Genomic DNA, 129514 nt, shown 5'->3' on the forward strand with positions numbered 1-129514 from the left:
GGATACGGACAACATGCCACATGTCGAGCTGTTCCTATCCAGTTTTAAATAACTTTAGCATAACAGTGGCATAAGTGTTAAAAGGACTAGGAGCTCTTAAAATAAACAAATCCCCTGGGCCAGATGAGATCCTCCCAATAGCACTCAAAGAAATGAAAGGAGCTATTTACAAACCACTAACTAAGAAAGGTAATACCGATCCACAAAAAGGGAGACAAAACCGAACCAGATAACTACAGACCAATAAGCCTGACTTCTATTACAAGTAAATTTACGGAAACTATAATAAGATCCAAAATGGAAAAACTACCTGTATGGTAACAGTATCCTGGGAGAGTCAGCATTGTTTTAGGAAAGGGAGATTGTGTCTAACTAACCTGCTTGATTTTTTTGAGGACGCAACATTGACAATGGATAATTGCAAAGCATATGACATGGTTTATTTAGATTTCCAGAAAGCTTTTGACAAAGTTCCGCATAAAAGATCTAGGCAATGTGGGGAAGCTATAAAACAGGCCAACAAAATGCTTGGATATATCATTAAAAGTGTTGAATTTAAATCAGGGGAAGTAATGCTAAAACTTTACAATGCATTAGTAACACCTCATCTGCAATATTGTGTGCAGTTTTGGTCACCTCGCTACAAAAAGGATATTGCTGCTCTAGAAAGTGCAAAGAGCGATCAGAATTATTCCTGGTTTAAAAGGCATGTCAGACAGACTAAAATAACTGAAAGACAATAAATGCAGGTTGTCAGCAAATTTTAATTAGCTTAGTGTAAACAAAATAAATCTAACCCTAACACCAACTTTCACTGTTAATTAAATAACAAACACACAGGTTCAGGATTGTGTAACTCAGTTCTGGAAAGCAACTCGGTCCAGCCATTTTTTTTTTTTTTTTTTTACAATATTTTACATACAGTTTAATAACTTTTTTTTTCTAGCACCACGTAATCAAATAAAAACAATTTTCTTTTAAGAAAATGTTTACTAGGAAGTTATATGAAATTATATTTGAGCTTGTTATGCTAAACAGGCACAACTTGAGTAAAGACAGTGCAGCAAATATAACACCATTCGAAACAATTAATGAAATGTATAATGTACACAAAGATATTCCCCTTATTTTTTCAGCAAACTACATAGCACTTTCTTAGTTATCATGAACCAGTACTGCTATCACAGTACTTAGTACTGAAAGATATAAGAAATGTATTCTGGACTTTGTTAAGGACAGCGCTTCAGATTGATTGACTTCTTTGGTGTGAAAAGACTTTTGCGCCCAGATCATTTGTGCTCAAACTTGATGCTGTCATTTTTACAAGCCTCCTCCTCCTCCCCACCCCCAAGCTACACTTCTCCAATTGATACTTGAGTCTGTGTTGTAATGTGACTGGAAATAACAAGAGCATGGTTGAAGTGACACTGACCCAACAATTCATTAGGCTCTGGGTTGGTGTTGACCCGAGTGCTCTGGTGTCTAAGCGAAATCCACATTCTGCTAATAAAATGTGTTTTGCTTTTTTTCAGTTTTCATTCACTCTAATTTAATAAAATGTTCCTCTATGCTTCCGTATTGACTTTAACTTATAAAATAACATTTAATATTCTTGTTCTGGGCTATTGATGGTTAAATTAACACGTTTCTTAAATACATTTTTTATGTCTTAAAGCTTTGTGAATAGAGCCCACATTGTCAAGATAGGGACAGTTATTCTGCTAGGCTTGGCCACGGCATCACACTGGATTTTAATGAACAAGAACCAAGTGGACAACATATTGATAAGGTTGGAAATCTATATAGACAAGTGGAAAGTTCAAGACCACTGTAGAGACAATGAAAAGGAAAAAAAAAAAAATCTCCCACTTGCATCAATTCAATTGTACCAAGCTACACGTATTGGTTTTGTTTTCCTAAAATGCTTTTTCTATGCAAGTTACATGTAATAGATGTGGCCCATGCCTGTTTACTGTATCTCCAGAATGGAGCTTGCAAACTACACTGCCAGTTTTTCCTAATTAATCAATTGTTGCAAAAAGAAAAAAGGAATTGCCAGTTTTACATGACTATCTCTTAACTGCCTTGTGTTGTGGATTTTCAAGGACTGGTCTCTCACTAAGTTTTTGCTGTCCTTAAAATAAACCCTTGAAAACAGTACAGACAAAGAAGGAAGGAAGGAAGGAAGGAAGGCTAGTGTCAGTACAACAGATCAATAATGTCAGTCCTTAATGGAGTAAACAGACTCATGGTAGAGTATCTATGTCCTGTTTTATTAAATAAATAGTTTTGTGTTTCACTGTTGGGGTGGTTTCCAAGTAAAAAGAAAAATAAGTCTCCCCTTTTTCTCATGCTATTTTGGTAGTACCTTTTGGGAAGTCTGGGTTTCCATGTAGTTTTCTTTTAGAGAAATTCTCCTCCCAAATGCAAATAACCAAAGTAATATAAACATACTGGTGCGCATATCTAAATGTTTCTGTCTGAGTTTCAATTTGACTTTGTGTGACTACTGACATCGCACAGCTTTCTTAAACTGGGTTTTCACAAAGTTTTTAGGTTGTGTTGAAGCACCGGAAACAAAACAACTATAAAGCACTTTTGGACTCACCTGCAAATGTCAATAATATGAAACATTGCATAAATGGTGTCACATACTTTTTTTTTTTTTTTTTTAAAATACTTAATGCAACGGTCTCTAAACCCCTTGTACGGTATGCTTATTTATCAATTTTTTTGTTTTCCTGTTTGGTCAGAGAAGTTTGCCAGGGCTACTTTCAGCAGATCTCAGTGGTTAATAAAGAATTGCTTGGTAAGGCCTTACAGCAGAAAGTTGCACAAAGCTACGTCACAAACAGGATCTTCACTGCTGAAGTCTCAGGAACATAAGGTACGGCTTTTGAACTTGGTGCCATGCAAAACCACCCTTTTTAGCCGTACCATGTGTTTTGGTCACACACTTGCTACAGCATGAGGAATGTGCATGATGTGTGTGTGCTACTTCACATTCTCACAACAATGGAGGGAGAATTTGGAGTTTCTAAACTACATTTAAACCAAGCCACTGTTACTCTCAGATTATACCCATTATACATCCCTACTGCCTTCATTTATCCGTACAATCTGAAAGAACATCTTTTGATAAAAACATAATTCTTTCCTCCAGTTGGAAAAAGAAGCCTGGGACAGGTTTAGGGGTAACTGTGCCGACCCTAATTATTTTATAATAGATTTTGTGTTTCTTCTGATTTAGAGCAGTGAAAGTATGGTATTTTTCAGACTGTTTCACTACAGACAACTAACAAAGGAACATGACACTTCAGCAATGCTGCATTCTAATGAAAATGCATAACTAAGACAAAAAATACAATAAACAGATGATTGAACTTTACTGAAATACAACCAAACATCGCAGCATGCACTGAACATACCCAACTCTATTTTTCACATTAGATTTTATTTGAAAACTAAATGATTTTCATTCAGTTTAACAGCTTGCTACGCAATATGGGAAATGTAAATGTAGCAGAACGTTACCAAGTAATTTTATAAACATTTTAATATCAGCAAATATCAAATATATAACAAATAAAAGATGGCCATTTTTGAACGTGCCATTATGATCTGAGCTTAAACAATGTGATAAAAACAATCACCAAACTTTTTAAAAGAATGTAAGTCTTGTCTGCCCATCACTCCTTCCCGGTACTTTTTCGTAGGTCAGCCTTCTTCGTTTGAGTTGTGGTAAAAGGCTAAATCGTTCTGGAACACAAAGGACATTACAGGAGATATTATTGATCAGATACATGAGGACAAAACCCCTTACAGTATAGATAAAATGCTACTAGAGTGAGAAATACCATTTATCCAACACACAGGATGTATGCTATAGGATATGTCTGCTATACCTGAAGTGTTGTCTCCCTCAGAACTCCTTGCCACTCTCTTCCTCTCCGAGACACTTTGGAATGCCCTGGTGAAGTCTGGGTGCCTGCTGACATCACTCCTATATTCAGATTTCTGGCAAGCAAACACAGAGTCGGCTATTGATCTAGTAGCATGAGCAAATGTACGGCTGTCAAGACACAGACTATCTGCTGGCTGGTTTGGCACATACAATGGCATGCTGCTGGATTCAGAACTAGCGTAACCACTTGGAAAGGAAGGCTCTTTCATTAACAGGGAGGAAATGGCTGTCTGTTGGGCAGAGTAAACCTGGGAATGTTGGGGCCTCCTCTCAAAGTAGCTCTCTGCATTTCTTTGTCCGGCTGATTTGCTGTAGTACAGGGCAGAGACCTCAGCCTGTGCCGGTCCACTCGAAGTCCGTACTGTATGGCTCCCACTTGGCCTTGTGCTTGCAAACTGCTCGTCACACGATTCCTCCTTTAGTGGCCAAAGATCAACAGAATAATTTTCTATTGGTTCATAATCCCCACCTAGCACCCACTGATCACGGACTGAGGCAGCAGCGACTGGTTGTGTTATGAATGAAGCCTTGTCTATATATAATCTACCTCTCTGCTGATGCATTTGGGACCTGCATTCTGTGTCTTCAGTCCCACTAAAAGGCCCCTGAAAAGGCTGCCTCTTAAATAGGTTGTGCACTTGGCATTGCTCAGAGTTGCCTTCTAAGAAATCAAGCCTGGGTTGGAAATCGTCATGACCGCCAGTGTTATGACCAGAATGGAGGAAGTTGTCACTAGATGTCTCCTCCGCTAGCGATTCAGGTGGTGAATGTGACACATTCAGTTTGTACAGAGCTGTGGTGTCACTGAAGAGCTAAATATTGAAACAAAGTTTCTTGGTTAGGTAAAGTTGCTCCAAAAGATGTTACTACTCTCACTTCTAACATGTGAAAAAGTGCAGTCTTTTTGAGTGTTTCTGGCAAATGGCCATATATCACTACATTTTGATATTAGCTTTGTATACCTTTTATTATAACTGATTATTTTGCAACTACAGATGGCTCACTATCTTTTTGAAGTTGTTTCTGCAACTTTGTGTGTATCAAAGGTAAACTATCCACAGATGATTTTTCTCAGTAACCAAATACTATTGCAGTGCTCCCTGTAGGCCCCCAGCCAAAATTAGCAAATGAGATTTGAGCTCCCCTTGCCCTCCAAGTGGTAGAGCTTTTACTGGGTGAGCCACAGGAGACGCCAGTCAAAAAAAAAAAACTTTTTAAATGTAAATAGGTGTAAAAGCCATCAATAGTTTTAAGAAGTAGTGTATAACATAAACAGCAACCTTGATGACTTTCTGTGGAACCTCAGGGAGGAGTTCCTGCAGCTCACTGAACGTTGCTGCTAGAAGCCACTCCAGCGATGAGGCCTTCTTCAACATGAGCTGAGCCACCAAAGGGTTCACGCAGGGGAAGGTGAGCAAGCAGTTCTCAGCCTAAAAGAAAAATTATTAAACAAGGAACTTGTGTGTTTTTCCTTTTCAAACACTGTCACACAATGGCTTGTGTGGCGATGTCAGACCAGGAAGTAACTGACACTCAGACAGCACTGGGCTAAATGAAAGTGCTGCTGCACGAACGCTTAATAATAAATAAAAGGCTGAACAAACAAAACTACACGATTGCCAAAACACACAGACAAAACAGACATGGAACAAAACAAACAAGTATTGTGCAGGTGTACACCCAGCATGCGTAGCAATGGTTAACTTCAGGTTTTGCTTTGGGTTTCTCTCCTACTCACGACTCCTGCTCCACCTCTGAACACACCAACCTCGATCAGCCAAAGCTGCGGGTCTTTTATATTGTGTCCGAGGGATTAACTGGCTATCGATTACCTAGTTTATCCCTTGACCACTTACGGCATGAGTTTCCTCATCTGCATGGTCAACAGACAGTTTAGTTTGTCAATAACCACTTGCTGTTGACCATGCATTCTCACGATTTTATAGGGATGGGGCATTTTAACCCCATCCAGGCAGTAAACAATAATAACAAAACATTGTGTTTTTAAACACTAAAACATACATTTTAAATAATAACACTAATACAACAAATAATACAATACACACAGGGGGGGGGTGTACCTCGTCACAAACACTTATATCATACAACACCATTACACGTGAGGATGGCCTGACATCTTCAATTGGGTAATACAAGTTATCACATACTGAACCCAGAATATATAAACAGCAATGATGGAAAAAAAGGTATTAGCCACAGAAATGACACTGTAAAATTATACTGTGGCCAATTGCATGAGGGCTTTATTCCACAAAAGAATGACTGTCATCCTCATTTGAAAAATAATTCCATCAGTTGATTGTTTTACGTGCACAAGACATCTCTTCTGATAAAATGGCCGTGAATTGTAATGTTTGACAGAAAGGGATTGAATGATGCACAATGATATGAACAGTTAAGAAAACACACCTGTGATGGTACATCAGAAAGCCAAGACCTATCCAGCCAGGTTAAGGGGTCTCTCTTGGAGTTCATCAATGTCTTGCTAGCTATCTGACATAACAGATTAGCCGTTTCCTCAGTTCCTGATGCAATCACTACCTGCAAAGAAAACAGATCTGGAATGTATTTACCTTTCATTAGGATTCCTTGAAAAAAGTCCACTTATATACCCTGATGCCACAGAGGCTTCCCCTTACAGCATAGCTTAGCAGCCTGTCACTAAATTAGTTTGCAAAAAAACATGTACAGAAAACATTTATTTAAATTTTAAAAGACACTTCTTGGTTTGCCTGCCTTGCCTTCCAGGAAGTCTGTTTCACCCCAGCAGTGTCTTCTGAGTCAAAGCATATTACTGGCTGAAAGCATATCAGTCAATAGGGGAAGGAGCTGATTGGTTATTGAAAGGAAAGAAGCCTGTGAAGAGGTGGGGACAATTTCACCCTCCAGGTGAAATGACCCAGGAAGTGCAAGACAGCCTTACAAACAGTGATTCCTTTCACCTAGAGGTATCATGAGATCGTGTTAAAATGAAAATACACACGTTTTTTTAAAACCTGCACATTTGACATGGTAGAGATATGCATGTAGAGAAAATGTAGGTTCTTTCCCAGATTCCAGAACCAAAGCTATTTTTTATTTTAATTATGAACGGTGTACAGCAGAAAAAAAAAGAAAAATAAGGTTCCGAGGAGAAGGTGCCCTAAGTGTTTTACAAATTGAAGCTGATGAGCAAAATAACTTAATTTTTTTTACTTCAATTTTCATGTAGCAAAACTAGCCTGACGGAAAAACATGTTAACTCAAAACGTTCAAATCACATAAAGAGCTTTTCAAAGCACCCAGCAACAATGGTGTTCTGTCTGCTGTTTACAAACCTCAAATAAATATTATTACCATTATCGTTATTTTTTAGAAGCAGTGTTCTGACTTAGTTTATCTGAGAGCAAAACTACCAAGTAAGTTTTTTATATTTTATAACTATTCGTCTATAAAGCCTGTACCTTGATTTCTAGGTCCTCAGACTTTACCCCAAACAGCACAAGGGCAGTGTAGATCAACACCAGATTATTGAAGACCTCCCCTGTAAAATGATACCTAAGAAACAAAACAGGAAGGCCAGTCTTGACCTTTTAAAGAGCAAGCACCTAAAGACGAGCTGCTCTTTAGTATTAGTTGCTTGTCATGGGTATATGTTACATAGGCTTTACCAACCAAGTATCTTTAGAGAAGTAAGCACCATCTTGTGATCTGATACTTTGGATCAAGTTTACTGTTGCTGGCAAAAGCCTGCAGTGCATAAGGTTACTAATAAAATACACTTTGTCTAGCCTACATTACTTATGTATATGGCAGGCAACAATAACTGAAGAGCAGCTCTTGAACTCATAGTCAAAAGCGCCAAAAAAACAGTATTTGAGAATGATTACAAAAATCATTAAAGTAGTAGGATTCTGAAAAATATATTGCTACACGTCCCCACGTGATGCTAGAACTGTTTAAATAACGCACCTGTATTTTTTCTTTTCATTGTTAACATCTAGACAACTTTTTACACATATAAACTTTAAAGTCGGTTTCAAAGATCTTTTTAAAATGTCTGCTCTAGTGCACTGATCAAGTCAAACAGGTAACACAGCAATAATGGTCCAAGACGTGGTATGGCACAGAAAAGCCACACCATTCCCCCCCAAAATTAAAATCACTCTTTCTGCATTGATTTAGAGCACAGATCTCAAACCCCAGTGCACAACAGCAGACATTTTTAAAATAGCTTTGAAAGGGACTTTAAAGTCATAAGTGTAAAAAGCTGTCAAATACTAACAATGAAAACTGACAAGTACATTATTTAAACAGTTGTAGCAACACGCAGGGAAGTGTAACACTATGCTCTTTAAAAAGCTAAGAAACTACTGTACTTATTCTTTAATAATGTATACATTGAGGATAAAGACCACAGGCCTACTTACTGAGTATAAGGAACATGAGGTTAGGGGACCCTAGTATCGGATAAATTATCTCCACTGCATTTAACTATTCAATTTTCAGTATTTTGAAAATACAAGTTAATAACCACCTTGAGATTTGCATCCTATTACCTGGTTTCTAACAGCATGCAATCAAGTTCGGTTAAAGCAGAAGTGGAACAATAGCAGGCTTATTTAAAACAATCTCAAATGAAAATAGCAAAATATGTTGTGCGACTGCCAGAAGAACGAGAAAGAAATGCTAATCTGATGTGTTATATTTGCTAAAATATAATTGTAAAAAAAAAAAAAAAAAAAAAAAAAAAAGATTGTCTTTTTTTTTTTAATATTCTTTAAACCTGCACGAGCTACAAAAAATTTTACACAGACCAGTCTAGCACACAGATTTTTTTGTATGTAGAAAAGAGTTTGAGAAGGGCAATCACTTTGTCTTTAAACTGGTTTTGAACAGAGCCAAGTGCAGCTATAAACAACACTAGTTAAAGATATAATGATGGATCTCTGAGCAGTTAAAATTAGCACCATACAAGGAAGAAAATATGTTCTTTAGTGCTTTTTAGGTAGTATTTACCTCGCTGGTATTCTTGAGTGCTTTTTAAGTAATATTTACCTAGTTTACCATGTTTTTTTTTTTTTTTTTTTTATTTCTACAGATTAAAATGCTGGTTGTAGATATTTACCACACATCTTCCTTGACAAGAAAAATACTGAAATACTGTAATAAATCTATTTAAAACACTTGTAATTACATACTTCACTCAGGAATGAATGTTCAACTATATATGTTCTGTAGTTCTTATAATACATAAGTAGGTTATCCTTACACTAAAACCCTTAAAACTTTCCTTCTATCAAAACCTGCTGTAAAAACGCTATTGTATCTCATTTTAAAGTCTCTATCAAATAAACCAGCATCAAACATTCTTGTTCACACCTGACTCACAGCACAGTACAGTAGCCCTTATTCTTGCAGAATACGTATAGAGGCAGGTACTCACTCTGAGTTCTGACCCTCTGCAGAATGAAAAATGATCCAACAGCATCTGTACTGCAGAGATAAGGCCACCAGTCTCAAGATTATGTTATCAGAGGCTTTCTCCATTGCCAGCTCCTCAATTTCCTAATAACAACCACAGAAAACATGAAGGTTGAAGCCTTCATCACAAGCCAAACTGAAACGTTCTGAAAAATCATGAAAACACAGCGCACTTTTACAATTCATTTTGTTAGTCGTTATAAAAAAAAAGGGGGTAATTCCCTTGTGGCTTGGAAAAACATTATAAAAAGATTGTGTCATGTGATATACATTGTCATTTATCTATGACAAGGACACATTTGTTCCAAATCCTGTGCAAGCTTGATGTCCTCTTGCACAACCATGTATTGCTGAGTTAGTCTAAAGTAAAACGGTGTCAGTGACACAGGCGATACCTGTATACCACATGACCTATGGGATATTTTGACCTTCAAGTTCTTTTTTATCAGCTTCTCAATTTTTTGGTATATCAACAAGTACAAAATGTAACTTTCAGGATCTAAACATAGGCTTCCCCAGTCATCTAAACCGGAATATTACACCAATGGATGACACATAAAGGGTATTAGAACGCTGCAATTGTTGTAACGTCTGCTGTAAATCCATTTTATCATTAAAAAATGTTATGGCTTGAAAAAGAGAACTATTTATTTAATTGTAACAACAAAACAAATTCAAATAATATTTTTTCAGAAATTGATTTCTTAATTATGTTTCATTGTACAGTTATTTTATTTTTTTTTCACTTTTGTTTTTGTATTGAAACATCAGATTTTTATTGTTTTAAAAATAACTGGTACACTCTCTGTTTATTTATAAAAAGAAGTGGCAACAAGCTTAGTTTATATAAGAAATCCCTCTGTGCCTGAAACACTCCTACAGTATCTGCATTTCTCCTCACCTAGCTTCAGGCTTACAATGTTTCTTTTGTATTTATATGTAGTGGTAATCCTGTTGCTAAGCAACTAAAAACTCTTTAAAACAGTATTTTGTCACAAGATGGGATTTTAACTATTTAAGTATCAGTTTCAGTGGTCCTTAATTTCTTGACACATGTGTTTCTTCATTAGGGCATGGCAATATTCCACCAATGGCATGTAACTAATGTAATGTAACACAAAATATAAAAAAGACATAACTTAAAAAAAACACAGAAAAACAGATTTATAGCTGTACATTGTAGTTCCCCTACCACTGTCCTACAAAAGCATTGCAGTATTGCAGTATTATGTCTGTTAACGTTGCAGGCAGCGGCCTTACATCCAAAACTCTAACCACTTATCTATTTCTAGCATGTATTTAAGTGTATATTCCTACCCTGATATACGTTTAAACACTGCAAAAAGCAAACACAGCTTTTCCTTTAGACTATATGGCACTAGCCTCCTTTATGGCAGCTGAATACTGTACATGCAGAATGACTGAGTAGAGTGGCATTCTTTGGCTGTTTTAATCCACTTGGAATCGTTCACAGTTCCCGCTTCAAATATATGTAAACGATTTTAATGAATAAGTAGTCACTACAGTATATTACAGAAAACCATATTGTTTAAGGGTGGCACTACAGTAATTTTATATAGAGTGGTACCTGAAAATGTTCATAAATTTGACTGGAATTTATTGCACACATAACCCATTTATCCATTTACTACCAATGCTGAACGACTGGATGGAATATTCTTATTTTTTTTTAAATGGAGACCAAGACTGGTTCAACATTCAATATGGTACACCTCAGCAGAAAAGAAGAACACATGACCAATTAGTCAACTTTTAAGTTCTGCATTTATTCATCTGCCCCAATGTGTTGGGTACGGTAATGTATATTTTTAGAACAGAATAGCAAGGTGTCTCTTCTGCAGGTACCTGAATGATTACTGCAGTGCATTCATCTACTGTAATCACTGCATAGCGATGAGTTCCTCCAAATATCTGTAGAGATTCACTGTAGTTTCTCACCAAAACAGTAATATTGCATCTGAAAAGATAAAAAAAAAAAAAAAAAAGTTTGTGTACATAAATACTGTACAACCAGAAATGAAATGCTTATCCAAATCTTCTGCTATTAAACGATAGACAAAGAGAAGGAAAAGTGATACCTTTTATTGGACTAACTAAATAATTATTCACAAAGCTTTCAAGGCCTCAAAGGTCTCTTCAGGTGAAAGTAGGAAAGAGAGAAAACATAATTTCATTATTTTTCTTTTCACTACGGTTAGTCTCAAATGCCTCTCATTTAAATCAGGATATTTGTACTTCTCCCGAAGCGTCCAGATAAAGCGCCACCAACTGTACAAATAAAACACAGCCAAAGGTCATGTTTGATCCAAACTCACACAATGAAGGACCAAAATAAAACACTGCACAACATTGTTCCAGTACTGCTCAAGTCGACTAAAGCTAGTGTTGGCTCGGACAGCCAAGGTATATTGAAGAAACGAAAGGATTAGCAATTTGTGTTTTATTATTTGAAAGTGTTGTGCTTGTTTTGTAACACAGACTGACCTAGACTCTAGAGTCTGTAGAAGCTCCGGGTTGTTCAACAGGCCTTCAGTTGTCAGAAACACAAAGGGAATCAGAAGCTCCAATAACAGGTTTGATTCATTTTCACAGGGTGCTTCTTGCAGGGAACAGACACACAAAAAAGGCAATACTTTTGGTGCTGATTTAATGAGAAGCAGAAATTAAATAACAGTACACTGGTAAAAGAAAATAGCACATAAGAAAATATTTAATCTTACTGATCTAGATTACCTTTTACCTCATAGGTACACTGTGAGTGCACACATCTTATACTTTCACCTAGCAATTTTTAGCAGTAAAAGTACTGATCATATTATCATGATGGAATAAATACCACATCTTTGTTTAGTTTACTAGCAAATAATAATTTAGAAATGAATAAACTATAAAACTAACATTGAATAGCTAGCTGTATCAATGGTTAGTTCTTGAATTGCATTGCAATCACAGCAAATCACTTACGCAGCATTCATAAACAACCCTGACTTGTTTTGCACAAAAATGTACAGTCCTTGTGTTTTTCTTTACATGCTTACCATGGAAGTACCAGTGTATCTATGCACTCATATAACTACAGTCTCTACAAGGCACAGATCTCCAGGCACTTTCTGCCAAATGAATGTAGGCAAAATTGCTGTGTGCAATATTTTAAAGGAATCATTATAATTTTTTGAGACTGCAGTTTACTGCCAATGGTTTTGTTTGTAAACGTGGTAGCCTCAGTGGTCTCCCAAGATATTCCTTTTGAACAAGGTGGCCCAAACAAACATGTGTGACTAGGGTATTCTATAAGTGTGAAAAATAGGACTAATAGTAGCCTACAGCAGGTTTTAGACAAAAATGACCTGGCTTGCAGCAAAGTCCTTATAATCATTTCCTATGTATATGAAGTACAGAGACGTATAGCAGAGTAATAATGAAAGCATGGTAAAGCATAGGCTAGGAAGGTAATTCACAGAGGGATTTGTTAAAGTATGGTGTAATGTTCATAGAGACAATAATTGATTGTTTTAGGTTGGCTAACAATGAAAGTGTGCAAAAGCATTTGACTATCGCTTGTTTTCACGTGATACTTGCCTGCTCAAGCATGTCCATTTATTCACAGTGCATTTACTTATTGTATGAGGTTGTTTTAGGGCACTTATAGGAAGGTAACACATCCTAACCTTGCTGGCTTGTGTTTGAACTGATGGTCTTAGGAATGGTAGTTTTAAATGCCATGTGGCTGATATTATTGTTCATGCAAAGCTGAGTCCAGCCACAGTGCTCCATGTAGTCATATTCCACTACCAATGAGAAATGCTGCCAGGGGAAAGCTGCATGGATGTGCTTACTGCAGGCCACCACACACGAATACCTCTGGAGGCTGAGAAAAGGTTCAGAAAAGGTGTTTGGCATACCAAGCAAGCATGTCAGTGACATTCTTTCGCAGCTACGATTGTAATTTCATAATTAGAGCTGTCAGTAAAGTACAGCATTAGGACTTGTACCTACTGTATGCACAGATAAAAATAAAAAAAAGGTTTGACATGCAGACAGACAGTAAAACTAGTAAGAAACTACATTCATTTAACAGATTTTATTTTTATTTTGCTAGATTTTAAACTGTTACAAATGTGTTTCAGGAAAAGTCTCAAAAAAGGACCTTTCCAATTAGGTGTCAGCACTGTGAAAAATGAAGTCACCATGACCTAAATCTGTATTTCTTGTATTTCTGTTGACACAGTGAGGTTGGCACAATAGGGCATCAGATCATTCCATCACTCCAGCAGGAAGGGATATCTTTTATTTGTACCCGTTTACTTACACATGATGTACAGAATTTCTATTATGTCTTGCTATGCTGAATGTCTTGAAACTGTGCTGCCTGTAGTTTAGTGTCTCCATCTGCTAGGCATGTTAAAACTCTGCAGCAAATGCTTAACAAGGGACAAGTGGTTTTACAGACACACTGTTTTTAAGGAATCCACACCGCCTATACTCCTGCAATGCCAGCATAGGAAACAGAAACAAACATTGCATGTATTAAGAGTACTGACCATGTTATCACATTTTTGGAATTCAGTTTGGTAGTTTCTTCAGGAAACACTGCAGCGGTTTTCAGACCTGAAAGTTACAACAATGAAATCTGACTATTTAGTGCTTTTAACAATGGCATGAAAGCAATTATACCACCCACTCGATATATCGCGGGTGTCGGGGTCCAAAATAAATCTGCTACATATCGAGGGCCACGATATAGCGAGTGACCCATAGCAAAACAAATAGGCTAAAACAAATACTGTACAACCACTCCCTCGTTTTATCTTGTGTGTCAGGGTCCAGTATAAGTCCTTTACGCAACCTGCTTTTTCTAATTTTTTAATATAAAAAGCAGCACACCATTTCAATTCATACAGCGCAGGGTAACTGCTTCTCATCAACTTCAGTCTCCAATTAATTTCATGAGTCTTCCTCTCCTTTCTCAAATGCACAAACCCGCTGTACTGAAATAATCCATTCCCAACAATAACAGATGAGGCTTGTTGCTAGGGAGCTGACGTCACTGCCTTGTGACTTGCTAGTGCATTGCTGCCACACGTGAATGCCTCACTGGCTAAAATAAAAACCGCTTCAGCAAGTAGATATTTAATTTTCTTTGTGCTATTGTGCAATACGTGTGTATATGATAACAGTACGATATGAATGCTTTTTTTATCATTGTTTTGTATATTGTTGTTGAAATAAAACAAACAGTAATTCTAAGTGCCTATGTATATTGCAGCTAAGGCATATGTAGTTAGACAGTAAAATTGGGGAGCCAACTCCAGGACCGCAATATATCTGAATCCGCAGTATAGTGAGGGGCGATATAACGAGGGGTGTGTGTATTACATTTTTGTTTTAGCAGTCCTCAGGCATTTTGTGCTCAGTTCACAAAAAAATGCCATGTTTCTACTGCATTTCGAATCTTCAGATCACATATAACATATCTGAATGCATGTACTGTGCACTTTGACTTGCACTTTTCCTTGTTGAAAAATTTACTTTTATTTTTTATTTTTCAGGGGGTTTCACTTAATCCGTGCAAAAAACACAAACGGGTGGTATTGCTGTCCTGCTCTGTATGAACTTCAACAAGCTTCCTATTCAAATTATGATTCCTGGTATGTAAAATAATATTCAAATGTTTTGCATGCAAAAATGTACTAATTTCTTCAGGCTGTTATTGACTGAAAGGCAATCTGAGTTAATCTATATTTCAGTTTTCATTCAAGCTGGTTATACATTGTCCAAAGTATCTGTCTTTGTACTATAATTTCTAACAATGGCCCATCAAGAAATGTATCAGTGTATGACGATAAACAAACTAACATGTACTAACTGTTGACAGCATTACTGCTACCGTTAACTATTAAAGTACCTTTCACATGATTGAGACTGTTAACAAGAATAGCCCTTACACAGTCTGAATCCATTCGTATTATTACCAGCACCTGCAGATAAAGAAAGCATATAATTAACAATAGCACTGGCTGTGAATCCAATTTTAGAGCAATAATCAAAGAGACAGATCAATCAACTACAAAATGTCCTGCATGTACATGTAAAAGTGAGATACTCATGCATACATTCAGACAGCTGGACAGGTACCACCATATATCCCCAGATTTGGACATTCAGTAACCTGTGCTAAATAACATCCTTAGTGAATTTCATCACAATTGGATATTGGGATATATGCATAAAATGGTGCCTTCACTACTTTATATACCGTCAACAGGAATATGCATCCCTCACTGGGGGTTATTAAGGACAATTCCACCAATATGCACACTGAGAATTTTCTGACACCATTGTGAAAGCTGATGAATAAAATCAGGTGATCTATACAAAAGCATTACTAGAGTCACATTCCTGTGAAAGGTAAACTTTAGAAAGGTGGAGGGCTTCATTAAGTTTGAAAAAGTGACTATAGTGGGAGCTGGACTTCAACATCGGAAGGTGCAATAATAATAATACTAATACTACTAATAATAATAACAACAACAACAACATTTAAATAAGCGAAAAACCCCAATGTTAAAAAAAAAGTTTTTAGTCGTGCTTTAAAAATACAGACACTTGGGAAGTTTACTCAGCAGTTAGCTTGATGCAAAGTTGTGAATGTACTAAACCTATACTATAAGTCAGAAAACCCGCAGTGTTGAGTCTGTGTGTAAAATGGCAGAACAGGAATGCAAAAAAATGTAATCTATTGTGCAGAACTGTTAAACAGTCTGTCAACAAGGTCTGTTCTTTAACAAATTACAGTGCATGGAAGACTAAACTATAGCAGACACATACTTTAGTGTAGTGCTGAACAAGACTTGTAATAAACTGGTTGCCTTTAGACGTTTGTACTGTCTGGTACCAAACTATGGTTTCTGTTGTAAAGGTGAAACGGTTTGGGGGGGGAATAAAAAAAGAAATAGAGACAATGCTAGTACAGACTTTCACTACTGTATCTGCAATTTTAACTCATCCTTACTCACCTGCGTTTATCTTCATGATTCCTAATGTTAAAAAGATTTCCAGCCTTCAGAGAATAGAAGCTGGGTTTAGAGACCTACTTTGTGACTCTGCTCCCAAGAATGGTTTCTTTGTATCCATGCCAACATCTTCCGCTGGAGCTCTGCTATTTTAGGGTTGGCTTCCTCATTCTTCTGGCTGATGTACTGCACAACCCTCAGTCTTTTCCAGATGTCATCCAAACAAGACCCCAGTGTGCTGACATACATTTCTTTGGCTCTTGCCAGATAGTCTGTAATAAACAGATTCAGGAAAAAAAAAAGGTCAACAGAATAAGTGGTCTCACATCTGATCAGAATAAATTACATAAGCATGTTTGAATAACAGATCGTGTAACAGTAAAAAAAGAAAAAAAAATACAGTATACACAGTGATTAAGGATATGATTTTGGCACAGTGATTTTTAGGACATTTCATGGGTGAGTTGCGGAAAAAAAACAAGAATTCACAGAAAGGTCACGGAAAAGCCATCAAATAATATAAGTTAAATAGTACACAAAAACCAATAATATAAAGACTATTGCTTCTGACTGCTGGCAAGTTTTATTTTTAGAATACTGTATGATGCAAGCTTTCATACCAGCCGCGTAGCGAAACAGACGGTGTCTGAAATAAACTGTGTTCCTATTTCTCTGTGCACATCCGGGTAAATGTACATATACATACAAAATTAGCATGTCAAATATCTGTTTTTATTACCGTGTTCAAAATCCAGGGCAAAGTCCTGCACATGAATAGGGAGCAGGGCAAAGTCCTGCACATGAATAGGGGGCAGGGCAAAGTCCTGCACATGAATAGGGGGCAGGGCAAAGTCCTGCACATGAATAGGGGGCAGGGCAAAGTCCTGCACATGAATAGGGGGAAGGTCAAGGTCCTGCACATGAATAGGGGGCAGGGCAAAGTCCTGCACATGAATAGGGGGCAGGGCAATGCCCTGCTGTATAAATGTATTGTTTATTTTAAAATTAGTGTTTTCATTGTGTTTTTGTAAAAACTAGTGTTTTGTTATGGTTAGTTCTGATTTAAATGTATGTTGTGTTTAATTAAAACACGATGCATTATGATTAGGGCTTCTGATTTTCAGTTTTAAGTAATAAAACCCGATAAGACACCACCAACACAAAAAAAAATGAAAATCGGTGGATAGCCAACAAACACTGGAAAACTCGTGGAAATGGTTAATCAATTCACGTTGACTTTACCCTTTTCCCATTAAAAAATAAAACCTACTACAAAAATAATAATAAATACATTTCCCAGTGCTGCTGGGCAATGTCCCACCTTCCTGATTTGTATCTATCATTGATTTGTTCTGAATACTTTAAACCCGTCCCAACTACTGAGTGACAGCACATTCCTACATTTCCATTGGAGACTCCGCTTGCGAAATTTAAAACAAGATTACAATCAGGAATGGAGGCTTGTTAGCAGGATTTAAAGCTGTATTACAGTTATGATATAGAGGATTTCAAACAGACTTGTAGCGAAATGTAAAAAAATGCCTACACACAAAAACCCCAGAAGAATGTGCCTGTGACCAGAAGGATTTTGTTCTGGAAGACAGCAAAGGAAAGAATGTACAACTTAAGTGTGCAAGTACTGTCGAGTTACTACTTTACATACTGACAGAAAAAAAAAAACGGTCACGCATTTCGGAAAGTAACCGAAAACACTCATTTCATTCTGTATATCTAAAACGAAAGCCCCGAAAAACACGATTTACATAAAACTTTATAATAGCTAAAAATAAGCACCAAAAAATACAATTAATAAAAGCCGAAAAACAAAAGCCCTAATTACGATTTAAAAGTCATGGTTTATTGTTGGATTAGTATGATTTAAGAATGTATTGTTTGTTGTTCGGAGGAGGAGCGTGTGTGTGAGAGAGACGGGAGAAGAAAATCAATATATTGAAATATATTGTTTTTAACACTGACCTACAGCTGTGTTAAGGTCACACATAAGCAACAGGTCTCGAACTGTCACCAAAAGATGCACCACAGCGGCGTGCTTATACAGCATTACGTCTTTTTCACTTGGTTTACCTGCAAGACAATTTTTTTTATTATCATCATTGTTATACATAAACAGAGGTGTCATTCTGCATCAAACAGACCAATGTTCCCCACCTCACCATCTCAGGTTTTGTTTTATATTACATATAGATGTATCTGGAATAGTATAATAAAATAATCATGTGCCACCAAAGTGAGCATCAAGGTAAACGGCTTTCCCTTAATGGTTGTCAAGATCTCTTTCAACAGGTAAATCAACAGTCAGATGAGACTGATTACTAGTTGGATAACCTAGGAAAAGGCAGGAGACTGACTGTTCACATTGCTGGCATATGATTATTTTATTATATTTAAAAAAAAAACAACTAAAACAGCGGACTAAAATTGTCTTAGAAAGAGCTTTTTGTATTGCAATAGGGGCCAGTCTCAAAACATGGATATAAAAATACAATGTTGACAACACTGAAGATACTGTACAGAGAACTGATAATTTACACAGAAACCACAGTTCACTGTTTGATCAAGTATTTGCTGTCTAGATGCATGTAAACCTTGATAAATTGATTAACTATAATAATAAAAAATATCATTAGTGTGTACAAAAATTGTGTCATTTTTAAGGAAAACGTGTGCCCCATTTAAGTAGCAGGATACATTTTATAATTTTTTTTTTTTTTTTTTCCAGCCGTGACATATCGAAGGCACAACTATGTACCTGCTACCTCTTTTAGAGTTCTCCGGTGCTGAAGGCCTGCCATTTCTGGCCAGATATCCACTTTTGGGGTTCGTAACTCAGTAATCAATTACCCTGTAACACTAAAATTGTATATATCGTTTTTGTTCGATCACCTGGAGAAACTACAGTGAAGGCGACAACTACATTGGTTAATGATTTCTCACAAGTACAATATGGCACTTTTATTGTCAGCTCTATCGCATTAACATCCATGGTGACCAGAAGGTAATATTTTGGTCCATTATTAAACTAGAACAGTTTGCCTGTCATGTCCTCCATCTAATCTGGTATGTTTACTTTTTGCTATCTAAAACTTTTAAATGTGTATGATTTTTAATCTATAAATCACACACATTAAACTGAGCTCTTTCGTTTTAGAAAGTGTCACGCAAATTCTGGCAAGGTGGTAGAACGGTGCAAGGCAAAACATTTTCTCCAACAGCTTCAAATAAATTACCATCAAAAATTGTATTCACCTTTACCATACTATATGCGTTTTTAATATAGGGAAATTCGAGACCAACAGAATTATATCAATTGAATTAGGTAAGATTTACTGGAAGTATTTTGATAAGTGATTTAGTAATTTTTTTTTTTCTTTTTTAAACAATTTACATTGTGATTAAGAAATTTAATTAAATGTGTTAATCAATTGACACTATTAAAGGGATACTTCATATCATCTACATTTTCAAAATATTAAATTTGTTACTAGTTTAATATCCAATTACAATCAAATCCATTTACAACGTACCTGGGATATAACATACACACTGATATAAAGAACCAGTATCATGGAACCGAATAAAATTGAATTAAATCCTGTTTCTCCTTTTAGTATGTACTCTTGATAGTGCATACTTCCTGTTAGTACGCACGCACCGCGACGGCACGCAGTGGTCTGTGCTGCGCATATTGCTACTCTTAGATCAACTTCTTGCTGTTTGAACTTGATCTTGCTTTCTATTACTCTAATTTATGCAGTATTATCATGGCCAGCGCTAAACGATCGTCAATTTCACTTAAGGACAAATTACATTATTGGAGAAATCTTAAAGGGACGAAAGCAGTCAGAATTATGTTGTCAGAGAGCTCAAGTTTAAAAAGCAGCAGTCACTGAGGCAGTCGTCTAAGGCCCTGTCCACATCAGAGCAAAAAAATCGATAACCAAGTTCAAAACCGATTTACCTGAACCCTAGCCCATCAGTGTTAGAGCGTCCAGATTGCCGTAACGAAACCGGGTTAGTTTAAACCAGCTGTTGAAAAAACACTTAGCTGGATGACTGTATCCCAGGAACCACTGTAATGTATACACGTTATTCTTTCTTTTTATCCCCCTCGTAAATGTTATTGTATATCTTCACTGAACACAGGAGCATAACGAAGGAGCTACGAGAAAGTGCCCAAGTAATCAAAAGGGGAATAATTCCTATGTGGGAAAATATCGGAGGATACTGTGTAACCAGACTTGGACACGGTTCAATTCCAGATTACAGTTAAACCAGTTTATCTAACCCAGTTATGCCGACAACCGAGTTCGAGACTACCTCCTGAGTAGGTTTCAAACTCAGTTGTTGAACTCAGTTATGAACCGTGTTTAGTGTGGATGCAAATCGATTTAAGCACTGGTAAACAGGTTTTGAACCCTTAACTCGGTTCTAAAATGCTAATGTAGCCAGGGCCTAAAGACTTCTTAAATAGCGTACAGGCGGTGATTACTGTACTGTACCTGAACTGACAGTTTGCATGTTAATGTTTATTGACTTGTATAATATTTTTATTATTATTAGTGTCATTTTTATTATTTCTATAATTTATTATTACTGTACTGTATTTTTTTATTAATTTGTTTATCTTACTAATTACAGTATTCATTTTATTAATTACATGTTTTTTGTTAGGGTTACTGTATTAAATAATTAACATACAGAATGTTACATACTGTATAGTAATGTACAGTACTAGTTACATTACATTGGTGTATATTGTTTCTTCTGTAATAAATATTTATACTACATACATTGTATATGTACACTAATCAATTAGTACTGTACTAGTTTTTTATTTTTGTGCCGATTGGGGGGTATGTGCATGTATCTGGTTATTACATATCTCGGTTATAACATACTGTTTTTACGGTCCCAAGGCAGTACGTTGTATCAGAGTTTCACTGTATGTGTGTTCTATTTTATGGTCATTTTTGTTTTAGAAAAATAAAATTGCTGGAAATGTAAACTAAAACAATAAAGAATCATATGAACACACATAATAGGATTTTTTACATTTTTACAAAAGTTACAAAGCATGTCTATTTGTTTCCATTCTTAGCATTAAATGGATCATGAAAACCCTAACCTTGTTTTAGGCTGTTGCTGACTACTTTTTCCTGCTGTTTCAAAAAGAACCGGGTTTGGTCAAAAGCCAGAGTAGCAAAGTCCCCCAAGGCAGCAGCAGATATGCCCAGTTCTTTTGAACTAATGAGAACAGGGGATGCAATATCTTGAAGTAGACAGTAGGCTCTGCACTGGCTCTCTGTCAAAACACAAAAACAGAAGCTTTTTCAAAAAACTTATTATTAATCAAACCTTATGAATCTCTGCAAACTGAACACACTAAAGGTCATCACAATTAAAATACTATGAAAGCCCCTCACAATCTGATGGAGTACACTTTGAATATTTTGGCTGGTTTCCTATTCATTAAAATAAAATTAACCGACAGTGACCTAAAAATGTGTGCAACTGTAGATATGTTTTTGTTACAGTTAAAAATGAAGTAAATTTGATTAAATAAATCTTGACCAAGATAATAAAGTAAAAACAAACAAATAAAAACACTACATTTTGAATGTATGTGGATTTGTTGGGGATATAACAGTGACAATCAACTTGGTAATATGAGTTCAAGATATTATTCACAGTAAAGATGTATTATATTCAGTTGTGTTAAATCTGATACCTGATGCTTGGACCTCAATCACAACAGTGTTCCTCGTTTCTGTCTTGGTTTTCTCTGGTGTTACAGGCCTGGCAGCAGAGCTTTGTTCTTTGGGGGTTGCACAGGCAAACCTATCTTCTACCTTTGTATCTGTAAAAAATCATATTTTAGAACTGGTTCATGATATACACTAGGTGCACTCCACTCATAATGGATCCTGGTAAGATGGACTGTACACACTGTGTAAGATGTACCAAGAAGTAGGTGATGATAAAAACTGATAAGAAGAGTGTGTAGTTGATAAAAGTGACAATGCTTTATTTTGCTAATAAAAAATAGCATTGTGTAGTCCTCACCGGGTAAAAAATAGCATTGTGAGTGGCTCACCGGGTAAAAGCATGTGTGGTGTGCAGGGTGAGTCATACAGTGAAAGGATCACAAATACGTGTTCTTGGTGGTGTGAAGTTGCTGATCTTCACTTGGGATTCCACAGGGAGCAGCGCATTAGCATTGACAATGGTTGCGGGTTAGGGAGGCAACATCGTTAGGGACTTTCTCAACAGGCTACAGCAGTCCTTACTGGCCAGGTGCCCAATGAGCTCATACGGACCTCTGCAGGGTTGACATTTGTCCTCCAGAGGCCAGGAGCTCCTCAACATCCTTGATAAAGCTCCTGGATGTAAAGAGGTAATTGGCTTGGTCGTGGGTTCACAAGTGCCCACTGACCTTTAGTTATCCAGAGCTATAGTGGGGAGTTGCTGCTGTTAGGGAACATAATAGGACATTCTAAATAAAATGGGGGGTAAGATAATGATGCACTTTAATAAACAAAAACAATAAAAAAACAGAATTGCACTGTACAGTAACTGGCAGATTACTGACTGTTCTACCGACAAAAATGCATGTACAAGAATATAAACGTGCAACAAACAGAACATCTTAACTCTTTACCAGACTGTCTCACTCAGGTTGCCTCAATCATTTTTACCATGGGAAGGTTTCTGAGATACCTTAAGCTGCTGAGGTGTTTCAAGCCAATCTTCAAGATCAAGAAAAGTCAACTGGACATAAACAAGCTTCCTCTCTACTCACCAGCCGTGGTTTGACTCTCATTCTTGCTTTTGGCTTTGGGGGGAGCAGCAACTGCATTTGTCAGCTTGGATCTCAGCATTATGAAGTTGGCGAGCGGATCCAAATCTTCCTGCTGTGGTCTCCATTCTGTGCCCTTGTTACAGGGGTCTTTTATCTCTTTTTCAGACCTGCCAATAATGAGACAGCCATTTTTAGGCTGCACTGGAAGACCCCCTATTCCTTCCAGCACTTGTTTGGTTTTTGCAAATCTCACTGCTGGTACTGTGTCTGACCTCTGAGCTGTCTTACTTGCAGGGATGTCAGCAGCTGTATGTTGTGCTTTCTGAACATTATTTTGAACGTTGGTCAGTGTCTCATTTTTATTTTTTAAGTCTTTAGGAATGGATTTGACTTTATTTTCAGGAGGTGTGGCACTCTGTCTATGGTATTCTGAAATGAAGAAAGATCAAAAGGTTATTTTTTATGAATCCTTGTTAAAAAGTGCAGGACTTATAGAACAATTTAAATATGCAGTTTTTATAAGCGAAACATGATGCTGACCTGTGTCCATGCTGGACTGTCTCAAAATATCTGCAGAATGAAACAAACAGAAAAAAATTTAAAGATTAATCATCTACAACTTCAACATGCTTAACCAGAATTGTAAGCAACAAGATACATTGAAAAGGCGCTAGTGTTCTCTTAAATTAAAAGGTGTTTCACTCTTCTGTTAATTTTCAAATCATTAAAACATACATCTTGTCATGAAAAGGTAGAAACAAAGTCAATGTAAAAAGAATTTTGCATTTAAAGTAAAACACAAATACGTCAAGACCCAAAGTACACAAAGACAAAAAGTCTGAAATGATTTTAACCTTTTAGTTCTAGTGCTTAGAATGCTTACAGTGCCTTTATTCTTTAATTCTTTTTAGTGATTATTAAAAAGTCAACAAGCCCAGCTTTGCTGTCAAAGATGATGATCTGGAAACTTACTGTCTACTTGAATCACGGTGAGAGTAGAAAATGTTTCTGCTTTAGCTGGGGGCAGTTCTGGTGCCCCTATGTCCAGTGACTCCAAGAGGCTTGGCTGATCTGGGTTTAAGTATTTGTAGACAACTCTTTCTACTGTTAGATTTGCTGAAGAATCTGTCTCAACACCCACCATCCGGAAGACTTCTGTAGCAGAATGGCACTGCAAACTGGACTTCTGAACTTGAGGTTCTGCGTAACAGGAGCACAAAGACACATTCTTCAATTGATATGAATGTATTGCAACTGGATTAACAGTGAAGGTTAAATAAAGTATGAAGTGAAAAAGTTAAAAATATATATATATATATATATATATATGCAAAGGTTAAAGTGTTTGAACAGTGTCATCTATGCAGGAGGTAGCCTACGCTACATTTTTCATTGGCAGTCACAATTTTAGTGTTATCAGTGAAAGCGTGATGTTTCTCAGCCAATAGGTGACACATATATTGCATCTCTGCCAGCCATCTTTCCAGACTCTCAATACTTTCTAATGCACTCTTCATTCAGTTACAATAGACCTGTAGATAGTGTCAGCAGAGCTGAAAGGTCTGTACGCTAAAAGTCTCTCAATATCTCCAAATGTTGGAATGGTTTGATATTTACTATATACATTATTTTGGAGTGAGGACTCCACCACTAATGGAGACTGTAAATTAACTCTTAAATGGTCAAGAAGTGGGTATTAAGCTTGCAATGGTGTGTAGCTAATTAGTCACGCAGAGGAGAATGGAAAAAGACAAGATAAATAAGTACAGAAATAAACAACATAAAGCAAAGTGAGTACTAAAAAGATGGGTAGAAGAGGGGAATAAAATAAAAATAAAAAGATGAGATGGCAGAGGAGGTCTGAAGTGGCAAATATTTTCTAGTACAGTGGTGTTATTTCCAAAAGGGCTATCAGTTATTAGTTGTGCTATTGCTTGTTTCTTTTTTGTTCTTTCTTGCATTAAGTGTGTTGGTTGCATATAAAACTGAAAGGTAATCAAATCGAGCAATGTAAAATTGTGCAGTGAGACTGGAGTGGGTCTGCACTCCCAGTGGTCCCAATCATATTTATGTAGTGCAAATCTGGTGGCTACTAATTTGCTAGTTTCACCAGTATACTGAGCTGTACATTTGTTTACAGTAAATAACAGCTGAAAGGTCACTTCAAAATGAGCAGGAAACTAGTACTTTTCATGAAGAGAAAATTAAATACTGGACAGAACTCAGAACCATGCTGACTGATTGTAAGCATCATAAAAAGGAAAGGAAAGGTAATAAAATAAATGGCATTTGAAGCTATTTAGCCTGGAAGAAATACTACTGCTTGGCTACAATCTTCTGCGTATTCCATGAGACTGAAGGACTGCTTTACCTGCAAGCAGCAGACCCAGGAGAGCAGCGTGGTGTTTCTCTCCATGCCAGACTCTACTCTCCATGATTTCTTTACCAGCATCAGAAAACACTCGACTGAAACACAAGATCAAAATCAAATGGTACAAACCTGTGTACCTGGTTTGAACAGTTTAACTTCCAATTGCATCTGAATGGTTACCTCCCATTTCAATCAGGAAACAAAAACAGGGATAAGAAGATTGTATTGGTTTTCTGTTACAAGAATGCAGTTGCTGCAAAAGGCTTGACCGTTAGAGCACTCACAGCAGCTGCCTATCGCCTAAAACGAGGAGAAACCTGATGCAAGGTTGGGAAAAGGGAGGTGGTGGGGTAATGAAAAGAAACAACATAGGAGGAAGGGTCTTGTGAGAATAAATAGCATGTGTTGTTTTCTGATTAACTGTAAGATCATTTATTTCCCTTCCAGAAATGCTCAAAAAGGTAAAATTCATAGGAAACTATGTCAAGTAAAGAAATGTTTAGGCTAGTGCCTCAATCACTACACTGTACACTGAAAGCGACACTTGCAGAAATCTGTGTTTACTTAAGTGTATTATAAAATGTATTTTATAATTGTCATCCTGCATCAACTTTCCACTGTATCGCTACTGAGGCTTTGCAAGTGGCATCAGAGTCCATGTCCGCCATTTTGATAGTCAAGTGTCGGTCACAGCCTGCAGCAATTGGAGAATTCAGTAGTACGACAGTTCAGTTAGAGAGACTACATTTATTTTTAGTATGCCGAAGACTTGTTGTGCAGTTGGATGTTCAAACAGAAGAGGGAGGAAGGAAGGAGTTTCTTTTTACCGAATTCCTGTCGAAGATGAACTTCATAAGGAGTGGTTATCGGCACCAACTCAGCACACGCGACTGTGTAGTGAGCACTTCCTGTCAGGTAAGTCTCGATTATCCTACTTTCTGAAAAAAACTTCTTAAACTAAGTTTGTTCATTGACAATAATAATCAAGCTTATGTCCAATATCACATTGAACAATGTTGAATAGGGTTACCACCTTTAAAATACAGCAGAGTGCTTCCGAACAGCATCAGCTTCATCGTGTTTTACTGTTAAGACACACTAAACAATTGTACAACAGATGTTTATTTCATCAGTACATTTTGCCAGGGCATGAGTGATCCGAGTGATTTCCAGCGCCGACCGCAGCCTCCTACAGCATTACTGTACACTGACTTTATATGTTTACAGAAACTAACATTTCTACCAATAAACTGCATATATGTTGCTGTAATATTTCAAATTTTGACTAATCAGTCCAGAGCACCTGCTGCCATTTTTCTGCACCCCAGTTCTTTCTCCAGTGTTTTCGTGCATAGTTGAGTCGCTTGGCCTTGTTTATACATCGGAGGTATGTCTTTTTGGCCGCAAGTCTTCCATGAAGGCCACTTCTGACCAGACTTCTCTGGACAGTAGATGGGTGTACCAGGGTCCCACTGTTTTCTGCTAATTCTGAGCTGATGACATTGGTGGACATCTTCCGATTGCGAAGGGAAGTAAGCATGATGTGTCTTTCATCTGCTGCAGTAAGTTTCCTTGGCCGACCACTGCGTCTATGGTCCTCAACGTTGCCCGTTTCTTTGTGCTTCTTCAAAAGAGCTTGAACAGCACATCTGGAAACCCTGCCTTGAAATTTCTGCCTGGGAGAGACCTTGCTGATGCAGTATAACTACCTTGTGTCTTGTTGCTGTGCTCAGTCTTGCCATGGTATATGACTTTTGAAAGTAAACTGTTTTCAGAAACCTCACCTTGTTAGCTGAGTTTGGCTGTTCCTCACCCAGTTTTATTCCTCCTACACAGCTGTTTCTGTTTCAGTTAATGACTGTGTTTCAACCTACATATTGAATTGATGATCATTAGCATCTGTTTGGTATAATTGTTTAATCATACACCTGACTATATGCCTACAAAATCCCTGACTTTGTGCAAGTGTACCTAGAAGAATTGATGCTGTTTTGAAAGCAAAGGGTGGTCACACCAAATACGGATTTGATGTAGAGTTTTCTTCTGTTCACTCACTTTGCATTTAGTTCATTGATAAATATAAACTATTAACATGTCTATTTTTGAAAGCATTCCTACTTTACAGCATTTTTTCACACCTCCCTAAAACTTCTGCACAGAAATATATATATATATATATATATATATATATATATATATATATATATATATATATATATATATATATATATATATATATGATGGTATTTTTAATTACTCCCAGGGTAAGAGTTGTAATATTTAAAATGTGTGTGAACTGGCCTTGTTTAATTGGATTATTTTCTTTAAATTCGTATTCATACTGAACTTGTATGGTAGTTTTGACAGCTTTTGCGGCAATGTTAGACCATCACTATGGCACACATGACTCCCTAGATCACGTGACTGCAACACCTCTATACCCCTAGTTTCCAAGCTGTATTCCTTCAACAAACTTTTTCATTCAGTTAATGTAAAACATTTTTGGATCATTATATCCTTACACTAAAGAAAAGAAAGTGTCCTATGGCATTTTCTTTTCAAGAACATGATAATCAAATTAATTCTTAACTTACCAAACATACTCTAAATCCCACTGTTGCTGTGCACTTCAACTTACTTTACATAAATTGGGGACAGCTGTTCAGGGCTGAACTCCTTGCATGATAAACGGTCTCTAGTCTGCAGGGGCTGGTGAGGAGGTGTGAAAGGAGGGTCTGCTTCCATATGGGTGTACAACCTGGAACTAACTGATAAGAGAGGTTGGGGGATTCAAAATGTGGTATATCATACCTCCCGCGGGTAAAACAAAACGAAACACTGTGGCATAGCACAGCCCATGTTAAATAACCTTTACGTAGCTCCTACGACATAATATTACACATGTTGAGACAGACTCAAATTTTTTTTTTAATACAAATAGCACTTTTTCTACATTTCTAGTAGTAATTAGAATCATCTAAAGACAAATGCATTCGACCCAAAAATAAATGGCAGATTAAACATAATCAGAACAATGAATTTATTTTCACAGTGCCTTTCATGCCAAGCCATCCCAAAGTGCTTTACAAAACAAGTAACAATTAAACTATAATATCAAACACTAATTACAACAATTAAAAATACTAACAATTCAAGTATGTAATTCACAAGGCTACTGTCTATAATTATCTATATGGTCCAACAGGGATGTGACTATTTGAAATTAATGTGTCCTATCCACAACAAATGTTTATTGAAGGAATGTCTTTATGAGTCTGTTTTGGTGTATTATATGCAGTTTTAACTTTTTAGAATGTTGTAAATCTATTTTCAAATGTATTCTCCATATAGTCATCAAAAAAAACATTATTTTAAATATTGAAAGAAAGAAAAAAAAAGATAAGTTCAAGTTGCATCTTTGAGTTTCAGCCAGCAGATGGCAATCTTTAATAGTTTAAGACAGCCATGGTATAGCAGGGCAGAAACTACAATAATGTATCGCTATAGAGAAGCAATCATTAGAAACCAAAGAAGCAATGAAATGTACACATTTTAACATTTTAGCTTATTAGAATATATATATATATATATATATGACATTTTGTATGTTCACCCTGCGTAAGTTGTGTGTGAGCTGTGTGCAACTATTCTGCAACGACTGATAGTGGGTGCATTGACCAACACGTCCATCAAGGCAGCCTCTAACTTTTGCAGAAAACCACGACTGGAAAGTACAACTAAGGTTTTGTAAACTAGTCATGACTGAGCCTGCAGACGTGTGCAACACATCGTGACAAGCAACAACCAATTCAACTTTAGCACTACACACTATATACCTGAATCCACTCAAATGTGTTTATCTACTTTTTAAACTATTACTGTAATTTTTTTAGAAGTCAGTTTTCGTAAAAATTATATAGGCACAATATGTTAGGCAACAAATTACCTGGATTTGTATGATCAAGTATGTTCTTTGTCCTTTCTCTGTAACTCTCATCTGAAATCTCACTGCAAGAGGGACAATATTCGGAAATCTCCACTGCTTGTGTGACACCAGAAATCACAACTGAGAAAATAAATAAATACATACAAACAAATATTACACTAAGCACAACTCAAAAATTATGTAATATATACAATAGTATGGTGGCTGTCCATTTAAACTGGTAATAGGTAATCTTCTAACTTCTGCTGAAGAGATTTGCTGCTCCAGATCACTGTTAAATTTGAATACATTTCTACATATTTCTTTACCAAATGAGAACACAGCTTAACATTTAGGTTTCTTGATTGCATTCAAACCAGCATATTCACTGGTGGTGAATTGCTTTGCAGTTCCCATTAGCAGGCTAAAGATAAGACACAGTGGAATTCAGCTCACCAGTGTGAAGAGCTTCAATCAGAAAAAAAATCTATTTCTCAAAGCAAATAGACCTGCTTCAGGTGAAACAACATGTTGTCCTTGAACACTTTTAAACTCAGAAGAAATATACAGTAGCACTGCATTAACATTAATGAATTAAACACCCAGGACCCTCCAAATTAATCAGTACTGATAATACTAAAAAGAAACTTAAGTGATGAGACTGCACGAACGTTTCAATGAAAAGTGCCTTTGTGTATTTATTACATCTTGGCACTAACAAAATCATTAACTTCTCAACTTCAGTATCATAACTCTGCATGTAAAACATTTGCACTTGTGCGTTATTAATGATTACAAATAAAACAAATGACTAGTGAAGGCATTTTTGTATGGTGCAGATTACGCTCAGTGCTAAACAAATCACTTGTATGAGCTGGTTCGCATTTGCAAGAAAATACTGTAAATGTCTTTGTGTGTAAGATAATATAATTATTTACTCAAAAGACCACCAAAAAGGTGAGTAAGCACTTGTTGTAAATGTTCAGCTGCCTAATGAATTGAAAGAGGAGTGGCTGCCTAATCTGTATTCATAAATAGTCATTAGCCAAATGGTTATTATACATATAATATTCAAACATTTCATCTACAGAAAATTAAATTGCTACCTCTCTGAAATGCCTCTTTCCATGTGGTATCTCCTTCCAACATCGACTCGGGTGCAATTCGCAACAAATCTCTGAGTTCCCAGGCAGTGGGAGTGCCGCTCTTTTCATTGTGGGAGTGGGATTCCAAATAAAATGGCAACATCAAAGACTGCAAATAAATATACAGTAAAATCAATCAATCTGCTGTTTTTACTTGCATAGTCCCATAGTTTCACTGTTTAAATGATTATCTCCTTCTCCTAGTGTTTGGAAGCTGCAGTGCACTAGTTTAACCTGGGCTCATTACCATCATCAGTGACCTATTCAATTGGTATAAATAGTGGCCACTTGTTTAATCATTCAAAACAACATTTAATATTGTTCTTTTAAAAGACAGAAGTACACATCATATGCTCCTATTCACTGTTATGCCTTGTTTCTATCTGCCATTGAAGTAAACCATTTGAAATCAATTTAATAAAGTTTTATTTTTAAATAAAAAAATACTAAAATACTTTTGAATACCTTTAAACATCTTTAGACACTATTTTAGTTGGACAATGCTGGTTACATTTTAAAACACAGCATTAGTCTGTCTAATTTGTTGCGGTTATTTTAGGCGTACCTCTTCATTTAGTGCTGACATTTTACTGTAATTCTCACTCCTCAGGTCTGCTCCTTGTTCCACTATAGCCCCAGTCATTGCACTGTCAAATGTCATACTATGTCTGTAGATGACAGAACCTTGTTAAGCTAAGCAACACCACAGTCAACATCAAGACCTGCCATTAATCAAGAAGCTTGTATGAATTGGACAGTTCAAGCCACAGATTATTTATTTATTTATTTTTTAAATTACAAAACCAGCCAAAGATTGAACAACTAATACGAGGTCACCCTGGTGTCTCAGAGATCTTAAACATTTGGTTTCCGAAGGTCTGACAACCCTCAGCCTTAAAGAAATGTCAGCAGAACCTTGGTACAGTAGAATGTATGTTATTTTCTTCAGATGTCATTGATGCATTTTTTTTTTTTACATAATATCTTTCTGATACATTGATAGTCTGTAATAGAATGAATACAAACATGATCATGAAGTCACGCAGAATTACTTGAGGTAAGGACATGTGTTATACACAAGGCCTTGTGTAAATCGCGATTCTATCGGCTGCACGGAAATCGTGAAATTAGCCCAATAACGCGATTTTTACAATATTCTTAAGAAATAAAAATAAATTTTATAATTACTATTTGTATTTCATACAAAAAAATTAAAAAATCACTACTGTAAACAAGAAAATGGATGTCTCTAAAAAGGCTAAAACAGCAGGAGTTTTACACAGCGACAGAGGTAAGCTCTTCTGAGCTTTCAGCAAAATTATTGTAGATCACTACCAAAAATCGGCTGTTTACAGGCATTTAGATTCAAGTATTCACCGAAAGAGAAAGGCAGAAATCCAGAGCAGTACTGAGACTGCTTAACTTGCAAAGAAACAAAAAACAGTGACTTCCATGTTCCAAAAGTACACTGAAAACCGCAAAGCACGAAACACATTACATTTTGACCTGACAGAGGCACTTGTTTGCAAATATCCCTCTTGAAAAATTGGACAAATAAAAGTTACGTAAATTCTTCAGACCGAGTGTAGCAAATGGTGGAGTGATTCCTTCGTTAGCCCAGCTGAGACATGAATACTTACCTAAAGCTGCCGAGTATCACAAGCAGGAGATTATGGAATTGGTAAAACAAGTGATGAGTAGACTGATGCCCAAGATGGGTTACACATTGTACTTGTTTTGCCAGACCTAAATGGTGAACATGCATCTGATGTACTGGAACTGAAAGCTGTCCTTGCAGAAACACTTTACCTACAGGCTGTTAATTATAACACCGTTTCACAAGCTACTGTAAAGTACTTGAATAACTTTTACACTGATTTTGATGATGTCAGTGCATTTATTTCTATATTTGCTGTTTAAAAAAATAGTACTAATATGTACACGTCATTTAAACACTAGTTCTGTGCACATTCCGCGAAAAATGATACTGTACCCGTGACACTGCCATGAATTTTAAAAAACATTTCTGCGATTTTCACAGGGCCTTAGTTATACACCAGTCAGACCCATTTCTTAATAAATATCTTGGTTTCCCTAAATAAATAACTGTCCAATGTGGTGGCCCTGTAAATATAAAAAACATTGGAGGGCTGGGTAGCGTACTTATTTATTTTACCACAAATGGGTCTATTAATTGCAATTGCACACTGAATGTTGCGCCATTCTCAACAGTAACAATATATTTTGCAAAAGCATATTTAGGGATACCAAGATATTTAGTAAGTAAATAGTCTGCATGAGGCAAAACAGACAACAAATACCCCAGTCAGCATTATTAATTTTTCCCAATTTTTGTTGGCAGGTGTATATTTGAAAATGTACACATAAGTGTTAACCGGCTTTAGATTTATATGGTGTCACCTTTATGTAATACCTGAAAAAGATCTCATCTGTAAATAGTTCTCCTCTTGAATTCAGAAGTGGATCTTTGACAGAGAAAGTCCTCAGTCTGCCAAGAAGGGAAAACAGCGTTGGCATCTGTCGGCGAAACTCTGACAGATAGTCAGTGAAAATGACCTCCTCCTGCAAAAGCAGATCTTGGACAAGAACACAAACATGAAATTAATTTCAGCTCGGTTGTTTTCATTGACTATATCCCTGTCAGTTAACATTGTACCGTAGTAGGGTTTCAACACATGTGCATACAAAATGTGTGTTTGCAGTCCTTGTTAAATATATTTAGCAGCTTGTAATGTTCTTTCCTTTGGGTTTGAGTCAGATTCAGCTTCAGGCAATACATTAATTCCCCATTTTCCATCTAAGCTGTACAGGAATTTTGTTAATTTTTTTCATATTAGAATAATTTTTTTAAATGTTATTTTCTGCAACAGATAAAACTGAGGAGCTGGTTGGTGTACTTGAGCTCAGGAATATGAGGGCCTCTATAAAGCAAATGAATGTCTTTGTGCAGGTTTAGCTGTGTTGATACGCAGAATAGATAGTGCCATGTTGAACTTAGAGGAAGGAGGGGTCATAAATTATGTCACTACAAGGGTGTGTATCTATCTATCACGTGTGCCTACCTTTACATCACTGTAAACAGCACAAATATTGGAATAAAAATTGTTGTGTGTTCAATTTTATCCTTTTTTTTTCTCTTTTTCTACTGATTAAATCATACAGGAACTTATTTACAAGGTTTCCCTTGTTGGATAAGGCACCCATGAGACCAATAACTGTACACTACAGTTATCACCAGACGGCTCCTGCTAAATCTAATAAGCTAACATGCTAAAACGAGTATGTTTCCGAAAGGGTGGGCTGACTAGTTACCTCAACACCACATATTCTGTTCCTGTTACATTAATATCCTCTGCAGCAGGCACTGCTGTTTGATAACTGAACTAACCTTTAGTTAGTGACTTGGGACACTGACAAAAGGTCAGTGTCAGATGATTTATCAGAATGAGGAAATCAATATTAGCATTCAAAATATGAGGACAAATTAACTATAGGGTAAACTATATATAGTGGTTTGCAAAAGTATTCACCCCCTGCAAAGTTTTCACATTTTGTTGGTACCTGAGCGTACTCCACGTTTTTGAAATTAGACTTTACAAGTATAATCTACACAAACTACTCCACAATGATAAAGTAAAAAAACAGAACATAGAATATAAATAAGTACGATTTACAGAGAAAAACAGATTAATCTCAGTTGCATAAGTTCAACCCCTTGCTACTGCAGCCTTAAATCAGATCAGGTGCAAATGATTTGTTTGAAAGGCCACAAAATTAGTGAAATGGTTTCAGCCTGTGTACTCAAAGTGGTTTATCTTGTAGATAGTTTCCCCCAGGTATATAAGACTTTCAAGCTGCAACTTGAGGGATAAAGTGGTAGAGAGGCACAGAGCAGAAGGGTACAAGAAAATGTCAAAGGTGCCGAGTATCCCTCTCAGCAAAGTGAAGTCCACCATTAAGTAGAAGATGCATCATACCACCCAGACACTACCCAGATCAGGTCGCCCTCCCAAACTCAGCAGCAGGGCAAGCAGGAAACTGGTTTGGGATGTCACTCTGAAGCCAACAGTGACCTTGAGAGATCTGCAAAGTTCTGTGTCTGAGATGGGAGTCAGTATTCACACATGAACAATAAGCCGGTCCCTACACAAAGCTGTCCTGTAAGTACGGGTGGCAAGAAAGAAGCCATAACTCAAAACGCCTCATCTTAAAGCATGTATGGAGTTTGTGAAAAAGCACGTAGATGATACTGCAGACATGTGGAAAAAGGTTTTGTGGTTACACGAGACATAAATTGAACTTTTCGGTCTTAATTCCAAGTGTTACGTCTGGCGCAAGCCCAACACTGCACATCATCTTGTCATCACCATCCCAACTATTAAGCATGGTGGTTGCAGCATCCTCTTATGGGATGCTTCTCTTCAGCAGGGACTGAGAAGCTTGTCAGGATAGAGGGGAGAATGGATGCTGCAAAGTACAGACGAATCCTTGAGGAAAACCTGTTTGAGTAAGCCAAGACTGGGGAGGAAATTCACACTTCAGCAGGACAATAACCCGAAGCACAAAGCCAATGCCACACTGGAGTGGTTGAACAAGAAAATAATTCATGTTCTTGAGTGGCCCAGTCAAAGTCCTGACTTGATCAAAAATCCAATCCAAATCCAATCAAAAATTTATAGCGAGACTTGAAAATTGCAGTTCATCGACGATCCCCAACAAACTTATCAGAACTGGAGCAATTTTCCCATGAAGAATGGGCAAAAATGTCACCACTCTACTGTGCAAAGCTAGTAGAGACCCATCCAAAAAGACTCATAACAGTAATTGCTGCAAAAGGTGCTTCCACCAGGTACTGACTTAAGGGTCTGAATACTTATGCAACCAGTAAATTTAAGTTTGTACGTTTTCTTTGTAAGTTTTGCAGACAATTAAACTCCTCATATAAAAGTGTTCAGTTTAACAACTACAGCTTTGAATAAACGTTTGTTTGAAAAACTGTGCATACATTATTTGTAATTCAACAAAATGTGACATTTTATATATATATATATATATATATATATATATATATATATATATATATATATATATATATATATATATATATATATATAAATGACATCTGAAACTACTACCTCAATAAAATTTGAAACATCACAAGATCACAGAGATCTCTAGGACAGGTTGTGGTGATGTATTACATTTCTTCAATGCTGTACTTAATCCAGTCTGCAAGTTCTAACACAACCCCCACACAACAGTACTGCAAACCTGAATTGGGTTTGGTACATACAAAGGTGACTCATTATGTCCTTCTCATGTGAGAGGGATGACAGAACTACATGGCAGCAGTATGATTTTATCACAAGCATTGTTACGAAACAGCACAGGAACATATTTCTCGTTTACATCCTCTTTTGCCAAGATATTATGTACTGACGGGATTAAATTACAACACACCTTTAAATTAGTACATTCCACATAACTTAAACTTATGCATGTGTAAGAAAACTGCTTAGTTACAATGTACTGTTTAAAAGGTCAGTGTTTATTCATTATACACACACACACACAGTGCCTACAGAAAGTCTACACCCCCTTGAACATTTTTCACATTGTTGTGTCAGTGCCTCAGAGTTTCATGCATTTAAATGAGGATTTTTTTTCACTTATCTACACACCTTCCATACATATGTAGATACTACTACATCTTTGGTCATTGACAGACGAGCCTCTTAATAGACAATATTATACTTAAATATCTACATTACAGTACAATGCACCTTTCTTGTTTTCAATTTGCCTTTTTCTCAGTATTCAGTTGTGGTTTTCTATTTAAAATGGGATTTAAAAAACTTTTGATACTGAATTTCACAATTTTTTTATTACATATAAAAAGGCAAGGTTAATAAAATTACATTCTTTGGTAGTAGCAAATTACAAGCAATTTCACCCGAAAAGGGGGCATATGGAAACATTAAAGCCTCTATAAATTAGAAGTTCAGGGATGCGTGAATGTTTGTACACTTATATTTTGTTATCAGTTTTTACAGCTCAGGCTTAAACAAAGTTACAACACAATAAAGCTCATCTTCAACATTTTGCACAGAAATCTTTTGCCATTTTAGGACTCACTGTTCCAGTGATTGCTGAAATCAATTTGATCAACTTTTATCCCATCAGGATAAGACATAGCCGGATTTTACAGCAAAAGAATTGCATCAACTACTTACCTAATCTCAGGATACCACCTAGAAATTGGTAGCTGATGCAATCCAGGGCGATCTGCCAAGTTCCATAAAAACCCAATGAAACGTATCCTTATCAGGGTAGAAGTTGTTCAAACCAACCCTAGTCTCAAAAACAAGATGTGGAGCCAAATAATTTCAATTAAATTTTACAATGCCATCACCTGCCCATCTACTGCAGATTAATCAGAAAGAGGGCGGAGAAAAGGTGGGGATTTAGAGAACTTTGGTATCTTTCAAACAAAGAGTTTAAGATTCTCCAACTGGGGCCTGACATAAAACATCAATGGATGTTCCAAGCACAGTTAAGCTGGTGTCACACATCATCTTTGAACAGTTCTGCAACCAGGACTTTTTTTTGTATAGAATCAGGCACTTTGCTTGTGTCGAGCCACAACATGCATGAGAATGTAAAGAATGGAGGCTGTGGATTGGTGCAGCGGATTCTCAACCAGCTAGTGAGCGCATCAGTGATGACTGCCTTTTAAAAGTAAGTGGGTAGATGATTGAAAATAAAAAAAAGTTTCAATCCTTGATCAGCCAAATAAGGTTCATACCAGGATAAATAGGAAAGTGAATCTCACCAGAGGTAAAAACAAAAGATGAAAAAAACTGGGTTTATGACCCTTACTATTGTAACTCGTGAGTGTAGTGTTCCTGAATTCTGGACTCCATCATTGGAAAGCAACCAGTGTTTTGGTAGGATTATTAAAAAGTATTTTTCTTTTGTCTATTTTTGTGTTTGAAGCTCAAGTGCGCCATGTTTACCACTGGTGGTAGCACAGGCACTTGCACTCTTTTGTCGATCCAAAAGCTTACACTATGCAGTAAAATATCTGTAATTTTTGGAAATAAACCATGGGAGTCTGACTATTGTTTCACAACCTCTGAATCATTTTTACCAGCACATCTGCCAATCCTTTTATAAAAGACAGACAAACAACACATTTGGGCGACTCCATTCAAACAGTTTTTAAGACTAGGGGGTAAGCAAATTAGGACCATTTACAACCAAAACACAACAGTGTCAGCCAAAAACTGCTTGTGTGTGGTGATTGAACAAGTTAGGGTAAGGCAATACTCCCTTAACCACAATCACACCTTTCCACAATGCACAACAATTACTACTGACGGTTTACAACTGCATATGAATTAGCCAAAGAGACAACCCACAACTCCCACTCACTGCACAATCTCTCTCAGCGGATTAAAGTGTCTGTATTATTATAGGATACAAAGCCTGAGTCATTTTCCATGAATCAAAGAAAATATTTACAAGAATATTTATAAAAATATGCATTTCTAGTTAACTTCCCTTGCTTTTTTCAAATTTGACAGAATTCAGGGATTTTGTACAGTAATTATTCCTAGCATTTAACATCTATATCTATTTGATCTCAATAACGTTTTTAAACCTGCTTTGCTACGGAGCTCTTTTCACTGTATTTTTATTGCATTTAGTGACGTTAATTGGGGTTTCAATAAATCTACCCTGGTAGAAAACCACAGCATAGAGCTAAAGAATGTCCACCTTGGTTTAGATCATCAAAATATGCATTATTTCTTACCTCAAAGCAATTAATAGTGTGGACTCAGTCTAGCATTTTCACATACAAAAACCTCAAGACAAATGCGTATTTTCATTATAAAGTAAGTTACCACCTGAATTGGTAGCAAAGTTTCCAGAAGTCTGTTGTACCCACATCATCTTTTTCCATGTTCATCAGGACAGTATGGGACACCAGTATTTTTTTTAAATTAACATCGCAATGTATTCTGGTACTTGTAATCCTACAGCTTGGTCTTGGTCTCCCTACCTACTGCAAAACTTGTATCTATAATCTTGCTGGCTGGGTAAACAAGACACTTTTCTCAGCTGCTTGGAAATTGAAGTTTATTATTAATGTCTGTGTAATGGAGAGCTATGGAACTGGCACACAAATCACTCACAACTCAGTGTATTCCTAATAACAGGGTACAGCATAGTAAGATAAACTATCAAGTATTAAAATGGAAAACCAACATAAAGGTCTCAATGGTCCACCTCTTGGTGCTAGCAAGGTTATTACTTTCCATGTCCTGTGTGGTTTACTGGCTTTGTCCATTTATTTAAATTAAGCTTTGAAGGTTTTGTTATGTATCATGCAAAGGTTGCAGTTGCTCCCTGGTACCTAACCACACCATGTAATGTTGGTCACATGGTTATAGTTTCAACATGATGCTAAATGGAAGCGAATGGAATGTTTTAAATCTTTAGTCACAAAGAGGTCACCTGCAAGAGGTCACCTACAAGAATATATTTTTTACTATAGGAGTAGGTACCCAGGGTAATAGTTAAGCCAATGTAACTGTTTCAGGCAACGGCTGCAGCGACTAGTTGCTTGCGACATTGTCAACCACTTTCCGGTAAGTTTCTCAAAGCTAGATCATTTTGATTTTGTTGCAACTTTCCTTGCAACTTCAGTGAAACAAAGTCATGTGACATCTAGATGTCGACTGGAAAAAAAAAAGAAGAGACCACAGTGAGGGACAAACTAAGAGATCACACTGATCGAATGGTTTGAAAGTAAGTGTCACAAAGATGGCCGGAGTGGGTGGCGTCAGACCAGAGCCATGAAATAAACAAGAGAGGTGGAGTTTGGTGGAGCTGAGTGAATGGTCTCGCTCAGCATTTAATAAATAAACAGAACAGCAAAATAAAAAATGTTGTAACATACAAGAACACAGGGCACGACACTGGTAGCCAAAATTAACAGACAAACAAAACTGACTATACAGACAAAACACGGTGAGCTTCTTTTTAACGATTATTATTATTCTTATGATTATTTTTACCTCTATCTCCAATCCCGTTCTCCACTCACCGAACAAACAACCCCGAGTGAGTGAAAACATGCTGCTTTTATGCAGCTGTACTGAGACTCCACTGCTAATCAATCATTCAATTGGAGTCTCGGTACAACTGCACGTGAATTAATAAAGTGCAATTCCCCGTGTTCACATATTATTACTTTTTACTTGCACATGAAGTGCTGTGTAGTCCTCGTGCCTAAATACAAATATACATTTTAAACACTCGTGTTACACAGACCCGTTTATATCCTGTGTACCAATGACTATACACCAACATTTAACACATCACACACAACATAAACCAGAAAATACACACAGGGGCGGGCACTTCGTCACAGTAAGTTACATACATTTTTGAATATTTGTAATATTAAATCAGGTTATTTAGGTTATAGCTTAGTTAAATTATTTCACAGACTTAAAAAAAAAAAAAATGGTAAGGCCTAGTATATACTCTGGAGCCTGGGGGTATAGTATGTGTGGAACCCCGTATTAGCGAAGAGTGAAGCGGGTACAACTGAGGGGCAACTCTTGTCACCTAGTTGAATGTGTACAATGTTACACGTAAAGTTTTTTATGAAATGTATTCTTATGTTTTACAAACCATGTAAACTGCTGCATTTAAAAATGTGTCTGCTAAATTACTAAATAACTACAAAACAATTACAGGTTTTTAAAGTTGCCTTACGTGACGACTTAAAAATGACGACGATTAACAGTTAGGGTTTCTGGTTTTCGGTGTTTCACCTGACTTGTGATTAATTACAATAAAAACATGTGTTATTTGTACATTTTGTTTACAGTCTTTTTTTTTATTTAACATTACTAAATAATCCTTTAAACTCCCCCACTTTTGTCTGTTTATCACCTGTGAAAACAGTGTAGTACTTCTTTTCAATGACTGACATCTAGTTTAAAATAAATAAGCTAAGGCAAACCTTATTTAAACTGCCACTCCACCAGACCAATCCACAATAAGAATCACACCAGCTGCTAATTTAACTCATTTCACAATTAATATTTACACATTTCTCAATTTGAATGAAGAAAACTAGATAGAAGGTGAGTAGGGAAACACCACAAAAATACCTAAAACCAGAAGCCCTGATTATAGTACATTAAACTGTATACATTACTGTGTATGCAGCCATTATAAAAAAACTAAACATTTAATTATTATTATTGTTATTATTATTAAAAGACAGCCTCAGCCTACCCATGGTAATATTACATGCATACACTATTCCATAGCTATAAATGAGCTACTTAAACACCGTATGTGCAGTTGTCATCAACAGTTTACAGACCCCAATGTATGGTACATTGATATATGTAATATTTTGATAACAACTGTGTATTTTTAGGTAATTTAACACTCTGTTTGTGTAACACGTTTAGTATTTACCTGTACAGTATTTAGACTAGAATGCATTATGGTTTATTTTCATAGATTTTGGACATATGGTTACTGAATTACAAAGCTCTATTTAATATTAACTCATTAATGTAGTGTACGTATGGATGAATGTTTTTGTCAGTGATATTCTGAAGAAACATCCTTTTGTTTCACAGGTGCCTGACTTGTTGCAAATGTCGGTGTGCAACCTTCCACCTGAATCCCCGTCTTTTCTTCTTGAATCTGTCTTTCCTGCTACATCTGACAGCCAGCTTTCTCTTTCACCACCTTCGGAGCTCGGCAAGAGCGGGCAGACAAAAAGATTCAAAATCGGGAAAGACAACAGCGTAGATGATCTTTTGAAAGCGGCCATGACGTACCTTCATGAAGGAGAAACGGCAAAAGAACTGGATCCAGATGAAACATTTGGAAAATATGTAACATCAGCACTAAAAGAACTGCCAGCTGAAAAACGGGCAGAGGCTCGATTTCAGTTGTGTAATGTGCTACACAGTAGGAGTAAAAAAATCTATATAAAAAAAACACAAAACACTACTATCACTTTTTAATTTTTATTTGTTTCTTCAATAAAAAAAAAAAAATCAACTTTGACTACACTATGTAACACAATTTTTGTTCCTGGGTAGTAAGTGTTATTTCCTAATTGCTTATGCCTCAAAAGTATAGAAAATGGCTATTATTCCCCACAAACTTTGCTTTTGTGACCAGGACAGTGATAGTTCAAAATATCACTATTTCCAATAGGAAAACGGGCAAATGTGTGTCTTTTCGTTCACATAAAGTCAGAAAAAAACAACATATGAATCCAAATTAACATGTATTTATACTAAAGTAATACAAAAATGACTACAAAAGATTTAGAAGCGAGTAGTTTTTCAAGATTTACGATTATACTGTAAATACAGTGCCACTGAGGCATAAGCAATTAGGAAATAACACTTACTACCCAGGAACAAAAAAAAAATAAAAAAATTTGTTACACAGTGCTATTAATATTTAATATTATTACGACAACTGTAATACATGTATTCTATTAATTAATATATTGTATTTAATCAAATTAATCTATTTAGTCTTTAAATTAATATATTGTATCTCACTTAAAATGTTTCTATTTAGTTTATAAATGTATTGCATTTAATTATAAATAAAAGCATTTTCTGTTTTTTTTTTTTTTTTTTTAATTGACTGATTAGTAATAAATATCTATTATACACAAGGCAGTTGGTTGAAGTTTTCTTTTGAAGGTGTGTATATTTACAACAAAATAATACACCTAATCATAATAACTTAAGTGATTGCTCTAAGCAGCCAGCTCACAGCTCCAGTAGAACTGAAATAATGTTTGTATTTTTCTCTAACTTCCTTTGCATGACCTGAAATTATTTGACCTGTCCCTACATCTTCTTGGTCAGTGCTTCCAGGTGGAGTGTAAAGCACACTTCTGGTGGAGTTGCTCAAGCACATGCAGCCAGTGTTAATATTTCTACTTTTTCTGGAGCAAGTCCAGTTGGTCTCCGGAAAATCCGCCAGCGGCTTGCCAGTATTCAAAAGGCATTCTCCACGCAGCACGTTGCCCTAGAGAGACGGTAGGTTTGCTCGCAAGTAGGGCTTCATCAGGTAAGGTTTAAGTGCAAAGGCCTTATCTGCCACCACCACGTATGGCACCTTACTCTTCTGCTCTGGCAGGCATTATGGAGGCAGAAGTTTTTTTAACTGATTGCTCTCAAGAGCTGAACTGAGACCACATTTGGCCCAAACCCCACCATCACTCATTCTCCCATTTGTCTCAACATCTATGTATGAAAATTTTAGCTTAGCATCCACGAGGGCCATGAGAACAACTGAATGTGAGCCCTTGAAGTAGTGAGAGCCTGAATGTGAGCCTTTGTAATTGAAGTGAATGTGGTGGGGGCTCAATAATTACATGTTTTCCAACCAAGGCCCCAATGCACTGTGGAAAGTTCCACATGTCCTTAAATCTTGAGCATATAGACACCCACTCTTGTTGAGTTTGTGGAGTTCTGAGGTATTCTTCTCTAAGCCCACTGTACATGTTTCCAAAACAGCCTAGCTGACATATTTTTGGCTGACATGGAACAAGTATTCCTGAGACTGGAATGTTTCACCTGTTGCAAGAAATCTCAGTGTTATTGCTAGATTCTCACTTGCTGTTATTGCTGCTCGCATTACTGTATCTTTTTTTAATTTTATCTTCAACAATGGAGAGAAGAGCATGATAAGTGTATTTATCCATTCGAAGCATGGATTTGAAGCCATCTGTCTTCTGTGGCAAGCTCTTTTAGAAATGTATTAAAGCAAACACGGTTTTCACGACGAAGTAGCCAATTTCTTGCCCAAACCTTTTCTTTTTTCTTCCATTTCTACTTTTACCTACTGTTTAAGTTTAAAAGTGTTCATGACAACTGTAACTGTAAAACAGATTTAGTAACTCCAAACTCACCTTAAATATTATTGGTTTATCTTTTAAGTTTCCTGAAAAAGTTGCAAAATAGAAGTAGAAGCAATCTGGTTGAAATTCTTTTGATGCAACATTTGCCAGGAAAAGTTGCCTCATGTTACATTGGCTTTACTCCAAATAATCATTGCAATTTCTTCAGAAAGGCAAATCACATCCAAAATGTAATACAATTCAACACACGAACAACAATAAACTACACTGAATAAAGTTATCAAATCAGAATTAAATGACTGACTTTTAATTTAGGAGCTTGTATGTAGCATTACATTCTTTCTAATTTGTTTTCAATTTGCAGTTTCAGAAAACAGTTACTTGTGCTAAAGACGGTATTTTAGTAAGGTGTCTAAATGGGAAACAAGGAGAAATAAACGCCCCTCTTCCAGTCATTCTGTTTGTTTCAAGGCTGATGGCACATCATTTTGACCACCAGTGCATAAACTGTGCCTTTGGAAAATTTGACTGAAAGTTGCTATAGAACATGGAAAATAACGCTGTTGCTCTAATTCTTAATTAAATCTCCCCTAAATAATCATTCAAAACGAAAATCTTTGCTCTGCCATGCTGATCTAAACGAATGTTTTGTTTCTCTCAGGGAAACTAATTAATGAGAAAATCACAATGGAGAAAAGTTTTTTTTTTTTTTTACAATCACAAAAGACAGGACTTCCGCTGCATAATATTGTGAGTTTTAAATATTAGCCAAGTATTAAACACATAGAATTTTACCTAAACATTTAACCATCGTCAAAAATATGCAGGCCAAATTTAGGGGTTTATATTAGCGTAGAATGAAGACCAACTTATTTCATCAATATTGCTTCATATAAAAAAATTTTGTGGGATTCTTATGATGGCTTTTCTGATTGGTTAAAATTATTCCCAAAATCTTAAAGTTCATACATTTGGATGTGCTTAATACTAAAGGAATGCTTAGGAAAATAATAAAAAAGTAACTCTTTATATCAACTATTGTTTGTAAATACACATTCTTTCTAACTTAATATAGTGTCATCACTGGGGTATATGTACCTTCATCCTGCAGCAACAGTTCTTCCATTTCGGCCAGTTCTCTTCTCATCTGAAGCAACGCGACTTCCTCCACATCAGCTTGAGAGTAGGGGTTTGAGCTGGGCACAACCTCCACTGTGTCACTCTTAACCTGCACTGAGGTACAGGATACGCTGATCCTAAAATAGCAAATTCAAGTTTGATCAGATATAAAAAATGATAAGCTATGATGAGCAACCTACTTTTCCTCCCATCTTCCCTGAATACAACAGAACAACTGGCCCTGTTCACAAAACTTTTACTAAAGCCCGATTCACGAGACTGCAAATCACCACAAACAGATGCTTTCATAATTTTTACAGACAACGGTGAAATTTAGTCCCGTGCAAACTGCCCATTTCCTTTTATCCCACATAACTGTCTCAGAGGTCCTCAGATTTTTTTTGATGTTAGAATTGATCTAGCACTTCCGGGGTGTTCGCCTCAAACAAATACCAGGCTTCACAATAAACCTTAATAGAATATTAAAAAAGGTACGATCACTTCTGAAATTCAGCAGTTCAGTAAAACGCTATCATTGGGCATAACCAATTTCAAAATGGGCGAAAACACAAAACATAATAGGTGACTCTTCAAAAATGGATGCTTTGAACGGTGCACTTGAAGATATGTATGGAAATACAGATCACTCAAAGGACAAAAACAAGAAACTAAAAACAGGCCAGAACAGTTTCATGAATATCAAATGTAATTTAATCCATTAAAATAATCATTCTTTGAAAAGTACAGCAGCATTACATTTTATTTTCTTATTTTTTGACTGTCTCCTTTCCTTTTTATTATATTTATAATCATTCTGAGTGGTTCTCATAGCAATTACTCACCTATACTGAGTTTCTTTTTTTTTTTGTTTTTGATAAGTGTGTTTTCACCTGAGATCAGCTGCTGCTCTTCAGTTCTAGCTGCCTGCTATACATGTAACAGGCTAGAAAAGCAATTTGCCTTTATTGAAAGAGGAACTAATACACCAAACACTGTGATCCACCAGTAAGCTATGACCAACAATTAAAAGTTTTTTGAAAATGTAATAAACTACATTTCCTGACAATATATAGAAAATTACAAAGCTGTATGTAATTCAATATGTTGACATAACATTATTCAGCAGGTTTCATTCGACTTTAATTCTAGTTAGTTAATTCTATAGGGTGATGCAAAACTTTTGGCCATAGCTGTAAATTGAAGGTTGATACATCGCATACACTGTGTAGTTCAATGATAAAAAGATGCCTTCCTTGTATACCATTGGGATACCATTATTAGTGCATTACTCTGATGAACCCTTAATAGAACCATTAAGACCACAGCATTACCAAACATTTTTTTTTACATTGACCACTTTTGTAAAACTTTTAAATTGCATTCCCTGCCTCAAGATAGCTTCCCATGTACCTGCATGGACTTCTCAGAACTACATTTCCAATCATCCTCCTGCTCACATATGTAACTGAGATGGATTTACCAGTGAGCAGGAGGATGATGGGAAATGTAGTTCTGACAGGTCCATGCAGGTACATGGGAAGCCACCTTGAGGCAGGGAATGCAATTTAGAAGTTTTAAAAAAGTGGTCAAAATGTAAAAAACGCCATCATATATTTTACTTTTCTTGAAAGTCATCTGGGCAGCCATGCTTCTTCCAGTCGTTCAGAATTGAGCCACTGATAACTAACTTGCAAGTGGAGACCACACAACCTAAGAACGCACAAAAAAAATGTGTTATTATTTGTAACGGGTCAAAGTGTTCTGGCACATAACTTATCTTCAGTTTACCAAGATTTCCAAACACAAGTTGTTTACAAGAGTTAAAAAAAAAGGTCTGCCTGGTTACATTAATTTTTGTCTGGTAGGACCTATGGTTCCAACTGTGATAAGCAAAGATTAATGGCAAGTGAAATCTAGAGAACTATCTGACTGACTAAACTAAAACAAATGTAAAAGCATCTGGTGAAAAAAAAAAGTTAACAATAAAGTCAATGAAGTATTTAAATCCTTTAAATCAAGGGCCATTTTTACACAGCTTTACACAGGAGAGGAGTGCAGCATGTTACATAGCAGCAAATGAATGACAAATATAAGTTATATCATCTTTTTGCAATTTAGAGCAGTTTCCAGTTCCTGGGAATGTATCAGCTCAGGCAGAACTGTATCAGCCCGATTCCCTAAACAAGCTGAGAGATACATCATTTAAAAGAATCTATGTGGACAAGGAGTCTGGTAGACTTCTGTGTAAAACAAACTAATGGATGTCTTGCACTGAAATGTTGTCACTGGCACAATACATTTAAATGTGCGGTGGATATTTCAGTCTAGATAGAACTTAAAGATTATTAAGTATTGTACAACCTCAGGATTAAAATTAGTGTTATATAGTTATTTTAAATTTAAATCAAATGCATTTGAGTGACTGTACAGTACCTCTGGTCCATGGTTTCCTGTAGGTATCATCAGAAATGCTACCTTTATAACAATATCGTTCTGATTGGTCCAGATGATGAGGCACTGGTACCAATAACCAACTGATCGTCAGTTTCTGCCTGGCCAAGGCCTACAAGCATAAATACTAATTAATGATCAACATATGCTTTTTGAAAGCTTTTTTTTCTTAAATCTAATGTAATTTGGTTGTAAACTACTCACAATATTTCATAATTCTATGAGTAATGATTGTCCCTAGCGCAATCACACAGCATACAACCTAATACAGAGGTAAAACACACTCTTGCTTGAGCCATCAATAAATGGCAAGTCATTCTAATGTAGTCACATTCATTTCTGTTTCAGGTCTTTTATCTACAAAACTGTATTCAAATGATACCCGTAACATAAAAAAACAGATTGTATTGGTATTTTTAAGTGGAAAACCCATTAAGTTTGGTTGAAATGCCTGTAAGCTTGTTTTGCCTTTCTACACTCTAAAACAGTGATAACACCCTGTAACAATTACTAAATAATTATACTATACGGACTTTATGTGAACGAAAAGACACACATTCGCCCGTTTTCCCATTGGAAATAGTGATATTTTGAAATATCACTGTCCTGGTCACAAAAGCAAAGTTTGTGGGGAATAATAGCCATTTTCTATACTTTTGAGGCATAAGCAATTAGGAAATAACACTTACTAACCAGGAACAAAAATAGTGTTACATTGTGGAACCAGCTACAATACTATTAAGTATAACCCCCATAGAGTTAATATGTAAAGGTACTTGATATTTTACCTACCTCATATACATAGTCTATTGCATGGTATTTCAATGCTGAAAACATTCCTTTCCTCTTATCACTAGGAATCCTATAAACAGAAATGACCTGCAAAAAGAACAAATTAAATCTCATAGCATACATATCCCCCGTTAAAAAATTAAGCATGCATTCCTGGTAAAATTAAATAAATGAATTAATAAAATTGCCTGAAATTGAAGTCGTATCGTAGATCCATGTTTGTTTCATGCAAACATATTGTCTATTTTTGTAAAGTTTTCACTAGCAGGTGGTTTGTTAAGGTGCAACAATCAAAAAGAAGCACATACGTTTTTGTATTAAGCGTGAAATAAATAACTAGTAGTTACTCTGTTGTTTAACGTTCAATATTATTTTGCATGGCGGAAGAATAATATCACGTGAATTTATCCATGGGTGGTATAATGCGCTGACGTCGATTACACACGCATTTTCATTTTCAATAAAATAAGAACATGTAAATGTAATAGAGGAGGTTGAGCATTTCCACATATGTTCCCCAGATTATCGATGGTCTCAATAAGGTCTTCTTTCCAGGATTCATAAACTGCTCTCCGGAATTTATTACCGAATTACTCCAAGTTCAATGCATGTGTAGGCCGTACATACGGGAAGAGAACAAACCGATAGCAAAACCTTGCAATCGAAGATGCCAGTATTTATTTGACACAATGCTGTGTCAAAAAGAAACGAATGGAGTCTTTAAAATTCGTATTCAGCTTTCTCTTTTTACAGACTGGTGCTTACTGATTCAGTAAACTACTTGCTGTAAACTACACTGTGTTTGAACACTTAGGTGGGCTGCCATACCGAGAGTACACCGACTGACGAGAAAAAGGGTTAGCGAACTGCCCACTTTTATTACAAAAAAACTTCCCGTTATATTTTATACAACCATATGAATACTATTTTTTAAACGTAAGTTATATGTAAAGTACTTTACATAAATCAATTTATACCGCTTAATATTAGTTCCTTTTTCCTGCCCGTTGTTTTCTCGCACATAACGAAAACTGGTAATTTCCTGACGATCTATTGATCTGGCTATATTTGTTCAATATCGCTTATGTGTGCTGCATTTAAATATTTAGAATCTATAGGATTGCGATCCAAATCAATAATGAATTTTGGTGTCTATTTACAACCTTCTAGTTTAGCAGTGACAGTCCAATAATGTAGCGATCTCGGTTCCCTCAGGCAGGCGCATCACACAGGGCGAGGGCGGGCGCGAAAGAAGCATCTCGAACTAAAGCATGGCGCCGATTCCGCTGTACAAAAGGAGAGTCTATCGGCCTTATGCCTTCGTATGTGCTGTTAACTTCCTCCGTGCATGCTACAATATGTTCATATTTCTGTTAGTATTCTGGAGTATTTACTATGGTATAGTTTAGTGTCCTCTAATAAATATTTCAATTTCCTGAATAAAGGCAGTATATACATTTTTATACAATCCCGTATTTGTATATTCTACACTTATATACACTTACTGAATTTTGTTGATACAAACTAAATTGACACCTAACTTAGAAAAAATGCAAAAATCTTAAATCATTCGTAATTAAACCTGCATTTTAAAATTAAATCATTACCTGTGCCTTTAATTCTTTATTGTGTAGTCCTCCAATTATGTGACCCATTACTTTGCACATTATATTTCAAATGAGTTTGGGATACAGTTTTCCAGCGTTCCTGCTAATTGACCAGACAAAACATATAAATGCTGCCTAATAATTTCAAAACATGTAACCAACTTGCTTTGACAAGATACCGTAAACATTTCAAATAAACATGAATTTAATAGTGATTTAGAGTATTTCAAAAGTTTTCAAACAAGAATACACTGGCTTAATACATTTTTCGGTGAGCTGGTGCATTATGATAGCCATAAATATAAAAATCTATAAACCAAGGCAGTGAAATAACTAATTGTGTTTTTTGGTATTTTTTTATTTTATTTACACTGTTTATATACATATATACAGTGTGTGGGTGTGTGTATCTGTATATATATATATATATATATATATATATATATATATATATATATACATACACACACACACACAGTGGTCAAAAAAAATGGAAACATCTATGTAAAGTCACTTGGTAGGGCGGTGGGCCTCCACATCCTCCGTGGCACAGAGGCTACCAGCGTTTCAGAATCATATAAATGCTCGATTGGGTTCAGATCTGGTGACTGAGAAGGCCATGACAAATGGATAACATCAGTGTCATGCTCATCAAACCACTGGGCGACCAAACGTGCTCTGTGGATGGGGGCATTGTCATCCTGGAAGATATCCCCCCCCCCCCCCCCCCCCCCCCCCCTGCAGGAAAGAAATGCCCCCCCCCCCCCCCCCCCCCCCCCCACCCCACCCCCCCCCCCCCCCCCCCCCCCAACACCCCCCCCGCCCCCCCCCCCCCACCCCCCCCCTCCCCCCCCCCCCCCCCCCTCCCCCCCCCCCCCCCCCCCCCCCCCCACCCCCCCCCCCCCCCCCCCCCCCCCCCCCCCCCCCCCCCCCCCCCCCCCCCCCCCCCCCCCCCCCCCCCCCCCCCCCCCCCCCCCCCCCCCCCCCCACCCCCCACCCCCCCCCCACTCAGTACCCCCAGGAAAGAAATGCTGCAACATGAAGATGATCACTCAGTACCATTAAGAAGCGATTAGCATTGACCTTGCCTTTTAAGGGAATGATTGCTCCCAAACCATGCCAGTAAAATACACCCCACAACATTACGGAACCACCAAAACCTTTCACTGTTGGAACCAAGAATTCAAGGCTGTAGAGTTCTTTAGGTTGGCACCACACGTGCACTTGTCCATTTGTCGAGAACATGGTGAAGGATAATTCATCTGACCATATCACATTTCTCCACTGCTTGGTAGTCCATTGCCTGTGCTCTTTGCACCACTGGACTCGCAAATGTGCATTGCCAGGTGTGATGAGCGGTTTATGCACTGCAACCCGACTATGGTATGCCGCTCTGTGGAGTTCTTGGCAGACCGTTTTTGATGAAACTGGCTGCTCACAAATATCATCCCTTTCTACTGCCAGTTAACTTTGCTTTTCAAAGTGCTTTCAAAGAGGAAACAATTAAAAATGGGTTTAAATGGGTTTACATTAGGGGAAACTGTACACAGAGAGAGAGAGAGAGAGAGAGAGAGAGAGTATTATTTTGTTTTGTTTACCCTTTTATATCGGCCCTTTTGCCTGTTTTGTGTGTTCCTGTTTTTGTTTTTAACAGATCTGTGCAACAGCACTAAACTGCAGATTCTTCACTCTGAGTTTCCTTCCTGCCAGTAACAGCTTGGGCCGTGATGCTATCCTGCCACAGACCACTACAGAAAATATGCAAAATCTCCCATCGTGTATTGGCTGAACCTTTGTGTTAGCCTAAAAATAAAGAAGGTAGAGCAGTACAAAAAAGAAAATTACAAAAGGTCCTGAAAGAATTTCATGAAAAGAAAGCTCAAGAAAAGGGAAAAAGAGCAAGAGCAGCACAAAGAAACGCATCAAAAAATGTAAACAATTAACACTTTCCTTGTACAGTGAAACATCAAGATTGGATTTTGAAGAAGAAACTCTAAACCTTCCAGGAAAGAAAAAGGAGAACCCTTCATCACACAATGTAACTTACCATGTAACTGTAGAATATGATGGGGGGGGGATTTGGAAGTGGCTTGATAAGGTGGAGCATTGTGACATTAAAGGAGTTATGAAGTCACCCCACATTAGTGGTACAAAAAGTTTGTGTGGTTTGTTGTATAAAGTACCTGAAAAGGAAAAGCATTGGAACTGTGTACACTAATTTGAAGTTTATTATCAGTGAGAATTGATTTTGCTTTAATAGACCTAAAGGTTTATAGCACAGTTGTCAAACTAAAAGTGTATGCCTGTCAAATATGTTCTAAAACAAGTTTAGTGTTTTTGTTTTGGCCTAGTTTAGAGTTAAGCATTTAGGCATAAATGTTTTTTTTATTTGTTATCCCAGCTCTGTCAGGATTTTTCTATTTAGGCCTATATTCATTTTTAAGAAGCGTATTGCTGTACTCTCTAAAAACTAATTAAAAGGAAAACTAGATTTATAGTAACTTGAAGTGCATTATCAATTAATTTTCATTCATATTAAAAAAAAATAAAAATAATTAATACCTGTTTCAGTTGAGAAACTTTCTTTATATATTGTGGACAATAAATAAACAACAATTGTCCATAATAATACGTAAATGAGGGTTAAGCTTCCATTTAATAATGCTTTAGAAAAATTTGTTTCACATAGTTTTTTTTCCTTAAAAGGGCATTCTGTGGTACACTGACCCTCCTAATGTTCAATAAACATAAGGTATGACCTGTTGAGGCCACATGCACATTTGTATATTTCACATAAGGGTAGGCATGACCATTTCTCTTATTTTGTATATTTAGAACTAACTACTTATTCCAAAATGTAAAATAAAATCGCATTAGAATACAGGTTAATCAAATGGCATAAAAGCAGAGTGTTAGAACATGAAACAATAGATTGTAATGCCTATAGTTCTCTCAGCAGGATTCCATCTCTTAGATGTTATCATGGGAACACATTTGCCCACAGCACAGCTTTGAAGACCACCGTGAGGCCACATACATAGGCTTTACCGCAATTCAATCTGAGCCCACAGCTGTGGGTTACCAAATTACCAAAATTAATTTACAAGAATACAAGAATTACCAAATTCTCCCCCTGAAGCTCTTTCGCACATCCATGCGTCTGGGTTAAATTAGCAATCAATTCATTCTACCAATGGAGTTTCATTCCCTTCAGATTGGTTTTGGACTCATTGAAACAAACATTTACGATACCCATTCATCTTATTTATCTTATTTTGTCTAAAATGAGCAGGCATTTTAAGAAAACTACAGTAAGTGTAAAATAATTACACATAAAATGCATAACTATTTTGGGATATAGAAATTAGCACTTTTAACTATTAGTCTTATGACTATGATGCTTATAATTTTGTAATCAAGGGCACATAAACTAACATTTTCTTTTGCAAGTCGTCCTTGAAACTGTTTGCTTTTTACAGTATGTATTCTAAGATTACGAAACAAGGAATGTACTTAATCTCTTCCAATCACATGCCACAATTATCTTGTGACATTAATATCGTACCACACAAGACTGTAGGTAAGATTTTAGTATCAAGAATATATTTTAAAATTACTAACTAAAAAGCTATAAATTATATTTTAAGGTCTGGTATGTTGTGTAGTCAATTGGTGCTATTATATGTTTTTTTTGGAGAATCCTCTTTAGTATATACTAAAAGGGCAACAAAATCTGATTTTCTTATGTGGCAAAGTGGTTACCAGTGTGCTTCACCTCGCTCCCCCTGGGAATGAATTGTCTGGCCATCCAGTCCAGGGCACTCTGTTCCCTTTACACAGCACCCTCACAGGTCGGGAGGGAGATGTATCACCAAGAATCATTTTGTCTCTGTCACATCTTATTAAACTGAGCCTGAAAAGTGCTCTCTTCCCTCTAGGTTCTCTCTAAGTTCATCTAGAACACCAGATTTTAACCATTAGCATGTCTCCCTGCAACACTCTGCCCCTAGTCTATTTAAGAAACACATCGGTAAAAAAATAACTAAGATAACTATGATATTTCATACTCATGCCAAGTTTCACTTTAAGAGATTTTCACATTACTCAAAATAAAATCACATGAGTTCCTTCAACCCTATAGTAACCCACTGTTGATACAGCTCTGTCACACAAGACCTTGTCAGTTGGAATATATGGTAAGCATGAAACATACAATGTAAACCTATACTAATAGCCGTTGGTCTCAAATCTCCAGCTGTTGTTTTCAAACTGTACAGCAAAATGTCAGAAACTGTCATGTTCCCAAGAGTTTTAATGAAACATATGTTGTTATCATGCATTATGAGTATGTTTTTAACAAACAGGTCAGGCTCACGCTCTCATGGGTCCTCTTATAAGAAACAAATACATTGGAGACTACTGACCTTAATCCAACATACAGGTGTATTAGCTTTAATTGGTGCTCACAGAATGATGTGACCATAGCAACATTTATTTCCTAACAGGGAAATTTCAACTTGAAATCATTAGAATCAGCAACTCCGTCTAAGAAAGGCAATATCAGTTAATCTTACTCTTACTGTGTAGTGCAGCATTTTGCTTCAAATCATTTGTCTTTCTATTGTTATCTGATGTACAGTGGCTGGATAAAAAATAGAAAAACATATACTGTCAAATTATCTACCCAGTGACATAAACATTTACAGTTTTGCATTTCATTGTTCAAGCAAGCCATGAGACATTCTTATTCACATTCATAATGTATGTCAATAAAGTAACACTCCTATGCAATGCATCCTTCATGTACTGCCATTGTGTACAATAATTAAATTGCGTTTCTCCAGGTAGAATTTGTGTATATTGGATACAGAAGCACCCTGTGTTTTTAGATCTTTAAAGTTGGTAGGAATTCATTGTTTTAAAAACCAAGAACAGCCAGCTTAGACGTCAGCAAGTCATGCTTGACAAATCAAAGGATTTAGTCATGCTTTATTGAGTCAAATCAGTGAACACCACTCCAAACCATCTCACCTGTATTGAGTGAAACAAACTGGTCACCAGTGAATGGTCTGAAATCTAGGGAAGATATTTAAAGCTACAGTGTAAATGTTGACCACGGTATATTTACACAGGAATTTCCTTTACCCATGTCTATGCTATACAATGTATCATACTTAGCTAAGTTTTTACAATTCTTTATTATATTTCTCTGATTTGCCATACTTGTACAGTATGTGTTTTAAATATGCTTTACTCTGATTTATCCTACACGCTTCAGTGTTTCAGAACAAAATGTATAGCATGCTAATGTAAAATGTGAAAAAAAAAATTATAATAATGAAACCACATGGAGCACCAGACCCTTTCAACAGAATTTAAGCCGTGTAATGTGTTTTTCATAATGACACCCCAAAATGAAATGTTCTTTAATTGTTCACCTCAATAATCGGCAGCTATGGAGGTGGTTGTTAAGTGCCAGCTTTCAATTTAGTGGTAAAAAAAAATAAAATGTTTGACAGATATTTGGCAACAGCATGCTGCCAATGTCAACATGTTATTGTCAAAGCTTACTCCCACACATCTGTGAGCACAGTATTTGTGGTTCAATAACTGCATTAAGAAATCCAAGAGATTGTAAATATCTTAACTAAAGTTCTTCAAATTCTCTTCACATTGCAAGGAACTAACAGGCAAGGGTCTTATTGGTGAGCTGGAGTTTATACTGAGCGTATGGAGTTTGCTGTACTTGAGGTATACAGTATAGAAATATACAAATAAATAAGGGCACAGGTAAGGGAAAGTGCAGGTTTCACAGGTAAAGGGAAATGCTAGCAAATAGCAGTGAAACAAACCTGCCACCCTACAAAGTACCCAAGCCCATATCAGTTTTCTGAAAACTATATATTTATTTAACAACTAACCAAACAGCGCTTTTCAAAAACGCCATGTACATACACTGCAGAGTAGGCATATTGTTTAATGACTTTACCTTTAAACCATTTGGTATTGTACAGTAATTGCAGTTTACTATCAGAACTCTGATACCACTGATAATACTTGATTTACTTGTTCACACATCAAGTACTCAAATCCACCTAGTTTTTACTGAAATTAAGACCTGATTAGACAAAAATAGGTTTAATAATAATTGTGTTTGGTCATTTTGATATTGCAAGGAACACCTAGGTGTGTTTCACTGTTAGACTCAATTAAACATCACCAGGGAGGTCCTACTCACGCCCAGATGGCTAACTTTATGGATTCAAGTTTTCCTGTAACATTAGAAGTGCAATACATTTGATGAGTCGTTGATGGGATTTGTCAGTCAGTGTGGAAGTAATTCCAGTAGTTTTCATGAAATATTGCTTTTTCTTTGGAAAATAGGAATTACATTTTATAATGCAGAAAATGTAAAACATTTATAGAATCATATAGAACTGTTTAATTCTGTAACAGAGTATTCAAGAAAATGGTATATGATTATCCAGGGCCACAAACCCACCATGTACACCCTGGACTCCCTCCCGACTCACCTCTTTGAAGCTGCTGCTCCTGCTCTACTCCCCTTCATCTCCTCCCTTGTCAACACCTCTCTCCTCTCTGGCCCCTTTCCCTCTGCCTTCAAACAAGCCTCTATCACCCCCCTCCTCAAAAAACCTACCCTCGACCCCACCTCCCTCCAGAACTATCATCATGTCTCCTTCTTACCCTTTCTCTCTAAAACCCTAGAGACTCTCTGCCTGACCCTTTCCAATGTGGTTTCTTCTCTGCTCACTCCACTGAAACTGCTCTCCTATCTATCACTAACTCGCTAAACTCTGCCTGTGCTGCCTCTCTCTCCTCTGTCCTCATTCTCCTCCATTTCTCTGCTGCCTTAGACGCTGTCGATCACTTTATTCTCCTATCTTCTCTCCCTGACCTGGGAATCTCGGGCACTGTTCTGGCCTGGTTTTCCTCCTACCTCTCCTACCGCACCTGCCACGTAGCCTGGCGCAGTTCAACCGGAGCCCCCCAAGAATTAGTCTTGGCTCCTCTACTGTTCTCTCTCTACACCCACTCACTGGGCTCACCGTCTGCCACCCATCTGCTCCAGCTCATCCAGAACTCCACTGCTCACCTGGTATTCTCTCTGACTCGCTTCTCCCACGCTACTCCACTGGCTTCTGATCACCGCTCGCTTCCAGTTCAAGACTCTTGTACTTTGGACAATAACTGTGATTATAGTATGACCAATGATTTTGTAATTCCTCCACACATTTTCAGTGACGACCACTTGCATAGACCACTTCGGTTGGCTTTTACAGTAGAGGACCTACCAGTAGATGATTTACATGGATTTGAAAATAACAGTTGAAAGATTGATAATAGTCCTGAAATGATTGGCATTAGAGAACATTAGCACTAGGTATTGCATAATAATAATAATAATAATAATAATAATAATAATAATAATAATAATAATAATAATAATAATAATAAGGCCTATTTTATATGAAAGACAATTCACAAACAGATATTTTGCTTAGGGCTGTTTTAAAAAAAAAATCTTATTAAATTCATTAAATCAAGTTTGTGGTTTGTTTTTTTTCTCATTTTTCATGAACTAAGTTCCAAAATGTATATTCATTTTTAAACATACCATAGGGTAGGATTTTTTCTATGTTTTCATTTAGGTATCATACTATTAAATTGCATTTTTTTTCTACAGATGAGTTGAAAGTAATTTGACTTATTCTGTCCTCAGTCAGCCTGGTCTTTCATTTCGCAATGGAAACTATCACACAATAAAATATTTTATAAATGTTATCAAAAGTTTGTCAATAAAATACTGTCCAAAAGTAGAAAAGGTTAATATTAAAATAGCATAAATCAGCACATTAATCTTAGTATGCAATCGTAGTCAGGTAATACCTGTCTCAGTGTACATATCAATTACATGTAAAAGATAGAATACATTAATTGTCTATAATTTGCCTTTCTACAAGAACCAATAATACTCTTATGTCAGCAGAACTAATGATATGAATATGCAAGTTAGTAAGTTAGTAAGTTAATCAGTTAGTGAATAAATGACTATCAATTCAGTGAATTGTGGATCTGTTGTTAAAATGCTATATCCTTTAATTAAACCACGGCACAAATATATTTAACACCTATTTGTTTGTTCAAGAAAAATCCAGCATCTCTTCTGCAATTCAATAGCTCATATTATATATTATTCTCTTTCTATTTAGTTATTAAATTGCTCTCATCAAATGTTAAACTAGCTCCTTTTGTTAGAAAAGCACTCTTGTCCACACCTCTTACATTTTACAACTATCAACTTTCCTGCAAATATACATTTATTTAATTTCCCATACAGTTTCTGTAAATCTTTCTATTGTTTAGTTTAATTGGGAATATTCCATGTATTTCGCTGAGTTGATGCTGTAGCAGGGCAAGGGCATGGTCCATTGTACAGGCTTATTCCATGAGAAGAATTGTCTTTGCTGGAGACCTTTTTTCCTGTAGAACTATCCTTTCCCAGTTAGCCCAGTCTATTACTTAATTCTTGTTATTTTTTTGTTTCTTCAAATGGCAATCCACTTAATGGAGCTCATTTATAGTCCTTTAAACACTATTTGAGTTTCCTTCCAAGTTTATTGAATAATTCAGGGGGCTTTCTCGATGTTATTTGCAACTGACAGTTCCAGTTGTCATACGCTGCTGTTCATTTCTATGAACAAAGAAAAACTCTCTCCTGACCTTGAAATGACTTACAATAGTTAGATTGAATTTGGACACCAGCATCTAGGAATCTTAAAGAATCACTCTGGGTTGTGCTTGCGGCCTCACTTTATCATTTGTCAAACTGGCCACATTCTGCTCATGTATTTCTTCAGGGATGTGTTTTAACCCAACCCCTGAAGACTGAAACAAAATGTAAGTATTTATTTATTTATTTATTTATTTTTAATTGTGCAGCTTTTGCCCTGTCACACACACATTTTAAACACGCAGTAACCTGGAAAGAAGATCCAACATACTTTGATAAGGAGCAGATTAGTGGCTCTACCGACAGGTGCTTCCAAAGACACTCAGAAAGCGTTCTAATTAAACATTTCTTTCATTTAGTATTACAACACATGCTTCAGGGTCCAAAATGCACCGAGGCCCATCTTTCTGGTCCTGTGATGACAGTGATGTATGTTCTTGAACATGAACAGCTAGTACAGTATAGGAACACAGACAGTAAGGAATCTATTCAGGTGAAATGAATTTGATCATCTCAAAACATTATACCAAAGCAAAAGGGTTTTTAAAATGTGAATTCTGCCTACAATTGATGGCCAAAAATGAAATATATACTATTGTGGAACTAGCATAGGGCATTGTGACAAGGATGTTTGTTTAATATTTTGTTTTATTTTTTCACAGATTGTGTGAATGATTGAAGTTGTGAATTTAGTATGGTTTCTGAATAAAAACATGAACTTAAATGTCAGTTGCAAAGTTGTCTGTTTGAAAAACATTGTTTCCCAATGTACTGCTTTATATTACAAAGTCTGTTGAAAATCCACATGTCCTTCTAGCCTATAAATATTGGTATTGTATCAATGCTTTTCTATTGTCAAATAGAATTACCACACATAGTGTACTCTGAGTTTCAGGTTTTCAGTAAGTGTTATTTTAAAATGTATCCATTTTGTACAATAATTATATATCTACTGTAATAAACACATTTCGAATGGCGGTTGCTAAAATAAACAATAAACACTAAATAATGAATACATCTAACTTCACGTTTCAGTCACATTCGAATATCTAACTGTGTCTAACTTCAACTGGGTTTCATAATTTGACTTTTTCTTTTATGTAATTCTTCAGTTAGGGTCTGCAATATTCTGTTGCTGCAGACTCTATGCGGACATAATACTGCAGTTCCAGTTATGTCGCCGCAGAGACAGATTTAAAGAATAAAGTAAAAATGCACCAGCAATGTAACTATGGCATGTTAAGTACTAGTATTTACAGCAATCACGGAAACTCGTGTCATGTGTTATTTGCCTCCGTCGTCATTTTCATTAATGCTAAATATTGCAATTCACACTGTCACCCAACACTCCACTACGGTTACACATAGTATTTATGACAAGCGGTGCGGTATTTGTAGCATTTCTCTCGCTGGATGCCTGATTTGAACTTGCTTCATTGGTAAAAAAAAAAAAAAAAAAAGGAACGTAATCGCGTTGGTCCGTCCCCTATTCAAAGGCCGCCCCGCCCAGTGTTATGCGTTTTGTTGGGCGCTGTGTTTCTGCTGAATGGTCTGTTTTTTCAGTCGCTTCACAGCGTTCCTTTAGAAAGTAGTGATCGCAGTGCTTACCCAACAGACATGGCCCTGCTAGAACTTGCCTTGCAGGGGCTCGCCATCTTCGGATTCATCCTTTTTCTCGTCCTGTGGTTTATGCACTTCATGTCCATCATCTATGTGTAAGTCAGAGCCTTTCTTTAACATTGTATTTTCTGCTTGTTGTGCTTTCCGCCTGTAGTCGGTCACTCGAATTTGCCATTGTAAAGCGTTGGCAAGTGAAAATAGAGCCCGTTTACGTTAGGCCTAGATGTCACACATCAGTACGATATGATTTATGCCCACTTTAGTAGCCAGAATGTTAATGAAAAATACAGTAAGACGAAAAAAAGTATAATATATATATATATATAGACACACAATAAAATAATGAACAGGGACCATGCTGCAGAAAAACATCCGATGAGGGCTGTCTGTTTTTAATCCGTATTCAGAATACAGTATTTTGTACTAGTCGTAGATGGACTGTAATGTGTATCTTGGTACACTGTGTACCGGTAGTTTTTGTTGTTTATTGTTAGTTTGATGGAAAAAAAAAACAAAAAAAAACATTTTAAATGTTAACAGTAAATGGTTTTTTACCAAAGATTGTGATTCGTATGTGTGTGTTTTTGTTTGTTTTTTCTCATACAATACAAATCTTTTTTTTTTTTTTTTTTAAGTAAACACCGGACTCCATTTTTCCATCGCGGAAACAAGGACAGTACCCTATCATATATGTTTGAACTACGAAAATATTGCTGTAATTTAATTTCAATAAGAAAACCGAGTTATTTTCATTGTCATTGTGTGCCTGCACCTCAGTGAGCTGCCATACTAATGCCGTGCGGTCCTGTTGGAATAAAAAAACAATGAGGAATGCTTTATAATAATAATAATAATAATAATAATAATAATAATACTAATGAAATACAGCTATTCAGAATATGTGCATACTCCACTGCCTGAAAATAAATTGTGACAATTGATACGTTATAATATGACAGTATTAGTAGTCGGTATTTAGCTGCCGAATTATCAAGTGCAAACATTTCGTTTTTAGTAATTTTGTTTAGGTGGGGACAATTATTGCCGTTTCCAGATAACAAACATATTAGTAACAAAGTGCGACTGAGAATACAGTACTGCTAGCGAGCTAAATTGTCGCTGCTATTGTAAAGTCCCCAGGAAACACCATCGTTGCTCATCGGGATTTTGCGTGCAGTGCCCAGAGAATGTTGTACAGGGATCAGTCACATAACAAGATCGTGACTGAATAAATCAGCGCTTTAATTAATGTAACAATGAATAGTTAGGAGCACAGGCACCAACATGATCATAACGGTCCACACATTTTAATGTTAGATAGAATCCAGTGTTTGACCCAAGTGGGTGTTTTAACACGATTCACATTTTTTTTTTTTTTTTTTTTATTATTTATGTATTGGCCGATTTGCTGTAGCTGCTTAATACTGTAGTTGTTTACTATAAATGGATGTGTCCCAGTGCGTGTTCTCATTATTACCTATTTTTGTGTTTGTTTGTTTTCTGTCTGCTGGTGATAGACCGGTCACTTGCAGTACAGCAGTTATAGGTTAACCAGATTTTTTTTTTTTTTTCCCCCCTCTGTCACAAATCCTAAACGGTGGAATTAGGAACATGCTTATCTGTTTTAGCATGATTTATATAGTTTATACCCACGGTAAAAACAGTTTAGCCACGTAGCCCTCTTGGAGACTGCTTTCTATAAGGTACTGCTTCAGCCAGCAGTAAATAAATACAGTAGGTGAATTGGCTGTTTCTTTTTTTAGGTGCTGTACTTACTACTAGGACTACTACTAATACTACTCTGATATAACAAGACATATCTTGTGCTTTTATGTTATGAAGCATTAATTGGTGCCTAAGGGGCGCTAAAGTGTGGGAAATACTGTGAGATGAGAGAAAAAACACAATACTATAGGCTGTTTTCATTTAATCTGATCTAAACACGTCTGATCTAAACACGATGCAGCATTTTTATCATATCTTTTCTTCAAATTCCCCTTTAGAATTACAGAATCATGCTTGATTATGGTGTGTGCCTTACAGAGCAACATGGTAAACGGTTCAAAGAGGAGGAAGCTAAAACATCCTTTATGGAATTGTTAAACTCGGTTGTTCTGCTTTCTGTAGAGCACTGCACAGAAGACTAACAATGTGAAATGTAACATTGTGGTCCCCTGCTGTCATATAGGGAAGGGGTTACATTTGTTTGCATTTTTATTTTAACTTGTTTGATGCCTGTGAAAATATGAAGTGTGTATTGCTGTGTTATTCAGCATTCTTTCTACAATGGAAATCAAATATTGTTCGGAAAGTTCTTCCCAACACTGTTGCAGAAGTTCCCACAAATGTGTTGCACTTGTAGGTTGCTTTGCCTTCACCCTTCTGTCCAGTTCATCCCAAACCAGCTCGATGGGGTTTAAGTCTGGAGACTGTGCTGGCCATTCCATGATTTGAAGCCTACAGTCTTGTTCTTTTCTTCTAAGGTAGTTCTGACATAGCCTGGAGGTATGTTTTGGGTCATTATCTTGCTGTAGGATGAACCCCTGACCAACTAGGCGTATATCAGAGGGTATTGCATGGCGCTGCAGAATGCTGTGGTAGCCGTTTTGGTTCAGGGTGCCACTCACCCTGTGCAAGTCACCCACTCTGGATCCAGCAAAAGAGCCCCAGACCATCATGCTTCTTCCTCCATGTTTGACAGTTGATGTCACAGTTGGTGAAACCATCCTTTCGCCTACTCGACGGCGTACAAAAACCCTGTGTGATGAACCGAAGATTTCAAATTTTGATTAATCGGTCCATAAGACCTTCTTCCAGTCTTCAGTAGTCCACTGGCGGTGCTTCATGGCCCAGACAAGCCTCTTTTTCTTATTTTGCCATCTTAGCAATGGCTTTCTTATTGCCACTCGACCTGTCAAACTTGCAGCTCGAAGTCTTCTCTTCACAGTTGAAACTGAAACTTGCTTACTTCGACCAGTGTTAAGCTGTGCTTGAAGCTGTTGTCCTGTGAGCCTCCTATCGCGCAAGCTGTTGACTCTCAGAAACTTGTCTTCTGATTCTGTTGTGGCTTTGGGTCTGCCAGACCTCTTCCTGTCAGAGTTTCCTCCAGTTTCCAAGTGCCTTTTGATAGTGTAGGAAACTGTACTTACTGACACCTTTGCTTTCTTTGCAATTTTTCTAAGGGAAAGACCTACACTTTTAGGGGTTATAATGGTCCGTCTGTCTTCCTTTGCCTTTTTCTCGCCATTATGATAGCAATATACTAGTTCCTGCAGTACAATACTGTCCAAGTAATGCTTAAGAGGGTGTAGTAACACAGTCTGTTCCAACACTGCTTTTATACAGACAGAGGGTTTGTAAGTAATCAACAAAAGTTGGGACACCTGTAGGAATTGTTAGCATCAACTTTCAAGGCTTAATTTACTTCCATTGCTGCAGAACAGCTGTAGGTTGTTAACCCATTACTTGTTCCCTGAAAAAGGCCTTTTTGTATAACTCTGAAATGTACATTATTTTTCAGTTTTTGGTACCCTAAACTTGTTTTTTTAACCTCTGGCAGTTTACCTCTTACCTTTGTCACCATTTCAGGTTATTCACTGGACTTGAACTGCTTAAATTTTCAATAAAAACTGGAAAAATGAGGGTGTTCTAAAACTTTTGACTGGTAGTGTATATAATAAATAAAACTAAAATTAAATAAAAACTAGAACTGCCAGGCAGTTTTATGGCTCCCAATCCCCACTATCAGTACCCGTCTAAGCGTGTTTAGTTCTCAATGTGCCAAGTTTAAAATCAGCAATTTCAACTGTTCCACAGAAGAAGATTTTTAAAGTTTTTTTTTTTTTTTTTTTTTTTTTTTTTTCAAAAATGCGTCAGGCAGCCATCTTGTTAACGCAAGTTTCTTAAGTCAGTTGTATTGATACAGTGCCAAGGATGATGCTTGTGAAGTTTCGAGTTAGTCAAGTAAACCAACCATTTGTCAAATTTTAAATTTCAGACGTAAACATACACCTGGCGGCCGCCTTGTTTTATAAAACATAACCATTTTGACATATTTGTATTCCATTGTTACTGGGACAATAACTAGTTTGGAGTTTGTTGGTCAAACGGTGTTCAAATAGCAGCAGTTTGCTGTTAAGGGCGTGTTTCAATAAGATTTGTGGCAGCCATTTTGACATTAAAATGTATCGCAGAAACTTGTGCTTCGCAAATTTGATGCGGGTTTGGATGCTGATGATATATGCCTATTGTCAGATCAATCGCTTCACCGGTTCCCAAGAAGATTTCGAAAGGTTTCTAAAAAAAAAAAATGCGTCAAACGACCATTTTCGTTTCCGCTCAACACAATTTAAGTCACTAATACAGTATCAGGGAAGATGCTTATGAAGTTTAAGTGAACATAATAATTTATCTAATAAATATGTAATCCTTATTTAAGTTGTGGGTTTCTTTAGTGAGCTATTTGACTGCTGAAGAACTGTCAGTCAGTTAAAATGGATATTACTTTAAGGGCTAGAAGATTTGTTTCTCCATGTTGTTATAGCATGAATAATAATCAATTTAAAATTAAAGATAACAATAATTTTAAGGTGAATATAGGCCACTCCCAAAAGTATCCAAGTTCCTTTAAAATGTGTCTGACTGGACTGAGCAGTGCCTACAACCTGTAATAACAATTCATCTTTGTGTACTTCATGATAAACTAATTTATTTAAATCAGCTGTTGCTTGCTTCCTATTGTAAATGTCAATTGTTTGTATTGCAGTACAGGTGAAAAACCATAGCACACTGAACTCTTGGTTTGTATTTTACTTTTATGACCTCTGAGTAAGGTGATGTAGGCTTTTTGAATCCAAACTGTAACATCAAATGTAATAGATTTTTAAAAGTTATTTTTGCTCACAGTGCAGTATATATTTATTTGACCAGTCTTAGGGTTGTGTTTCAAGTTTGTTTTTTTTAACAGCTTCTTTCGACCACTGCTCTTGTTGGAAGTGTGCTAATTCATTTCAGAGGAGCTTTTGGACATGGGTTCGATAAACAATTGTGGGCAGTCACGTACTTAGTTATAGTTGAACAGACACCTGTTGCAGTACTGCCACCTCAAACTTTCTGTACCATAGTGAGTCGGACCATGCCAACTTTACCATCAGTTTGCAGTATTTAGCATTAAGGCACAACGGGATGTTGGCTCCTGTGAGGTAACCACACGCATTGACACAACAGGAAAGTGCCTTTAGCTCATTGGAATTTGGATTCTCAACCATCTGCATCAAACTGGTTTGAAACCAACCACGCTGTACCATATACTGGACAGAAGCCTCACAAACACATACATTTCTGTTTCAGCATTGTTTCAGCATTTAATTTTATTACTCCTATTGGGTAGTAGTGCAGAATTTATTACCAGAGTGAAAGCTTTTTAAATGCCTTTTAAATGAGATGGGATTATATGGACCGCGACACCCAAAGCCTTCCCTTCAATTACACACACTGTGTCCAGTGAGAGTGAGTGTGCTTGTATTGTCTTACCCTGGACTGATAATGAAATGCAATTTTTAAGATTACACTGGCTACTCAACAAGCTTAAAGCTGAACAGCATTTGTATTTCCCTTTGAATGTTTATTGGGTTGTTAGGATTAAGGGTCTAAGCTACACTAAATAGTAAAACTAGAGAATAGGATATTTTTACAATGTACTGCATGCAGATGTACAGTAAGTGCTCATTTCCAAGTCATATGATCCATTATAACTACATTTAAACTGGAAAGGATCTCTTGAGATTTGGAGGCATGATCGATTGATCAGCAGGTCCTTTGGAACATTCTCCTGGGTGTTCTTGGAACAGCAATGCTTGCATTATGATGGATCAAGCCCATACTTGTTCCCACACGCTACAGCACAGACACAGTAGCCCAAATTACAGAAACATTAAAGATCCACCTGTTACCTTGGCATTTGAACAATGCACTGGGACTGTGTGTTTGAACTCAACTCGCAACCCCAGCACTCATTTCAGCTCTCCTTTTAGTTGTGATTCTTGACTAGTGGTGTACGAAGCAGGATACAATGGGGGGGGGGGGGGGGGGAGTAGCTGTGTGGTTTGCTACTACTACAGCAACATTTCTATAACTTTGTTGTAGCAGAAGAACGTTCTTTATATAGATTTACAAACTGTCACTTTCTCCAGTGTCACAAATGATTGTTTTAGCTGCCTGTGCAGTATTGAAAGGACTTACTTATGTGATGTAACCCTTGTTCTATAGACAATCTAGGGCATGTGTATGAAGCCTCTCCTATCTACTGTGAGTGCTTTGAAGGACATATGTTATATCCCCTGGGCTAGTATTGGGATTCTGTACTTTTGCTGGTGGTTGTGAATGTTAAGGTAATTGAGGACTGCATGGTGTGGTGTGCCATATTACCTTTCCCGGTAACCTACTGGGATGAGGGAGAAGGTTGTTTCTGCCTCGGATGTCGGGTCTGCTGGAAAAATAGCCATTGTCTGGATCATCCTTGTTTATCAAGAGGTGTGTTTGGTTACAAGAGATAAACAAGGATGATCAGGCCCATTGCTATTGCCAATGTGCAATAGTCCGCAAGTCAGTAATATGAATAAGTGAAAACCAAAAGTGAAGAATTCTGTTGCATTGCAGTCTGCATTTTCACAAGTGTGGCTTAACAAGAGACACTGATGCTAAACCAAAGCACAATCTGCCTGAATCGCACATGGTCCTTCAAACGCAAATTTTTCTTATGTATTCTTATGTTCATTTTATAATATCTTGATGTGTAACCCATTGTACAGTAATTGAATACTGTATATACAAAATCAATGTACACAGTTGAAATTACTATGTCAATGTAGTTTAGTGGGTGACTAAATAATATTACAGTAAATCAAGTCTACTTTTCCTTGGCAATGAAAATGTTCATTTAAGCTTGCTGATTTCTTTGTATAGTCTGCAAATCGGCTTCTGACAGGAACTTCGGTTTTGATTGTTTCAGAAGCAAACTTGTGAAATCTTGATTGTTTGCTAATGTACAGTACTAAATGTTGTTCTGCAATAAATGAAATGGCTTTTAGGAATGTAAAAAATTAAGATTGCATTTTAAACATGCTGTCAAATTGAATTGCAGTACATTTGAATTTGAGGAGATTCCAGGACCAGCTAGATGAAAGTAGGACTTTACATGCCCAAAATGTTTTCTCATTACTCCAGTAATTCATGTCCAGATTGTGATGGTGGTTCTTTTGCCTGCTTACTAAAGTAGGTTCTGTACAGTACAGCTGTATATGAAGCTAAAGCCAGAAACAATCAGATGGATGACTATCAGTTACAGCACTGCTGACCTGAACTCGGACAGCCTGGAACTGAAGAGTCGGCATTTTACTTTTGCCAATGAACTGCTCTTCAGACTCATTACTAAATGTTAAATCACTTTAGTCCATCCTATTTTTTTTTTTTTAGGTGTTTTTTTTTTTTTTTTTTTTTTAATTAGAATGTTTTAGCCTAAAAATCCTGAAATGAGTTGAACTACTTTGCTGTGGGAATCAGACAAATGGTAAAGGTATTTTTTTTTTTTTTTTGTGGTGGTGGTGTGTCTATTCTAATACTCAGAAGCCTTACTTATTCAGAAGCGCCTGAATATGTTCAAAGTTAATGGTTGCTTTATTTTTATCGATGAACACTGCAATCTATTCTTTTTAGAATCAAAGCTACCTAATTTAAATTGTGTCATTTTGTAGTGAATGTATATTTGGTTAATTTGTGAACCCATGCAGGTTACATACCTGTACAGTACATGCACTGTAAGTGCAGTGCACTGCAACAGAGAAGTTAGAAGAATATAACAATAATCACTCAATGTATAATACAGTGTGTACTTTACATTGTGCACTCTTTGTTCCACATGCCTGACCAGTACATCGCTGTGTCTCTTATTTGGTGATGTCAGTGGGCAGCTGAAATATTACTGTTATGACATTGGTGAGCAACATGATCCTGCTGTAATTTGAATAGCCTCACCCAGACTACAGGAAGAAACCTCTTGGCTAAAACCACCTTGAGCAGGGCTGGATAATCCATATTCTGGGGGCCCTATGCATATTATAGCGAATGGTGTTCTTGGCATATTGCAGGGGTCGGCACCACCAAGTTGTGCGACGGACACTTAACAAAATTACCGGACTCAGTGACGGACATGGGGGGTGTATAGCAAATAGCAGAGCACAGTCCGATTTAAAGCACATTCTCCCGTATATGTAGAGGAGCTAAGTACACGAATATCAATGAAGAGCAGCACAACTGTATATAGCTACAGTAGTTATCTAGGAATAATAATAATAATAATAATAAATTCAACGCACTTAATGTTTTTGAATGTACCTTGCCGCCGCCGCAGCTACATTGAAGTCCTTTGTGCTTGTTGTTGCAGTTGCAATACGTAGACATGCAGCAACACGACAGTTCTCAAGGCGATTCCTTGTGGATGTTTTAATTGAGTTCATGTGGCTGAAGCCTCGTTCGCAGCAACAGGTGTCAGGGCTCAGTGTCGGTAAAAGAAGTGATAGCCTTGCTAGTTCACTGTATTCATCCTCACCACTTCACTTAAACAAAATACACCATAATTTGGTAACGTCACTGCCACAGCAGTCTGAGTTGAAAATTGTCTTCACAGCCTCATCCTCGCAGCACAACGTATATTGCATTTCAACTTTGCTGGAGTTAATGTGCTTTATAAATCTTGCAGCAGGTTTTTGAATTTCTGAGACTGGTGGCTTTTGGTTGCAGGGGTCCAAATAAAGCATGCATTTCACCAGCTCTTTTTCAGGAAACCTGGACTTGAATGCCTGTTCAAGTTTTTTTGCATATTCAATTAACTTTGTTTTTACCTTAGCAATCTCCGTTTCTGGCAAGTAGTGCTGCTCCTCACACTCCCTCAGTATCTATGTGACCTTGGCACTAGGGATAGACAGGTCGTATGGAGTTATGAAAGATTCCCGTGTAGAATCCTCAATTGAAGGCTGTTTAAACGGCTTCAAAATTACTTTGCAGTATTTCTCCAGAGAACAGTATGCGTTGTATAGATTTGAATTCTCTTTCTGCAGCGCTAGATTCATTGATGCAAGAAGTGGCAAAACCCAATTCAAGAAACTTAGATATAGAATGAATTTAGGAGATTGTAGCATGTCATGGATATTCTGGCAACTTGTTCTATAACTCGGTGACCCATTCCCAAATGCCTCTCTCTCAAAGTACTGCACTAGAGAATCCCGCAGTAATTCAAACCTCTCAACGCAGGCAGCCAAACTTAACCAGCGAATTTTTTGTAGTTAACCAGGTTTGAGTATTCCTCTTCATTCAGCTCACAGATCTGTCTAAACTCCTTTTTTCTTGCAGCCTCACTGAAATGTCTTTGTCACTTTGATCGTGTCTTCCACAAAATCAGGTATGACTGATTCAGCGTCTTTAGCCATTAAGACTTGACGATGAGTCATACAGTGCTGGACAAATAAATTGCCATAGCGATCTTTTGATCGCCTTGAAACACTGTCATGTTGGGCTAGCATTACAGATGCCCCGTCCGATGTAAATCCCACAATTTTCTCTACAGGGTACTTGTTTCAGTCATTTTCCAAACAACCAACGATGGCTTCCCTCAGATTTTGTGCATTACAACGCTTGGTTATTTTAATTAAGCTGAAAAACTCAGAGCGTCAACATTCACAAAACTGATAAATTATTATTTGACTCTTGTCAGTGTGGTCAGTGCTCTCGTCGCACATTACATTTACAAACGGTGCATCTACTGCTGCTTGAACAGTAATGCAGTCTTTGAAAAGGAGCAGAGTTTGGGTCAATTTTTCAGCCATTTCTTTGAAAACGACACCTGCTGTAAATGGCAGTTTGGCTTTTGCTAAACTGTAGGCAAGGCAAAGATCATTCTGTGCATCTTTGAGATTGCAGTTAACAAAGTCGGTCATTTACTTTACCTGGCTTCCTCTGTTGGCTTTGGCTTCCTTGATGAATCTGTCCTTCTCTACACTCGACATGTTTGAAGTCTTATGTATTCTTTTGCACTATTTTTCAGCATAGTCGCGAGCTACTGTTGACTTGAGTTGTTTCTTTACTTGGCCACATCTTGGGCACTCCATCAAATAATCTGTGGGTCTTTCAAAAATGAAATATTCTCTTTCCCAAGCTGGGTTGAACGATCTTTTTTTTAAATTTTAAATGCCATGTTTTTTTTTCAATGTTAAGAAAAAGAAAACAGTGCACAACGTGAACGTAACTAACGCTTAATCGGATTGTGTAACAAGGCTTCAGTAGGCGGTTCAGTGTCATCAAGATTCTTCAATAGCCATAGTTACGGTAGAATATTGTCATTGTCAGTTTACAGGGAGAAGCAGAGACCAAATCTAGCCTGTTCGCATCGCAATTGCAATATGTACATATATAAATCATGTCTTTTTTCAACAGATTGTAAATCGTACTTTTTTTTAAATAAATTACCACGGACCTCAAACTTTTTACCACGGCCACTTTGCCGATCCCTGACATATTGGTTAATCTGGCCCTACTTTGGGGACAGCGTGTGAGCAGAGAGGGGTAGTTGCTGGCGTGGAGCGGACATTTCCAGCCCGCTGTTTCACAGCAGTGAGGAGAACTGAGCACGTTTGTATTTTTCTTACATACATGTTCGGCCATGGAGTTTGGCAGGTTTGTTATAGCCGAAGGTTCCATAATGAAAGGCGTTATAGCCAGGGTGTACTGTATCAGGGCTGCGAGAATGCTTTAAAATTAAGCTCCCATTCCTCCCTACAGTATATGAAAGAAGGAACAGGAGGAAAGGTTTGTGTGAGGGACAACAAGTTTTGCTGTTATACTTTGCCCGTCAGACAAGTTATTTTTATTTATTTATTTTTCATATGTATGTTCTGTTGCCAGAAAGACACTCTGGGTATATTTCTAGAGAGCCACGCCAGTTTCTGAAAACTAAATTGCGAAAGTCTAGTCCTATACAAATATTTTAAGAAGTATTTAAATCCCACCCCTGTCACTTCTATTGGTTACAAAGAAACCCAGAAATGGCTGCCTGAGAGCCACTAGTAAGGCGTAGACTAATCTTTTAAACTTAAGGTATTTACAATTTTTTTTTTAAATTTTAAACGCTATATTAAAAATAATTTACTAGATTTAAACAGAAGCGATATTAGTTAAATATTGGACATGCACAATACATTGATTTGTGAAACTATTAAAACATGAAGATTGATATATGTGTAATGATAGAAATGAAATGCTTATATATGAGATTATCTGTACAATATTGTATTATTATTTTAAAATACAGACTAAGTCTCATGGCAGTGTGTTTATGTATGAAATCATTTAGTTTCAGTGAGAGTAGGGCAGGGAAAGAATGTTGCCCCCCCCCCCCCCCCCCCCCCCCCCCCCCCCAACCATCAAGTCACATGTACAAAACCAGGGTCACCCAGCTGCTGCAGTGTTCAAGTTAATTATCATGGGACAAGATGTTAGATGAGGAAAAATAAGATGTTTTAGACTGTATATAAAACAAAGTATATGAAAGAAAAACAAAAGAAAACATTTTGTCTTTTGCAGAATGGAGCCTACTATAAATGTTACATGCATTTTGGTAGGAAACCAGTATAAAATGCAGAGAAACTTGACAGGTTATACACAAGTCCTTTTAAAAATCTGGGGTTCTTACAAAACTGAAAGAATGTCAAGAAAAATCAGAATTCCACAAAGCAGCATAATGACCTTAAAGTATGTTATATATTTGTGGAGGTGAGGCGGGGTCTCGGAACATTTTTGTGTGTCTTGAAGAATTTAGTGAACCCGTCAGTCTACAAGACTAGACCTGCCCCTGTTAGTCACTAATTGATTGTGTTCACTGTTAAATAAAACCAGAATCCTACAAGTTATAGTCTACTTTTTTGTGTGTGTTTTGTACAATGGGGAGTGGGCAGATAGTTTTTTTTTTTTTTTTTTTTTTTCCCCCTAGCATTTTGTCCCTTGGACAAGCAAGTTTCTTTCAAAAATTGCACAGCCCTGAATACTGTGCAGTACTTTTCAGCTGTTCTGTGAATCCGCCCTCATGCTCTGCACTATCTGAAACTGTCCGCAACACACTGACAAGTTAACCTCACTGACTTTATCAAAAATAGCAGTACTGAATCAGCAAGTTCCTTCCTGTTTTCACTGTGTCTTTGCTTTGAATTGACCACATTGTAACTAATGTTTTAAAATATAACTTAAAACTTTATTGAAGTTTTTGGTGTCCAGTCATTTTCTACATACAGCGGAGGATATGGGTATAATGGTTAATATTTAAAACATTTTTGTAGTATTCTAGTAAGTTCCATTTTTTTCTATTTGCTTTAATGCCACATTAAATAGTTGAACAGAAATGTGAAACATTGTAAAAAAAAAAAAAAAAAAAAAACAAACAGTATTTTTTTACAGGAGATTAAAAATTAGACATGCTTCCGTAAGAAGTATTATACAAAATAAACAAACCAAAATATTTCTCATTGGAAGTTTGCCTAAGCTAATAAAAAATGATTTTAGATTAAGTGTGTTTAATGGTATTGGCCATTGTTGGAGTAACTCCTTATCTACAGTGACTTATTTATCGGTGCTCTGCTGTACTCTTCTCGTAGATCAATGTTTGCAGTATGTAGGATTGGTATTACTGTAAACTATAGAAAATTGTACAAATGAGAAACATTGAAGGTAAATACTAAAATCTTGCAACAAGCTTTGAAATTATATTAAGGTTATGTTCATCAAAATAGGAATTATTACAAGCTAATCTTCTTTAATAGTGTTTACAGTGTTTTTCTCATTAGAAACATGTTTTTTTATTTTTTGTATTGGCATGAATTGCGTTTTGTTGGAATGATTCTTTTAATTTCGTTTTCTGATTTGAAAAGCATTGCAGACAAGCCTATGTGACTGTCTACTGTTGTGCAGTTTGTTAAAGCTGTGGTGTACCAACCTCTTTGCAGACGTCTTCATCTCAACAAGAAAGCCTCTGACAAACAGCCCTACAGCAAGCTTACAGGCGTCTCATTGCTGAAGCCCTTGAAAGGAGTGGACCCCAACCTCATCAGCAATCTAGAAACCTTCTTCGAGTTGGATTATCCCAGAGTATGTATCTCATCTGTCTTCTGTTTTTTTCATTCCTACGTTTTCTATTAATTGTGGTGTTTTTTTTTTTTTTTTTTTTTTTTTTAAAGCCACTGTGTTGCTTTTTTGGCTTACTGTACACTACCTGACAAATCTGCAAGTGGTCTAATTCTCTATATAGTGGCAAATATGAGACACAAAGCAAATAAACTAAAATGAAGCCCACATTTTAAATGGTCTAGTGAATATGAGAAGATTTTTATTTCTCTAACTTTTTTGAAACATTACAGAATGTTCTGCTGTAACTGAGTGCATTTTCACTGGACATGTTTTAAAATATGCAGCACGTTCTCCTGCTGTGGAACTGTAGATGTCTGAGACTTGGCTTTGGTTTTTGAATACAGAGCTGTGTTTTATCAGCCTCGCAGGAACTTTGCTTTTTACCACTATAACCAGTGATGCGTTTTGTTATCACTTGCTGTTGCTGAATAAGCATACTGTACAATATACTAAACACATTGCCTTCACATCCAACAAACACATCCTTTTAGTAAAATAGTCTGTGCTAGTTTTGGTCAAATAAGTTACACCATTTTAATGTAAATAGTTTTTTACTTCAAAATTTAGCATTGTTTTTGGAGAAACTGATTTGCTGCTCTCTTTATGCGTTTTATTTAGCTGCAGATAATACTGCAGGCTGATCTCGGTATACAGCGCAGTAGGGTAAAATACCATATATTTAACTGATTATATACACACACACACACACACACAGGTCGGAAAAAACTAAGAGACCACTGCAAAATTATCAGTTTCTCTGGTTTTACTATTTATAGGTATGTGTTTGGGTAAAATGAACATTTCTGTTTTACTCTATAAACTACTGACAACATTTCTCCCAAATTCCAAATAAAAATATTGTCATTTAGAGCATTTATTTGCAGAAAATGACAATTTTTTCCAGAGCTGTGTGTGTGTGTGTGTGTGTATATATATATATATATATATATATATATATATATATATATATATATATATATATATATATATATATTATTATCTTTATGCTATTTTAATGTACTGTGCAGTATGTGTGTTCTATACTGTACCGAGGAGAGTTGGATATAATCCATGCACAGATCTAGTAATGCTAATCCATGCCCCGGTTCCTACAATATATTCTGTCGATTTTGCTGTAATCTATAGCTTGTTAGGTTAGGGTGTGCTCCCCAAAATGAGTTATTAATGGCACTAATCTCTCTTCTGTTGGTAGAAATGTGGAATTCAATTAAAATGATTCTGGCTACAGTTACTGTATGCTCTTCTCTTACTCTTATATTAGCAAGCTTACAGTCCAGAAACATAACTGGTTAGCTCCCTGAGAGGGATAAAGCTTGAAATAAGACATTCAGACTGAGACTTGTTCTTTGTGTTTGCATCAAATCCAAGCATGTGGCAGTAAAAGCTCTTTCCACCCATCAACCACAGGCCAGCACAGCACTTTTCAACTCTTTCCCTTTTGGAGCCAGGAGATTGATTCTAGCTTTAGTTTCAGGGTTAATTAAGTTCTTTAGGATCTGCAGCTGCTAATGTGCTGTAGTACTCCAGTGACAGAGGATGTTAAATTTAAAGCCAGTCTTTTCATTTAAAGTAGGAGGCTAGAAATCTTAAGTAGAAGGCAAGGAGGGTATGGGGGTCCTCCCCCACTGCCGGTGCTGGTGGCAAACCCCCCTACCCCCCACCCCACCGATATATTTGAATTTTAAAGTAAGCAAACTGTCTGTCTGGTTTTGCAATAATTTATCATCAGAACAAGGCACCATTGAAACAAACTATATTTGAGGCCCAAAAACAGTCACAGTAATATAGATACCATAATACCAAGTTAGACAGAAGAGAAAAATGTGAAGCAATTTCTAAATTAGACATAAGAATCAGTATTAATTGGTAGTAAATTTGAACACAGAAAAGCTAAGTAAATAAGCTGTATTTTGTGTTCTATTTTTTCATGAATTCCATTTTCTTTTGCATTTTATACAAAAAAAAAACGAAACAAAAACTCACATTTTAAGTTTCTAAAAATGTGAATGGAACCAACCAGTCCTTACATTTATTTTTAGTCTTCCAAGATTCTGAGTATACATATTCCCATGACGCCGTTTCTCATCAAGTACCGAGTCCGAGAATACGCAAGTGCATTAATAAAGAATTTCGAACACTGTTAATTTTACAATTTTCAGAACTTCATTTCTGTTGCATTTTCTGTAAACAATGCATTTTTTCTTTCATTTTCAATATTATTGTTTTTAAGCAGTTTTTTAAAACTGTTGCTTGAATTAAAATAAATACAAATAACAAGAATTTATTGGCCTTTACTTGAACAGTGTAGCTTGAAAGTAAAAGTCATGTACATAAATATCAAGTTATAGGTATATGAAATTGAAAAACATGGAAACTTCTTCAAATGAAAAACAGTAATGTTGAAATGGAAAAACACTTTGTACAAATTACATATGCACATAGTGTTGAATATTTCTTATTCATTTTATTAGTACAGATTAGCACAAACTGACATACCTTTTCCTTAGGAGATTAGCATGAGCTACTGTAGAAAATCTGGAGCAGCTTCCCTTTTTGACTGGTGCTTGCAGTCTGCCACAAAACACTACAATACATACAATACATGGCTCACTAGAAATCACATTGGTGTTTATGTAGTACCCCTGACAAGGATAAAAGTTATTAATGTAGATTGCATACACTCTATTTAAGATTTTCAACACAATACTGTTGTAGCTCAATTTTGCTGAATGTGACAATCTTACACAGAAAATGTAGGTTGTTTTTGTTTTTTTTTCAAAAAAAAGGTATACAATTTCATAAGTTACTGACTCAGGTACAGTATATGATTGTACAGTTTGGCCTTCTCACCAACAACAAAATAACTATTTTAGGCGACTCATCTGGCAAAGTAGACGGCAATTTAGCTGGCCGCCATTTGGATAAGAAGGCCGAAAGCATTTCCTGAACTCCCTGTTTTCACTGCTGACCTGTGGAGGAGTGAATGTGAAAAGTAGTAAACAGTACATACATAGTACAGTATTTGAAGTCCAAGAGATGAGATGCCCTGTGAACATAGTTTTGGCAGAAATTAATAAATAATGCCTGATGATTTATTTATTTTAAATGCATTCTTTTACTCCCAGGGCCAAGTACAGTGGTTGTTGTGTCCTCTGGGAATGCTTCTCCTTGGTGACAGGGATATAGTGGTGGCTGTATGTCACACTTTAGAGCTGCAGCTTTTCCACTTGTGATGGAACTTGTTAAATTAATGATAGTGTCAGGATATGGGGTGTGAAAGTACAGGTCTTTTAGACATATCCAGAGAAGCTATTATAATAGTGATTTTAAGTTACGAGGCATTGGTCCTTTTCTCTATGTTGCATTTTTACATGTGCAGTAGGTCACTGTTTGGTTTATTGGTTTCATGATACTGATCTAATTTTATTACAGTCATGGCTGGGGATCTGTTTCACAAATAATTGTTTTTAATAAAATATACCTTTTCATATTTAGACAGTCAGAGGTACTGTAGATGGGTTTTGGAATTATATCCAAAGCAGTACAACCTTATTTTTGCATCATCTTTGGGATGTTTAAATTGAATTGACTGAACGGTATTTCCCTGAAACGCTCAACACAAACACAATTTCATAAATCTCCTCGTTTCCCAGAATCAACCTGCAAAACTTACCAAAGGTGTACCAGTAAATTACAAATTTCTTTTTTTAAGTGCATTTTTTACTTGAACTAGCTTTCCTCTTCCACAGTATCATGCTTAGTGTAATGGTGCTGATAGCATCTGTGTTTATTTTAATTAAGGAAACTCAAAAGGAACTTGTGCCAACATCTGATTGTACACTGCTACATTATTTAAAGTTTATTTTGGTAGCTGTGTGCTGATATTCAGAAGAGTTGTCATGTTGCAGTTAATGTGTGATGTACTACTGTAGAACGCAGTAACAAAAAGGGAAAGGAAACCCTTGCAGTTTACAGTAGTAATACTCAAAGTGAAATTCTGCAGTATAACACCTCTTGTCATACGATGGTCAATCTGATTAAACAAATGTTAGAGTTTTGCATACTGTATCTAGAGAACTACTTGCCAATTGTGACGGAGCTTGGAAGCTTGCACAGGTAGGGTAATGACTGTACTATGTCAGAAACTCTGGATTTTGTGAGGAAGTTTTCCTTGTCCTTCCATCTGACTGTTTCAAATCTGCAAATGTCTTGCAACATTTCTTGGCTCAAGTCAATTTCAGTATCATTTTACACTGTATCTGACATACTGTACATTCAGACCCAAGCTCACAATGTCACTGTAAATTCACTGAGTCAGTAATTCATATGCACAATAGAAAAGCAATTAATCTGCAGTCAGGTGGCTTCCTATATGCAAAATGCATCTTAAAAATTGTACTGTGTCTGTTGTAGGCAATGACCATTTAGATTTTCCTAAGTCTTGTGATCTATTCATGCCAAACACATTGTTCAAATTATTTATTAAAATTCACTCTTGCAATTTGTACGGCAATTTAAGGGTACTGTTTGTTGTTCTCGCGACTCATTGTAAACCATGGTAACTGTGTATAAATGTTATACTAAGTCAGCCTTAACTAATATTTCTACATTTTGATGTACTGTAACCGGTGAAACTACACAGCAGCAATCTGTCGTGTATCCGCCTGTCACGTATGCTCCCTAATCGTTTGTCTGCCTTCATCAATCTCGTCAGCAACGTTAGTTTATTATTGAACAGAGAACATTAGTTCAGAAATTGTAGATCCTGCCAAAGTTTTCATTCAATGTGTTGTATGTGCTCCGTGTGATGCCATTGCTGGTAGTGTCATGTGAGCTGTTCTGTTAAGTTATATGATAAGAAAAATAAAGAGAAATATGGAAGAGAACCAGACGGTTAGTTGTTATTTTTTTTAATAAGGAAGTTAGTAGAGTCATGTTACCGCAGGGCCCACGAACAGGTTTAAGTTCAACACCAATTCTAAATAAAACGTTGTTACTGTTATAAAGCACTAGTAATAATTTGAAGCAGTGGTATTTCAGAATAACACAAAACCGTGTTTAGTTTAATGAAGTAGACTAGTTTTTTTTCATTAAAAAAAAAGTTCTTTTTTTTTTAAATGTATTTTCAGCTTTCACATTTAAGCTTTTTGTGTACTACTCATTCAGTCAGACCAAGCAGGAATTCGCTTGCATCGTTTAAGATGTTTTTCAAGTCAAGTAAGCTTATATGTGTATATAAAAACGACAGAAGTCGCAGTCCTTCCACAGTCAGTGTCATCTTACTTTAAAGGCACGTTAGCTGAAATCGAAAGGTAATTAAAATATTTTTGCTTATATTACTCGCCCTGTCGTTCTGCGCACTGTCAGCCCTTGTTAAATAGATAAAATAATGTACCCAGTCCTAAGCAAGTGCAAAACGTGCCCCAGTATTTAAAGTAAAAATATATACATTTTTAAAAACTAGCAAGAAATTATTTTGTTGCAGTAGCAGCAGCTATACTACTGTTAAGTTATTTTATTATAAGCAAACTTTATTATATATATACATATTTACAACATAAGAACATAAGAGTTTACAAACGAGAGGAAGCCATTCGGCCCATCTTGCTAGTTTGGTTGTTAGTAGCTTATTGATCCCAGAATCTCATCAAACAGCTTCTTGAAGGATCCCAGGGTGTCAGCTTCAACAACATTACTGGGGAGTTGATTCCAGACCCTCACAATTCTCTGTGTAAAAAAGTGCCTCCTGTTTTCTGTTCTGACCATTTTAATGGTATAAAACAAGAAACAACTCTTGACTCATCCTTCCTGCAACTAAGTTTTATACTGTTAAATATATACTGTTGCAATTGTTTTATTCAGCAAAAAAAAAAAAAAAAAAAATCTTGTGCATTTGCATCAGAGTTTTTTATGTATATAGTAAACTCTTACTTCTGACATGGCAAGTATTTTGAACTGCCTTACTTAGGGAATACCTACTTTCAAAAGAACACTACTTTTCTTTGTTTAACACTTTCCTTTAATAAACTACATGTGGGAGTTCTAGGTGCAGCACTGTGCAGAGATGCCATTGGTACCTGTTTTGTCATTTGGTGCTACTTGCGTGTATTTGTAATTAATGCATGCTCAGTAAGAACATATTGAAAATGTTGTTATGCTGAAATATCTGCCCAATTTTGTTGGCTTGCAATTACTAAAACCGTAACTTCACACCAGCAAGGTTTGCTTGGTTTCGTATAGCTTCTTAATTGTAAATAAATAAATATTTTTAAAAGTACATTTGCCTCTCTATACTCGGCAGTTAGTCCTTCGGTTTGCCCCCACTTTTTAACAAAGTTAAACTTTAACAAACTAAACTAACAACTACCAAAGCCTATGATTGAGACTGAATAAGAAAGTGTACTGGTCCAGAGCTTATCTATACTCAATGTGAGTGTAATTTAGGTTTTTGTTATTATACAGTTAAATAAACCGTTTTTTGCTTATTAACGTTAAATTGTCAGACTCCTTCAATTATGTCGAAATGGTCCTTGAAAAGACCTTGAAATTTGTATTGCAAAAACTGTATGAACCCTGTATTTATGAAATCAGAGTTAAGCAGAGATTGTATATAATTATTGTAGCTGAGGTATTATAAAATGTAATATTATGTGAATTGGGCATACATGTAAAAGGTTTGAGTAACATTTTAAAATCTTATGTTTTTGTTAACTAGCCTCATGTGTGATTTACCAGGTTGATGTAATTTCTGATTTTATTTATTTATTTTTCTACAAAGTCAAATTTGCTTCTGAAAGTGGTCCAAATGGCAGAGAGCATGTGCAAAATCATCATTGGCCACTTTCACCTATGTGTCTGTAAATGTGATTTTCCAGAAATGTCTGTACATTACGGAAAGTTTTTTTTTTTTTTTTTTTTTTTTCTATTTTGTCCTTTTTTAATTAAGTTTGATTTGACAATAACAATGTATTTATTTATTCATTTTTAAATTTAGAATATCCAATTATTTGTAATTTTTCTTTCAATTAGGAATGTCCAATTAGTATTATTTTTCTCCATCACCGCTGCGATTCCCCACAGTTCAGGGACCCGAGGCTCGGCAGACGTCCTCCGATCCCACGGGCCAATCGGCGTCTTTTTTTACACCCAGGAACTCGAGCGCGGATGTCCGCAGGCTATCGGCTTCTGGAGGACAAAGACCAGCCCTGCAAATCTCCGCCCCCAAGCTCACTCGGCACCTGCCCTGTCAAGGTCGCTACAGAGTGGTGACGAGAAACAGTCTAACTGGATCCCACCTCCCCATCCCCGGGAGTGCCAAAGCCAATGTGGCGTCAGTGGTTTTAAAACATTTAAAACATTTCTTTGAAACATTTTAAAAGGAAGTGGGGCTTAATTAATAATGTACCATTGCCATGTCCACCTTGGCACAGCAGGAGTGTTTTACCTGTGTGGCAGTCAATAGATTGTACAGTTGTATTTTGATCTTCCTAACCCTCTTTTATAAAACAGATCTCTCCTGTTCTGTTGTGAGTTTTTCAGTAGAACTAGAGGTTATGGTTGAGTACATGCTGAGAGAGATGCTGGTATTAGCAACACATTTCAGTTCTCTGAGGGGACCTGCACAGAAAGTGAGAAGGAGATGGAGGAGGAGTGAGAAAGCAAAAATGGTACTAGGAAGAAAGTCTGAGCACGTGGAGTCTATTAAGAGAACTGGTGAAACGTAAGCTAACACAACTTTCCCACTGATTTGACTGCACATTTCAATGACTGACTTGTTTCTGCAGTTCTGTGTATTTGCTAATTTGCAATTTGGTTAATCTATTTTTCATTATTTGATATATAAAACACACTGCCCTGTCTTTTTATTTGTACAGCTACAGTAGTCTTGGAGCAGGGAGGTGTAGTGGGTTGCAAGGGGGTGGAGAGATTGAGAACCACTGATCTAAGTGGTGTCAGAGCTACATACAGCCATTGTTTAAATCCTTAAAAGGAGGTGTGAACACCAACACGTACGTGTGTGTATGTCTTTTACTATGTTTTTCTAACGTACAAAAACGCACCAAATTGCATCACAATTGGCAGTATTGAATGGCACGGTGATAAGGGAGGAAAGATGTACGGGAGGGGGTAGACCGGTTCATAGTTTATTAAAAAGGTGTGACAACAGTACAGTCTTTCAACTTTTTTTTTTTTTTTTTTTTTTTTTTTTTTAATTGTCATTAATATCCCCCTCCTTATAACACTAACCAATGACAGATGAGGATTGAGGTTCATTTGTGAAGCTGTTACTGCACAAAGGTCTGGATAAAGGAGACATCCTGATTATCTGGTTACATAAATAAAGTAAGGACATCATGTACACTAGTAGTTTTTTTTTTAGCCCTCTATGTAGTACATTGCAGTTTCTATAAAAAAAGATATGAGCAGCTTACTTTGACATCTGCCTTCTATCATTTGTGACACTAATAGCCCCTAATTTGATTAACCAGTTTTGAAGCTGCTTTTAAGCTTATTACGTTGAGGGTATTACATCTCCAAGTGTATTATTTTCATGACGAGCCTCTCTGCTTGCTAACCCACAGTGAGACTGAAACAATTGGAATGACAGTGTTTCTCATTGTTTTACCCTTCAGAGGTTCAGAGCAGGTCCCAGCCGAATAACTGGGATCTGACAAGAATGATGGTTTTCATTGAGAAGTGCTTGATAGGTTTTAGTTCTGTTGCTTGTGCTGATGATGGCTTTCTGTAACAGGCTGGGGGGTGGGTAAGCACAGTAAGCACACGATGTATAAGAATCCAATAAAACAATTTATATGTGCTGAAATTGCTGCATTTGTATTATTTCAGATACAGTATATTCACTTTCTGCAGTTGATTACAAAGAACAAGAAATTGTAAAAATCACAGTGACGTACATACATTTCTTTAAACTTTCTATGCCATGTTGTAGTAATATTTTTTTTGTAAACTAAAATGCGGATGCCGCCTACGCGTATTTGATATTACCTTATTCTAGTACTTAATTCTAGTACTGTAGATGATTTTACATTCAAACTGAACGGATGTTGTTTTAGGGGAAAATAACAAAGCAATTCAGTTCAGGAAAGGCCCATCTTTGTTTGTTTGCTTCCTCTTACAACATAAATGCGAGTCAGTAATCCCGGAGTGAACAAAGGCGAATATAAAGCATAACCAGCTTTGTGGGACTTGAGACTCTAGGCTGTTTTTGGCTTCCAGCCCTGACAAACTTGTAGCTAGTTAGTTGTATCAATGCTCAGAAAAAAGAAAAAGCAAGCATTGTGTATATTATCTGGTGTGTCTTAAGCAAAGACTTGTGATCACTACAGACAGCAGGTTTGCCTGGCCATGTTTGTCACAGTTCCTGTTTCTGTGCAAGCGGCAGCTGTTACTGTGAACATAGAGGAATTACTAAATATTTCAAGGCCTGCCTATTACACTCCTGTTCTGTAATTTAATTTCCTAGGGCTAGCAATCTGGTGCTTGATGAAAGAGTTATTTTAGAACATGCATACAAGCCTTCAGTAATGCAGTATCTACAGTGCTGCAGTTTTACAGGAAGGTTATAAATGGTTTTAAAAATGGCAGCGTCTGATCAGCAAAGTTTCCATCAAAGCACTGATGTGTCCATTCTCTGGAAAAGCTTTCTGAAGAATTTTTTGGCCCTGGTTGGACTCATAACACAGGCTTCCAACAGCGAAGGTGGTTCATACTGTACTTGATTGTTTGACGCTTTTGCTATTACAGTAGTGAGTTTAAACAAACTTCCTGACCATAGGCGGACACCCACAGCCTCCAGCTTGAATAGTGCAGTAGAACAAGAAAATAACATTCCGTAAAATGCTTTATTGTTATATAGTGGGTTCGCACCTCTGACAAAGGAGACCAATGATTTGTGTTTCCAACATACTGTTGGAAAAACGTGATTAAGTTTTTCCTTGAAATACAGAGGTCATCCATTATCTGGAATAAAGCTGTGAAACTACCCAACAGCTGATCTTGTAGATTGCTATCACATTGCTGGTTTGACCTTGGCAGCAAACGCACCTTTTCAGCAATTTCAACAGATTTGAACATTGCACTTCCTGGGTACAGTACAGAAGCATTGCTTGCCAGGAATATGACTCAGTGACGACAGGTAAACACAGGGATGTTATTTAAATGACATACCTGTACAGTAATGCATGTAACTTTTGAAAACTGCGTTTGGTACTGTAGATCAAACCAAGTTGTAATTAGAAATGTATTTTGTGAAAAAACAAACTTAATTGTCAATAACACGTTTGGGCAAAACACCAAAAACACATTGTCAATATTTTGTCATTATGTAAGCCGTAGGGTTTTACAGTACACAGTATACAGTGTACAGAACTACTGTATGTGATGTTTGCCAAATGTGATGGTTTGGAAAACTTCCAAAATGAAGGGACTTGGTCAGAATGCTATGGTAATTGAAGATAAACCTTTTAAGATTTACATTTTCATTTGTAGTTCTCTGACTGATACGTAAGATTGAAGGGGCTCAGTTTTCAAAGAAGACAGTCCAATATGCTTGGTCTGCAGAAAACAGATTTGTATTTTCTCATCTGCAAGTTGCGGGCTGTCAAACTCTGTCTACTATGCTAGGCTTCTTGTTTCTTTCTGAGATTAATAGCTGGCTTTCTTGTTTTGTTTTTACCAGTATGAAGTGCTCCTTTGTGTCCAAGACCATGATGATCCAGCCATCGATGTCTGTAAAAAGCTGCTGGGCAAATACCCAGATGTGGATGCCAGGCTATTTATAGGTAACAACTTGGTGGAATTTGTCCTTCTTGCTTTCTGTGCTGAACAGTGCACATGTATGTGGTGTAGTGAGTGTGTAGTGTTATTCACTAGCTGGAAGACTTGGTAGAGTAAACACCCCTATTTTTATTTTACATGCCAGACTACTGTTAAGCTTTTAATTTCTAATTCTAAATGTTCACTGTTACAAGACAGGTTAGGATTAGTACATGACACACATGGTTTAAGTCAGGCAAAACCACATACTCTAAATAATACCTCCTTTCCTGTTGGTAATCTGTCACAAACTGGAATGTTATTTAGCGTAACTCCTTAAACAGATTCAAGCTTGGGGAGGAAATGTATTAAGAGTGATAGCCAGTGCTTTTAAATCCATTCTCTAACTTGGAACCATGTAACTAAGAGTAAGTGTCAGGGTTCCAAAAAATATGGTGTTGAACGTCCCCATTTGTTGCTACAACTGTTTTAGTTAATTGTAAAAAGTTGTCAGGATGTTAACAATGAAAAGGAAAATTGGAGGTACATTATTTAAACAGTTTTAGCAACACGTGGGGACATATAATGCTATATTTTTCAGAACCCCACTACTTACTCTTTTTAAGCTCTTGGTCATTCAATGGAAGAATGCCTTTACCACAGGCAGTAATCGGGAACAGAAGCTATAGTATGTGCTTGTAAAATCTAAACGTAAAAACATCTTCTGTTGTAAAAAGTATAGTAAATTAAACAAACAAAAAAACTACCTCACCACTATACAAACCTTATATTTTTCAGAGCTATCAAGATTATTTGAAACCACATTCAATCTAATTGTTTGAACTTAATGAATGTTAACATTTAATTTAATTAAGCAATTAATGGTAAACGGCACAAGTGCTCTTGCCTATCTGCTGTTAAAAGAAAAGATAACATAGGGTTGAAATTCAGTTGCTACTTCATAAGGCCAAGCATTGCACGGCTCTATATAATGCTGAATTAAACATGAAGGTCTATAAACACAGCACCCAGCCTTCCATTATAGGAAAGTAAAAAACATTTCTGTTTTAATCCAGTTTGCAAAGTATTGAAAATCAATTTGCATTCTGATGACTAATAATTAAACCCTCGTTGTCTTTTTACAGTCCATCATATAATTGTGTTGTGGTTATGTTCTGCATGACCTGTGCATTCTTTTTATAAAGGATAGAAACCTGCTGTCAATAAATATGTATTGATCTTTGTCGTGGCCAGTAGTAACCTCAGGTTTTATTTTACAGGTGGTAAAAAAGTTGGCATTAACCCAAAAATAAACAACTTAATGCCAGGATATGAAGTAGCCAAGTATGACCTTGTTTGGATCTGTGACAGTGGTATTCGAGGTAAGACTGATAATAATGTTTTAATAAATGTTTTTTAGTGGTTAAAATCTATTTCTTGTAAACAAATTAAATATAAAAAATGAAGAAAATAGTACTTTTGTTTTTTTTTAGCTCATCAAGAGGAGTGTTAGTCTTCTGAGTAATGGGAAAAAAATATATATTTCCGATAAGTCTTGCCTTTGCAAATGCAGAAGGGGGTGTATGAATAGGGCTGGAAATATGACTCCAATTGCTTGCAATTTTAGTGAAAACTGGAATAGATCAAACTGCTGCAACAGGGTATCCAGCTGTATTCAGTGTTTAATCTGTACTTACAAACAGCATTTTTAAAAGCAGTCTTGTTGTTTTTACTATTTTGCAGTGAAACCAGATACTTTGACAGACATGGCCAATCAGATGACAGAAAAAGTGGGTCTAGTCCACGGGCTCCCATATGTAGCAGACAGACAAGGCTTTGCAGCCACTTTAGAACAGGTAATGGTGGTTTTAGATCAAGTTTAGCCGTTCCAGGTAGCCACAAGGCAACCAAGAAGCATTTAGCATGCCTGTATTTCAAAGGTTTATTTGAGGTTATACATGCATTATTTTGAAATTCATTAGAGAGAACTGAATATGCAGGTGTTTCCCTGTTACTTTGAATCCATGTACAGTAGGAATAATAAAAATAAGGCCACAAAGCAATAATGCAGAAGTTGAATGTTCTCATTGTTTCTGTGACAATCAATAAAATGTTGTCTTTCACAAATTAAAAACCTACCTCTGTTTCCACAGCATTACACACACAGGGTTTGTCCATGCTAACTGTTCCAAGATTTTTATTAATTGACTTGTTTGGTCAATTTCACTTTAACACAAAGGCTTACATTATACACATACTTTTTGCAGAGGAGGGGTGTCATTCATAACCATGTCCCTGAAATGTAGACCCTGTCCCTAAGTGTTTCCTGGTTGTAGCCAGGGCATTTTGCAAATTCCTTTACAAATTAATTGACTTAATTGCTGTTAAGTAATGTATTAAACATACTGTATATAACGAAGATTATTGCTTATAGAGACGTAAAACCGAGGTCCTGTTGTGACTGCAGCAGCAGTTGTTCGATTCATAGTTCACCCACCCTAGTCTTTGTAAGTCGCTTTGGATAAAAGGGTCTGCAAAATGATTAATAACACAGTGTAACAATTTTTTTTTTTTTTTTGTTCCTGGGTAGTAAGTGTTATTTCCTAATTGCTTATACCTCAAAAGTATAGAAAATGGCTATCATTCCCCACAAACTTTGCTTTTGTGACCAGGACAGTGATATTTCAAAATATCACTATTTCCAATGGGAAAACGGGCAAATGTGTGTCTCTTTGTTCACATAGTCAGAAAAAAACAACGTATGAATCCAAATTAACATGTATTTATACTAAAGTAATACAAAAATGACTACAAAAGATTTAGAAGTGAGTAGTTTTTCGAGATTTACAATTATACTGTATTTAGAGTATAATCGTAAATCTCGAAAAACTACTCACTTCTAAATCTTTTGTAGTCATTTTTGTATTACTTTAGTATAAATACATGTTAATTTGGATTCATATGTTTTTTTCTGACTTTATGTGAACGAAAAGACACACATTTGCCCGTTTTCCCATTGGAAATAGTGATATTTTGAAATATCACTGTCCTGGTCACAAAAGCAAAGTTTGTGGGGAATGATAGCCATTTTCTATACTTTTGAGGCATAAGCAATTGGGAAATAACACTTACTACCCAGGAACAAAAATTGTGTTACACAGTGTAATAATAGAGAGTTGATCAATTAATATCCAGCCTTCTCTATTAATGTAGTTTCCAGGATCCCTGCCAAGAGGTTTGCAAGCCAATAATTCTGATGACTTAGATTTTATTGTAGATAATACCAAAATAGAATCGCTCTTGCTCTCTCTCCCTCTCTCTCTGGGACCTTCAACAAGATTCTTTTTTGCTATATTAAAAAAAAAAAAAAAACACTGGCATGCCAATTTTTTATAAATATGGCTATTGCATCTTCTTTACATTCACCTGGAGCATTGAAGTGACTAAAAATGGGTAGCTATGGTTGAAATGAAAAAACTAAAGCAGTTTTCTTTGTTCCAGGTTTATTTTGGCACATCTCACCCACGTTCCTATATCTCAGCTAATGTTACTGGCATTAAGTGTGTAACCGGAATGTCCTGCTTAATGAGGAAGGATGTGCTCGATCAAGCAGGGGGACTCATTGCTTTCGCACAGTATATCGCAGAAGATTATTTTATGGCCAAAGCCATTGCTGACAGGTAGGAAGAGTTTAACGGCAATGTTATTATTTTAAATCCCTTTAGTAGAACTCCTTATGGTTCCACTCAGCTATGCACAATGATGTGTTACTGTTATTCAAAGGTTAACGTTTGAGAGGTCACTTATGAAGCAATGTGCAAAAACTTCAAATGGAACTTTTAAATTGTCTGAATAATCCAGATCAAGCATGCTTAGCATTTGTACAGATTGGAATTAAATAAGAGGACTCTGGCCTTTTAAAACGTGTACTTGTGTAATCACCAAGAGAGACAAGGCTGCTGCAATAAAGGCACATAACCATAAGTGGTTCTCTTACAAATCTAACAATAAATAATCTTCATTCTAAATGTCTTTTTTTTTTCATTTACTGGTACCTAAAACCATCCATAGAAACAAGACTTTCTCGTGCCACCCAATTCCACCCAAGGAGCGAGTGGCTAATTGAACCCCGTTAACTTTTTAGCAAACTTTTTTTTTTTTTATCCCGTGCTGTGTTTTGCATCTAATTATGGTGAAACTTGCTAGAATCTTAAACACCATTATTTATTTATTTTATTTTTAAATCATAATCTCTGATTTATATGGAGGTTGTCTGACAGTTTGTTTGACTGTCTGTATGTCACACATTTTTACATGCATCTAGTTTTTTCTGGTGTTCTGTAAATAAGTTATTGGTAAGGCTGTAAGAAAATAATTTTTTTTTTTTTTTAATCAAGTTGCGGCACTGTGTGTTAGTTATGGCGCAGTCATAAATATAAACAGTGTGCTTGTGTATATAACGTACTTGCTTTCAAGATGGATTTTTGTTCATTTGTTCAAAAGCAAGAAGAAAAATAAATAAATAGAAGTTACATAAGTTCTTAAGACTCCCTCTTTATCACCATTTGAAATAAAGCATTTTATGTGTTGTTTCATTACAAGTGAAGAGTTGTAGCTAACTATAATGACGCATCACATACAGTACTTGCATAACAGTAAAAGCTGACTCAAAAAACTTAACAGCCACTACAGTATTTGCAAAACAGCGATAAACCTCCACTCACAAAACTTTACAGTAAGTACAGTACTTGCATCACTGCCGATAGTCTTTTTTTTACCGTTGCTAACCATAGCAACGGGAAAGAAGATCACTGATTGGCTAGAGAGGATGACAAGGCATACCAATCCCCCACTAGCAGAAGATAACGTGAGAGTGACTATTCCTTTCCTGTTTCAGTTTAGTTTTCAGCATTTTACGAAATTCCATATAAATAATAGAAACATTGTAGTCACATTTAAAAGTTGCGGCAACTGTAAAAAGTTGTTGTAAAAGTTGCGGTTTCCGCAACAAATTCACGGCCCGCGATTTGCTTACAGCCTTAGTGATAGGTGTGTCTATGGTGGAGCATTGGTTGTTAACTAGTAGTTAATTACCCCTATTTAAAATGTAACACAATAACCTTTTTTGACCTGTTATCTTTTTTGTACCAGCTGCTTAGTGACCCTCATCAAAGATACATTAAAATATAACTATTTTAAAAAAAGGTTGGATCAGTTCAAAGGATGCAAAAAGTACTAAAGCTACTAAACACTTTTAGTATGGATATCTTTTGCAATATTTTGCATAATAAATACACATGGACTAAAAATACTGTGCTGTACAGTTTGAAGTAGTTTGAGCTCTGTTATTATACCTGAGGTGTTCAGTCTAGCATCAGTGTTCTTTGAAAACACTTAGGCACTTAAGACAGTATTCTGGAATAGCTGAAAATGTTTTTTCCAGTCCCTGATTAGCCAAACAGTATATATTAAAGCTGCATCTGTCTGATTCCAAAGTGAATGATTGAATGATTTTTTTTTTTTTTTCTGTTCACTTCTAGGGGGTGGAAGTTTTCCATGGCAACACAAGTAGCAATGCAGAATTCTGGTTCCTACTCAGTTTCTCAGTTCCAGTCACGAATGATCAGGTACATTTTTTAACAATTGTAGGTCGTCCTGGATAAGGGTGTCTGCTAAAAAATAAATAATAGTAATTATCGTTTTGCTTTTATGCAATATTTTTGTACGTGAATAAAACCATGCATTTTATGTTGAAAACAAGTGTATATTATTTCTGCCATGATTTTAATAAAAGGTGACCATAATAAAAAAGTACACATTTTGTAAAGCCTCCTGGATTAAAAGTAAATACATTTAGATAAGTAAAACATTGAATGTACAATCCAAAAATCTATATACAGTGGTTTAAAGCCTCCAGTAAAAAAAAAAAAAAAAAAAAATGCAACTTTCAAATTTTTTGGTAGCTCGTGTCTGCTGCAACTGAATATTGAAGCACAGTCCATATGCAACTTGGTTACATAAATAAATCCTGTCAGCTGTGTAACATTTTGTCCACACACCTGTATATCCATTTTCATTTCCATGTTTATCTGACACCATTACAAGGTATGTGTTTTTGTAAAGTGGTTGTCTAAAGGAAACATCAGTATGACAGAATGAGTTCACTGTGCTTGTTGCCTTTTCCAAACGGACTGTTTTTTCTTTTGGTTTTAGGTGGGCCAAACTACGAATTAACATGCTTCCAGCCACGATTGTCTGCGAGCCAATCTCGGAGTGTTTTGTGGCTAGCCTAATAATCGGCTGGGCAGCTCATTATATTTTCAGATGGGACATCATGGTGTTTTTCATGTGTCATTGCCTAGCCTGGTTTATATCAGATTACATCCAACTCAGAGGAGTCCAGGTAAGAAAACCTAATGTAATTACAACAGCTTCATTATTAAGCTTGGCAGTGCCTGGCTTGTGCTTCCAGTCTAACTGCGAACAAGACACTCCTCAGCAAAATGTATTAATGCTGACACTGGACTTGGTGCTTTTCACTATAGTTCTGTAGGGAACACTTAATTGTATTCCTAACATTCTCATTCTGTGACTCTGAAACTAGACTAGTACAGTAGATAGTTTAACCCCCTTTTATCTTAAACAAGGATTTTAAAATCTGTGTCTTCCCTTTTACTAATATTATTATCATTCTGCTTATGTTCAGGTACTGTAGATCATTTGACCCTTACAGTAATTTCAGAAAACTGTGGATGACAGGCCTTTCTGTTATAGAGCCCCCTACTACCTTTAAAATAGGCTTCAATGCACACACTGTAATTTTCTAATGTTCTAGTGCCTCTCCATTACATAAATGATATTGCTAAATTATTATTATTTTTTTTGTTCCTGGGTAGTAAGTGTTATTTCCTAATTGCTTATGCCTCAAAAGTATAGAACATGGCTATTATTCCCCACAAACTTTGCTTTTGTGACCAGGACAGTGATATTTCAAAATATCACTATTTCCAATGGGAAAACAGGCAAATGTGTGTCTTTTCGTTCACATAAAGTCAGAAAAAAACAACATATGAATCCAAATTAACGTGCATTTATACTAAAGTAATACAAAAATGACTACAAAAGATTTAGAAGTGAGTAGTTTTTCGAGATTTACGATTTATACTGTATTTACTAAATCTAAATCTTTTGTAGTCATTTTTGTATTTTGGAGAAAAAAAATCTAGCTTCTTGTAAATAGGATGCAGGGGTATGCAATTTGTTTCGCCCAACGTCCAGGACAACAAGATTTTTGGGAGGGACAACAAGTTTTGCCGTTTAAACTACTTGCCCGTCGGACAAGTAGTTTTTATTTATTTTTCTATGATAGTTTTGTTCATAGAAAGACACTCTGCGTATGTTTTTAGAGCCACGCAAGTTTCTGAAAACTAATTTCCAGAAGTCTATCACCTACACACAACATTTTATAAAGTGTTTATGGCCCACCCCTATCACGGCTGATTAGCTAGCTATGGGAAAAGCAGATCTTTTGTCGGTTACAAAGAAACCCAAAAATGGCTGCCAAGAGAGACTGTGGCAATGCACAGACTAATCGTTTAAATTTATGGTATTTATGTTTTTTGTAAATTAGCAAATAAGGGATGCTGCTTTGTTAATGCATGAACCTGACATTTAAATTTACAATCTAGTAAACTTACCACAACAACAAAACGCCATAGCCACTAAGGTATTGGCGGATTAGAAAAAATCGTGTTGTGTAATTAATAAAATATCTTTGAGTCAACTTTGTGGTCAAGCATAATTACTAGATTTGAACAGAAGCAATATGTTATCTATTGGACATACATCCGTTGATTTTGTGAAACTATTAAAACACTATGAGAGAAATTAAATGCTTATATAAAATTGTCTGTACAGTATTTTATTTTAAATGATGAAATAAAAAGTATTATACAAAATGTTCAAACTTTGATTGAACAAGGATTGCTGTGTCTTAATATTTTTATGGAACCTCAGCCCATTTTACAATGCATTTTATTAGGATTTAACTTGTACAGCTCAATGAGGTGGTTTCCAGGAATTAAGTCAATGTTGTATCCTTAAGTTGGCATTAGCCTATTTTGTTGATGATAACCCATTGTTCCTTATTTCTTCTATAGGGGGGATCTCCGTGCTTTTCCAAACTTGACTATGCCGTGGCGTGGTTCATCAGAGAATCCATGACGATACACATCTTTTTGTCAGCCTTGTGGGACCCTACAATCAGCTGGAGGACGGGGCGCTACAGGTTACGCTGTGGAGGCACAGCCGAGGAAATCCTTGACGTATAACTGCAATAAAAACCTGGGACTATGTAAAAGAAAAAAGAAAAAAATGCAACAAATGCAAAAAAATATACATTATGTTTGTATGATGGGGGGGGGGGGGGGGGGGGGGGACGGACCCTGGAAACTTTTAAAGAATTCAACCTTTGACAGTTTTTACTTGTGTGTGTAAAAAGTGTTTATTACTTGTTTGTGTGGCACTTGCAGCTAGCTTTTTTAAGACTGTAAATGTAGTTTCATCACCCCTGAAAAGGTAGGTGGGGGGGACAGGACAACCAAGGAAAAAGGAACTTTGGAGGGGGGGGGAGTAGATTTACATATATCTGCAGGCAATACTTGGCTTTGTAAGAGTCAAGTACACTGAAATTATACATTTTACAGAGGCTTCTTTTTGAGGAGCTATTTAATATTATACAAAATTCAGTCTAAATTAGGGAGTGGGGCACTTACAATACCTGTGGCCTACAGGGGCTTTCAGATTCTTTTCCATGTGTCTGTTCCTTCCAAATTTCTTCAATCCTGTTAAGTTGTTTTAATTAGGTTATGCCTCAGACAGGATCTAAACGAAAGGGGCGCATTTTAAAATTCCACATGAATTGCAGTTTGAGCCATTTTGGCCTTTACTGTGAGCTGAGAAGCTTGTGTGTGTCCATTATAACCTAGAGGGGTTCAAACTGGTGTTTTATTGATTTGTTTTATTTCACCCTTTCAGAATAGTGTTATCTGAAGGAAAAAAAAAAGAAATCCGATTTAAGAAGTTTGAAGAAATGTTGACATGTAAATATATAAAAGGGATCTCATTCCACATAAAGTAGTAGGGCCGTCCTAGTTCCAATATTGGCTTGGGCAGCAACATCAGAAAAGTATCCGTTGATAAGCCCCTAATACTGGAATTAAAACAGTGGAAGATTGGCGGTCTTAATTGATTAATTGGGAAGAGTGGTTGATGCTAAGCTTTCACATTTTGTATATTTCTGACTTAATTGTGTAAGCAGGTTGCTGTATAGTAAACCAGGTACACAATCCCCTCCCCCCAAGTTCCTAATCTTAATAAATTAGTTTTAGGCCTGGGGGCAGGGGTGTTGATGGGTTCATATGTATATTGGGATTTTCCAAGCAGTCAAACTTTTCAGGAAAACAAATCTGTTTCTGTGTTTGGTTGTCTTTTTGAAGTATCTTGTGGGGATTATTAGTAAGGTTCTTTTAATGTCATTCAAAATAATGAACCCCGAGTCGATGGCTGGGATAAAAACACAGAAATAAAGAAAATGGCAAACAGCCGATCATTGGCTCTTTGCTGTCCACAGTTAGTTACTTGCTGTGTTATAGCTTTGGCTAATTATAGATATATAAACAAGAAAGGCTCTGAATGAAACCTGTTTTGATACGTGACATTTCATTTTAGGAAATCATTTCAGTACTTTCATACAAAAATATACTGTAGTTCAGGAAGACTTCAAATGAATGTAATATTGCATGTAAATGAGTAAATATTGACTAGCTGTTTAATTTAAAGTAAGATTTGAAATACATACCGTAATAGACGCCATAATAGTACACTTTGGATGGTGGGTACTTTCTCGCCATTACACAACTCTTGCATTATTGACGATCAAATCAAGTCTGCTGTTACTTGCCACCTTTGTGAATAGTCTTAGTACTGAGTACAGTTTTGTATTCCACCTTGTGATGGTGGGAGGGGGAAGGGGGGTGGGGGTAATAGGAACACTGTAAACCTCCTGTTTTCTCCTGCGACACATGTTTTGTGTGTTTTATTGATGGCTGAAAAGATTGTAATGTTATACAGTGGGGAACTGGACTTTTTTTGTTTTTCTTTTATACATTATGTATACTAGGGTGAACAAGGTTGGGGGTAAGACTGGAGCCTTTTGCAGCATTCTGAAAATATTGGTCCTACAGTATTTAACAATTAACTATGTTTTTAAAGACTTGATAATTACCTGAAGTGTCAAGTAGCTGTACAAGCATTCAGTGCATGCACATTCTAGAATAACTTAGACTATCGAACCTGTTGAGCTTGAGTTACACACTCTGAATTCGTTTTGTGCAATCCGCTTTCAAATGAAGCAAGCCGCCTTCAGTTTCAAAATAAACAACCCAATCAAAGCAACACTTAGTTTAAGGAGAAGGTTCTCATGTAAGGTGTGAGTTTATGAATAAATGTGTAAAAATGTGTGCATTTTTGCAGGTTGTTTTTAATCCTTAGAACATGAATACACTGTATATATAAAACTGTAGATTTAAAAAGTTGTTCTTACCATTTTAACTCCAGTATAATGTGCACATGCAGGTGGCTAGGCTATAGTTGCTAGTCTATCTATGGACCAAGCCTTATGAAACACATTTAATTGGTTTGAAGGGCCGCTACGAATGTGAATAATGGCTTCAGTGTTCTCAATCTTGTGGCTGTTCTCACCGAATAGGATAATATCAAGATGAAGTGGACTGAACTGATTATGAAAGCAAACAACAACAAAATGTCTAGTTGTGATCCACCTTTCTTTAAAAAAAAGTCTTGTCAAATATGTATAGTTGTGGATACTTTCTTTACAGTGTATTCATGAAGTTTGGTTGATACCATTGCAGTCACTGCTCAAGTGAACCCTAACGTGCTGTTGTGTAGGCAGCTTTTTTTTATTTATTTTTTTTGCCGAGCAGTGTATAAACAAAAACAAATGCTGGACGAACTTCATTGTGTTTTTTTCATGAAATTATTGTTTTGTAGATATGAATTCTTGACTGTTCTATATTCTGTTCTAAAGCTGAATGCATAAGCCACAGCTGGAAACTGTGTTATTACAGAAAAAAAATAAAGCTTTATTGAAGTCATTCTTATTTTTTATGTATTTTATTTTTTTGGTGCAATTTGTTTGTTTGGATTTTGTTTACTACTTTAGAACAGCTGTTGACGTTTTTGATGTGTCAATTTTTAATATTTTTAATTTCGTACAGCAGATATAAACAGTGGGTGAGTAATAGAAATTTGAAGGTGTTCTCCTTTGTGTTGCAGCATATTTGATGCTGGTCATTTCTGTTTGTAAACATTTTATAGAGTTCAAGTTTGTGAGTTGGGGGGGGGAGACAGGTATAAGTGGTAGTGTACAGCTAAAATGTAAAATGTACTTTTTTAAAAAGCTGTATAAACAAATGACATACTGATCATGCTAAACAATGTTCAACACAAAACAAAATCAAACCAGCACAAGTATTAGGCCTGCCTTCCTCAAGGCTATAGTTAGGTCTATGTATTCTAGGTATGTTTTTGTTTTGTACAATGATTAAACCAACACAGTCTGTCACTAGTCAGTATTTTCTACAGGGTGAAACCATAAAACCTTTTAAGTGTTATTTTCTTATCTGATGATTGAATTTGTTTTCCTAGTTTCCACAGCATCACTACTACAGCTATGGGCAGCAGTTTTGCATCACTGTATAAAATGAACTAATTTTGCTTCTAAAGTCAAATGAAACCTACGTTAACATAGTGAATTGCATATCGCTTTGTAGTTTTCAATATACTTAACTCAAAACTGAGAAATTGAGAAATGTGACATTTTAAAATCTGACATGACTTTTACGATATCATTATGTAGTTTCTTTGATTACACAATGTTAAATAAAATAACTAAATTATGTTCATTGTGTGTGTGTGTGTGTGTGTGTGTGTGTGATTTTTTTTATATATTTTTTAAATTGTCTCTTCTAAAATTCTAGGTGATGCAAAACATTTAGCCATAACTGTCGCCCAAAGAATTTGGTCCCAGTAAACATACAGTGTGTGTTTATAAAGTATAATTAAGTATAACTTCTGATATTAACAGAAAACGCAAGATATTCCACTCGGAACAGAAATACGCTTTTAACAAATCCTGAAAGAGAAAGTTGCCCCTACCATAAAAAAAAAAAATTAAAAAAACTTGCATAACAGTATGTGATAATGTGAGGTCCTTATGTTCTGACAACACAACTAACTATCAGCGCGTAATACAGTATTGCTATTTGAAATGGTACAGTGAAACTGAAAGAAGGCCGGTTTATACCAAACTCACTGACACATAGTGTTTGTTTGTTGTTTTTACTCGTTTACTGATTGAATTGCGCAGGGCTTCTAGTTTTCAGGTTTTATTTTTGATCACGTGATAGCCCTTTTAAAAATATTTTGAGCTGATTCGCTTTCTTAATCAAACACTAATTCCCAAAGAAAGCTGTTTACTTTTACCATCATATGTTGAATGAGTTAACAAACGACGTGCATTGATCGTACCTGATTTTATCTGAACCTGCATTTCGTTCTGGCTGTAATTGCCAAATGAAGTTTATTAATTTCCACTGTGTCACTAATTTAAACAATCTGGTATTCAGTTAAGGCTTAACAACTATTAATTAAGGTTTAAAGGAAGGGAGAGATGGAAAATAAAAACTGAAAACTAGAAGCCGTAAATGCACAAATACATGGTTTCAAACAAAATCTACTTTGAAATTGTATTTAACTGGATTCATGTTAGGGGGAAAAAACACTTGCAGCAGACTACCAGAAAGGAAACGGCTACAAAGCAGTAGCAAAGAAACATGGAATACCAAAATCCACAATCCGAGCAATAATCAAGAAGTACCACAAAACAAATTCAAGTGAAACGCTCGAAAGTGGGCATCCAGTTACTGGCATAGCAGGTAGGAGCAGTATCCAAGCAGGTAAAAAAAATAAAAAATAAAAAAAAATCCTAGATTAACAGCCAAGGGTTTAAAGAAACAGTTCGAAGCAACAGGATATAGTGCACAAAAGAACTGTACAATGACCTGAACACAAGAGTTTTTCCTCCAAAAATGGACCACAGTATGTTTAGAAAGAAAAGGGATAGCCTTTAATGAAGGAAACATTATACCTACCGTTAAATATGGTTTGATCATGATATGTTTTAGTAGTTCGGGGACTGGAGACGTTCATGCGATTTAAAGATGGAATGAACGCAACCATGTATCAAAGGATTTTACAAAGTACAATGATACCATCTCCTAGTCGGGTGATTGGCAATTTAAAACACACCAGTGACCCAAAGCGTACAGCTAAGTTAACTCTGAAGTTCCTGAAGATCTCAATCCAATAGAAATGATTTTGACAGATCTGAAAAAAAGCTGCAGTCAAGCATTGTGTATACAATATGTGTGAGCTGAAGAAAATATGTAAGACGGATTTCACCAGCAAGATGGAGGATAAGCAAAAGGAGGACACACAAAATACTAATACAAGGGCCAGTACTTTTGTCATGAACAAATACTTTTAATTAATTATGTGTGTTTGTTTTTAATAAAGATTATTTGTTCAATTATTAGAACTTGTGTATTTTGCTTTTTGTTTTATTTAAAAGTGGTTAAAGTTTACTAAATGCTTGTCCTTAAACTGTTATCTTGAATTGTGGTACAAAAAGCATAGGTTAACTATTTTTGTCTGCAACTGCATTTATAATATATCTTTATTTTATATTCTATTTTTTATGATTGTTACCAGTTAGATTTTTTTTTTTTTGCGACCAGGGGGTAATGGTTAGACGGAAGAATTGTCATTCAAATGTGACACTGATTGGAGACCCAGTTTGCTGTAAGTTAATGTTTTATTTTGTTTTGTTAAAAATGAAGCAATGTGTTATACTAGAAGGCCCCCAAAAAGATATTATAGAGACTAGTGAATAAACTTGGTTAATTTGCTTGTGCTTGGTTTCACAGACCAAGATTAGCACTAATGTTGAGCAAAGCATAGACCAAGATTAGTGATAACCTAGTTCTGTGAAACCAGCCTTCAATGCTAAAATGGGAAAAATACTGTAGACAAGGTAAAATAATAGGCAGGCTACATTTACAACAAAATAAGTGTTGATGCTTTTGTCAAACTGTTAAAAGACTGCAATACTTCTAACTATGGAAAAAATGAGTTTAAGAAGTAGTTTAAAAAGATTGTTATCTACATATTGTAATAAAAGTTGTTTTGTTAAAGGCAGAGGCTTTATAAATAAATAATATTAAACTAAGAACATGTCAAATAAATGTTAAGTAATACAAAAAAATAGATTTACTTTTCTTATGAATAATGTCTATCGCTTTCGTGTGTCACTGTATGCCTGGCCTTATAAAAGTTTACCTTAGTAAACACATTGCAAAGTGTAATAAAGCATAGTAAAAGCACAGCAGTATACTAAAGCATGGTAAAGCATAAGTTAAGCATTGAAAATCACAGAGAGGTATGTTAAAGCATTTTAAAAAGCATGGCAAACTATGACAATGGATGGGAAAACTGCTAAATGACCATGCAAACTTATTGTGGTAAACTTTTATAACGGTTCATGTCACTTTGTTAGGAAATTACAGTACTAAAAAAAAAAAAAATCATATGTGGTTTAACAACCTACAGTAATTGCTACAAAAAATATACTTTTACCATAATGTTTCCCATCTTTCTTATAGGAAAATGTATGCAATTTAAGTGATAATAATTCATATTAGGAAAAAAACTTACAGGGTTAAGGGGAAACAGTAAAAAAAAGTATGAGTATAAAACATAAGATATAGGTTATCTTTTCATATACTACATGATTAAGTATTCCTATACTGTATTGTAGGCTAATGCAAATGCATTGGAGATGTACGTTTTTTTTTTTTTTTTTTTTTTATTTTAAACGTATTCCCAGGGTCTGGGCTGGTTGAGTATTGGTGTCTTGTTTTACAATCATTTTTTGTCATTGATTTCATTTCAGTTAACACGTCTTAAATTGGCTTAGGGCATCGGCAGTATTGTTCAAGATTGTATTGGTCTTGTGGGAACCTCAGTTTCATGGCCTGTGCTGATCTCAGTGGTTTTAACAGATACAGCACTCACAGGCATGGTCACTGTTACAGCTAAAGAAAACCAGTTATACCTCTTTGTGCACCTTTGTTAATGACAAGCCTGTAGGATTATCCTGTTCCTTTGAACTGAAGCTCTTCCTGTTTAAACTGCTATGGTTGTAGTTGCTCGTTGTGCATACAGCCAAACTATCCACTCTGCATGAACGATTCCACTGGAACAAATTACCTTAAATTTTATTCCAGTTTGTCAATTGGATGATTTCTTCAGAAATGAATGCACCCACTAAAGCTACCAAACCAAAGATAAGCAGCTCATACATCTCATTTAGGGACTTGTACTACAAAGATTGTAGCCTTTAGTTGTTTATTGTTCGGGTTTTCATTAGACTTGAAGAGTATGAATCAAGTGATTTGACAAACCAAGCCCTCAGGACATACTGTGTGTTTAATGGGCTATTTTATGTAGACTTAGTTGAGACTTTACGTTCTAACTTAGGAATGAACTTACACATAGCTGGTGCAATGCAATCCAGGTCCCCTGGCAAGAGTATTAAAAAAGGTTGCTTAGTGAATTGCCATTGAAAAAAATATGTTGACATGTACAGTGCCTATAGAAAGTCTATACCCCCTTTCAAAATTTTTACCTTTTGTTGCCTTATAGTATGGAATTAAAATGCATTAAAATAGTTTTTTTTTTCATTTATCTACACATCATACCCCACAACTTCCAAGTGAAAAAAATATTCTAGAAATTAGTAGAACATTAATTAAAAATAAAAACTGAAATAGCTTGGTTGGATAAGTGTCCATCCCCTTTGTAATAGCAATCCTAAATTAGCTCAGGTGTAACCAATTGCCTTCAAAATCACACACCAAGGTAAGTGGCCTCCACCTGTGTTAAATTGTAGTGATTCACATGATTTCAGGATAAATTCAGCAGTTCCTGGAGGTTCCCTCTGCTGGGTAGTGCATTTCAAAGCAAAGACTAAACCATGAGCACCAAGGCGCTTTCAAAAGAACTCCTGGACAAAGTTATTGAAAGGCACAGATCAGGGGATGGGTATAAAAAAATATCCAAGGCCTTGAATATCCCTCAGAGCACGGTCAAGACAATTATTAAGAAGTGGAAGGTGTATGGCACCACCAAGACCCTGCCTAGATCAGGCCGTCCCTCTAAACTGACTGACTGAGCAAGAAGGAGACTGATCAGAGAGGCTACCAAGAGGCCAATGCCAACTTTACAAGAGCTACAGGCTTTTATGGCCAAAACTGGTCAAAGTGTGCATGTGACAACAATATCCCAAACACTCCACAAATCTGGCGTGTATCGTAGTGTGGCAAGAAGGACGCCATTATTCAAGAAAGGCCACCTTGAATTCTGTTTAAAGTATGCAAAAAAACACTTTTACAAAAAAAAAACTTTTTTTTTTTTTAAATATTTGTTTTATATGTTCTCAGTCCTAAATCCGTTTTGAGCAGTTATTTTCATATGAAGTTGGGGTCTTGTCATGAATATGATATCATCTCAGACCTCATCCCGTCCAGAGATGTTAATGCACTCCAGTATTAATAATGTCCGTCATCAAAGTGTGTGCGTGTGTGTGGCTTAGCAGATAGTATTCTTACATTGTTTATTGTTCTTCGCTGGTAGGAGCCTGGTTCAGCATCTCATTGCGGTTTTCAACGTGGTGGATTTTAGAATACCCCTTTCAGGTTGTAAAGTATATGGATGGCAAACCAATAAAAACTCTGTGAAGATCCATGACAGTTTCGTATAACTGAAATTAATATAACTGGTCAAGACTGATTTATCACCCAGGAAATACAAATACCAAAACAATCCTGATTGTGTCGAAACGATACGATAGCAATACATACAACACAGCAGGCAGCAAAAATATGTAATTAGTTTTTTTGTAAACCCTACAGCATTTTACTACATGTTCTCAGAGTATTTTTTTGTCTTTTTTAATGGGGTCTGGGCTTGGTGATTTACATTATTTTTATGGAGAATTTCACCCTGCAAATACTGTACATATTGACCTAATGAATGTAGGTGCAATATTGGAATTGATTATATGCTTACTGTATATTGCTGACTTAAGTGTAAATTACTTTCCCATGCTTCTGTTTGCATTAAGTAAAGTCAGATATTCTCAAATGTTTTTGTAAGATAATATGGACATGCCTACATATAATTACCGCAGTTCTGCTCACATGTTTTCTCACTGATTTTATTTCAGTTTGACACCTCTTAAACTGTACACAAAGACTGAACTGGTCTCACGGGAACCTCCTTTAGGCAGGCTGTGGCTGGTATTAATCACAATGGTTCTTAAATGATACAGCACAAAACCAGTTATATCTCTTTGTGCACCTTTATTACTCAATAACAAGCCTTGTTGCATTATCCTGTTTCTTTCAACTGAGACTGACTGCAAAGGCACACGGTACTCGTGTTCCTTGAAGATTACAGACAAACTATCCACTCTGTATGGTCAATTCCACTGAAATAATTAACTCAAACTTGGAGAAACTGTTTTACCTTACAAGTTTTTGCCAGATCATGCACAATTGACTGTAATTCAGTGTAAATTATTTGGCTTATGCTTCTTAATAGCATTTTGTTGAACTGTGTTTTTGTATCTTGTGGCTGTGTCTTTTAAGAGCATGTCTGGGGCTTTGGAGACAGAAGGTCAAATTACCTGCTGGGATTAAGATAGGTTGCCAGAGATTTCTTCCAACTCTTTTAAATCATATGCTTTTGCCAAAATAAAACCCATGGTCCACAACAAGATTAGAGAAAAGCAATATGAGCCAAGACGAGTGTTCTTCCTGTTGCTGCTCAACTGTGGACATCCTATTTGATCCTATTTTGTCCTGCTGGCTAACAGCAGGACCCAATGGGAAACAATTAATACATCTCACTTGGAGACAATACTTAGTAAAGTTTTTTTAGAGTGCTCAAATATTTTAATACCTATTTTTCCTCAATTTAGAATGTCCAATTATCTTCCCTCAACACAGCAATTCCCCACAGGGCTCAGGAGAACTGAAGCTCACTGGACATCCACTGATCCCGCAACCAAGCCATTCGCCTCCTTATACCCTGGAACTCGAGATAGAGGATGTCAGTGAGCTGCCGGCCTCTGGAGCACAAAAGCCAGCCCTGCAGGTGTACAATATGCTTGAGCTCACCAGGCCAGTAGTCCACAGTAGTGTAACAAATTGAAAAAACTAACCAGCGGGTGTAAAAAATGCTAAATAGTAGTTCCAAGCTGTCCCAGTGAATTGGGAACCATGTGGCTCCCCTTGTTATAGGGTAGACAACATATTATTAGACCTGAAATTTTATTCTGCACACTGAACTATGTTTTTGTAAGCTGAGTTGCCCTAGTCTAATAAATATACTGTTTGGTCATTAACTCTGCATCTGTCTCATGCAAATGAATCTAGCTATGGAAAATTGACAGTCGGTGGTCGTCTTCCAATTCCACCACAAAGCCAGTTGCTACCTTATACCCAGGAGCTGATGCTGATGACGTACAAACCCCAGGAGGATAGAGGCCAGCCCTGTAGACGTTCTCTCAAGGTCACTGTGTGCCTAGCCAGTAGATGCTACAGTATAATTTTGAGGTGAAACAGTCACTACTAATCTCACCTCCCCAATCCAGGCCATTAATAATGCTCTCTTAGGGATACCCAGCTAAGATCAACAACTTGGCACAGTAAGGACACAAACCATCACTCCATGCCTATACCAGGTTGGACCCTCTGGGACCTTTTGACTTGCTTCTTATAGTTTTACCTTTTTTATGTAAATGATCAGCCCCTCACAGGACTGATTCATTTGTTATACAAATTGCATCACTAACATGTTTTCCACAGTATATAAACCTGGAGGTCAGTATTTGTCACACTGGGCAATACAGCAAATCTGACAGACTATACAGGGTTAATAAGGTTCTTGATTGCCAAAGTAATCCAGTTTGTACATTCCAAACTTTTAAGTCCAATATCTCCACTATTTCGGACTGGACAATATGTGACTGATTTTGTTCTGATGGGTCACATGTGAATATGGTGCAGTGCATTTTAAACCTCCATGGAAATCTTAAGACTACTGGAGTGCTTCAAGGCACATAGACAAACGCTGACAGACATTATTTTCACAAATTCTCGCTCACGAATTTTGGTTATGTAGCTTTAGTGAAACACTTATCAGAACTGCCTTGCATGTCAGAATAATTTACAGATGCTTAAATCCCTTAAAGCACTTTTTTTTTTGTTCATTTCCAGGTGCAATACTTTCTTTGATTTTTAACTGGCTCCAGACTTTGAGTGTTTCTACACTGCCGAACTGATTTAACTGAATGTATCACTTTAATTGTCTATCTGAGGGAGAGAAAAGTACCTGTTTGCTTTTGGCATCATGCTAGTTCCCATGATTAAAACAAACCGAAACTACGCTCCCTCTGAGTTATCAACTGATAATGACTAACACAAAGAAAAAAAAATCCGTTAAAGCTGAATGCACTCAATTGAATTCTAAAAACCTGCTGCCATTTAGACCTCTCACATAGAGACTTTTGATACATTGTGTGTTGGTTTTGTTTCCCCTGGGGGTCTGAACATGAGCTGAAAAGCATGAAAGACTAGTTAATTAGCCCTCTGCGTTCTTGTTAGCGCCTTCCACTCTTAAACTACCTGGACTTGCTCCCTTGAGTTGTTTGCTTTTTGCAGACATACACTGATGCAGAGTAGTTGTGTACTGCTTTAATGAGGACAGCAACATGTTTGGCTGTATGAGGAGGGTTATCTTGACTACTCATCCAGCTAGAGGGGTAATAGGCTTTCCGTGCACAGCCTTGGCCATTGAACTGTTTATTTCTAGCCTCAGTAGTTCAGTACAACCCAGCAAAACTCATTAATTGATGATTATAACATAAATAGTCTACATCATAGCCCACTAGATGAAGTTGTAGAGTCTTGTAATAGAATGGGTAGGCAAATTAATCAAATGCAAGAAGACATGTTACTTGCTTTTTTGTTTGTTTAAAAAATAAAAGTAGATAATGTAATGTGTGCAGAGGGCTGTTTTACTGAACATTTTTACTGTTACAGTACCCCCAACGAGGAGTCATGTTTCACTTGAGACTACAGACAAAAAGTAAACCCCTCCCAGCCCTGAATTAACCAGCGAGGATGTCCTATGATAACAAAAAAAAAAGCCAAAAAACCTACCATTACATCTTAGGAAAACAATTTACTAAAAGATTAGGTCTTTTGAATCTCAACAAGTTGAACCATGAAATGTAGTGTTGCTGCAGTAAAGCCTCAGAATCAAATGTGGAACAATGTCTTGTGAATGTACTATTATACTAAGTGAATACTATTTGGTGAACCAATGATTGATTGCTTATTTAAATATTTAGTTTATATTAGGGCGATTTAACAAATTAGTGAAACCAGTGAAACCATACGCAAGTATTTGCATGTACTATCACAGCTGTTTGGTAGTGTACAGAGGTTGCTCGACAGAACAGCTGTTTGAATAAAATATTTTACCTGACCAGTTTGTGGAGGGGAGTAGAGATATGTCCCTGAGAAAAGCCTTCAAAAGAATGGTGAGCGAGAAGCCTCAAATGACTTTCTTAGCAGTATGAGAGGAAGCGACATTGTGGGCTGAGGAGGAGGAGGAGGGTAAACCTTTCTCTTGTAAAACTACTGCGACCAGTGCAGTGGATGTTTATATGGACTCTCAGATGTCTGGAGTGACAGCAAGAGAGAGACACAGGGACAGTGACACTTCAGGATGTGGTGAAAACACTTCCTGATTGTTATTTGTTTATTTAGCTGTCGCCTTTATCCAAGGAGACTTACAGAGGCTAGGGGGTGTGAACTATACATCAGTTGCTCACTTACAACAATGCCTCACCCCAAAGACAGAGCACAAGGAGGTAAAGTGACTTGTTCAGGGTCACACAGTGAGTCATTTGAACCAGGGACCTCCTGGTTGCAAGCCCTTTGCTTTAACTACTGGACCACACAGCAATGTGTGTGTGTCTGTCTGTTACAGAGGCCACCACCACTCCCTGCTCTGTATAAGATTATTCACCCATCTAAATACAGTATTTCTATCTTTTACCTGCTTTATTCCCCTGTGCCCCTTTCCCTTGTATACCTCTCCCCAACACTTCCTTACTAACACATTTTTGGTAAATAAACCGAGTCCCTGAAAAATAACCCCAGACCCGTGTGTGAGTGATGTTTGTAGCAGTACTTAAACGTGCTCACATTTTCTGTAATAAGAAATGAAACCCTAGAAGGGGGGTTTACATACCGAAAATGTATGTTATTTTTAGTTCTTATTTAGTATGCATTTTTATTTACCTCTCCTATATACCAAATATAAATTGTGGACTGTATTTTATTTAGAATATACTCATTATCAGAAAAAAGAAAAAAAAAGACAGGATGACAAATGAAACGGTTCAGCTGCAATAACCCCAGATGACCATGATCGATGTAAGTGAAATCGGAACGCTTCTCTTTATCACTCTAAACTCGTACAACGTCATTGTAAAACCATTCATAAAATGGTGCAAGTTTAATAGTAAGTCATGCGTGACATCCAAAATATTAGCATAGCCATCCTTCATTTTCATACAATAACTTCAACTGGCACGACACTGAAATCGTAAACCCGTGTCATGGTATAAAAAAAAATAAATAAAAAAAAAAGGGTGGGGTGGGGGGGAGCTGGGCCAAGTGGATTTAATTTGTAGGAATAATAGCACTGCTATAATAGCGGGCTACTTCTGTTTTAGTTGTAAACATTGCCAATGAGAACCACAACGCGTCATGAACTGACTTGAATCTGCTCTTCAGGATAGATTCGTTTCTATTGACCTTGACAACAAATCAAACAAGCCAGATAACAACAAGGCTACTGGTAGGCCATTCCCTAGAGGTCTTCACAGTTTTCACAATGACTGGACCTGTATATAAACAATACTGCCATGGGTCAACAGAGGTAAATGACTTCTATACCTAATAGCAGAGGTCACATATGGTGTCAAAACAGTAAGAAACAAAGCACTCCAAGCCAAAGAAACTCAGTTTGGACTGAAGAAAAACTAAGACAAATAGACAATTATTCATAACCTTCACAGGTGTTAAACAGTAATACAGATGAAGGCATAATATAGATGTACTTGCCTGGGTTTATTTTAGTTTTACTGTACACATTTCTCTAGCAACAACAGCTTCCCTTTTTATTGATATTTGAGTGTTTACATTCTTGTTCCTGAACAGTGTGCATTTTTTAAATAGAGCGACGCATTTTCATTTGTACTGCAAAACTACCTACAAATTACCCATGTAATAGGACAAACCTCATGCAACAATGCTTTTTTGGTTCACAATCACACACATAGATAGAATTTTTGTACAAAATACAGTGAGTCCCATAATGGACCCCGGTAATGGGGTTAGGCGTTGTAATTGAAACTATTAACAGTATATATAAAAAGAAAAAAAAATACCCTGGCACTGCATTTCTTCAGTAATTCAAGACCCAAACCTCCATTAAGAATTCTACCTTGAATCCCTGCAGAAGATACCTCATCCTCAGGGGGGTTATGAGACTATGAGAAATTTAATCAGCTTTATATTTCACTAAAAAAAAAATAAGCAATCAACTCTACACAACAAAGTTGTTATGACAATCATAAGAATATGTCCATAAGAATAAACAATCCAACACTGTAAAAGAACAAAATTAAAAAAAAAGAATTTAACCCAATATAAACAGGAATAAATGTTCTATCTATGTTTTAAATGTATTATGAGTGCAACCATAAAAAAATAAAAAAATAAAAAATAAAGATTATGGTACCCTTCATGTTGTTGACCTCTCACCTATGATGGCCATCATACTGGGGTCATGTGACTTTTTGGTTTCCGGGTCAGAAAGACCTAACTCTTTACATTAAGACGTTCAGGCTTTTCAACTCACACCCCAATGGATTCTGGTAAGTGTAGTCCTGTTGTGAAAGGTACCTGAGACAGGTAAAACATACTAGAATGCATTGTGATGTGTTGAGTTGAAAAGCCTGAACTGTCTTAAACTGTCTTGGTATACGTGAAGTCATATCATAACTCTAGATTATGCTTTGTTTTCGTTAAATAATGAATAATCAATTCTCCACACAACACAGCCCAAGTATTATAGGCCCAGATTACCTAGAATTGAGCAACTAATACTTCATAGTGTTACTCAAGACAGGCAGGCTAACAGATCCTTTTAAATACTGTTAGATCCTGATACTCTCGGTAACTTGTTCTAAATAATGTCTAACCCAGATATGTGTTTCTCTAGATTTGTAGCCAAATAAGAGACTATAAAACTGTGTGACATTAAGAACTATATTATTTGACTAACTATGTCTTAGTTATTATATGAGATTGATTAATTTAGGCTTGGATTTTAGAAGTTTTAAAAAAGAGCAATGGAGTGAGAACATAAAAGATGGCAAACTGTACCTGTTGTTAATAAATCTGGTAGTAATCAAGTAAAGTGTTGAAAAGACCCAAAAACATAGGTGGAATCTTTATTTTAAAAATCTACAATTACATGTTTATTTTTTGTAATAAAAGCCATGTTGAGATTTCTTGTCATTCAAATTGGGAGTGCAAGGGGAATTGACAATGTCTTTAATCTTGAACACGTACGCTGTGAAAAAAATGGTTTTGGAAGCCACACTATCTGCTACAAATATATTTATTTTATATCTTGTGTCTGTGCTTAGAAACAGCATGGTCAAATTTTGATTGCTTGCCAACAAGTATATATTCTGTAAGAAAAACTCTTCAAGATTGCCTTCATACTCAGTACACAGGTGTATTCTATGATTCTCTAAAGTCTTTTCACATTTGCATTTTACTTCATGTTAATAGACCATTCAGTTTGATATGGCACAGATGGTGCTACTGGGTATGCTTTATTGCTAGCAACAAAGAAATGGAGCATAGTAAGCTCAGGTGTAATGGATTCATTCTGAGGGTTGCATCTGTCTATTATTTTGCATGTGTTGATCTAATATCAGTGGAAAGAAGGGCTGCTTATGCTTGATAAATGTCCTTTGTTTTATACAGATTTTACTGTGTTGCTTGTGGGGGGTTGAATTGTCATAGTCCATAATTTGGAATATTAAATGCCAATGACATCAAACACTCAATCATAAAGTATAAGGCAAAACTATAAGAAACAATGGGCTATATTTTCAAAGCATTTATCCAGTCTTTAATGAACTCTTATTTTTTGCATGGAGAAAAACACCAGTTAATATGACAAAGTTAGAAACAAACTATTATATAATGTAGCACAAAGTCTCCTAAGCAACCACAAGTGGTTTGTTTCTCACTTGATAACATTAATTTGATTTATTTATCTGTGTAAAAAAAAAAAGTTAATTAAAGACAGGAGTAAAGGTTTTGAAAATATGGCCCTTATAATGCAATCAACATCATTTGTTACAAAGGAACATGGAATTAATATGGATAATTCAAGCCATAGGAATTAACAGGGCTGAATTCAAAATGAAATACTTCAGAACTGGGTGGAAGTGCATAAGATATTCAGGTGTGATTCCTGTGATATTCAGGAGTTAAACTGTGTGAATAAAAACTGGAATATCTGAGCACTGTAAATTCTGAAACACACTTTAAAAGTACAAAAATAGTGTTTTCACAGGTTACACTTACAAGCTTATTAGGTAGGCGTGAAGTAAGCTGTTCCTGATGCCTCCCTCGCCTATGTCATGCTGCATATACAATATGAGTTAGTAGCAGCTAGACAGTTCAGCTTTATGATTTGTTTGTCTTTGTCAGACCAAAATGCTATTAAAGTGGAGCAGGAGGTGTGGGCAGAAAGGTTTTGGGGAAGAGGAGTTGGAGAAGGAACTGGTCAATACACAGCAAGAAATAAACTGAAGAGGCAGGGCGAGCCAGCCTTGTCAGTTGCATTTGGGTCTGTAGCCTTAATAGCACAGAATGCACTTGATCCCTGTTTCTTTGTTTAGCACTTTCATGAAAACTCATTTTATCTTATCTTACCAGGTACTTAAAAATTAAATTGTCAATGTGGTTATTGACTTTAAATGTTCTTACTTTTTCAGCTGTGCTTACCAGGGATACAAATGTAACAATATTAATATAAGGAATATAACATATAGCCTGCATTCCCAAATATAATTGTTTCTCAATCAGAATGTGCCAAGCTGTTTACAGTGGATTGTTGTTAACAAATAATTCCATATGTTCTCCACTGCACATGCATTCACTATATAGGTCTCAAATGTGTACACAAGAACACAAACACTACATTTCAATGACTGGATTCAAACACAGACATTCAGAGATTCCAAGACATGAAAGAGTAATACCCCGTGTCCCCATGTCCAAGACCCTAACCAAAAATCATACATTTTACTGACATGCACTGTCGTGTTGTCAGAAATTGTTAAGGCTATGTAGGTAGTAGTCATACTTTTTTTTTTTTTTTTTAAATATATATATAAAGGCTAGGGTGGAGAGGGCAATACTTTAACAAAGAGAGTAATGGAATAACATGGCTATTCAAAACACTTACTTTGTATTGCAGATTTGAAACAATTTGCATATTTTGAACACCACCTCTCAGAGCTTTTAGTCATTGCTGTATTTTATTGTTCATACTAATATTGTCATTTTTCACACTAGTTTGAGATTAGATTTTGCAGGAGTTCTACGCTGGTACTGTGGAGTTTTGGGTTTTGGGTCAGTTGAAAATACTCCAATGTTTGTTATTATTCATGTCTTTTGACTAATGAATGGGATTACATATTTCAGACCTTGTGAAAACAGCATTTTAAGGAGATTCAATGGTTAGCATTTTTAATTCTAGGAAATTATATTTAAAAAAAATCTTAATGTGTATAGTGTCACAGCGATGTAAGTTTTTAAAGCAATAATGCAATATGTGCCCATAGCCCTTTAAAATATGTGTGCATGAATCGAAGTCATAGACATTTGCTAATAATCTGCGTAATTTTAATTAGTAATTACATAGCAAACACTGAATGTAAAATTATATTTTGTGGCTGGAGGAGTAAATTACACCTTGCCTAAATCCACAGCCTTCTTTATTGTTGGTATATCATCTTCTGTTGTCTTCCTTCCTATTTTCAAATTGCCTTTTGTTCAAACTTTGATTCCTGTGTGTGTTTGTTTTGTATTATACATGTGCTCTTTAATGCAGCTTTTATTCTTGAGCCTCTTTCCATTTACTAAACAGTGAAATATTTATGTTTGCATTTGATCAATATTTTTATTATTATGAACAGGGGTGCAGTGCTATATTTGGAAGTGAGGGGTTGCTATTATCCAAACCCCTTCACCACTTACTCATTATTCTAGACCAGAGGCACGCGATATTCAAACTTTTTCATTATTTATCTCTCAAGGCTATTGTATTCTTTGCTTATCTGTATTGGTTATATAGCTATACAGTGCGCCTTATCTGCATGCCTTAAGGAAATGACACTGTGTCACAAAGACGGCTGAGTGGTGACGTCAGAACCAGGAAATGAATACACAGAGACAGGACAGATAAGGTGAAATGATGAAGACACTTGCTTGCACCAGTTTATTGTAAATAAAAGGTTTAAACAAACAGAAGACAGGACACGGCACTTTACTCCAAAATAAATAGAAAAACGAACTAACACTTAACAAACGGTGAGCAGATAGACACACTAACAAACACGGTGAGTTTAAATAAACAAGTATCGTGCTGGTCCCACCAGCACATAATAGCAATTGATATCAAACTCCAACTTGGTCTCTCCTCCTCTCTCTCCCGTTCCCTACTCACCGAACACCCAACAACCCCGAGTGAGTAAAATGCGCATCTATATATACTGTTGTGCTGGGATTCAATTACCAATTAATTATTCACTTGAATCCCAGCACGTGAATTAATTATGTGCAACCTCGTGTGCACATATTAAATACTTTAAATGCACGTGAAGTGATGTACAATCCCGTACCTAAATACAATTATACATTTTTAAACACACGTGAAACACAGGCCTGTTTATATCCCGTGTACCAATGCCTATACACCAACATTTAACACACCATACGCAACATATAACAGAAAATACACACAGGGGCGGGCACTTGGTCACACACCCACAACCTATTAAGCAAGTAGCTGAGATAGAGGAAGCGTGGTGGAGAGGATAGCTAGCCTGCACACAGAGCAAGTGGACGGCCTCCCAGGCTTGATAGACACAAACTAACAACGTTTTGTTTTCCATTATCGCAGCACATTTCTACCTGGACGGGGAACCTAATTAAAACTTAATCACACATATCGTATGTCAATCAAATACTCTACAGACATGACCAAAAGTTTTGCATCACCTAAAATTTTAGGATTGAGACAAAAATATGAAAAAGACTGGCTGGACAGGCTCAGACGGAGCAGTTAATTCAACTAAAACAACACGTATCATATGCATGTTATTGAATTAACTGCCCCGTCCTGGCCGGTCTGGACGGATATCTGATACTTGACTGCCATTTTGTCTGCTTTGTTATATATAACATATATATATATATATATATATTTCTCCCAATTTGGAATGTCCTGTTATGTTTTTTCTCCTCAACGCAGCAAGTCCCCACACAGAACAGACATTCTGAGGGTGTGTGAGCGTCCTCCAGTCTTACAAACCTAAAGCTAGAATCACTTTTAAGCCCCGCAATCCAGAACAAAGGTGGGTGGGCTACGGATCCCGGAGAACAGAGATCAGCCCTGCTTTTTATCCACTCTGAATGTGTTCATCGTGTGGCCAGTAGGGTTCACTGTGGCACTTTGAGAAGGGGTCCCTGCCGGTTTCCCATCCTCCACCCAATGTGAAGCCCACTTTGGAGTCCCCAGCAAAGTTTGGCCTCTTTGCACAGCACCGTCCAAGCTGTATGACTCATCCTGCGCTCCCAGCGGCAGCACTTCGACTGGATGAGCCGCTCAGGGACATCATTATTATTATTATTATTATTATTATTTTTCTTCATATAATAATTATGTTAGAATTCACAGAATCACATATAAAGTTACCAGACATCCTGGGAAAGCTCGGATTGGCCCAATTTTGAGCCTTAATTTTTTTGTCCCTGTGGGAAACAGTAAAACTGTTAAATTGTCCCAGGTTTGCTACTGTATTCAAACTGTAACATTGTGCCCAACAAATGAATTGCAGAGTAATGTATTACATTGTGTTTCATTTATTCGGAAATAAAACAAACAATCGTATGAATTACGTGTGATGACAAGCTGTCATTTAAATACTGAACACCTCCCGGAACCAAAGTGCCTACGTAAAGATATAGGGGAACACAATATGAGAGTGGACGCTGGGGATAGAGATATACTCGAGTCTACACGTGTGTGTGAAGCCGGACAAGTTAGTCATGTTGAGATAATTCCAATAAAGTTATACGGACTTCAATAACGCTTCCAAGGGATCTTTATTTAAAGATTTAGTCGATGTTAGAAAACATTAAATTATGTGTTTAATAATTTTGATTACATGTTTATTCTCTCGCTACCACTTGCACTATATTAACAATTAACCATTGAGATGCCGGAAACCAATGAAGTGCAAGAAGCTTGATACCATGGCAACTCAAGCTGTGCAGCAAAATTGCTATTCATATTCTTTATGCATTAAATTTAAATATTGTAGCGGGCATAGCGCTTAGCACTTTTGTTGGGTTAAATGAAAGGAGTAGGTAGACAATAGTAACAATTAACATTTCTACTGAAAAAACCAACAGTCCCAGTGTCCTTTGCGCAACTCATTTACATATCAGCAGGTCGGGTGGTCATCCAAGTCTCCCCAGCAAGCGGAAGCAGAGAGCCTCGGCCGTGCTCATTACAATATCATGCGTAATTCATATTTTTTCAATGCGTAATTGCTGCCATACATAAAAAAAAAAAATATTAAGTTTAAAAAGCTAGATCATGTAATTACATGATAGCGAATTATCACGGAATTACGTGATAGGGAATTATCATGTAATTTCATGTTAACGAATTATCATGTATTTACGTAAAATTTCTAATCACGTGATAATTCTTAACACATGGTACTGCAACGTTGGGTCGTATGGAAGCTTTCACTGGAGCTGCTGGCAATCCTTAACAGCAAGTAAATTCTAAAAAGTACCATTTTTTTTTAAAAAGTGCATATATTATTGTGGCAGGCTGGCGAGTGGATAGAGGCCCAGAAACAGTCTGCAGTTAAAAAAAAAAAAAAAAAAAAAAAACTAATTTTATTATAAATAAACAAAAATACAGGTGCACAAGGGCAAAACAAAAAATCTTTAAACACAAATAAAACAAAATTCACAAAAATAAAGGTTTCCAGGCTGGGCAATGCCTTCACTGGATTCAAACTTTCCAAACAACCAAAAAACCAACCTGCTTCCTCAGCTCCCTCCTCTTTAATGGGAAGCAGAGGCCTCCTTTTATGTCAGGTGGCTGGATGCTGATTGATCGTTAATTAAACTAATCATCTAATCAACCCCAGCCACCTGAACACAATGAACCCAGGCAGGTAGGGGAATTTAACCCCATCCCTGCCAATTTCTAAAGAGCAGAACTGTGCTCTGCCAAAATTATAGTGTGATAATTCAGAATGAATGAAATTGCAAAGTGTTAGCGATTTTGTTTATTGGAGTGGCATTTGTTTGTTTCCAAATTTAACAGATTTGGTTTTGGAATTTAATTTCTGTCATATAGTTGAATAGTTTTTACATAATTAGCTTTTCACAATTTTTGAATTTTATCAGGTAAATCGTAATAAAACAAACTTCAATATTTGTCTCCTTTTAGGCTACTTTTCTCAAACAAATGTGTTGTCGGCACTGCTGTGTGGATCGTTAAGACACGTGGGAAAAATTGTAATTTTTAGGGTAACCACCTGGCCCCACAACCTCTGGACACTGAGACAGAACGGGATTTTCAACTTGCCCCTGAACGGAAAGAAATGAACGTGTAAATTAGCTACACCTTTACTAATATGAATAACACTGTTGCTGAATTGCTGTATGCAGCAAACAAGTAATACTGATCAGCTGTTCACTGCCTCCGATCAGACCTAGCTACTGAACAGCTGAGCAACATTACTGATGTGATTCATATTAATATTAATAAACAGAAAAGAAATAACGATTTTTAAAATTGTAAATAATAATGATACAAATAAAAATACACAAGTATTGTATTTATTATTATTATTATAATTATATTGTTTGGGCATGCTATAAGCACAATTATTCATTTGAGTAAAGGTACAGTAGCTAATTAACATGTTTATTTCTTACAGTTTAGGGCAGATTCCAAATCCCGTTCTGTCTTAGTGTTCCGAGATTGTGGGGCAGGTGGTCACTAAAGGTAACTAATGATAAAAATAATGTGTTGCCATTGCAAAACACAGAAATCACAAAAATATTGAAGCAAAGACATTTTTGAGAGAAATGTTTATTAAAAGTATTAGTTTTTATTTAAAATATAAGCCTGTGTACAACGAGGAAAGACAAACTGAAGGATAAGAAAAATGGCATAGCTGTTTGTGAGACATGCACCACCCTTGCTAAACCCCCCACACACGTCCTCACAAGTCTTTTTTTCAGCATTTACTATACTTGTGAAGACATTCTCAAATGTTGTTCTCACAAGTATAGATATACCTGTACACTCACACACCATCACCACCACAGCCAAAAAAAGGTAGATCTTAAAACAAAGTTTTATTTCTTAATTCTTAGTATTCTGTGGCAGTTGGCATTTCCATAAAGGTCACGGTTTGTCTGAAAGTACCATTTCAAAAATGAGTCAGGACAAGGTAAAAGAGTAGGGTGGCCAAACACGAGATATCATAGTATAACTTATAATCAAATAATGATAATTGGCTAATACTGTACAAGTGAAAAGAAGCTGAAAATGTCTGAAATTAACAAAGACACAAATAGGTGGTGTGGATGGCGCTGTGGGTCCGTGGTCTGATTTACCAACGATGGTAAACAGAACCACGGGCATACCAAGCGATGGTACACAATACCAGCGCCCTTACAGGTGCTTCGAAACAATAATTCAAAACAGAAGGCACAAAGAAACAGGGAAAATAAAACAGTAACAAAACTACAAGGAAAAGGTGCTGCACTTGACAGCTATATCCCGGTCGCCGCTACCCGTGCGACCCGGATCACCGTCCTACACTGCCGGCTAACTAGCCTGCTCTTTTACAATACTCCGGGGTCTGCCCAAGGGTTCCCTGCTCTCACTGTCTCGCTTTGACACACTCAGTTTCGGTTTCTCCCAACTGGTTCTCGGTCCTCGACCAGCGCTTCCGCACTCTCGGCGTGTTTAAGGGCAGACCTGAGGAAACAGCAGAGCATTATTTTATAGGGCTAACAATCTCCCAAGACTCGCCTCTCAGCCATTCAGACAGGGGGAAAGTCCACACACCCACTTTCCCACCTCCCCATGTCACTGCCATAACTCACAGGCAGTTGTTGGAAGACTGCCGCCCTCTTCCTGCAGCCCTGTGGACACGCCAGCAGAGTCAGCACAGATCTCCCCCTGCTACAGGTGGCTTTTGTTGTAATTTAACACGTGGTTATTAAGAATGGCTTGTCTTTTAATAACTCTCAGATGGTTTCCAATTGTCATTTGCTAATTCACTATGTTTGTTCAACCCTTCCACCGTGTAAAAGACTGCTAGATTTTTTTTTAATGCATACTTTATACTAAAAGTAACAACACCACTGAAGGAACCCCTTGCTTCGAAAAATAATATCCCAAAGTATTTTTTTCAAATCATTGACTGATCTAATCTGTTTAGAAACATTATTTTAGCAGTCGTTTTATGTTTGTATGCTTTTTTTTACAGATTGGCACTATAATAATTGGACTAATGAATGATGACAGTGTAACAAAGTATGTCCCCATCTTTGGAGACAGGCTTGCTGTAAGGCATTACTGCAGTCAGATTAATCCCCAGTCAACCGAAAAAAGATGTAAATAAACATTCTCTGCTGGATAAGGTTAGATAGAAGATGAGGCTAGCCAGTGGGAAGGAAGAAGATGAAGCTAACCAGAGGGAAGAATGGTGAGGATCCATAAGAAGACTTTGTGGAGAAAAAAAAGACAAGACTTGATTTATTGGGAAACAGACTTGCTGAAAAAAATGACTCGTAAAATTGAATTAGGATGGCTGCATGGAGGAAAGTAAATTAGGAGAAGAGGTGGAGGTGGGACAGGAGTGGTTGATGTACCCAAGAAAGCAGAGAAACAGGTATTTTACTTATTGCCAAGGATCTGTTTTTCCCACATGGAAAATCAAAAAAAGGGAAGTGGGAATATTTCACTCATGACATCTTAGATTTTCAGGAAACAGTCCTACATGAAGGTGTTACAGTGGGAGAAATCTACACAGTACTGAAAATGGGAATTGTGAGATTTTCCTTTAGCATAGATTAGGTTCCAGGACAAAGTATGCCAGATTCAAACAGTGAAACCCAAAAGGTAGATCTGTCTCTGAGAGGTGAAGGTACGCTCAGTAAAGAGAAAGGAAATAGAATCAAGTGCAATCCAGGAAAAGGCTGATGTTCCTGCACATTTTTCTAGTAGTGAAATACAAGAAGAGATAAATATATCTGTACTTACAGAGGAATAAATATCTGTAAGGTACATAGAAATATATTCCGAAGACAGTTCTTGCCTGATTCCTGTACAAGTTCTCATTGAAAATGCTACAGCTGGAGAGCAGAGTTTATCAGCACCACCTAATAATCTTACACAGGAATATTCTGTGACCAGCTTGGAAGAGATGAACCAAAGCTTAGTATCAGAAATACAGCTTGGGCCATTGTTTGGTGACCCCCACCATCTCAACTGGCAGTCACTCTACGACTTGAAGAATCTAACCAACTTCTGAGCCAGTCGACTGAAAATGTACAGTATGTTGCCCTTCTCCAGAGCCGGTTCTGTGGGAAGAGAACCTAGACTCAGAAGAGTATCACATGATCCATACCATGCTGTCTTCAAGAGGACCCTCCCCTTCCCCTGAAAACCAAACTATAAATGCCACCATTAGGATACACAGAGTTAATCCTCTGGAAGAGATGATTGCTCAGTTTAAGAATCCCGATTCATCCATTTTTCCATTAAGATTTACTTTTGTAGATGAAGTAGGAGCTGATGCAGCTGGTGTTTCCAGAGATGCTTACTCTGCATTTTGGTCAGAACTTCTTGCATGAGTAGCAGAAGGGGAAGAAGCAAGGGTTCCAGCACTCATTCCTATGTGGCAGGAAGAGGAGTGGAAGTCGGTAGGCAGAATCTTAATAAAGGGGAATGCAGATTATAAGTACTTCCCACTTCATCTTGCACCTGCATTTACTTTGGCACTGATTTTTGGAGAGCATTCTGTCACTTCTGATATTTTGTTTGGATCTTTTCTTTTATACTTAAGCCAGTCTGAAAGAGATTTGGTGTCTGCAGCACTTCAAGGGGCTTTTGAAGAAGATGACAGGGATGACTTGTTGAATCTTCTCAACAGGATGAAAGTTAAAACTATCCCATGCCAGGAAAACCTAAAAGCTATCTTGTTACAAGGGTCACACAAAGAATTGATCCAAAAGCCAAAGTATACACTGGATAACATGTCATATGTCTCTCGAGTGATTTTTAGAAGACTTATCATGACTGTCAATGAAGTTGAGAAAATGTTTGCTGAAAAGTTTGAAGTTGCTGCAAGCATCACTGTCCACCAAGGAGGAAGATCAAAGTTTGAAATGTTTGCAGCAGTACATCAGAGGTTTGGTTGATGCATCTTTAAGGAAGATGTTATGGACTGGCTCTTACGTTATATGTGTTGAGCAAGTCAAAATTGAGTTCAGCTCCTTCGAGGGTTTGGCAAGGCGGCCTGTTGCACACACATGAGGGCCTCTGCTAGAACTCCCTTCAACATACTAGGCCTATCCTGAGTTTCGGGGGGAAATGGAGAACATACTGGCAAGCAAGGATTGTTTCACAATGGAAATTGTGTAGTGCCTGATACATTTCCAGCTTAAAGTTGTATTTATTTTATAGTTGTTTGCATTGTAAAATGCAGACTTTGTTTTTATCTCGTTTTCTTTGTTGCTTTCTCTCTGTTTTTTTTTTATTATTATTGATAGATTAAATGGTAGCTGTGGTAGTCCAGAGATGATAGACAGAGAGAAGGAGATGTGATACCTTTTATTGGACTAACTTAACAATGTTAATCACAAGCTTTCAAGACCTCAAATGTCTCTTCAGGCGGAAATAGGAAAGAGAGGGTGATGTTTACATTCAAAGGTGGCATCAGAACTTTAACAAAAATAACCCATTTAGTCACTACAGTTCTAATGTATGGAAGAAAAACTATGTTAAAAGTAAACAGAATGTGGCCGCACATCAAAAAAAGACAACAGCAAGGACGACTTAAATAAATCAATCCTGTCACAATGTCCATTTCAGATGTTTAGCCAATACATTGTGTGTGGCAGGACAATCAATCTATCAATCAATATTTATTTTCTATAGCACCTTTCATAGTGGACCACCATCACAAAGAGCTTTACAAGATAGTGAGGAAGAATGCATAATACATTAAATGCAGTGAAATATAGGCCATGGTACATTAAATACAACAGTAAAAACAATGCAAATACATGCATACTACATTAAATAAAAGGCTAGGATGTGAATTCTAAACATTGTGGAATGAGTGTGCCAAGCAGAATTAAACTAATAAGATGGAGTGAAAAACCTGAAATAGCAATTTAGACAACAGCTAATAAGAGATATCAGGTTGAGAGAGCATTAAAAGCAAGAGAGAACAAGAAGGTCTTGAGTGTTGATTTGAAGCGAGTGATTGTGGGAGCTGTTCGCAATGACAATGGAAAACAATAATCATTTTATAATCATGTTTGTGCAAGAAACAGAATCAGTTACTTAAATAAAGTAGCTTCCCTCGTTATTTTTTTCCCGGCATTATAGGGTTAATAAAAAAAGGTAGGCTAATCAAAGTCTTAGCTGATACTGTAAGTGCATTGGACACTTTTTAAATCATCCCTTAGTGCTTTACAAAACGGAGCGTATGCAGTTTCTCAGTAATTTGTACAGTTGAACTGTTTCTTCTGGGTTTTAGTTGGTGGGCTGCAACTGTTCTTCTGCATTTGAATGCAACACAATTCAAAAACCGTTTCATTGCAGGGGTAAGGACCCTTTTGGCCACATTCTTCTTGACACAGGCGGATTTGCTCTGCTGTTACCTGGCATATATGATTCTCAGCACCGTACAGATGTGGCAGGCTGTTCTTGGTCACAGAGCAAAATTTCTGTTTGCTGTTTGGCTGCGGCTTGGACGAATTCGATGAGTGTTCCAAAGATCTGCAACTTTGGCTCATCCTGTAAAATACTGGTTACAGTGAGATTGAATCAGTTATATACTTTGTCGCTAAATACCTGTTTTTGGCTATATTCTTGTATGACGTTTCTTTTGAGCACTCAACTTCTTCCATTTTGCCAGACCTCATTAGGAATAAAAGGTGGTGGAGGCAGTTTAGGTTACTTTTATTTGAACAATCTCACCTGTAATCAGGGAGCGATCGTTACAATTAACAATCAGCAACCAGGAACTTTACATTAGCAAATCCTTTATGTTAAAACATGTAATTATCACTTGTCAAATCTTGTAAGCCAAGTAGGTTTTTCTGAAGGTACATATGCCCCATTATTTCTCCATAAATCCGGAGGACTGCTTATCTCAGTTGTCATGAAACTTGGTATTGAAATTATTTAGCTTAAATTATTGAGAAGCAAAATGCGTTACGATAATTATTTCCCATACTTGTCAATTATGTAATTTATGGTGCGCACTTATGTGGATTTTTGCCTTCAAATTGATGTTCAGCAATCATTTTTCAAATTTTCAGATTTCTCCACCACACTAAAGAAAATAATTATTACTCCATAATAAAAACACTGGCAGAATTTTACCCTTGGATATAGATATAGTTACCGAAATCAATATACTTTTTATTAACCCTTGGCGATAATTCAGTAGATGCAGTGGCGGCTGGTGACTTTTTTCATTGGTAAGGCACTTGGAACAGAGTGAGCACGTGCACAAAAACGCACCTCTCCCATTATAGTTGCTTGTGTGGGTAAGGCCGACCCCTCCCGGTGCCTTACAAGATACACTGCGCTTGCGTGAAATATTTAACAGGTAAATATTTACTCAAGCAACACAAAAGGTTGATATCATGTGGTCTATTCACTCACAAAGTGTTTTACAAAGCATATTCGTTCATTAATGTAAGTATTCTGGTTTCAAAATACCTTTTTTTGATATGAACAACACAATCATCTGACGTATCTTTGTGTTGAGAACAACATCTCAACATGCAACATGATTGTTAATAAAAGGTTTTATACAAATAAAAAATACAAATAAACATACAAATACATGAAATTCCACAACATCTTCAGACAAACAATAATTGTGCATGAAGTCCTGGTACTTCATCTGGTGAACTTTAATAGTGACTCTATCAAACAAAGTAAGCTAACTTCATTGCTCTGTTGTATGATTTAATTGCGACTGAGAAGAGAGGTATCGTTCCATTGGAATGTGAGTTGAAGGTATTGTTTTCTTAAACTTGCTAAATGTAGGTTAGATGAGCAAAAGTGAGTCATATGAAGATCTTGTATGCCTTTAGTGTTGATTTATTTATTTATTTTAAACTAATCCCAAAGTAGTATCTGTGAAGACTAGTACAGGGCAATAAAATCACTGTGACGCAGCATCCTAAATAAATATTTGCGGGTCAGCCCCTGTAATCCTCAGATTTTGACTGAAGTTGGCTAAATCAAGAGTTTTTTTGTTGTATTGTTCTTGCCTTTGGAATTTCTTTGATTATTATGGAGATGCAATTTCCATAAATTATTTTAAATCAAGGCTTTTTTGGCATATTTTGGCCTAAATGATGGACAACATATTAATATGTGATTTTGTTATTAGAATGTACTGTATTATATATGCCAGAGAGTTTTGCCCTTACAGAAATGTCCTCTAGGATCCTATAGTGGTACTATAGGACATTATGGGACTAAAAAGGTTTTAGAGAAATCCTAAAGGATTCTTTAAAAAAAAAAATCCTCCTATAGTACTCAAAAGGGTCTCCCTACAGTAGTACTATAGGACACTCTATAGGACTAAAAAGGTTTTAAAGAAATCCTATGGGATATTTTATAGGACTTGACCAATTTACTATAGGACTTTCTATAGGTTATTTCCGTAAGGGTGGACACAATAACTTTGTAATATAGAATAATGACACAATTAACACTGCAAAATGGCTGACTTTTAATGGTGCTAAAAGTACTAACTTACATTTAGAGATTAAGAGAATACTATCACTTTTCTTTAGTAAAGAGGGGAAAATTGTTTAATTATGAGCTCAAGCTTCCATACCACATTATCTCATCTTTGAAGTTTTTGCATTTTGTTGTATTTTTTGCCTAATGAAATATACAGTAACCATGGAAAGTTTCAGTACCGTATGGTCTCCTTTTTTCCCCCTTGCAAACTTGCTGATGTCCATTTTGCTGCCTGACCTATCTTTTCACCCAACAAGTAATGTCAACAAAAGATTCATCTCCCTTTAATTAATTTCTTGCAAGCACCCTTTAAAGAAACAGGGAGTAATTAGAGCCCCTTTACCAGTAACACTGGTCTGCCACAACAGCAAGACAGCGCAATACTCAGGGAAGTACTGTATGAGTCATTCAACCTACCCTCCTTAAAGAGGTAATAACTTACCATCAAACACGCACATTCTTCAGCACACTGCTGGCAAGCAGGAACTGTGATCAAGAGCATAGTCTGTAAAAATGACAAATTTTACTAACGAATTAAACAAAAATAAACCTGCTGATGTGAATCTATAGGTCTCAGCTGACGTCTCTTATTTATTTTATCTTTGGTACTTGTTTTGAGCTTGAAATGACTTGTATTTATTTATTATATATTATACAGATTCGCCCATGCTGGGCAATACCAGCCATTACCAGACATTCATGTAAAGAATATCATTTTGCAACACTGTCCTTAATGCCTGGTAAAACCTGATGTGGTAGAAATTATTTCTAGAAATTAAAATTATTATTATTATTATTATTATTATTATTATTATTATTATTATTATTATTATTATTATTTTGTAAAACTATAATATAGTTTCCCATCAATCTTTATTTTTATATAGCGCCTTTCACAATAGATCACCACAAAGCACTTTACAAGGATAAAAAAATAACATGATAAACAAAGTACCAGAGAACAGTCATCAATCCTTGAAGATACAGAAGCATGCATCAGTTTCTCAGCATCTGGTCAGGAAAGAATACTTTTCAATTTGGCGAAATTTCTTAGGTGGGTGGTAAAGGGTAGTATGACTTTTTGCCCCATATAGATCACATGTATCTCATCACAGGCTCCTTACTTTCCCCAGAAGCGATGTCATCATTCAGGACAACCGATTCAATAACTCCCTTCGGAAGTTCACCTCTCTTATTCCAGACAAGAACTGGTCACGCAGGAGAATATCCTCATGTCGTATGCTCCTCATGTCTCTGGTCATCATTTGTTGACAACATTCTTGAAGGTGTAGGGCAAACCCCTGGACACACTCTTCAGCCTTCTGCCTGCAATTAAACAGAAGCAGGGGCGTGATTCCCATACAGCTCATTTAACTTTATAAAGACATCTTTAGCACAACTATATTCCCTCTCTGAAAGGATTGCAATCTCCACCCAAGGGAAAAATATCCTTGACCCAGAATTACTACCTTAATGAGCACCTTCTAACATTGTTGGGTTTTGAAAGAACGGCAATGTGACACCCTAAGCCTGATCCTGCCGACTATGCCAAGTTGTAACACCTGGCCAATTAGGTCTGTATAAAAAGTTATTGTAGCCAACTACATCTCATGGGGGTGAGTTCAAACCCAGGAAAAGTTACTTCTATAAAATACACCACAGGTCCTTATTCAATCAGTTGGGGTCACAGTATTCTCTGGAAAAAAAAAAAGAACTTTCATAAAACAGGTCAAACCCAGGCTTTATTTCAGCTGGAACAAGAAGGGTGGGTGGCTAGAGACACAACTCAGATCAACCCACTGCATAAACCCTAGCACACAAAATAGCTACAAAAAGATTAACTTTGTGAAAACAACATACTACTTAAATACCTAAATTGACCTAAAAATAATAATGAAAATCCACACTTAATAGAATAAACCAATAATAATAATAAGTTAAAGTAAACTTTTGAAAGATAATGCCTGCTAGCTATATAAACATTTAAAAACAATACTTTGTTGTAAAAAGAGGTATGTCTAGACTACAGCTACGTATTAATATGCATCCCATGTCTGGGTCTTGGTAAAAAATTTAAACAAAGCACAAAGCAAAAACAAAGGTTTACAACAAGCTAACAATGGGGAGAAACCTCCCCACATATGATAAAAAAGAGACCGAGAGGGAGGAAGTGCAGGTGACAGAGTCAACAGACTTCAATAGAGTGCATCTACAGGAACCACACACAAGTAGGCCGGCCACCCTACAGTGAATGGGTTTGCCTGAATTAAAAAAAAAAAAAGTTTTCACTTCCTGATTTACACAACACAAAGGTAAATCACAACAAGAAACTTCACTGACAATTAAAGGGTACATAAGGACCTTTTGATTTTATTGTGTTACATGTTCCCATGTGTTGCTACAACTGTTCAGTAAGGTGTGTGTATTGTTTTTTTGTTTTTTTTTACCACTTTTTTTAAATAAAAAAAGAATCCAATACGCAGCTGGTTAAAATTAAGAGGAGCTAATCGAAGAGGCAAACCCTGTAGCCTCTGATTACCCCCCATCAGCTGCTTTGGACTTGATTTCAGAAGTATACAATTAAAGTGCTTCACATAATGACATTCTAACAACCCAACACTAAAGTGGCAATATAGATTTTACTTACGCCCCTGCAACAAATAAAATAATCATATGCTTGTTACACATGGACAAAGCCTTTGTTAGCAAGCCCTTCCAGCTTTATACTCTTTTTGACTGGTAATTCACACACTTAACTTGAAAATAAAATAATGACATCCCACTGTGCATGAAGCCTCATTGTTTCAGCGCAGGTTTTCCAAAACTACATTACTGTTGTGTAACTGGCTTCTTTGTGAATGTTGTCAATTAGGACCTGTTGTTACAGTAGAAGAGTAGAAGATTAAATTACAATTTTAACCACTTTTCTGCCAGTGAAAACCCCATATATACAAATATTTACAACAGTTTTGTATGCGCAAACCTATTTATAGGCTGCCTTGTACATCCACACTTTTTACATGGGACAGCTCTGGATTCCTGCTTTAGCAGGTGTTTCTCAACCTCACTCTGACAATAGGCAGTGGCAGTTTTGTGCATGGTATTAAAGTAGGAAAAATAAAAACAAAGCACCTGCCTGAGAACTTTTATTTGGCTTTGGGGTTCTAGCAGATAACAACCACATTAACAGCTTCAAAGTTCCTTGTAACCTGCTTTTTATTATCTTTTAGTGAACAATTTAGCTCTAAATGGCAACACGTGCTATTCAACTCAGATATAATGTTTGAATATTTAGGTGTTAGAAAAAAAAAATGTGTTCACAAGTACAATGTCAACCTCCTGTTTTCTGTGAACCACTGATATCCCCATGACAACAGGCAACCCTATTCTACTCTACTATTTAAGCAGATTATTTCATTGACCTTTATCCAGTGTAGCAGGGCAGGGACACCACTGATAACAAAAATGTCACAGTCCAGTCAGGAACATTGAGTCTCAAATAGCAGATCGTAACTTAGGCTGTTACTAACAGCAATGACATGGCCCTGTGATTAACTTTCCAGTAAAACTCCATTGCACAGGGTGTCAGTCAAGGTTTATTTATATAGAACCACAGAACCATAGATTAGAGCCCTTGCCTTTAAACATATTTGTATTTGGAAACAAGAATACAAGACATGAATGTGAGCAGTGAGCTTTAAAAAATAAATAAATAAATAACAGATCTTGTTGCTGTACCTCTGACTTATTCTATTTTAATGATATACACATTATTATGTGTGTGTGTGTGTGTGTGTGTGTGTGTTTATTTGTATGTCAGTCCTAGATAAATACAGTTTTTTTCTGTTGTTTGGGAAATCTGCTCTAAAATTGATGACAAGGATTGGATGGGCATGAAGAGTGATCTTGTAATGACGTAATTACTAATATGCGTACTGAGGACACTCTATACTGTCAGAAATAGTATCATATTCTCCAAGAACGCACACTCTACCAAAACATTTTGACAGTCGGACATCCGATTTACCACCAACAGGCATAGCAGCACAAATTCCGGAACGTTAGCGAGCTACAAGTCACTACCACACATAAAGAAAATGACAAAGGCTTTGAAACGTGAATTCGACTGCCCCTGCCTGCTTGAAAGGCCAAGCTAGTGTGATAAATTTAAACCTGAACTGAGAAGACACAGTTATAATTAGCAGATTCATGATGGCACAAATTTCCAGGGGTGATGCATAACATGTTATGCCCATTTGGGCAATATTCTTGAAAGCTCCCACTATTAAGTGATGTAGAGTTGAACATGTTCTTAACAGGATATGAAATGCTTTATTGATACCTTCACATTTCATACACTTTGATAAATCCTGAACCCTGAAGATAATACAGCGAAATAAATAAATAAATAACAGTGTGTGACAGTGGCCCAGATGATAAAAATCTTCAGAACCAGACCATGAACAATCTGTTAACCCTCAAGCAATCTACAGGAGACCATTCATTTTTTGACAGTCCATGTATAAGATCCTTGCAATATTAAGGTTAAGGTTCAAAGATAATTGTATGTCCTGTCATGTTTGTGTTTCTAAATTAACTCAATTAAAATAAATAAGTAAAACAATTAAATTAGACAGTATATATATGAGTATATATATATAGATATATATATATATATATATACTAGATATATATATATATAATATATAAATATATATATATAAAATAATGTGTTTACACAATATCATCACTAAAGAAAACTACGCTGTGTGTGTGTGTATATATAATATATATATATATATATATATATATATATATATATATACACACACACACACACACACACACACACACACACACACACAGAGCATCAAAAGAAACCACTATTATAACACATTTATTTAAAAAATGATGGAAATTGACTAAATGTTTTTGGTTTCTTTTTAATCTCACATTCATCCTTGACCAACCATTATGGTTTAAGTCCAAATATCTAAAGCTATTACAAGCAATATAGCACACTCACGTTAACATAATAAATGGAACCTATAGCTGATAGTGTGGACACAGAGAAACAACATCTGCACAGGGTATGATGTATGTAAAAGTGTGATATGTTGACATCTTGCAGAATTGTTAAATGCGTTATATAAAACATAGAAAACTAAGATTATAAATAAAATGTGCATACAAAAAAATGCACACACAATTATTATGAAGTAATGAATGTACTGAATGACATTAGGTGAACAAGAGACTGGTGCAAGCTGGATGAGAAGATTTGTTTTTTTTCTGTCAACAGTAGGTGTAAATGTCACGAGACAGTGCTTTTCAATGAAGCCTTCCTGATTCAATATTAAATACATTTAATTACAAAGTTTGTCAATGTTCTTCAAAGAGCCTCACACACACTTTCTTATTAAATCCAACCTGTGTAGTCTTTATACCATTAGAAACACAACATGGTAGGCCTTAAGTTCAGAAAGCAGACTTAGCAATATGTTTACCATTTCTACAGATGCAGATCTATTTTTTCCCTTTGCTTCATTTCAGCATCTTTAGTCAGCTCAGACAAGAGCAATCAACCACATCTCCAAATCATCTGGACATCTGGGGCTATCACACATTGCATTTCTGGACATCTGGGGCTATCACACATTGCATTTCTGGACATCTGGGGCTATCACACATTGCATTTCTGGACATCTGGGGCTATCACACATTGCATTTCTGGACATCTGGGGCTATCACACATTGCATTTCTGGACATCTGGGGCTATCACATATTGCATTTCTGGACATCTGGGGCTATCACACATTGCATTTCTGGACATCTGGGGCTATCACACATTGCATTTCTGGACATCTGGGGCTATCACACATTGCATTTCTGGTTCATAATTTGTATCATAAATACATAACAACCTAGCTGAATACCTTTATTGCTATTTTAATCATTTACCTCTAAGTTATCGTTGCTTTTCTTCTGTTTGCATTTGTCCTTAAAAAAAAACAAAAAAAAACAATCTGTCCTTGGTCAGGTGGGAAATGCATATTTTATCACTAAATGAAAGGGTTTTCTTTTATATCAATATCCGAAATCTATAAATATGCTTAAACACTCATTTTAATAGAACATTCCTGTCACATCATTAATGAAAATTTAAAATAAAGACATTGAAATGTTCTAAACCAAGAGGAAATCCTTTGGCCAAGTCAAGTGGAACTTTCAGAGCGGCTTATGAAATAATTGGGGCTTCCAGAGAAGCACAAGTTTGTGGTGTCTGGTGAAGCTATGGTTTTCTGAGGAACAATAAGAGTTTTTGCATTTCCAGAAACTGAATTTATATGCATTGGCTTTTTAATTAATTGTTGAATACATAATTATAAATGATGGTCTTAAGCGATCACTTCATCTAATACATCCCTTTAAGAACAAAAATAAAATTCTGTTATAAAATCAGTTCTTTACCAGCAATGGGAGTGTAATGGGATTGGTCCTCGTATGGTAGCACACTGGTAATGACATGGTGCTCTGGTATTGCAATGCATTGCGAGTGTGTGTTGATTTACACCATTCTCATATCATTTATGTGTTAAAATATGTAAATGTTATTTGTTAAAATGTCTTGTTATTTCTAGCAAAACAGGTTCTGATTCAGCTGGACTTCATCAAACAGTGCAACTTAAGAGTTGAAGTTTTGATTCACTCACAACAATTCTAAATGCAGATAGAATGAATGCATTTGTATGGCAGACCAAACAACGAAAAACACCATTTATTGAACGTAAGTTTATTGCAAATAAAATAACCTCATTTAGCTAACATTTGATAAGGCACTCAAAGGCTTACTGATAATTGATTTAGAGATATGCTTTCAACAGTCACATTTTTAACTGTTATGAACCTACTGTGCACATGCTTTATTAGAAGATCAGGTGCTGATGAAGCATATATTTTTTTTTTTTGTCACAAAGAACAATTGTCTTTATAATTTGTTTTGCAAAAGGAGCTAATATTTTAACACAATCATTTTAAATGGAGAAACAGAAACACCAGATAATAAGTGTCTCACATTAAAGTGATACAAGTTCAACCTAATGCAGCCACACACTATACATGTTATAAGAAAACAAGTAGGCATTCAAAATCTTTTTCATTTATTTGCCTACAAACTACAGCTAATGACAATGGCAGTTCAATAATGTAAAACTATTTTTATGTGACAATTCAAAACATGAAAAATTAAGTCATATCATATATCTCATATATATATATATATATATATATATATATATATATATATATATATATATATATATATATATATATATATACATACATACATACACAGTGGCTTGCAAAAGTATTCAGCAGGTGGAAGCTGCATCACACCACTGCCAAAAAAAGGCCGTCCCTCAAAACTCAGTGTTCAAACAAGAAGGAGACTTGTGAGAGAAGCCACAGAGAGGCCAACAATCTCTTTGAAGGAGCTATAGAGTTCAGTGGCTGGGAGTGGAGTAATGGTGCACCAGTCAACCATATCAAGAGCTCTGCATAACACTGGCCTGTATGGGAGGGTGGCAAGAAAGAAGACGTTACTCAAAAAGTACCATCTGAAAGCACGTCTGGAGTTTGCCAGAAAGCATGAGAACGACCCAGCTGCGATGTGGGAAAAGGTTTTGTGGTCAGATGAGACCAAGATAGAGCTTTTTGGCCAAAACTCAAAGCGCTATGTGTTGCGCAAAC

General features: G+C 36.4%; 2 protein-coding genes across 5 annotated transcripts; one reads left to right on the plus strand and one right to left on the minus strand.

Moving 5' to 3' along the window:
• Positions 1-961: 961 nt before the first annotated feature.
• Positions 962-37143, minus strand: LOC121303327 (protein shortage in chiasmata 1 ortholog). 4 transcript variants are annotated; one of them, XM_041233934.1, is made up of 26 exons: positions 36998-37142; positions 33178-33340; positions 31309-31411; positions 30705-30852; positions 29620-29739; positions 28312-28441; positions 25674-25768; positions 24275-24502; positions 23843-23872; positions 23575-23731; positions 23303-23469; positions 22232-22360; positions 21629-21805; positions 18460-18567; positions 16564-16754; positions 15375-15447; positions 14011-14077; positions 13138-13337; positions 11954-12065; positions 11315-11426; positions 9411-9532; positions 7429-7522; positions 6395-6526; positions 5245-5394; positions 3906-4776; positions 962-3759 (listed from the first exon to the last, which is right to left on the minus strand). In XM_041233934.1, the coding sequence occupies exons 2-26, from the start codon at positions 33279-33281 to the stop codon at positions 3662-3664; spliced, it is 3918 nt and encodes a 1305-aa protein (XP_041089868.1). In that variant the 5' UTR covers positions 33282-33340; positions 36998-37142; the 3' UTR covers positions 962-3661. The 4 variants fall into 4 exon arrangements, with proteins under 4 accessions (XP_041089868.1, XP_041089861.1, XP_041089888.1 ...); XM_041233927.1 differs by having other exon boundaries at positions 23303-23731; positions 36998-37143; XM_041233954.1 differs by having other exon boundaries at positions 3906-4017; positions 23303-23731; positions 36998-37137.
• A 22796-nt stretch (positions 37144-59939) lies between these two features.
• LOC121303343 (ceramide glucosyltransferase-like) lies at positions 59940-95234 on the plus strand. Its single transcript, XM_041233967.1, has 9 exons — positions 59940-60134; positions 73083-73224; positions 83984-84086; positions 85341-85442; positions 85804-85916; positions 87562-87740; positions 89601-89687; positions 90274-90463; positions 92220-95234. The coding sequence occupies exons 1-9, from the start codon at positions 60037-60039 to the stop codon at positions 92388-92390; spliced, it is 1185 nt and encodes a 394-aa protein (XP_041089901.1). The 5' UTR covers positions 59940-60036; the 3' UTR covers positions 92391-95234.
• The last annotated feature ends 34280 nt before the right edge of the window (positions 95235-129514 follow it).

The sequence above is a fragment of the Polyodon spathula genome, chromosome 2, assembly GCF_017654505.1.
Source record: "Polyodon spathula isolate WHYD16114869_AA chromosome 2, ASM1765450v1, whole genome shotgun sequence".
NCBI classification, from domain to species: domain Eukaryota; kingdom Metazoa; phylum Chordata; class Actinopteri; order Acipenseriformes; family Polyodontidae; genus Polyodon; species Polyodon spathula.

Excerpts from the sequence above, each read along its gene's own strand:
- LOC121303327 (XM_041233927.1), bottom strand. The coding sequence starts at position 33,281 with ATGCCAACGCTGTTTTCCCTTCTTGGCAGACTGAGGACTTTCTCTGTC. Across the intron at positions 14,078-15,374 it reads CAGTCTCAATCATGTGAAAG|GTCTGAAAACCGCTGCAGTG; the intron begins GTACTTTAATAG and ends TGTAACTTTCAG. Across the intron at positions 13,338-14,010 it reads TCCAAAAATGTGATAACATG|CCTCCAGAGGTATTCGTGTG; the intron begins GTCAGTACTCTT and ends ACCTTTTCTCAG.
- LOC121303343 (XM_041233967.1), top strand. The coding sequence starts at position 60,037 with ATGGCCCTGCTAGAACTTGCCTTGCAGGGGCTCGCCATCTTCGGATTC. Across the intron at positions 85,443-85,803 it reads CTGTGACAGTGGTATTCGAG|TGAAACCAGATACTTTGACA; the intron begins GTAAGACTGATA and ends ACTATTTTGCAG. Across the intron at positions 89,688-90,273 it reads TTCCAGTCACGAATGATCAG|GTGGGCCAAACTACGAATTA; the intron begins GTACATTTTTTA and ends TTTTGGTTTTAG.